The sequence below is a fragment of the Anomaloglossus baeobatrachus genome, chromosome 9 (genome assembly GCF_048569485.1).
Source record: "Anomaloglossus baeobatrachus isolate aAnoBae1 chromosome 9, aAnoBae1.hap1, whole genome shotgun sequence".
NCBI lineage: Eukaryota > Metazoa > Chordata > Amphibia > Anura > Aromobatidae > Anomaloglossus > Anomaloglossus baeobatrachus.
In genome coordinates this window covers 28,508,594-28,652,772 of record NC_134361.1, presented here as the reverse complement: position 1 = coordinate 28,652,772, position 144,179 = coordinate 28,508,594, and the positions used below count along the sequence as shown (strand labels likewise).

Sequence of the window (144,179 nt, the reverse complement as noted above, 5' to 3'; positions counted from 1 at the left end):
TCAGGTAAGCGGGGCTGCAGTTGGTCGAATTCACTGGGATGTGGTTGTACAAGTCTACCAGATCTGGCAACTTTTCTGGCCATTGGTTCCTCTCTTCCAGCGGTAGGGTCTTCAGCATATCAATAACCACATGGTTCATTTTCTCGCACAGTCCATTGGTCTGGGGGTGGTACGGTGTGGTTCGAATTTTCTTACAACCGTACATGTTACAGAACTCTTGGAACACTTCAGCCTCGAATGCAGGACCCTGATCCGTCAGTACCCTTTCCGGATAGCCGTGCGGTCGACAAAAGGATGCCTGGAACGCTCTAGCTGCCGTCCTGGCTGTCTGGTCCTTCACAGGCACTACTACCAGGAAACGAGAGTAATGGTCCACAATGGTGAGGGCGTACACATAGCCTGACCGGCTTGGTGTTAACTTCACGTGGTCCAGGGCCACCAACTCCAGGGGCTGCTTCGTGACAATTGGCTGTAGGGGAGACCTTTGGCTGGCATCATCCTTCCGCCTCAAGTTACACGGGCCACAGTCTCGGCACCATTTCTCGATCATCTTTCTCATGTGCACCCAGTAGAACCGATCACGGAGTAAGGCCTCCAACTTCTTCCACCCGAAGTGCCCGGCGTTATCATGATACGCTGCTAGGACCATTGGAGCATCCCTCTGCGGAACCACTATCTGCCAGACAAGTTCATTTGTTCGATAGTTGACATATCTCTTGCAGAGCTTGCCTTGGTAGGTGAACAGTCGTCCCCTCTCTTTCCACAACTGCTGGGCTTCTTCTGGAGCATCTGGGCCAAGATGAGTCTCAGCTTGTGCTAGCTTTTCTTTGACCAATCGCACAGCCGGGTCACCGTTCTGTGTCTCTTCCCAATTATGGTGGAGTAATGGGTTAACCGAGACCTCGTGTTGGCTCGAGCGCTTCACTCCCACAGCATGCTCACACTGGGAAACACCCTGATGATGGAAAGCCGGTAACTCTATCTCTTCGAGTTCATCCAGGTCTTCTCCAGATTCGGGTAAGTGAGGCATTCTGGACAGCGCATCAGCATTGTTATTCTTCTTGCCAGCCCGATACTTGATGGTAAAGTCAAAGTTAGACAGCCGGGCCATCCACCGCTGTTCCAACGCACCTAACTTGGCTGTTGCCAGGTGTGTCAACGGATTGTTGTCCGTGAAGATGGTGAACTTGGCCGACGCCAGATAGTGCTTGAAGCGTTCAGTCACTGCCCAAACAATAGCGAGGAACTCCAGCTTGAAGGAACTGTAGTTTTCTGGATTCCTTTCTGTGGGCCGAAGCTTCCTACTGGCGTACGCTATCACCTTCTCTCTGCCTCCCTGCACCTGGGACAACACGGCTCCCAGGCCCACGTTGCTGGCGTCTGTATACAGTACAAACGGCTGGCTGTAGTCAGGGTAGGCCAGAATTTCTTCTCCCGTGAGAGCCCCTTTCAGCTGGACAAAGGATGTTTCTAGTTGGCTGCTCCATTCAAAGGGAGGGCTCTGCTTCTTAGCCTGCTTTGGCTGGCCCACCAGGAGATCTTGAAGGGGCGCTGCTATCTTGGTGAAACCATCAATGAACCTTCGGTAGTAGCCCACCAGCCCAAGGAACTGCCGCACCTCCTTTACCGTGGTGGGTCTTGGCCAGTCCTTGATTACGGTGACTTTCTCCGGATCAGGTGCCACACCTTCTGCGCTGACCACATGACCCAGGTACTGTACCTTTGGCTTCAAGAGGTGACATTTGGACGGCTTGATCTTCAGGCCATATTTTGACAAAGACTCAAACACTTCTGCTAAGTGCTTCAGGTGGTCTTCATAAGTCTTGGAGTAGACTATGACGTCATCCAGGTACAACAGCACGGTTTCGAAGTTGTGGTGGCCCAAGCAGCACTCCATCAACCGTTGGAATGTCCCTGGGGCGTTGCAGAGCCCGAATGGCATACAGTTGAACTCGCAGAGGCCCATTGGCGTCGTGAATGCAGTCTTCTCCTTGTCCGCCTCTGCCACGGGAACCTGCCAATACCCACTGGTGAGATCCAAGGTGGAGAAATAGTTAGCTGACTTTAAGGCTGTTAGTGACTCCTCTATTCTGGGTAGTGGATAAGCATCTTTATGTGTAATGCGGTTAATTTGCCTGTAATCTACACACATTCTCATTGTACCATCTTTTTTCTTTACGAGCACTAGTGGAGCTGCCCAGGGGCTACAACTATCTCTGATAACCCCAGCCTCCTTCATTTCCCGTAACATTTCTTTGGCACGCTGATACTGTGCGGGGGGTACAGGGCGGTATCTCTCTTTAACGGGAGGATGATCACCCGTGGGGATTTGATGTTTAACCCCTTTCACCTGCCCAAAATCTAGGGGGTGTTTGCTGAAGACCCGCTCGTACTCCTGTACCACCCGGTAAACCCCATGCTTTTGGTGTGAGGGGGTGGAGTCGGTGCCCACATGTAAGTTTTGGCACCAGTCTTCCAGCTGCCCCTTGGAGCCATTGTCTTCCGCCTGGTCGGACGGGATCAAGGGTTCCACTGCTTTGATGGTGTTGTTGCTGACAGTGTACAATTTTGCTACAGTGGCGTACCGGGGCAATTTGGCTTCCTCCTCCCCACAATTCAGGACACGGATGGGCACTCTCCCCTTGCGGACGTCTGCTACCCCTCTGGCTATCAGGACTCCAGGCCTGCTGTCTGAATACACCGGTTCTACCAAGGCATGGTAATCCTGACCCTTGAGGCCTATTGCTGCCCGACACCATATCAACATTTCACTTCTTGGGGGTATTGCAATGGGGAGGGGGTCACTTACCCTCACACTGCCAATTTCTCCTCCGGCCAGCTCTACCTGCTGCCTCCTCATCAGGGCTCTGATCTCCCTCTGTAGGGCACGCTGCTGCCCGGAGCTGGCAGTTTCAGACGCCTGTTGCAACAAAATTATCACTTCGGCAACACAATTTTCTATCACATTTGTACCAATGGTTACCAATGGGTCAGATTCTTTGCGATCAATATCTACAATTATCATCCCCTGACATGGCAATTCTACCCGCCCCACTTTAATGGTTACTTCTTTGTACCCAATTTGAGGTAAGGGCTGACCATTACTGGCCACAATTGTTAAATCATCATCTGGGCCATGGTCAATGTCTGAATCAGCCCAATATCTTTTGTACAGTTTGTAGGGGATGGTTGTTACCTGGGACCCCGTATCCAGGAGGGCATTCAAAGGGATCCCATCCAGCACAATAGGAAGGACCGGTCGTCCTCCCACATACTTGCTGCGGCTGGGTGTTGAGCCGGGCTTCCTTACACCTGGGGGTCGGCTCCTGGCCCCAGGCTCGGCCCATTTAAAGGACAGTATCGTGCAATGTGGCCCGCCTGGCTGCAGCGGCGGCAGATCGGTTGTCCCGTTGAATCATACCGGTCTGTGTCTCTGCCTCGGGTCGGCGGAACCCTCCTCTGTCGCATCCATGGGACGTCATCTGGGCTGGAGGCCAACTCGATTCTTGCAGGCGATGGGGTCACTTGTAGAGACTGCACGGTCTTGGCAAGGGCAGCTACAGTCTTGGTCAGCTCCTGGACCTGCTGTCTGAGCTCTGCAGTGGGATCCTTATCCAGGGACTGCGCCTCAGCCCCTGCAGTGGCTCGTGTTGCAGGCACCACCCCGGGGTACGTGATAGCAAGAGGCCGGAGGGGTACTGGGTCATTCGGTGTAGATTCTCTCAGTACCCGGATGGCCTGGTCCTTAAACTTTGCAAAGTCCAGAGCAGGGTTCTGCAGGACCATGATACGCAGCTGGGTCCTGTGGGCATCTGACAGGAGCCCCTCTATGAACTGCTCAGTTAGGAGTTTGTGTTCCTCACGTACACTCTCTGGGTCCACTTGTTTAACCGCTTTCAGGGCCTCTTGCAGGTTTAGGGCATAGTCCCTTATGCTGTCTGTGGCCCGCTGCTTGCACCCAAAGAATCTCATCTTTATCTCTGCTGCGGTGCGGGTGTCAAAAGTACTCTTTAGCTTGGCCAGTATCTGGGTTACTGTCCCTTTATCTGTATCAGGCCAGGACTTCACTTCACGCTGGGCTGCGCCGGCTAGCTGTCCCATTAATATGCCCACCTTCTGGCTCTCAGTCAGCGGATACACCCGGAACAAGCTGTGCAGGCTTTCTCTGAAGTCGCTCAAGGTATGGGACTCCCCGGAGTACTGCGGCAGCCATTCTGCGCCCGGTATGTACGGCATGGTGATCGGCATTACCGGCGCTACAGCGGGGGATGGGGCGACGGCGACAGGGATCGCTTCGGCTGGTGCTGCGGCGTCTCGGGCTATGGCAGCCACCTGCTCTCCCTCGGAGTCGGACATCTTCCTCCCCCTTAGTGAACCTTACCAGGCTCCGTTCACTTTTCAAATTTCCTTCTGGGTCGCGCGGGGTTAACAGCGCTCTGCTCTGATGGCGCGCTCCCTTCGCGCTCTTTGTCAGGCACGCCCCCCTTCTTCCTGCGCTCAGTGAGGCTAATGGCGGCGGCAGTTTTCAAACAGTGAAACACGCAGTAATACAGTCTTTAAAGCGCAATTCTTCAGGCGCACAGTACCCGGTGTGACCGGGCACGAAATCCTGTTCGTGACGCCAAAGTTGACTCGCCCACCCCAGGGCTATGGGACACCCGGTGCCGGGCCGGACTAGTCCGGTGGTAGTCAGTGGTGGCTGGGCCCGGCTCCGTGGCCCTGGTGGGTGTCAGTTGAATATGTGGCTGATGAGTTAAAGTTAATGTTCGTGACGCCACCTGTGGTATGCGGCTATTAAGCCGCCGCTGCTATGGGAGAACTCCGGGGTGATGTTATGGCAGCTATGATGGTACTGCTCCCCACAGGTGGAGCGATGCCCCGGGATACCGTTGGTGCCCGTGAAAGTCTATGGTGTTGTGTGGCTAACACGGTGCAGGGCCGACAGGCGAGGAAAGAACCAGGCACAAACAACAGTCTCTTTACCTTCTCCTCTTTTACTCTGGGAACAGTCCAGTCCTGGGAGACCGTTACAGGTGGTGATGGGGATCCGGTCGGCCTGGAAGTACTTGGGATGATCTTTCTGGCCAGCTGAGTATGAGGCCTACTCCTGTACTTTGCTTTGTGATGATAGGACCCTGCTTCTCTGAATCCAGCAATGGCCCTCTTCGCTGCTGGGACCAATAGCACGTCCCTTCTTTCTGTAGGTGGCTGCGCAGACCCTCTCTCTGGTGCTTCTCCGCTGGAGTCCACACCGGGCCCTGATGCTACAGCTGTACCTTGGATGTTTCTGGGCCAGGGGCTTGCAGCTCTCCTGCCCTCCGGACTCGGCTACCAGGGACGGATTTTATACCCTGGCAACCACAGACTCCGATGTCTGAGTCTCTCTGCTGCCTCTCAGCTATTCCTGCTTCTCTGGGCCAAGCTGCTCCAGCTCCAGGCCCCAGATTCACAGGACAGCTCACTCTGCGTCTGTTCACTTCCACTACTCCCTTCAGACTGACTCCACTTCCTCCCTCTGGTCAGGTAGAGGAAGGCTCCCTGGAATTCCAGGTTCAGAGCTCCCCCTGCTGGCCGGAGGGAGAACTGTGTTGGGTGTTAAACCTGCTGGCCAATGGATCTCCCAATTACCTCCAGGCTCAGCATTAACCCTTTGGGAGGGCAATGCTGTTGTGGCGACCAGGTCCTAGGGCGCCACAGTCACACCAGGGGGGTGGAGCAAGGTGGTTGGACACGCCCACCTAGGAGTCCAGAGAGCCTGAGACAGGAAACAGTTAGTGCTGTTGAGTTTAGTAGAGTGCAGTGGAGTCAAGTTCACGTGCAGCAGGCCTGAGGAGTCAGGTCTGCAGCGACAACACTGACCGGTGTCGGGGTCGTAGCCCTGGTACCGTGGCAAGGAGGCAGACGGTGGTGGCCGCCTGCAGGAGCTGGGATTACAGCCAGTGGAACCGTAAGGGACCAAGACCGGGTAGTGGCCCGCCGGTACCGAGCCGGGGAACCGATTGGAAACCGGAGCACCAGGAGGGGTACTCAGACCCAGAAACCACTGGACCGAATCAAATCCACTGATTGAGGACTGGACTTTAGCTCCTTTCCCACCTAAGACCTGACTGAAGACAACAGCCCAACCATAGTGATAGAAAGCCACCACCCAGGCATCGATATCCCACGGGCCAGCGTCTGTGGGCAAACGGGCTCTACCGGCACACCCAAGGCTGGGGAGCGGACTACCGTTGTTCAGGCATAGGAGTCATCATTTCTACCAAACGTGAGGTGCAGGAGAAAGGCGGAAACCACCAGCCTGAAAAGGGGAAACACCATCTTGTTTGGTTTACCAGAGACTCCAGTGTGTCTGTAATAGTGAGTACAACAGTGCCCTCGGGCCGCACACCGCGCCACACCAGCACGCATCCATTCCCCCGCCTCAGCACCTCCCTCGGGCCCCTGGGACTATCACCCCCTACCCACGGAGGGGTCAACACCAAGCTGCGCAAAACCGTCCCCGGGAGCCTAGTCAACGGCGGTGTCCATCCATTCACCACAACTTGTGGGTGGGGTCACGAACTTAATCCCCAAACAACCGCGGCCTCGGCCGTGGACCTCCCCACCGAACACCACCCCTCTTGTAGTGCCAGCATCCCTTCAGAGTGACGTGACTCCCCCCCCCCCCCCGGGTCCGGGAGGAGCTCGAGCCACCCACCAGAAACGAGCCCGGATCCGAGCGGCTGGGCTGTAGCTGAGCGCGGGGCGGTACACTAAGGTGATACAACCACATATGACGACTTCTGTTGTTACAAACTTGATTGACAGGCTCTGAGACGCAGAATAATCTGTGCCTACAGGCTCCTCAGATGTAAATCCACCAGTGGATTTATTGTTACCGTCTTCCTGGAAACACCTGTCAGGCTTTCACAGGAACCCGGCCCTACACTAAGTGCTCAGAATAATAGGACTTGATTGCTCCACAAAGTGTTCACGTCAGCAGAGCGCGGAGTAGTGTGCCCGGAGGCTACGATCCCTGTACAGGACAGAGGGGATCAGGGCGTCCAAGTAACTCATAAACATTCACAGATCACACAACCACACCACTGTACAAGGCTGCGCTCCCATGATGTGCTTTCCTGGAGAGCGTTTGATGCTGCGCAATTTTGCTGCATCCAATCCACAGCGTCTTACAGTTCCAGCAACGTCGATGCATTCATATACAGCTCCTGCCCAGCTGCTTAGCGCAAACTGACCTGCGGTGATCGTTTCAAATCAACATGTCAAATTTTCTTGTGGGTACGCTGAGTTTTATGTGGAGATTGTCCCCGTAGACTTGCATTACAAGTGCAAACACTGCAGCTAAATAAAAAAAAAAAAAAAAAGCTGTATGCGAACAGCAAAAATAGAACGTCATATACTTTGCTGGGGAAGCAAAATCATGCAGTTTGGAGCCCCAAAACGCACCCGAAAAACCGCAGCAAGAAACACTCAGTAAGGCTAAGTTCACACATCCTGTGTTTTCAATCCGTCAGGTCCGTCAGCAACGGATCAGTCATTTTCAAGATGTCAACTGATGCAACTGATGTGTTTTTCACAGGATTCCTTTCACAGGAATCCTGTGAAAAAACGGATCAGTTGCGTCCGTTACATCCGCTGTGCGTCCGTTTTTTGACGGATCAGTCATGATCCGTCTGTGTTTGGGACAGCCCAGTGGGCGTGCCTAGCATGCTGGGCATGCTCAGTAGAGCATGACGGAATCCTGCGCTGGATTCCGTTGTAAGACGGATTACGACGGAATCCAGCACCATAGACATCCATTACAAGCTTGACGGATGGCGACGGATTCCTGCGCGGCGCGTTAATTTTGACGGCCCGAAAAACGTTACATTCTGCGTTGCTCCCCGCTCGGCGGTCAGTCAAAAACGACGGACCGCGACGCAGCGGATGCAACGCAGGGTCATCAGTCGCAATCCGTCGCTAATAGAAGTCTATGGGGAAATACAGGATTCCTGCAAAATATTTTGCAGGATACCGTAATTCCCCAAGGCGACGGATTGTGACTGATGCAAAACACAGGATGTGTGAACTTAGCCTAAGAAGAGGCAAAGAAAAAAAAAAAAAAAAGATAAAGCAAAACTGAAAACTGGCTGTGTCCTTGCTGTGTGCTGCACTGTCACCTTGTGGAACATTGATAGTACTGCATGCTCTTTGTAATCCATTTCTCTCTGGATTGTGTGCGGATTTGTTATATGACCAGTGGACGGCGCCTTGGAATGGTCACAAATTATTATAGTGCACAAGTGGTTGGGGGGGGGGGGGAAGGTAATAAACTTGCCTTTTGTCATGCAGTTTGAGGGGGGTTTTCCCCCTTTCTTAAACTAGAACCTCAAAAAAAAAAAAAAAGTTTGAAAGCTCTTCCTATTCATTGCCATTCATAATGAGAAGTTGTTTTTTGTTTTTTTTGGTTTTTTTTATTGTAGGCGGGTGGGTCTACATCCTTTGCGTATGTTGTTTTTTGCTTCTTTGTTTGTTCTTTAAACCTTTAGGGTATGTGGCGCGTTGGGTCCTGACCTGCGGGGCTGCGAGTCTCCTCCGCAGGAGACCGCAGCTGCTCGTACCCACGATCAGGGTTCAGTGCGCTGCGGTCCCCTTGCTGCGGTCTCCCTTCGGAGGATGCACGCAATTCCACAACAAACAATTGACATGCTGCGGTCTGGAAAGCCGCACCGAAGATCAGCGTTTGCTGCGGAAAAAAAACAAGTACAGCGGGCACGGGATTTCTAGAAATTCATCCACTGTGCTTGTACTGTACAATGCAGCAAAAACACACTACATCCAAAACCCTGCAAACCCCGATCGTGGGCACGCAGCCTTATAGCACTTAATAAACTCCCCTGAGCATCAGATAAAAGATTCCAGTTTTATTCTTAGTAAATATTAAGAACATAGAACATTCCGTGAGACTTCATAATATTGGTAGCGGCTGTAACACCAGTGGGGTCCGGCCATTCTCAGGGCCCCCTGTATAATAGAAGTGCAAGACGTTGGAGACTCGTTTATTCGGGGGCTTCCGGAGGACATTCTTCTTTAGGACTCGGGGTAGCGGGGGCGCAGCGTGCCGGCTCATATTCTAGGGTGTCATCGAGGTTATCAGGGCCGAGGCGGTAATGGCGGCTCTTCTCCACAGAAACCTTTAAGAGAAGAAGTCGTTTTGGTAAATCTACAATTCCCATCAGCAGATTCATCGATTCGCTCATCTCTAGTTTTCATTGGTAGCAAAATCGAACGTAGTCATTAATTTCCCAGAACTTTTCAGGACTCCATTTCCGCCAATAATGACAGTCGGCCGCCATTTCCCTGGATTCTTTATATGTCTTTTGGGATATTTGCTCATCCCCCCCCCCCCCATCAAAATCTGCAGCACTCAAATATGGCTGCCCCATATATTTCTTCTACATTGTCCACAATGCGCCACCCATGGAAGTCTACGGGCCTTTAGGGTATCAGGCTGCGTGTTGGAGTTCAGATATTTTTTTTCTCTGCCGGTTTCTTATAAACTCGACACATGTCATGTTAAGCAGGGATCATCTGAGGGACACTATGCCGCTTTATAAAAGGGATATTCTGACCTTACACAATTGTGACACAAGTCATAAATGAATGATGGCTGCAGAGCCAACCTCTGAGACCCCGGTCCCACCCCACCTGGGGATCACAGCTGGTGGCCATTTTTAGGAAACTACAGATGCAGCCAGGTGTGCTCAGAAATGTCAAGACTCCCATAGAAATAAAGAGGGAGAGCACCACAGATGCGCGTAGCCACCTCTCCATTCATCTACCTGGCGGGAGAGGGGAGCTGTAGACCCCAGTTGGGGAGATAAATGGTCTCCTTGAGGCTACAGAGACAAATCCAAGGCAATTTTTACACCCATAAGAAACAGAAATACAGATTATTAGGACTCACACGGATGGGAGCACACAGCCTAACAGACCCTGGTGGCACATTCTGTGAACAGCCATGCCATGTACAATATAGGGAATAAGAAATAATTCGAGAAGAACCCCACCTCATTGTCCGAGCTATCTGGAACTTCCATCTGGAAAAAAAAAATAAAGTAAATAAAATAAAAAATATGCAAAATAAATAAATTAATTTATATTATATATATATATATATATATATATATAATCTCATGAAAAAAAATTGCAGGTAGGCTTTATAAATGTATAGTGAACATTTGTTGTTTAGTGCTATATTGATTTATTATTATAAAAAAAAAAATATATATATATTTTTTTTTTTATAATAATAAATCAATATAGCACTAAACAACAAATGTTCACTATACATTTATAGAAGCCTACCTGCAATTTTTTTTCATGAGATATATATATATATAAAAAAATTGAATTTTAATAATAATAATAATAATAATAATAATCCAATATAGCACTGAACAACAAATCTTCACTATACATTTATAGAAGCCTACCTGCAATTTTTTTTTTCATGATGAGTGTAAAATATATATATATATATATATTACACACACACACACACACACACACACACACACTCACACCGTATAATCATTTCCCCCCCCTCTTCTCAGTTGGAAGTTTATGATATAAATTATCCCCCCCCCCGGCATAAAATAGCAGCCACACACACCAAAAGTGAAAACAAAATATAAAATAGACAAGCCAAAGTTTGTAAAAAAAAAAAAATTCACATATACATTGTATATCTTTCCTTTTAAGATGAGAAAAAAAAAAAAACCCACAACACACACGTAAAACCAGTTTAATAAGGAGCATTTTTCAGGGCTTTTTTGTTTGTTTTTGGGTGAAGCAAAGTTAGTGGATAGTCAGTGGCGCTGTTGCATTGCTAGCTATTTAAGATAATAAAAAGGGATACTGAAGTGGTGACATGTGGTACTGCAAAAGGCGTGAAAAAAAATATTAATAAAGTGATAAATAAATATAGATATCTATTTTATATTATATAATACATCGAGAACAAGCAAAATGCCTCAAAAAAGACCAACCCTTCCCTAAGGTATAGCAACAAAAACTGTGCAACACATGACGCAGTCTCAAAATAGGGAACGGTTCCCCTTTATATCATAAAATTAGTGCAGCAGTTTAGCAGGTTCACCGGATAGAGCCAATACCACAGTGTAAGGAGCCGGATGATGGGTATCGTCACCGTACACACCTTCCAGATCCGTGTCACTGTCCCAGGCCTCAGGCAGGGGCTCCGGATTTCTAGTCTGGGATCATTACCCTAATGAGCTCATTAAGTTAGTTGATTTAGCGATCACACCCATTCTCAGTAACCCATGGATTCTTTATGTGGTCACTACCTGTGTGACCAGATTGAACGTTCCCAGTAGAGTTGTCATATGAGAGAGAATTAATCAAGTTTGCAGGGCATTGTCATATTTAGACACCATAGTAGTGTCTCATGGTAATAGTGCTATAGAGTGCTAAGGTAATATGGCTATACAGCTAGCTGATAAATAGCAATGGTTAACACCAGAACAGGCCATCAAGGGAATGGTGATCTCTCCATCAATGGAAATCTTCAAGCAGAAACTGGATAAACAAATAGCTGGGATGATTTCGGAAAGCCTGCACTCACAGGGGGTCGGACCCGATGGCCCTTGAGGTCCCTTCCAACTCTACCATTCTATGATTATATAATTCATATTACAAATCATAATATGCATGCGAATAATCAGCTGTGGGATTCAGGACTTGGTGCAGAAGTAATTCACTTGGGACTTTTTTTTATCCCCATTACTGATGAGTGAGCACTACTATGCTCGGGTGCTCAGTACTCGTAACTAGTGATGAGCGGGCACTACCATGCTCGGGTGCTCAGTACTCGTAACTAGTGATGAGCGGGCACTACCATGCTCAGGTGCTCTGTACTCGTAACTAGTGATGAGTGAGCACTACTATGCTTGGGTGCTCGGTACTCGTAACTAGTGATGAGAGAGCACTACCATGCTCAGGTGCTCAGTACTGGTAACTAGTGATGAGCAGGCACTACCATGCTCAGGTGCTCAGCACTGGTAACTAGTGATGAGCGGGCACTACCATGCTCGGGTGCTCAGTACTGGTAACTAGTGATGAGCAGGCACTACCATGCTCAGGTGCTCAGTACTGGTAACTAGTGATGAGCGGGCACTACCATGCTCGGGTGCTCGGTACTCGTAACTAGTGATGAGCGGGCACTACCATGCTCAGGTGCTCAGCACTGGTAACTAGTGATGAGCGGGCACTACCATGCTCGGGTGCTCAGTACTGGTAACTAGTGATGAGCAGGCACTACCATGCTCAGGTGCTCAGTACTCGTAACTAGTGATGAGCGGGCACTACCATGCTCGGGTGCTCAGTACTGGTAACTAGTGATGAGCAGGCACTACCATGCTCAGGTGCTCAGTACTGGTAACTAGTGATGAGCGGGCACTACCATGCTCAGGTGCTCAGTACTGGTAACTAGTGATGAGCAGGCACTACCATGCTCAGGTGCTCAGCACTGGTAACTAGTGATGAGCGGGCACTACCATGCTCGGGTGCTCAGTACTGGTAACTAGTGATGAGCAGGCACTACCATGCTCAGGTGCTCAGTACTGGTAACTAGTGATGAGCGGGCACTACCATGCTCGGGTGCTCGGTACTCGTAACTAGTGATGAGCGGGCACTACCATGCTCAGGTGCTCAGCACTGGTAACTAGTGATGAGCGGGCACTACCATGCTCGGGTGCTCAGTACTGGTAACTAGTGATGAGCAGGCACTACCATGCTCAGGTGCTCAGTACTCGTAACTAGTGATGAGCGGGCACTACCATGCTCGGGTGCTCAGTACTGGTAACTAGTGATGAGCAGGCACTACCATGCTCAGGTGCTCAGTACTGGTAACTAGTGATGAGCGGGCACTACCATGCTCGGGTGCTCGGTACTCGTAACTAGTGATGAGCGGGCACTACCATGCTCAGGTGCTCAGTACTCGTAACTAGTGATGAGAGAGCACTACCATGCTCGGGTGCTCAGTACTCGTAACTAGTGATGAGAGAGCACTACTATGCTCAGGTGCTCAGTACTGGTAACTAGTGATGAGCGGGCACTACCATACTCGGGTGCTCGGTACTCGTAACTAGTGATGAGAGAGCACTACCATGCTCAGGTGCTCAGTACTCGTAACTAGTGATGAGCGGGCACTACCATGCTCGGGTGCTCAGTACTCGTAACTAGTGATGAGAGAGCACTACCATGCTCGGGTGCTCAGTACTGGTAACTAGTGATGAGCGGGCACTACCATGCTCGGGTGCTCGGTACTGGTAACTAGTAATGAGAGAGCACTACCATGCTCGGGGGCTCTGTACTGGTAACTAGTGATGAGCGGGCACTACTATGCTCGGGTGCTCTGTACTCATAACTAGTGATGAGAGAGCACTACCATGGTCGGGTGCTCAGTACTCGTAACTAGTGATGAGCGGGCACTACCATGCTCAGGTGCTCTGTACTCATAACTAGTGATGAGAGAGCACTACCATGCTCGGGTGCTCAGTACTGGTAACTAGTGATGAGCGGGCACTACCATGCTCGGGTGCTCAGTACTCGTAACTAGTGATGAGCGGGCACTACCATGCTCGGGTGCTCAGTACTCGTAACTAGAGATGAGCGGGCACTACCATGCTCGGGTGCTCAGTACTGGTAACTAGTGATGAGCGGGCACTACCATGCTCGGGTGCTCAGTACTGGTAACTAGTGATGAGCGGGCACTACCATGCTCGGGTGCTCAGTACTGGTAACTAGTGATGAGCGGGCACTACCATGCTCGGGTGCTCAGTACTGGTAACTAGAGATGAGCGGGCACTACCATGCTCGGGTGCTCAGTACTGGTAACTAGTGATGAGCGGGCACTACCATGCTCGGGTGCTCAGTACTGGTAACTAGTGATGAGCGGGCACTACCATGCTCGGGTGCTCAGTACTGGTAACTAGTGATGAGTGAGCACTACCATGCTCGGGTGCTCAGTACTGGTAACTAGTGATGAGCGGGCACTACCATGCTCGGGTGCTCAGTACTGGTAACTAGTGATGAGCGGGCACTACCATGCTCGGGTGCTCAGTACTGGTAACTAGTGATGAGCGGGCACTACCATGCTCGGGTGCTCAGTACTGGTAACTAGTGATGAGAGAGCACTACCATGCTCGGGTGCTCTGTACTCATAACGAGCAGTTGGACAGGAACTCAAGCATTTTATCTGGGAAAAAATTGGCTTTTTTTTTGCCCCCTAGGCGCTTTTTTCATACTTTCAACTGTAAAAATTTACATAGAAATGCAGATGTTGATTGTTTTGAGCATTTTGTGCTTTTTATAGAGATTTTCACAGCAGAGTACACCTGATAAAGACGTCGTGCGCCCAGACCTTAAGAGTAGAGATTTAAAAAACTTTTTAAAAAAACAAAACTACGAGGTTTTCTGGTTGAAATCATTAGGCTATGTGCCCACACTGCGGTAAATGCGCGGATTTTGCCGCAGATTTCTCGCGGAAAAGCCGCGGATTTCCCGAAAATCTGCAGCTCAGGTACTTCCCAGCCATTTCTATGGCATTTTGGAAATGCTGTGCCCATCCGCAGCGGATTTCGTGCAGATTTTGATCCAGAAAAATCTGCAACATGTCAATTATTGTTGCGGATTTTCATCCGGATTTTGGCTTTAAAATTGGGGAAAAAAAAAGAAATCCGCACCAAAATCCGCATCAAATCCGCGGCAATTCCGCGGTAAATCCGCGGCAAATCCGCACCTTTGAAAAGGTGCGGATTTTGCGGGAAAGCTGCGGATTTTGATGCAGAAAAATCCGCAGCTACATTCTCCCGTGGACACATAGCCTTACAAGAAGTGCTTCTTTTTGCAACGTTCCTGAAAGAGTTTTTAATTTTATTAGGCGTTGTTCAAGAGTTTTTGAAACATTTTGGAAGAGTTTTTTGTCCTGAAGCAATTTTTTTGCAGCCTTTTATATGAACTGTGCCTGGTTTTGAGCATCAAAATTCGCTTCAAAGTAGTGACATGAACTTTCTTTTCTCCTTCCAGGTGATATTCAGAACATGAAGCCAAAAAATAAAAACAACAAAACCCTGGACCAAAGTGGTTTTAGAATAGAAATGAATAGGACCAGTCTTTCCTGTTTTATTTGCTTTGTTTTGTTTTTTTTTATCTAGTTTTCCTCAAAAAAGTCCTCTGCATATGTGAAGCCCATCTGCAGCGGTCGCCTCCGGAACGTCACTCCACCTTCCGGGACACCGCAGGGTCTTCACTTTAGGCTCTTTGGTAACAGGTATGTAGTCTTGTGTGTAATGTGCCACTCACGGTTGTGGTCAGGTTATGGATGACCACCTCTGCTGGTTTAACGAGCTTCTGGGGCTGATGGGGTCAGCAGCTGGATGTTGTGGCCTCCCGTGAGTGAGGCAGGCCCCAGGGGCTCGGGTGTGTAGAACAACAGGTCCCAGAATAGTCAGTCACAGTCCAAGATGTCTTTAACTGATTTTTACTCACTTTCAGATGTTCTGTGAGGTAACCCTGTTAACTGTTAGCTCGCCTTCCTAGCACTTCTTGTTTTCGGATAACCCCTGACTTGAAGTACCGTGGGGTTCATCCAGGGAAGTCGCTACTGCATTTTCTCCCCTTTCTGGCCCGTTTTCTGGCAGCGTGGACCAAGGTGAGATGGCTCCAGGCTCGATCCCCTTTATGGTCCCCCTCGTTGCTGCTGAGGCTCAGACTCTGTGTAGATAAATGGATGTCTACTCTAGGGACCTGTTCCCTGTGTGTGCCTAGCTACCAGGAGTCTCCGTACTCGACCAGCTGACTTCCTCAGCGTCTTTCTGAACGACTTGCTGATAACCGTTCTCCCCCGCACCCGGCTACCACACGTGCAGGGTCTCACTAGTCTCCGCGCGCGCAAATCACTGTTTTTCCTAGCAACTCCTGCGCTTCACTAGCAGACTGGCTCACTGCTCCTTTACTTCCGTGAGTGCCTCTGCAACCTAGCTTCCAGGCCCTCCCCTACACCCTTAGCTGAGATGTGGAGGAACACCCCCTCTTGGGTCTGCCCAAGGGTCCCCTCTAAAGGTGTGGGAGACCTGGTTGCTATGTGTCTGTGCGTACACACCCTATTCCAGCCTTTAAGATTACCTGAAGGTACTGACCCAGCATGGGTGCAGTACCCAGTGGTGCCTGACCAGGTTAGGGGCGCCACACATACACACATCTTACTTAGCCACAATAACCAATAAGAAAACATCAACTACATTGCGCCATTGTGAGATTAAACTTTGGGAAATCACCCCCTTGCCTCTTGCTATTTCTCAAACCTATCTGTGGAGGACAGAAAGAAGGGAATTTTGTTTACTTACCGTAAATTCCTTTTCTTCTAGCTCCAATTGGGAGACCCAGACAATTGGGTGTATAGCTATTGCCTCTGGAGGCCACACAAAGTATTACACTTAAAAGTGTAAGGCCCCTCCCCTTCTGGCTATACACCCCCAGTGGGATCACTGGCTCACCAGTTTTAGTGCCAAAGCAAGAAGGAGGAAAGCCAATAACTGGTTTAAAGACCAATTCAATCCGAGGAAACATCGGAGAACTGAACCATACCACATGAACAACATGTGTACCCGAAAAAACAGAAAAACCCCGAGAAAACAGGGCGGGTGCTGGGTCTCCCAATTGGAGCTAGAAGAAAAGGAATTTACGGTAAGTAAACAAAATTCCCTTCTTCTTTGTCGCTCCATTGGGAGACCCAGACAATTGGGATGTCCAAAAGCAATCCCTGGGTGGGTAAAAGAATACTTCATGATAGGGCCGTCAAACGGCCCTCTCCTACAGGTGGCCAACCGCCGCCTGAATGACTTATCTACCTAGGCTGGCGTCTGCCGAAGCGTAGGTATGCATCTGATAATGCTTGGTAAAAGTAAGTAGACTCGACCAGGTGGGTGCCTGACACACCTGCTGAGCCGTAGCCTGGTGCCGTAATGCCCAGGATGCACCTACGGCTCTGGTAGAATGGGCCTTCGGCCTTGAGAGAACCAGAAGCCCAGTAGAACTGTAGGTTTCAAGAATTGGTTCCTCGAGCCCCCGAGCAAGGGTGGATCTGGAAGCTTGCGACTGTTTACGCCGACCAGCGACAAGGACAAAGAGTGCATCCGGGTGGCGCAGGAGCGCCATGCGGGAAGTAGAACCTGAGTGCTCTCACCAGAACCAACAGATGCAAATCTTTCTGAAATTGATGGACTGGACGAGGACACAAAGAAGGTGAGGTGATATCCTGATTGATATGAAAATGGGATACCACCTTAGGGAGAAATTCCGGAACCGGACGCAGAACTACCCTGTCCTGGTGAAGGACCAGGAAGGGAGTTTGTATGAGAGCGTTGCTAGCTCGGAAACTCTCCTAAGAGACGAGACCGTTACTAGAAGGCCACTTCCCGTGAAAAACGGGAAGGGAGACATCCTTCAAAGGCTCGAAAGGCGGCATCTGGAGAGCAATTAGAACCTTGTTCAGATCTCAGGGCTCTAACGGCCGCTTGTACGGAGTGCTGAGAAGACAAACTCCCCGTAGGAACGTGCGTACCTGAGGAAGTCGTCGTTTCTGAAAAAATACAGATAGCGCTGAGACTTGTCCCTAAAGGGAACTGAGCGACAACCCATTTTCCTACCTAGATTGCAGGAAGGAAGGAAACATAGACGATGCAACCGGCCAGGGAGAAACACCCTGCGCCGAGCACCGAGATAAGAACATCTTCCACGTCCTGTGGTCAATCTTGGCGGACGTTGGTATGCTAGCCTGTCTCATGGTGGCAACCACGTCCTGAGGTAATCCTGACGACAGTAGGTTCCAGGACTCAATGCCACACCATCCGGTTGAGGGCCGTAGAATTCAAATGGAAGAATGGCCCTTGAGACAGCCAGTCTGATTGGTCTGGTAGTGCCCCCGGTTAGCCTACCGTGAGGCACCACAGAACCGAGTACCACAACATCCTCGGCCAATTTGTAGCGACGAGGATGGCGCGGCCGCAGTCGGTCTTGATCTAGCGCAGTACTCTGGGCAACAATGCCAGAGGTGGCACCTAAGGTAGCTGGAACTGCGACCAATGCTGAACTAAGGCGTTTGCCGCCAGAGCTCGATGATTGTGAAACCGTGCCATGAAGCTGGCACATTGTTGTTGTGCCGTGACGCCATTAGATCGACGTCCGGCCTCTGTCAGCGGCGCCAGATCTCCTGAAACCCGTCCGGGTGAGGAGACCATACTCTTTCGGCCACACCTCAGCGACTTAGGAAGTCAGCTTCCTAGTTTCCACACTTGGGATGTGAATTGTGGATATGGTGGATGCCGTGTCTTCCACCCACATCAGAACCTGCCGGACTTCCTGGAAGGCTTGCCGGTTGCGCGTTCTTCCTTGGTGGTTGATGTATGCCACCGCTGTGGAGCTGTCCGACTGAAGTCGGATATGCTTGCTTTCCAGCCGCTGTTGGAAGGATTGTAGGGCAAGATACACTGCTCTGTGTTCAAGAACATTGATCTGAAGAGTGGACTCTTGCTGAGTCCACGTACCCTGAGCGCTGTAGTGGAGAAAAACTGCTCCCCACCCTGATAGACTCGCCTCTGTCGTAACTATCGCCCAGGACGGGGATAGGAAGGACCTTCTTTTTGACCAAGAGGTGAGAAGAAGCCACCACCGAAGAGATTTCTTGGCCGCCTGAGAAAGAACGACGACTCTGTTGAGGGACGTCGACTCCTCGTCCCATTGGCGGAGAATGTCCCATTGTAGTGGACGCAGTAAAACTGCGCGAAAGGAACTGCCTCTATTGCTACCATCTTACGTAGGAAGTGCATGAGGCGTCTCAATGTGTGCGACCGGTTCTTAAAGAAGAGCTTGCAGCCCGTAGTGAATGCTGTTTGTCTAGCGGCAGCTTCACTATCGCTGAGAGAGTAAGAAACTCTATGCCTAGATATGTTATCGATAGGGTCGGGGTCGGATCTGACTTTAAAAAGTTGATGATCCACCCAAAACTCTAGAGAGTCTCCAGCGCAACGTTCGGGCAGTGTTGGCATGTTTCCTAAGAGAGTGCCTTGACAAGTAGATCGTCTAAATACGGGACCACAGAGTGACCCTGAGAGTGCAGGACTGTGACTACTGCTGCCCTGACCTTGGCGAAGACCAGTTGGACTGTCGCTAGCCGGACGGTAGAGCTACGAACAGAGGGTGTTCGTCTCCTATAACGAAGCGTAGAAACGCTAGTGCTCTGGATCAATCGGCACGTGTGGATAAGCATCCTTGATGCCTAATGATGCTAGGAAATATCCTTGGGACCTTGAGGCGATGACATGGCGGAGGGATTCCATCCGGAACCGCCTGGTGTCCACGAGCTTGCTGAGCATTTTTAGATCCAGAACGGGACGGAACGGCCCGTTGTTATAGGTACCGCAAAGAATTTGGGGTAAAAACCGTGACCTTGTTCCTGAAGAGGAACGGGGGTCATCACTCTTTCTGCCTGTAGAGTGCACCCTGTTTGCAGAAGAGCAGCGGCCCGGCCGGGAGGTGGAGAAATTCTGAAGAATCGAGTTGGAGGACGAGAAGTGAGCTCTATCCTGTACCCGTGAGACAGAATGTCTCACACTCAATGGTCATTGACCTATGGCCGCTAAATATCGCCAAGGCGGGAGAGCCTGCTACCGACCGAGGCCGCAAGTCATGAGGAAGCCGCCTTGGAAGCGGGTTTTCAGACTGTCGCTTTTTTGGGCGAGACTGAGCCCGCTAAGAATCTTAGCTCCTCTGATCCTTTTGAGTCCACATTGGACGAGGAAAAATGGGACCTGCCCGAGCCTCGAAAAGGCCGAAAACCCCGACTGCCTCTTGCTCTGTTGGGGTTTGTTGTGTCCGGGCTGAGGAAAGGATGAATCCTTACCCCTGGACTGTTTGATGGTTACATCCAACGCTCACCAAACAGTCGGTCAGCAGAAAAAGGCAACTGGTTAGGCAACCTTTTTTGGAAGCAGACCAGGCTCTGCTTAAAAACACGGAGTAGCGGAGGCTACCGCCGCACGGTTCGCAGAGTCCAGGACAACCTGACTCGCGTAAGAAACAAATGCAGACATTTGAGAGGTTAAGGATGCCACCTGCGGCACAGATGTACGTGTAACCGTGTCAATCTGTGTAAGACAAGCTGAAATAGCTTGGAGAGCCCCAAGGGAGAGAATGTCGGAGCCAACGGTGCGCCGACAGCCTCATAGATGGCTTTCGACCAGAAATCCATCTGTCTGTCAGTGGTATCTTTGAGTTTGCAGTTCCATCTCCCACTGCAACTATGGATCTAGTTACAAGCCTGGAGATTGGAGGATGCCGCTCGGGACATTGGGTCCAGTCCTTGACCAAGTCAGGGGACAGGGATAACGTGTATCCTAAGCCGTTTGGAGAAGCGCATATCTGGATAAGCGTGGTGTTCCTGGACTGCCTCTCTGAAGGCAGAGTGGTCCAGAAAAATACGTGAAGCTGACTCCTCCACTGGAGGAGCTGTGAGAAATAACCCACATTCTATAGATGGACGCTATAAGATTATTTACTATGGCGTCACAATCAGGTGTATCCAGATTGAGAGCGGTCTCAGGATCAGAATCCTGAGCCGCTACTTCCGCCTCATTACACAGCGAGTCCTTCTGTTAGGACCCTGATGAAACCGAGGCCGCTCATAGCGAGCCCACTTAGGCTGTCTGGGACTGACGTCCGTGCAGAGCCGTGACTCTGGGATGCGTGTGACATTCCCGGAGCTGTTAGTTATTCACACTGAGGGGGGCCATGGATCAATGATTCAACAGTGCCCATATTGTGAGAGACATGTCCGGACTGCTAGGCTTCTAGTATCATAGCCATAGTCTCAGAAAAACTGTCAGTAAATACTGCAGACACCGTCCTCATCCCCTGGCCATTAGTGCATACAATGGGAGTCTATGTACCTGCCGGCCGTATAGCCGTACATGCTGTACCAGCTGTATAGAAAAACATGTGGTTCTGCACCTTTGTTTTACACAGAGAATATGCTGATAACTCCTCCGCATAATCCAGGAGGGTATATACAACGTGCGACCAAACAGTGCAATGTATATAGTACAAGCATATCTATAAGTGCACTTCTGCACTAGTGGGGTTAGCACCACAGGTGCTGCTTAACGCCTGTTACAGCGATTGTGTGACTATCAGAATGCCAGGGTCTTCCACACTTGTCTCTGTATCGTACAGAAACTGACACTAATGGCTGCCGGTGTCCTTGTAGAGAAGGAAGCCGTGGGCGTGCCTGAGAAAGTGCGGGAATCCGGATTCACAGTGCACACAGTGAGAGGGGTGGAGTATGCAAAACATACTCCTGCTCTCAGCTCTGCTCTATGCAGCGTCACGCCCCTACCCTGACTGTCAGGGCTGTGGGCGGTAACGAAGGGAGACTAGGCCCAGAAGCCGGGGACTCGAGTTAACAGCGCGGCCGCCGTAAAAGCGCGGGCCGCGCTGAAGTCCCCGGCGCACCACAAGTGCCAGCCGCGCCGCAGTTCCAGCGGCCGGCGCGACCGATTCATAGAAGTGGCCAGCGTCCCGCCCCTCTCCTGACTGGCAGGTCTGGGGGCGGGAACGAACGGAAGCAGGCCGCAAAAGCCGGGGACTCTAGTTATCAGCGCGGCCGCCGTAAAAGCGCGGGCCGCGCTGAAGTCCCCGGCGCACCACAAGTGCCAGCCGCGCCGCTGCCAGCGGCCGGCGCGACCGATTCCTGGAAGTGGCCAGCGTCCCGCCCCTCTCCTGACTGGCAGGTCTGGGGGCGGGAACGAACGGAAGCAGGCCGCAAAAGCCGGGGACTCTATTATCAGCGCGGCCGCCGTAAAAGCGCAGGCCGCGCTGAAGTCCCCGGCGCACTACAAGTGCCAGCCGCGCCGCAGTCCCAGCGGCCGGCGCGACCAATTCCCATAAGTGAGCCTGCTTCAGCAAAGCTGAATGAGGCCATGGCACAGGCGCCGCAGCGCTGATGTCCCCCGGCGCACTACAACACCCAGCATGCTGCGGTGTGAGCGCCAAATGCACGGGGACACAGAGTACCTTGAGGAAGCAGGGCCATGTCCCTGATGTACTCCGCTCCATCCAGCATCTTCTCCAGGGGCTGTAGATGGAGCACGGTCTCAGTGCCTGGAGACCGGTAAATCCCACTTCACCCAGAGCCCTGTAAAAAGGGATGGGGAAGGAATCAGCATGTGGGCTCCTGCCGCCGTACCCGCAATGGGTACCTCAACCTTACAAACACCTCCGACATACAGTGGGGTGAGAAGGGAGCATGCTGGGGACACTATATGTGTCCTCTTTTCTTCCATCCGACATAGTCAGCAGCTGCTGCTGACTAAAAAGTGGAGCTATGCGTGGATGTGTTGCCTCCTTCGCACAAAGCACAAAACTGGTGAGCCAGTGATCCCACTGGGGGTGTATAGCCAGAAGGGGAGGGGCCTTACACTTTTAAGTGTAATACTTTGTGTGGCCTCCAGAGGCAATAGCTATACACCCAATTGTCTGGGTCTCCCAATGGAGCGACAAAGAAAATGTTAGAAGATAAATCAGGCCTCATTTATAAAAATCCACCTGAGTCAATCTACCTAAGTTACCCATAGTAACCAATCAGAGCTCATCTTTCATTTTTTCAAAGCCTTTTAAGAAATGAAAGAAGAGCCCTGATTGGTTGCTATGGGCAGACAACAGTGTGGATGTCCCAAATGTCCATAGCAACCAAGTAAAATGGCTTCTTGCTTTTCTCAAGTGTTAAAATCCAATGGGGAATTCAAGAATTCAACTCCCTTCAAGTCTGCACCTCTTTTAATAAAGTCACATACATTTAGCACTATATTTTGGTGAACTATGTGGGATATTCCTGAAAATTGCAGCTAGACTCTTCCCTGCTGGATATATTATAGCAGTGACCGTCCAGGATCACCATGTGGGGCCTTGTCACTACGGAGGGGCAGACTTTGAGTTACGTAAGTAAACATTCGATATGCTGTAGTTAGTGACGACCTGGCGTCTGGTTTTCCATGGCAGACAGGCTTCACTTATGTGCCCATTGACCTCGGCCCAGCATCATAGGCACCTCTGGTATCATATCGCATGTTCCTATGTGCATTACCGCTGGGGACCTTCCACTGCAGATAATATCTCATACCCACCACTGGGTACTGTAAAACGTAGATATTAGGTCCAGAAAGTTGACAGCATTTACTCTACATGGGAATATTCCTTTAAATGGATCTCCACTTGTTACGCTCTCGTTAAAAAGTAATTTACAATTATCAGTGCCCATTCCAGTCAATAGGCTGTCAGTACAATAGACGACAAGACGGGATCTCCAGAGTAAGATCACTTTATTATCGCTTTCCAATGTGGTCCAGCAAAGAAGACCCTGAATAAACACAGAATTACGGGAACCTGCACTCGAACGGGGTCAGACCTGTTGGCCCTTGAGGTCCCTTCCAACTCTACCATTCTATGGAAATTCACATCACAGGTTAATTCCAGCTGTAGATTTTTATCCAGAGTGGATGAGGACCTCAGGAATTTGGAGTCCGAGACTTTAGGATCGCTGCATGTTCAGGACTTCAGGAATCAACAATTCTCAGGTACATCAAGAATCACCAGATATCATGGCCCTCAGAAATCAGCAAGAGCAAGAAACCTCAGGAATAGTCAACTGTCGATAACCTTAGGAATCATCAAATGTTGGAGTCTTCAGGAATTACATCAAGTCTTGGGAACCACAGGAGTCATAGAATGGTAGAGTTAGGCCGGAGTCACACTCGCGATTGTCACATCTGACTCGTGAGAGTCTCGCATCGCATCATCCGGCATGGCTGCACACTCTCCGGACAAGAGCATCTCAGCTCCATAGAAATACGTGAAGATGACCCGCTCCTGTCCAGAGAGCAGCTGCCGTGTTGGGTGACGACCTGCAAGACTCACATGAGTCACATGCGGGCCAATCGCAAGTGTGACTCCAGCCTTAGAAGGGACCTCCTGGGTCATCTGGTTCAACCTCCAGCTCAAAGCAGGATTCACTAAATCATCCCACACAGATGTCCTTCTAACCTCTGGTTGAAGACTTCCATGGAAGGGGAACTCCCTGCCTCTTGTGGCCGCCTGTTCCACTCTTTGATCACCCTCACTGTCAAAACTTTTTCCTAATATATAATCTGCATCTTGTCCTTGTCAATTTCATCCCATTACTTCTAGTCTTTCCTTATACAAATAGAACTAGGGCTGATCCCTTTAGTGTGACAGCCTTTAGGGATATTTGTACATCATTATTAAGTCTCCTTTAAGTCTCCTGTTTTGCAAGCTAAACATGCCCAGATCCTGTAATTGTTCCTCACAGGACATGGCTGGTTGACCGGTCACCATTCTGGTCGCTGTTCTCTGAACTTGCACCAGTTTGTTGAGGTCTATTTACAAATGTGGTGCCTAGAACTGGACACAATATTCCAGATGAGGTCTCACCACCAAAGAAGAGGACGATTATGCATGTGATCTAGCCTGTAATACATTCCAGGAGACATCAAGTCTCATAGAGCTCAAACTTCAGGAATGACCAAGACTCAGCAACTGCATAAATAATCAAGTCTTAAAGACCTCAGAACTTTAGGAATGAGAAAGTCTCTGGGACCTTAGGAATTAAGAGCCTTAGGAACTTCAGTAATCACAGTCTCCGGGACCTTAACTTCACAAATGAAAAAGCCTCAGAGACCTCAGAAATCCCCAAATTCTGGAGTCTTCAGGAATTTATGTCCAATGGACTCCAGGATTTTCAAGGACCTTATGCTTTCCGATACCTCAAATGTTTTTGAGTCCCCACTACTCCAGCCCAGGTAAATGTCAACCACTGCTCGGAGAAAACAAGCTGAAGACCAGCTTTCCATTCCCTCACTAATGCTACTTCTAGAAAACAGTTTTCCTAAGTGTCTAGAAACAGAGAGTAACACCATATTATGGAGACATGCACATGAATTTATTGAGGTCCTAATGTATGATGTCAGATGAGTGATGGTGACGGTCATTTACGGACAGTAGTGGAATGTATGAAATATTTGACCGTCATGAAGTTCTAGAGGACACAACACATTGATACTTGTCCACCATGGTGGCTAAAAACATTTCTCTATCATGTTACAGTATGGAGTCTCCAGGGACGTTGCCAGTAACTTCACCGTCTATGGCAACAGTGGCTCAGTGGTTAAATGCACACAAACAGTACAAGCTTCTGAAGGAGACCGAATCTAAAAATGGCCTCTAGTTGGCCATCGAACCCCAGGAAGGTAGTGCAGGTCGGTGCTAGGACAGGGACAGACATTTTGTACAAGAATGGTTCACATTTTAATAGCGGCGTTTGAAATGCTCATCATTTCATCCATTCAAGCTCGTTCTCAATCCATTTATTATAAAAACAGTAGTCCAGAGAGGTCCGAGAGGTGGAGGGCAGGCGGCTCTCTCCCTCGTCTGTGTTAGCTGCCAGTCACGGGATGGAGGAAGGTTACAGCAGGAAAATCCAGCCAAAGGCAGCGGTGCCATGTCCAGGAGCCACATCCGGGATTAGATACTCCAGGGCATCTGGAAGAAGCTGGCTGGGAGGGGGGTACAGTGTGTGGCTTCAAAGCTGCTTAGATACTTCTGTGCCTGTGGAGAGCAGAAGGGGTTACAATCGAGGAGCACTTACATTTGAGGGAAGGGGAGGCAGAATGGTGGTCAGGGCAGGGTGGGGACGTAACCATAGGGGTGTATGAGCTCCAGGGCAGAAAGTGGTGAACAACCATAAGCAGAGGAGCAGAAAAGTGCATGCCACCGCGCCATAGGGACATGAAGGGGACGGGTAGCGCAGTGGGACAGGGGAGGTGACAACGTGCCATACGTACCAGGTATAGAGCCAGCTGCTGCCGTCCTTCTGTGCTCATCTCCTCCCCTAATGAAAAAAGAGAAAAAGCTCAGTCTGCTGTGTACAGTGACATCTGTAGTCACAATACACACAAGAGAAGACATCTTACACCCTACACATTGCATCCTAAACCCCTTCCCAACCAGGTAAATTGTCATTGATGCTCTTAAGTTTTTTTTTTTCTTCCCAGGGCATAACTTTTAGCGCGGATACGATGATCTAGGCAACAAACCATGATTATGGCATACCGTAGCTACTGGCATTGCCGAAACGTAATGGTCACCTGGGGGGGGGCACCCAGACATTTAGCTTTTGTATTTTTGATTAGTCACTGTCTGTTTGAATTTTTTTTTTTTTAATTTGGATACATTAACACTTTCCATTTTACGTACTGGATTTCCTTCACCACTGGACTCTATTTTTCAGTTTGTTTTTTTTATTATAATAAAAAAAAAAAAAAAACAAAAAAAAAAAAAAAAAAAAAAAATATAATAATAATAATAATAATAATAATAATAATAATAATAATAATAATAATAATAATAATATTATTATTATTTTTTTGTGCCCACATTATCCTAGAACAACAATTTTAGTGCAACTACACAATATAACCAAAATGTATCGCAAACATAAGAGAGCGAGTCAATTCTCCTCTCTTGTCTCCAGCAATCAGTCTTCCCTCACCGATTTTTAGCATGGTGCCCGTACTCACCTACACTCCACGGATATTGTTCCAAGTTCTCCGCTTTATACGACTCTAGGACAGACAGACACCAGTCCTCCTCTACCCCAAACTGACTCAGTACAGACTCTGCATAAGACAGGAAGAAAACCGTTAAAGTAGAAGTCATCTTTTTCAAAACCCTCCGGGTCCTGTGGCTGCCACTGATTACTCAAAAGAAGACTGTGCAGGAGCGCGCACACACGGCAGCGGCAGGAGCGCACACACACGGCAGCGGCAGGAGCGCACACACACGGCAGCGACAGGAGCGCACACACACGGCAGCGACAGGAGCGCACACACACGGCAGCGACAGGAGCGCACACACACGGCAGCGACAGGAGCGCACACACACGGCAGCGGCAGGAGCGCACACACACGGCAGCGGCAGGAGCGCACACACACGGCAGCGGCAGGAGCGCACACACACACACGGCAGCGGCAGGAGCGCACACACACACACGGCAGCGGCAGGAGCGCACACACACACACGGCAGCGGCAGGAGCGCACACACACACACGGCAGCGGCAGGAGCGCACACACACACACGGCAGCGGCAGGAGCGCACACACACACACGGCAGCGGCAGGAGAGCACACACACACACACACGGCAGCGGCAGGAGCGCACACACACGGCAGCGGCAGGAGCGCACACACACGGCAGCGACAGGAGCGCACACACACATGGCAGCGACAGGAGCGCACACACACATGGCAGCGACAGGAGCGCACACACACATGGCAGCGACAGGAGCGCACACACACACGGCAGCGACAGGAGCGCACACACACATGGCAGCGGTAGAATAGCCCATACTGCTGTAAAGTCTCAACAGAAAGCGTGATACAGTCATGGAGAGCTCCGCACTTTTGTTGGCAGAGCAGAACACTTCTGCACAGTTTTGAGCAATCAGTAGGGATCTGTGACCCTAAATATATACAAGTCGTTCTTTAAAGAAATAGAACAAAAAATGTAGCTAAACTTTTTACAAGGTTTGGGGGTTTTTTTTTTTTATTTTTTTAATTATGGCAAGTGCATCAAAAGTAAGAATTACATGTGAAATATCCAGACATGAGAGAAGCTCTCACCAGCACACAATGTAATGGACAGCAGGACATCATGGAAGGCTCACCTGCTTCCTCTGGAGTGGAGGTGGACAGCCATATCCTCACCGCACTCCTGCCGTCTTCTGTCATCACATTGGGGAAACTGCGGAAAGTAAGGAGAAACAAAAAAAAAAAAATATATATCAAAACCTTGTACAGTGAAACCTCGCTTAACGAGTAAATGCAGTTAACGAGAATTTTTCTTAATGAGCAAAGCTTTCTGTAAATTTGTAACTCTGTTTACGAGAAAGCTTTGCTGTACAAAATAGTCACCGCACACACTTCCGGTTTCGTACATCCACCGCGCTCTAACCCGCTCTTGCAGTCTATACACACACACACACACACACACACACACACACACACACACACACACACACACACACACACACACACACATACACATACACACACACATACACATACACATACACATACACATACACATACACATACACATACACATACACATACACATACACATACACACACACACACACACACACACACACATACAGTATTATGCTCACCTTACCTTCCGTTACATCGCCGGCCTCATGGTTCTTGTAGTTCCTGGGTACATCACGACGAGGGAGGAATCCTCGCGGCGAACTACAAGATCCAGGAGGCCGGCGATGGAACGGAAGGTAAGGTGAGCATAATAGGTGTACCTTCCGTTGCATCGCCAGCCTCCTGGGTCCTGTAGTTCGCCGGTATAGGCGGTGTATCAGCAAGCATCGCGACGACAGAGGAACTTCCCATCAGCCACTACTCAAAGGCAGCGCGCTGACCAATTAGAGGCAAGCGGCTCCTGCCTTTGACGTCAGCGCTCTGGGTGTGGAGGTTCCTCCCTCGTCGTCATGGTTACCTGATACACAGCCCCTACCAGCGAACAGCAAGTCCCAGGAGACCGGCAATGGAACGGAAGGTAAGGTGAGCATAATATGTGCGTGTATGTGTGGAATGGCACAATAGGGGACCAGGATGGGACATTTAACAAGTTGTGGAACGGATTGTCAGCATTGCAATGATTTCCTATGGGAAATCTTGCTTTGCTGAACGAGTAACTTGGTTAACAAGCACAATCCCAGAACAGATTGTTCTCGTTAACCAAGGTTCCACTGTAATGGGATTCCATTCCTTCAGATGAAGATTTATCATCACCAAGGGGATAAAGAGATAATTTGGTGATCGTTGGCGGTCCCATTCATTCCTAGAACTGGGGTTCCCAGGCCTCCCCAACTGAATGGAGGGGTGAAGCACCATGTGGTGTCTAAGGGCCAACAAAAAGCTGCATCATCAGTCCTACATTTCGCTCTGACCAAGTTCTTCCTCATGGGGATCCAGCAGTAAATAGTAACCGGGTGTTGGGATTCAGGGGTCCCGGCGATATGACGTTATCACCCATCCCGTCCTCACACTCACCGGTGCTGCAGAAGACTGAGGAGGAGATCATTTCCTCTGTTTGATGAAACGTCATCTGGGCTTCTGAGAGGAGAAAAATAAAAGAAGTAATGAAGGTCGGCCATGTTTGTCTGGCTCTTGAAACCCTATGCCATATACATACGTGGTTGTGATGATTTCATCCTTTGTTCTTCTTATTAGTAATACAGGACCCTGATACCTTGGAAAAACAGAGAAAGGGTTTTGTTTTTTGCTAGGAGCCTCATACCCACAGAGGTGCATGTCTGCAAATCAGAAATACAAAGAGTGGCTGGAGAGAGCGAGCGAGCGAGAGAGGGCGGGCGAAAGCGAGAAAGAGGGGGCGAAAGCGAGAAAGAGGGGGCGAAAGCGAGAAAGAGGGGGCAAAAGCGAGAAAGAGGGGGCAAAAGCGAGAAAGAGGGGGCAAAAGCGAGAAAGAGGGGGCAAAAGCGAGAAAGAGGGGGCAAAAGCGAGAAAGAGGGGGCAAAAGCGAGAAAGAGGGGGCAAAAGCGAGAAAGAGGGGGCGAAAGCGAGAAAGAGGGGGCGAAAGCGAGAAAGAGGGGGCGAAAGCGAGAAAGAGGGGGCGAAAGCGAGAAAGAGGGGGCGAAAGCGAGAAAGATGATAAAGATAGGGATGATAGATATAGAGGGGCTATACGTTTCTTTTTAAGAGTTATCTTTCCCACTTTATAAGATTTAAAGGGCTAGTAAATATAGGATATGCCATTACGAGTGTCTATCGGCTATATCTTCCTTTTTCTCCTCTCGCTTCCTAAAGCGCAATGTGGCCAAAACTGAACTGATCATCTTTCCTCCGTCTCACCTGCACTCTCCACCTGATCTACCTATTACAATAAATAACACCATGCTCTCCCCAGCACACAAAGTTCGGTGCCTCGGAGTGACCTTTGACTCTGCCTTGTCCTTCATACCACACATCCAATCCCTCACCACCTCCTGTCGTCTTCAACTCAAAAATATTTCCAGAATCCGCCCTTTCCTCAATTCTCATTCTACAAAAATGCTAGTGCATGCCCTCATAATGTCCCGCCTCGACTACTGTAACATCCTCCTCTGTGGCCTCCCTGCCAACACGCTCGCCCCTCTCCAGTCCATCCTTAATTCTGCTGCCCGACTGATCCACCTCTCCTCAATACCACCCCGCTTCTCCTCTCTGCAAACCCCTCCATTGGCTCCCAATCCTCCACCGTATCCAATTCAAATTACTAACACTGACCTACAAAGCTGTGCATAATCTGTCTCCTCCGTATATCTCTGAACTAATTTCTCACTACTCTCAAACACAATCTCCATCCTCCCAAGATCTCCTTCTCTCCTCCTCTCTCATTCGCTCCTCACGCAACCGACTTAAAGACTTTCCCCGAGCATCCCCAGTCTCCTGGAACTCGCTGCCTCAACACGTCAGACTATGTGCTGCACTTGCAAACTTCAAACAGAACCTGAAAACTCATCTGTTCAGAAACGCCTATAACCTTCAATGACCTCACTGCTTCACCACCGTACGGAGCCGCCGCCGCCCCACCACCGTGCGGAGCCGCCGCCCAACCTACACCCCGCCAACTGTCTCCTCCCCAAAATCCTATAGAATGTAAGCCCGCAAGGGCAGGGCCCTCTTCCCTCTGTACTAGTCTGTCTATTGTAACAATAATAATAATAATAATAATAATAATAATAATAATAATAATAATAATAATAATAATAATAATAATGAAGGGAATTTTGTTACTTACCGTAAATTCCTTTTCTTCTAGCTCTTATTGGGAGACCCAGACGATTGGGTGTATAGCACTGCCTCCGGAGGCCACACAAAGCAATTACACTAAAAAGTGTAAGGCCCCTCCCCTTCTGGCTATACACCCCCAGTGGGATCACTGGCTCACCAGTTTTAGTGCAAAAGCAAGAAGGAGGAAAGCCAATAACTGGTTTAAACAAATTCTCTCCGAGTAACATCGGAGAACTGAAAACCGTTCAACATGAACAACATGTGTACCCGCAAACAAACCAAAAATCCCGAAGGACAACAGGGCGGGTGCTGGGTCTCCCAATAAGAGCTAGAAGAAAAGGAATTTACGGTAAGTAACAAAATTCCCTTCTTCTTCAGCGCTCTATTGGGAGACCCAGACGATTGGGACGTCCAAAAGCTGTCCCTGGGTGGGTAAAGAAAGTAGGATTTTTGTGTACTCACCGTAAAATCTCTCTTTCTCTTAGTCTTCATTGGGGGACACAGGACCATGGGTTATGCTGCTGTCACTAGGAGGCTGACACTAAGTAAACAGAAAAAGTTAGCTCCTCCCCAGCAGTATAACCCCTGAGCCGGAGGCGGGCTCAATCAGTTTAGTGCACAAGCAGTAGGAGGAGAACCAAACAATCCTGGATAGAACAAGGTAAAAAACTATGACGAACAGTCGTGTGACCAGTGACCTGGGAATATGGGCACTGGGGAAACAGGCATGTCATAAATAACAAAAAGCACAAGCAGGGTGGGTGCTGTGTCCCCCAATGAAGACTAAGAGAAAGAGATTTTACGGTGAGTACACAAAAATCCTACTTTCTCTGTCGTTTCATTGGGGGACACAGGACCATGGGACGTCCAAAAGCAGTCCCTGGGTGGGAAAAAACCATCACCGGAGATAGGAAGGAAGTCGCTTCCCCTTGCCGGGCTGACCCGGACCTACAAGCGCCTACGTTGTTACAGGTGTGGCACTGCCACCTGCAAACCTTACGCCAAAACTGGCCTCTGCCGAAGCTTGAGTGAGAACCTGTTAGAAACTAGTAACGGTACGCCGACTAGATCGGTTGGCGGACCAGAGGACCTGGTTGACCGACGTCTGGAGCCCAATCGTTCAAGGGTGCCCCTTGCTCGGTAGACCGCGGCGGAAGTCCGACCTTCATGCGATAGTCTTCACATATGGAGGACGGGATCCATGTGATATTCAGGCCCTTGGCGCCGGCCTATGCTTCCTGGGAAAGGGTGGAAGGATGGACTGACAGTCGGTGTAACCGACAAAAAAATGATGTCCTGCAGACACGAAAGACTGAGGGCTCGTACCAGCCCTAGAACGAACTATGCCTCTTTCAGGCTGCGAGGGGAGCCTAGAACCGACAAAAACGAAACCTAAAGTCCTCTTCTGGAAGGAAAGCCGAGGTGTCTCGGACAGAAACGAAGGGTTCTGGCTGGAGCCCCCCCCTTATCCTGCTGGCGGAGCGGAAAAAGGGGGAGAAAAGACTACGAGAGGGCTGTCCGCCCTGATGCCGTCTGTAACAACCAGATGTCCACGAGGAGCCCACCTATCAAAACAGGTGGGAGCAGGGAAAAAAGGGGTACCTTGAGCAACTCATCACTGGATTATGGTCCCACCTTTCTAGTGAACGATGAAAAAACGCCGAGCCAGACGGACGTTTCTCTGCGCGAAGGCCCTGATTGATGGAAAGTGAAAAGTCTCTGAAGATGCGGTCCTCACACCACAGGGGGAGCTCTTTCCAAGTGGAAATAAATCTTCGAGGGAACTGGATTCCAGGCCCTCCTCAATGTCTGTCACCATCTTGGTCACAGACCTGACCGAGCCAGCATCCGGGATCCACTGGTGAGGCCATGGAACCTGGGACTTCTGAGTCCTGGTAGAATCTGGCGGTCTGGAAGGAGCCACGGGGCATCTGCGAGGAGATGAGTAAGTTATGCGAACTATGCTCGCCTGGGCCACTCCCGAGCTATCGCCTGCCTAGGTCCCTCTTGAGAACCCTCGAGATCATGGAAAGCCGCGGGAAGATGCACGAGAGCCTGAACAGGCTACACGACCGGTCTAGGGCGTCGCCCTCTAGTCCAGAGCAGGTAGCGTACTCGACGCACCATTGACTTGAGAGTTGGATCGGAAGGCCAAAAAGTCACGACTGGAGGTCTTCCTTCGCCAGAGATCTGGCTGTTGATATCCCTGTTGGAGCCCTTTACCTACGCGAGACCTATCCTACCGCGGAAATCGGCCGTCCAAACGTCCACGCTCGGGAGGTGCTGCCGAGATTGGCGAATGAAAGAGCCCGTCCCAGAGCAAGAACCTCTTGGCCTCTTCCCTTGCCATGACGCTCCCTGCGTCTTCCTGGTGGATGATGCACATCACTGCTGTGGCATGGTCCGACTGGAACCTGACTGGACAATACGACCCAGAGAAGAAATTGTAACCGGGCTAACCGAATGGCTCTGAGTCCGGAATGTTGAAGGGGAGACGACACTCTAGGGGTGTCCCTCGGGACCGTGCCGAGGAATGGTGGGGTAGCCTACCCTAGTACGGGAGGCTGGTGACGGTTGATAATAAGCTCCAGAGGAGGAAAGGGAAGCTTCCCAGGGATGGTTGCGAAGATTGGTCATCTAGGAGGAGATTGGCCGGTCACCCTCGAAGACGGAACCTTCCTGACCCCGTTCTTCAGTGTGTTCCGTTGGAGAGTCCGGGATGAAATCTGGTATGTGCACCATCGCTAACACCGCCACAGACTGTCGAGGACTCGCAAAGCAAAAAACCGAAGGGAAAAAACGGGAGCGGGAGGCAAAGAGCCGCGGGACCCTGTGCCAGGAGGGAAACTGCTCCTGCGTGAGTAGTAGCAACCCTTGAACGGCTCGAATTCCGTGCCTGAGGAGTGATGGACCGGGCCGGGTCTGGGAGGACTCCTTCCTGTAGCTCAGCTACCCTAGTAGCGAAAAAGTGATGATGATGATGGTCTAAACCTCAAGGCGAGGATCCTTGAAGGGAGACTCTGGGTCTCCCGGTCGTTCCTGGGCAGAGAGAGCCTGAGGATGCGTAGGGATCGTGATCCCTGCAAGCACTGTTAGAAAGCTGGGACGGTCTGCAGCCACGCAAGGCGGAGACGGCTGTTGTAGGGATAAAAGCTCCCTGACGAACCTAGCGTGAGGGAACGAGTCCTGGTGCATCAGGGCCGATGCCGGGAAAGGGATGTACCCTTCCCTTACGTAGCCAGTCTACCCTGACGTAGCCTAGGGGATAAACTGAACTCGCCTATCTCCGAAAGGGCGATCCCGAGAGCCGGAAAGGAAGTCAGCGACTTCCTAGATGTCGAATCTGCGTTCCTGATCCCGAGTCAGAGCTCTCGACGGGTAGGTACACTGATGTTAGAGGCTCAGGCCGTGTAGCGGGCAGACACCAGATTCTGTGAAGAGAGGGTACTCACTGAAGCTGATAACCAGTCCTGGGTCGGCATAGGTGGAGCGCGGACCGCTGCGTAGAGTGTCCGTGGAGTCCCTGCGGAGCGCCACGATAGGGACGAGAAGCCAGGAGGAACCCAGGCGGGTGAAGTACAGGATAGCGTGCCCCTTCATCCCGGAGCCCTCTACGAGGAGGTAAGACAATATAAAGGACTTACCGCTGGTGAAAATTGTGTTTGGGGAATATCCGTGATCACGCCGTCACACGGCGAACTGGATGTCCACTGAAAAACCCCGCAGGGACCCCCACCTTCCTGTCTGCAAGGTGCCATGCCCCCTCTCTCCACAGCCCTCTGGGGGAATGATAATGACAATAACACGACTTACCGCAGGTAAACGCCGTGTCTGGTTGCTGTCTGTGATCACTCAGCGACTCCAGTGTGGCCTGCCCATTCTCACCGAGACCCCTTTTTGGAGAAGGGAATAAAGACGATGACAAGACTTACCGCTGGCAAACGTCGTGTCTGGCAGTTGACTGTGAGCACGCGGTAACTCAGCGAGCTCTGGATGTCGTCTGAGCACATCAAGGGTCCGCTCCAAACGAGTTAAGGGGGACCTGCGTGCATGTAGATAAGAGGGCTGTCCGTAGCCTTACGGCCTGACTCACCAATTCCAGGGGGCCTTTAGTCATGCGCCAAAACATCCAGGTCCTGCTCGGAGTCCAGCAGAGGTGGAAAGCCTGGGCCATCACCCGAGAGGTCGGAAGACTGCCGGAGAAAAGGCAGTCTGGACCTGGGGAATAAGGTGGAAAACAGGGGGGCCACAAAAGACGAGACCTGTCGGGTCCGCTTCTAGCATAGGGAAGGTCCCTGGTACGAGACTCACCTTCCCGAGGGGATTGCGCTAGACCTATGGAAGGTATAACCGAGTATTGGCCGGGGACGCAGCGCATGCGCGCGAAGCCGAGGGACGGCGGCGAGGGGATCTATGGCCTGAGACAGGGCATTAACCCGCCGGAGGGGACTAAAGTAAAATCTCGAACTGGGAGCGCGATATAAAAAAGGGTGGAGCAAAACAAGTGCCCGAAAAGTACTGTAAGAGTTAAGGTGTAAAAACTCATGTATGTAAAATTTTTAATAAAAATCGACCTAAAATAAAAAATACCCACTAAAGAAAAGTGTGTTTTATTTTCTCCCCCGGAAAAAGAAGGTGATGCTGCGGCCTCAGTAAACCCAGACTAGTAGTCTGGAATAAACTCCCATTCTCTTTTTTTTTTTTTTTTTTTTTTTTCCTCTTTCTTTATTTAAAATGGACGCTGTGAGCGGGAAAAAAATATCCCCCACCCCCCAAGTGATGCCTGGAGCACGGCGGAGGGCGGGAACGGAGAGGCCGGCGTCCAATAGCGCCGTGCGGGAGGCGGGCCTGGGGACGCCGAGGACAGGGCCGAAGCCGGGGGCTAAATTTTTAAGGTGCCGGGGCGGGCAGAGGCCGCGCCGGCGGACCCGGCCGCAGGCGGCGGCGGAGAGGATCCTCGGCGCGCTGTGCTGGATGCGGCCTGGGGGCCCGAGGACAGTGGCCGAGCCGCGGTGCCGTTGCGGGCAGAAGCAGCGCCGGCGGACCCGACCTCAGGAGCGGCGGCGTTTGAAGCTGTTAAAGGTACAGGGGCAGCGCCGGCGGACCCGGCCGCAAGCGGCGGCGGCGCAGCAGCGATGCGGGGCCGCCTGCAGTCGGCAGGGAGCTCCACGGACGCAGTGGGGGGAGTCCGGCGAGTAGGCCCAGACCGGGGCCTAAATTTCTGCAGCCGTCCGAGGGGGGAGAAGGTAGGGGTCCTACCTGATCCGCGGCGCGCTGTCCAGTGTGCAGGCTGAGACTCTGCACATGCTCCTGTGTGCTCCGCTCAGCGAAGGAATGGCTGCGGGCACCAGGAAGCAGGCTGAAGAAGGCGGGGAGTTGGACGCCATTGGGGTGGAAGCCCCTAAATGTAGCAGCGTTGCGGGCCCCATCCAAAAAATCCAGATGCGCTGCGGAGGTCCAGTCCCTGCTGTATGCCCCTTGCGACCCTTTGGGGTGGTACCGCAGGGTGAATAGGGGTGCCCAGGAAAGTTCAGCCCCGCGTGCCAACCGGGGAGTGGTACCGTGGAATTGGACGGGGGAGAGGGCCCGACGACTCAAGCCTCTGCGACCCAGGGGAGTGGTACCCACACGGGCTGCGAGAGCCGAGGTAGAGAAAAGATACCTGCAGAAAAAGAAAATTACCACAGATGAGAGCGACGAGCGTCGCCGAGAAAAAATGAAAAAAATAACGCAAAAATCAAGTGGCTGAAGGGGGCCCAGTCGGCCCACATCAGCCTCCTACGACACCAAGCAAAAAACTGATTGAGCCCGCCTCCGGCTCAGGGGTTATACTGCTGGGGAGGAGCTAACTTTTTCTGTTTACTTAGTGTCAGCCTCCTAGTGACAGCAGCATAACCCATGGTCCTGTGTCCCCCAATGAAACGACAGAGAAATACCTCATGTTAGAGCTGCAAGACAGCCCTCCCCTACGGGGAGGCAACTGCCGCCTGCAGGACTCTTCTACCTAGGCTGGCGTCCGCCGAAGCATAGGTATGCACCTGATAATGTTTGGTGAAAGTGTGCAGACTCGACCAGGTAGCTGCCTGGCACACCTGTTGAGCCGTAGCCTGGTGTCGCAATGCCCAGGACGCACCCACGGCTCTGGTAGAATGGGCCTTCAGCCCTGATGGAACCGGAAGCTCAGCAGAACGGTAGGCTTCAAGAATTGGTTCTTTGATCCATCGAGCCAGGGTGGCCTTAGAAGCCTGCGACCCTTTGCGCTTACCAGCGACAAGGACAAAGAGTGCATCCGAACGGCGCAAGGGCGCCGTGCGGGAAATGTAGATTCTGAGTGCTCTCACCAGATCTAACAAATGTAAATCTTTCTCATACCGATGAACTGCATGAGGACAAAACGAAGGCAAAGAGATATCCTGATTAAGATGAAAAGAGGATACCACCTTCGGGAGAAACTCCTGAATGGGGCGCAGCACAACCTTGTCCTGGTGGAAGACCAGGAAGGGAGCCTTGGATGATAGTGCTGCCAGCTCAGACACTCTCCGAAGAGATGTGATCGCTACCAGAAAAACCACTTTCTGTGATAGTCTAGAAAGTGAAACCTCCCTCAGAGGCTCGAAGGGCGGCTTCTGGAGGGCAACTAGTACCCTGTTCAGATCCCATGGATCTAACGGCCGCTTGTACGGGGGTACGATATGGCAAACCCCCTGTAGGAACGTGCGCACCTTAGGAAGGCGTGCCAAACGCCTCTGAAAAAAGACGGATAGCGCCGAGACCTGACCTTTAAGGGAGCCGAGCGACAAACCTTTTTCTAACCCAGATTGCAGGAAAGAAAGAAAGGTAGGCAATGCAAATGGCCAGGGAGACACTCCCTGAGCAGAGGACCAGGATAAGAATATCCTCCACGTTCTGTGGTAGATCTTAGCGGACGTGGGCTTCCTAGCCTGTCTCATGGTGGCAACGACCCCTTGGGACAATCCTGAAGACGCTAGGATCCAGGACTCAATGGCCACACAGTCAGGTTCAGGGCCGCAGAATTCCGATGGAAAAACGGCCCTTGGGACAGTAAGTCTGGTCGGTCTAGGAGTGCCCACGGTTGGCCGACCGTGAGCTGCCACAGATCCGGATACCACGCCCTCCTCGGCCAGTCTGGGGCGACAAGTATGACGCGGCTGCAATCGGATCTGATCTTGCGTAGCACTCTGGGCAAGAGTGCCAGAGGTGGAAACACATAAGGGAGCCGGAACTGCGACCAATCTTGCACTAGGGCGTCTGCCGCCAGCGCTCTTTGATCGCGAGACCGTGCCATGAAGGTTGGGACCTTGTTGTTGTGCCGTGACGCCATTAGGTCGACGTCCGGCACCCCCCAGCGGCGACAGATTTCCTGCAACACGTCCGGGTGAAGGGACCATTCCCCTGCGTCCATGCCCTGGCGACTGAGGAAGTCTGCTTCCCAGTTTTCTACGCCGGGGATGTGAACTGCGGATATGGTGGAGGCTGTGGCTTCCACCCACATCAGAATCCGCCGGACTTCCTGGAAGGCTTGCCGACTGCGTGTCCCCCCTTGGTGGTTGATGTATGCCACCGCTGTGGAGTTGTCCGACTGAATTCGGATCTGCCTTCCTTCCAGCCACTGCTGGAAGGCTTGTAGGGCAAGATACACTGCTCTGATTTCCAGAACATTGATCTGAAGGGTGGACTCCTGCCGAGTCCACGTACCCTGAGCCCTGTGGTGGAGAAAGACTGCTCCCCACCCTGACAGACTCGCGTCTGTCGTGACCACCGCCCAAGACGGTGGTAGGAAGGATCTTCCCTGTGATAATGAGGTGGGAAGAAGCCACCACTGCAGAGAGTCCTTGGCCGTCTGGGAAAGGGAGACTTTCCTGTCCAGGGATGTTGACTTCCCGTCCCATTGGCGGAGAATGTCCCATTGAAGTGGACGCAGATGAAACTGCGCAAACGGAACCGCCTCTATTGCCGCCACCATCTTCCCGAGGAAGTGCATGAGGCGTCTTAAGGAGTGCGACTGACTTTGAAGGAGAGCCTGCACCCCAGTCTGTAGAGACCGCTGCTTGTCCAGCGGAAGCTTCACTATCGCTGAGAGAGTATGAAACTCCATGCCAAGATACGTTAGTGATTGGGTCGGTGACAGATTTGACTTTGGGAAGTTGATGATCCACCCGAACGCCTGGAGAGTCTCCAGTGCAACATTCAGGCTGAGTTGGCATGCCTCTTGAGAGGGTGCCTTGACCAGTAGATCGTCCAAGTAAGGGATCACAGAGTGTCCGTGAGAGTGCAAGACTGCTACCACTGCCGCCATGATCTTGGTGAACACCCGAGGGGCTGTCGCCAGACCAAATGGCAGAGCTACGAACTGAAGATGGTCGTCTCCTATCACGAAGCGTAGAAAGCGTTGGTGCTCTGTAGCAATCGGCACGTGGAGATAAGCATCTTTGATGCCTATTGATGCTAGGAAATCTCCTTGAGACATTGAGGCAATGACTGAGCGGAGGGATTCCATCCGGAACCGCCTGGCGATCACATGCTTGTTGAGCAGTTTTAGGTCCAGAACAGGACGGAAGGAGCCGTCCTTTTTTGGAACCACAAAGAGATTGGAGTAAAATCCTCGCCCCCGTTCCTGAGTGGGGACAGGGATCACGACTCCTTCTGCTCTTAGAGAGTCCACCGCCTGCCGCAGGGCATCTGCTCGGTTGGGGTGTGGGGAGGTTCTGAAGAACCGAAGTGGAGGCCGAGAACTGAACTCGATTCTGTACCCGCGAGACAAAATGTCTGTTACCCACCGGTCTTTGACCTGTGACAGCCAAATGTCGCAAAAGCGGGAGAGCCTGCCACCGACCGAGGATGCGGAGGGAGGAGGCCGAAAGTCATGAGGTAGCCGCTTTGGAAGCGGTTCCTCCATTTGCTTTCCTGGGGCGTGAGTGAGCCCGCCAGGAATCTGAGCTCCCTTGTTCTTTCTGAGTCCTTTTGGACGAGGAGAATTGGGCCTTGCCCGAGCCTCGAAAGGACCGAAACCTCGACTGCCACTTTTTCTGTTGAGGTTTACTTGCTCTGGGCTGTGGTAAGGAAGAGTCCTTACCCTTGGACTGTTTTATGATTTCAGCCAATGGCTCACCAAACAGTCTGTCTCTAGATAATGGCAAGCTGGTTAAGCATTTTTTGGAACCAGCATCTGCTTTCCAGTCCTTTAACCACAAGGCTCTGCGCAAAACCACAGAATTGGCGGACGCCATAGCGGTACGGCTCGTAGATTCTAGGACAGCATTGATAGCATAGGTCGCAAATGCAGACATTTGCGAAGTTAGGGACGCCACTTGCGGCACTGCTGGATGTATGATAGCATCCACCTGTGCTAAACCAGCTGAAATAGCTTGGAGTGCCCACACGGCCGCGAATGCTGGAGCAAACGACGCGCCGATAGCTTCATAGACAGATTTCAACCAAAGGTCCATCTGTCTGTCGTTGGCATCTTTAAGTGAAGCGCCATCCTCTACTGCGACTATGGATCTAGCCGCAAGCTTGGAAATTGGGGGATCCACCTTTGGACACTGGGTCCAGCGTTTGGCCACCTCAGAGGGAAAAGGATAACGGGTATCCTTAGAACGTTTAGAGAAACGCTTGTCTGGATGAGCGTCGTGTTTCTGGATCGATTCTCTGAAGTCAGAGTGATCCAAAAAAGCACTTAATTTACGCTTGGGATACAGGAAATGGAACTTCTCCTGCTGTGCCGCTGCCTCCTCTGCAGAAGGGGCTGGGGGAGAAATATCCAACAGTCTATTAATGGCCGATATAAGGTCATTAACCATGGCGTCACCATCAGGGGCATCCAGATTGAGAGGGGCCTCAGGATTAGATTCCTGATCACCCACCTCTGAGCCATCATATAGAGACTCTTCTCGCTGAGACCCTGAGCAGTGTGATGACGTGGAGGGTCTTTCCCAGCGAGCTCGCTTAGGCTGCCTGGGACTGTCATCTGAGTCAGAGACTTCAGCCTGTGATGCTTGAGACCCCCTTGAAGTACGGATTAGTTCCAACTGAGGGGGACCGGAGAGCATAGACACAGCAGTGTCCATGGTCTGAGTAACTGGCCTGGACTGCAAGGTCTCCAGGATTTTTGACATAGTCACAGACATTTTATCAGCAAAAACTGCAAAGTCTGTTCTGCCTGGGCCACTACCACATTAGGCTCTGGCTGACGAAGTGCCACTGGGACTGAACATTGCATACAATGTGAGTCTTTGGAGCCTGCCGGTAGATCAGCCCCACATGCAGTACAAACAGTGTACACAGCCTGTGCCTTGGCACCCTTGCGTTTTGCGGATGACATGTTGCTGTCTCCTCAGAGCAGTACAGGGTGTCCAGCCAAGAAGCGACCTTACAGTGCAACTATATATATATATATATATATATATGGTACTAAGAAAAAAGTACACTAATATAACACTGAGGCACTAGTGGGGCCAGCACTAAAGTGCTGCTTACCGCCCGCTTAGGAGCGGGTGTGTGGTCGCCGAAATCCCTTTAGTCTGGGTCTCCCAGAGCCTGCTGCCTTTCCCCAGCCAGACCGCATGTGTAATGGCTGCCGGCGTCCTTGTGGAGAGGGGGGGCGGGCCCTGGGCGTATACAGACGAAGAGCGGGAAGCCTGCTTCCCACTGTGCCTAGTGAGAGGGCTGGAGCATGTAAATAGAGCTCCAGCCCTCGGCGCTGCCAATTGAGCAGCGTCTCTCCCCTACCCTGATTGACAGGGTGGGGGCGGGAACGAAGCGGCGCTAGGCCGCAGAAGCCGGGGGCTAAAGTTAGAAGCGCCGCCGCCGTAAAAGCGCGGTCGGCGCAAAGTCCCCGGCGCACCACAAGTCGCAGCTGCGCCGCCGCTCCAGTAGCGGTCGGCGCAGTAGTTCCCAACATGTAACGTCACTCAGCAAAGCTGCAGTGACCTAACCCCAGCGCACAGCGCTACTGTCCCCGGCGCACTATAACGCTCAGCAAGCCTTGAGAGTGTCCGTGCCTGCCGGGGACACAGAGTACCTGAAAGTTGCAGGGCCTTGTCCCTGAACGGCACTCCCGCTCCAAATCCAGCAGGTTCTCTGGGTCTGTGGATGGAGCCCGGCCTCAGGGCTTGGGGGCCGGCAAGATCCCACTTCCACAGAGCCCACCAGGGGATGTGGAAGGAAAACAGCATGTGGGCTCCAGCCTCTGTACCAGCAATAGGTACCTCAACCTTACAAGCACCACCGCGGGTGAGAAGGGAGCATGCTGGGGGCCCCATATGGGCCCTCTTTTCTTCCATCCGATATAGCCAGCAGCTACTGCTGACTACAAACAGTGGAGCTATGCGTGGATGTCTGACCTCCTTCGCACAAAGCAGAAAACTGGTGAGCCAGTGATCCCACTGGGGGTGTATAGCCAGAAGGGGAGGGGCCTTACACTTTTTAGTGTAATTGCTTTGTGTGGCCTCCGGAGGCAGTGCTATACACCCAATCGTCTGGGTCTCCCAATAGAGCGCTGAAGAAGAAGGGAATTTTGTTACTTACCGTAAATTCCTTTTCTTCTAGCTCTTATTGGGAGACCCAGACGATTGGGGTATAGCTACTGCCCTCTGGAGGCCACACAAAGCACTACATTAAAAGTGCAAGGCCCCTCCCCCTCTGGCTATACCCCCCCCGTGGTATCACGGGTTCTCCAGTTTTAGTGCCAAAGCAAGAAGGAGGAAGCCAATAACTGGTTTAAACAAATTAACTCCGAATAACATCGGAGAACTGAAAAACCGTTCAACATGAACAACATGTGTACCCGCAAACAACAAAAAAACATCCCGAAGGACAACAGGGCGGGTGCTGGGTCTCCCAATAAGAGCTAGAAGAAAAGGAATTTACGGTAAGTAACAAAATTCCCTTCTTCTTCAGCGCTCTATTGGGAGACCCAGACGATTGGGACGTCCAAAAGCTGTCCCTGGGTGGGTAAAGAAATACCTCATGTTAGAGCTGCAAAACAGCCCTCCCCTACGGGGGTGTCACTGCCGCCTGCAGGACTCTTCTACCTAAGCTGGCATCCGCCGAAGCATAGGTATGCACCTGATAATGCTTGGTGAAAGTGTGCAGACTGGACCAGGTAGCTGCCTGGCACACCTGTTGAGCCGAAGCCTGGTGACGTAATGCCCAGGACGCACCCACGGCTCTGGTTGAGTGGGCTTTTAGCCCTGAAGGAACCGGAAGCCCCGCAGAACGGTAGGCCTCTAGAATTGGTTCTTTGATCCATCGAGCCAGGGTGGCTTTAGAAGCCTGCAACCCCTTGCGCGGACCAGCGACAAGGACAAAAAGTGCATCGGCACGGCGCATGGGCGCCGTGCGGGAAATGTAGATTCTGAGTGCTCTCACCAGATCTAGCAAACGTAAGTCCTTTTCATACCGGTGAACCGGATGAGGACAAAACGAAGGCAAGGATATATCCTGATTAAGATGAAAAGAGGATACGACCTTAGGGAGAAACTCCGGAATAGGGCGCAGCACTACCTTGTCCTGGTGGAACACCAGGAAGGGAGCCTTGGATGACAGAGCTGCCAGCTCAGACACTCGCCGAAGCGATGTGATCGCAACAAGAAACGCCACTTTCTGTGACAGCCGAGAAAAGGAAACTTCCTTCAGAGGCTCGAAGAGCGGCTTCTGGAGAGCAACTAGTACCCTGTTCAGATCCCATGGATCTAACGGCCGCTTGTACGGGGGCACAATATGACAGACCCCCTGCAGGAACGTGCGCACCTTAGAAAGACGTGCTAGACGCTTCTGAAAAAACACGGATAGTGCCGAAACTTGCCCTTTAAGAGAGCTGAGCGACAAGCCCTTTTCTAACCCCGATTGCAGGAAGGAAAGAAACTTGGGCAATGCAAATGGCCAGGGAGACACTCCCTGAGCAGAGCACCAGGATAAGAAAATCTTCCACGTTCTGTGGTAGATCTTAGCCGAATTCGACTTTCTAGCTTGTCTCATTGTGGCAACGACTCCTTGAGATAATCCTGCAGATGCTAGGATCCAGGACTCAATGGCCACACAGTCAGGTTCAGGGCCGCAGAATTCTGATGGAAAAACGGCCCTTGGGACAGTAAGTCTGGTCGGTCTGGCAGTGACCACGGTCGACCGATCGTGAGATGCCACAGATCCGGATACCACGACCTCCTCGGCCAGTCTGGAGCGACGAGTATGATGCGGCTGCACTCGGATCTGATCTTGCGTAGCACTCTGGGCAAGAGCGCCAGAGGCGGAAACACGTATGGGAGCTGAAACTGCGACCAATCTTGAACCAAGGCGTCTGCCGCCAGAGCTCTTTGATCGCGCGACCTCGCCATGAATGCCGGGACCTTGTTGTTGTGCCGGGATGCCATTAGGTCGACGTCCGGCACTCCCCAGCGGCGACAGATTTCCTGAAACACGTCCGGGTGAAGGGACCATTCCCCTGCGTCCATGCCCTGGCGACTGAGGAAGTCTGCTTCCCAGTTTTCTACGCCTGGGATGTGAACCGCGGATATGGTGGATGCTCTGTCCTCCACCCACATTAGAATGCGCCGGACTTCTTGGAAGGCTTGCCGACTGCGCGTCCCTCCTTGGTGGTTGATGTATGCCACCGCTGTGGAGTTGTCCGATTGGATTCGGATCTGCTTTCCTTCCAGCCACTGTTGGAAGGCCAGTAGAGCAAGATACACTGCTCTGATCTCCAGAACATTGATCTGAAGGGTGGACTCCTGCGGAGTCCACGTCCCCTGAGCCCTGTGGTGGAGAAATACTGCTCCCCACCCTGACAGACTCGCATCTGTCGTGACTACTGCCCAGGATGGGGGCAGGAAGGATCTTCCCTGAGACAATGAGGTGGGAAGGAGCCACCATTGTAGGGAGTCCTTGGCCGTCTGGGAAAGCGAGACTTTCCTGTCCAGGGACGTTGACTTCCCGTCCCATTGGCGGAGAATGTCCCATTGAAGTGGGCGCAGATGAAACTGCGCAAAGGGAACTGCTTCCATGGCTGCCACCATCTTCCCTAGGAAATGCATGAGGCGCCGCAAGGGATGCAACTGGCCCTGCAGAAGAGATTGCACCCCTGACTGTAGTGACCGCTGCTTGTTCAGCGGAAGCTTCACTATCGCTGCTAGAGTATGAAACTCCATGCCAAGATACGTTAGTGATTGAGTCGGTGATAGGATCGACTTTGGAAAGTTGATGATCCACCCGAAAGACTGTAGGGTCTCCAGCGTAGCATTCAGGCTGTGCTGACATGCCTCTTGAGAGGGAGCTTTGACCAATAAATCGTCTAGGTAAGGGATCACCGAGTGTCCCTGAGAGTGCAAGACTGCTACCACCGCCGCCATGACCTTGGTGAAGACCCGTGGGGCTGTTGCCAGACCAAATGGCAGAGCTACGAACTGAAAATGGTCGTCTCCTATCACAAAACGTAGAAAACGTTGATGTTCTGTAGCAATTGGCACGTGGAGATAAGCATCTTTGATGTCTATTGAGGCAAGGAAGTCTCCTCTGGACATTGAGGCAATGACAGAACGCAGGGTTTCCATCCGGAACTTCCTGGCGTGCACATGTTTGTTGAGCCGTTTTAGGTCCAGAACAGGACGGAACGAGCCGTCCTTTTTTGGAACCACAAAGAGATTGGAGTAAAACCCTTGCCCTTGTTCCTGAGGAGGGACTGGGATCACCACTCCTTCCGCTCTTAGGGAGCCCACCGCCTGCAGCAGAGCATCTGCTCGGTCTGGATGTGGGGAGGTTCTGAAGAACCGAGCTGGAGGACGAGAATTGAACTCGATTCTGTACCCGCGAGACAAAATGTCCGTCACCCACCGGTCTTTGACCTGTGACATCCAAATGCCGGAAAAGCGGGAGAGCCTGCCCCCGACCGGCGATGCGGAGGGAGGGGGCTGGAAGTCATGAGGTAGCCGCTTTGGAAGCGGTACCTCCATTTGCTTTCTTGGGGCGCGTGTGAGCCCGCCACGAATCTGAGTTTCTTTGCGTCCTCTGAGTCCCTTTGGACGAGGTAAATGGTGTCTTGCCCGAACCTCGAAAGGACTGAAACCTCTGCTGCCACTTTTTCTGCTGAGGTTTGGTTGTTCTGGGTTGTGGTAAAGAGGAGTCTTTACCCTTAGACTGCTTAATGATATCAGCCAATGGCTCGCCAAACAGTCTATCTCTAGATAAAGGCAAACTGGTTAAACATTTTTTGGAACCAGCATCTGCTTTCCAGTCCTTTAACCACAAGGCTCTGCGCAAAACTACCGAATTGGCGGACGCCATTGAGGTGCGACTGGTAGATTCTAGGACCGCATTGATAGCGTAAGACGCAAACGCCGACATCTGCGTGGTAAGGTGCGCCACTTGCGGCACTGCTGGATGTATGATAGCATCCACTTTTGCTAAGCCAGCTGAAATAGCCTGGAGTGCCCATACGGCTGCGAATGCCGGAGCAAACGACGCGCCGATAGCTTCATAGACAGATTTTAACCAAAGGTCCATCTGTCTGTCATTGGCATCTTTAAGTGAAGCGCCATCCTCCACTGCAACTATGGACCTAGCTGCGAGTTTGGAAATCGGGGGGTCTACCTTTGGACACTGTGTCCAGCGCTTGACCACCTCAGGGGGGAAAGGGAAACGCGTATCTTTAGATCGTTTAGAGAAACGCCTTTCTGGGTGAGCGTCGTGCTTCTGGATTGATTCTCTGAAGTCAGCGTGATCCAACAAAGCACTCAATTTACGCTTGGGATAAAGGAAACGAGACTTCTCCTGCTCCGCAGCCGCCTCTTCTGCTGAAGGGGCTGGGGGAGAAATATCCAACAGCCTATTGATGGCTGAGATAAGGTCGTTTACCATGGCATCCCCATCAGGGGTATCAAGGTTGAGAGGGGTTCCAGGAATGGATTCCTGATCACTCTCATCAGACACATCACAGGGAGACTGATTGCGCTGAGACCCTGAGCAGTGTGATGACGTCGAGGGTCTTTCCCAGCGAGCTCGCTTAGGGTGGCTGGGGCTATCATCTGAGTCATAATCCTCGGCCTGTGAAGCCGGGGACCCCCCTGTGGGCTGGATTAATTCCAAGTGAGGGGGACCTGAGGACAGAGGCCTCGCCGTGCCCAAAGACTGAGCCCCTATGCATAGATTGCAAGGTTTCAAGGATTTTTGCCATAGAGACAGACATATTATCAGCAAAAACTGCAAAGTCTGTCCCTGTCACCGGGGCAGGACTTACAGGCGTCTCAGCCTGGGTCACTCTCCCTCCTGACTCCGGCTGGCGAAGCAGCACCGGGTCGGAGCATTGCACACAATGGGGGTCATCGGAGCCTGCTGGTAGATTAGCCCCACATGCAGCACCCGCAGTATACACAGCCCTAGCCTTGGCAGCCTTGCGTTTTGAGGATGGCATGTTGTTGCTTCCACAGAGTGATCTGGGAGATGCAGCCAGAAGCGACCTCACAGTGCAAGAAATACAATATCTCTATATCCTACACAGTACACCGATACACCGTGAGGCACTAGAGGGACCAGCACAGAAAAAACGCTTACCGCCCGCTTAAAAAGCGGGTGTGTGGTCGCCAGATAGCCCCTAGTCCAGGTCTCCCAGAGCCTTGCGTCCTTCCTCCAGCCAGACTGCATGTAATGGCTGCCGGCGTCCTGAGAGAGAAGGGGGGCGGGCCCTGGGCGTTCCTGGCTAAGAGCGGGAAGCCTGCTTCCCTCTGTGCCTAGTGAGAGGGCTGGAGCATGTAAATCAGGCTCCAGCCCTCGTCGCTGCTAGCGAACAACGTCTCTCCCCTACCCTGAATGACAGGGTGGGGGCGGGAACGAATCGGAGCTGCCGGCGTCCTAGGCCCAAAAAGCCGGGGACTCAATTTATAACCGCCGCCGCCGTAAAAGCGCGGACGGCGGATCCCCGGCGCACCACAAGTCACAGCAGCGCCGCCCGGTCCAGAGGGGGTCGGCGCTGCGTTCCCATACACAAACAATCCCCCAGTAATCTGTAGGGACACAAACTCCAACGTTGCGGTCCCCGGCGCACTACAACACCCAGCCAGCCCGGAGTGTGTCTGTGCCTGCCGGGGACACAGAGTACCTGTATGATGCAGGGCCTGTCCCTGATCGTACTCCTGCTCCGTCTCCATCAGGTTCTAATGGGTCTGTGGATGGAGCCCGGCGTCAGAGCTGAGAGGCCGGCAGGATCCCACTTCCACAGAGCCCTACCAGGGGATGTGGAAGGAAAACAGCATGTCAGGCTCCAGCCCTGTACCAGCAATAGGTACCTCAACCTTACAACACCATCCAGGGGTGAGAAGGGAGCATGCTGGGGACACTATATGTGTCCTCTTTTCTTCCATCCGAAATAGTCAGCAGCTACTGCTGACTAAAATCTGTGGAGCTATGCATGGAATGTCTGACCTCCTTCGCACACAAAGCTAAAACTGGAGAACCCGTGATACCACGGGGGGGGTATAGCCAGAGGGGGAGGGGCCTTGCACTTTTAATGTAGTGCTTTGTGTGGCCTCCAGAGGGCAGTAGCTATACCCCAATCGTCTGGGTCTCCCAATAGAGCGCTGAAGAAAATAATAATTATTACTTATCCCTAGGAAAGCCAAAAAACCCAAGAATGAAAGGCCACATTCACTATCACAGAGCCAAGCTGAAAAGCACCAGGAATGGGGTCCTAGATGACAGACCCCCAGTAAACAATGCAGTTTGACATTTCCGAGCGATACACCATCAGGTGCGGAGATAGTAAAAGACCCCTCGAAGAACATTAAGAATATCATGGCGGCTCATCTCCAATTAAGTGAGCTCCATGACCACACGCCATTGGTGTTTGGGAGTAAGCCACCATGGTTTTTGTTTTTTTTTTTAATCTTGGACATTTTTTAAGAATCAATGACTCTTTGGGTTACTGCTGCCACAAAAAGCAGCCGAGGAGAGAAATTATCAAGCAAATAGTTAGGCTGCACCTTTATGGAGACCTTAAAAATGGTTCTCCAGTGTGGCTCCCTTCCGCAGGGCCCGGTGCCCACCTCCTGCCAACCATCCGCATCCCTATTAGAGGAGCTCTAGTCACCTGCAGAGCTGCTCCGCGTTATTAAGGTTTAGATATTTCCGGACGGTTCTGGTCACGAGGCCTCCTGTTGGGGAAGGAAAAGGGGAGGATGGTGAACCTCACAGAGATGCTAGTGTGAATACGTCCTGCAGATGTAGGAAACATTTCCTTACTCCAACTTTCTGGCATCACTTTCAAGGCAAGAGGGACGAGGTCATCGAAGGAGGCATCGAGGACGATGGCGCTGATGTCAGGATAGGACATGGCGGCCCAGGTGGCTGTAGAATAAATACAATGCATGAGTCTTCATCACCATACTACCGATTGCCCGATCATGTCTGCTCTACGCGGTCCCTTCTCACCTGTGAAGCCCCCGATAGACCAGGCGTACACAATGATGTCCTGCAGGGTGAAGCCGAGTTGGTAGACGGCGTACTGCACCACCGCGTCCATGGCATTCGCTTCGTTCTGGGGAAAAGGGACTCCCTGTGGAGGAAAACCCAAATCATGTAGGAGACATTTCACAGATACCCAAATCAGAGGGGCTTTTCCAGGGTCACATTGGGGGCTCATCCGGGGTAGGAGGATGTGGCTGTCAAGTGTGACTGAAATCAAGGTTACGAAAGGAGGTTGGTTGTCCGGGCAGAAAAGGCTGAGATCAGTGAGGGTCCGACACCCCCGGGGGCCACTCTGCTGGCTGCCAACACAGGGTTTCGTTCCACTCAACATGAACTGGTCGCGGCAGAGTGGCTCCAATCCCTATCAATAATAATTGTGCTATAGTGCGGAGCCCCCAACAATCATCGGAGCAGGTAATAAATACTAAGTACCGATCCGCAGCTTACCGTACTGCCGGCAAATCCAGGATGATTCCAGCCAAGCACGGAGTAACCAGCTGAAAGACAGAAAAAAAAATAATAAATAAAATAAATTATATTAATTAATAACTTATATATATATATATATATATATATATATATAATTAAATTATGTTATATTATATTATATTATATATGAATTATATATGAAATATATACCTACCAATACACACCAACAGATCTGCCAACTATAGCAATTTTAGGGTTAAAGGGCATCTGTCACCAGGTTTTTACCCCCTAATCAAAGAGCAACATAATGAAGGGGCAGAGATCCTGATTCCAGCTATGTGTCACTTATTGGGCTGCTTAGTGCAGTTTTGATAAACTCACTGTTTAATCAGCAGTAGATCATCATTACAGGACTACTTGACGTGTTGCAGGTAGTCCAGTATATACATGACAGAGATATGTTTCGCTTAGAAAAAAAAGACATCTCAGAGGAGATGTCATTTATATGTATAAATACATGTGTGGTCAATATAAAGGACTGGCACAGGACTTATTTCTTCCAAAGACAATACTAAGGACCAGGGGGCACTCACTGCGGGTGGAAGAGAAGGGAATTTTGTTTACTTACCGTAAATTCCTTTTCTTCTAGCTCCAATTGGGAGACCCAGACAGTGGGTGTATAGCTACTGCCTCTGGAGGCCGCACAAAGAACTACACTTAAAAGTGTAAGGCCCCTCCCCTTCTGGCTATACACCCTCCCGTAGGAGTACAGATTCCTCAGTTTTAGTACCAAAGCAAGAAGGAGGAAAGCCAATAACAGTTTCAAAAACAAATTCAATCCGATAACACGATCGGAGAACTTAAGAAACAACATGAACAACATGTGCACCCGAAAAACGAAACCCTAAGAACAAATAGGGCGGGTGCTGGGTCTCCCAATTGGAGCTAGAAGAAAAGGAATTTACGGTAAGTAAACAAAATTCCCTTCTTCTTTTTCGCTCCTAATTGGGAGACCCAGACAGTGGGACGTCCAAAAGCAGTCCCTGGGTGGGTAAAAAGATACCACATGAACGGGCTGTCAGACAGCCTCTTCCTACAGGTGGGCCACCGCCGCCTGAAGGACCTGTCTACCTAGGCTGGCATCTGCCGAAGCGTAGGTATGCACTTGATAGTGTTTGGTAAACGTGTGCAGACTCGACCAGGTAGCCGCTTGGCACACTTGCTGAGCGTTGCCTGATGCCGCAATGCCCAGGACGCACCCACGGCTCTGGTAGAATGGGCCTTCAGTCCAGATGGAATCGGAAGCCCAGCAGAACGGTATGTGTGAAGAATTGGTTCCTTGATCCACCGCGCCAGGGTGGATTTGGAAGCTTGCGATCCCTTATGCTGACCAGCGACTAGGACAAAGAGCGCATCAGAACGGCGTAGAGCCGCCGTGCGAGAAATGTAAATCCTGAGTGCTCTCACCAGGTCCAACAGATGTAAACCCTTTTCAAATTGGTGAACTGGATGCGGACACAAAGATGGCAAAGTGATATCCTGATTGAGATGAAAGGAAGAAACCACCTTGGGAGAAAACTCTGGAATTGGACGCAGTACTACCTTGTCTTGGTGAAACACCAGGAAGGGAGATTTGCAAGATAACGCCGCTAGCTCGGACACTCTTCGAAGAGACGTGACCGCCACAAGAAAAACTACCTTATGTGAAAGCCGAGAAAGGGGAACCTCTTTCAAAGGCTCGAAAGGCGGCTTCTGGAGAGCAATGAGAACCTTGTTCAGATCCCAGGGTTCCAATGGCCGTCTGTAAGGAGGAACGATATGACAAACTCCTTGGAGAAACGTGCGTACTTTAGAAAGCCGTGCCAAACGCTTCTGAAAGAATACGGATAGCGCGGAGACTTGACCCTTAGGAGAGCTAAGCGACAAACCTTTTTCCAACCCAGACTGCAGGAAGGAAAGAAAAATTGGCAATGCAAATGGCCAGGGAGAAAACCCTTGAGCCAAGCACCACGCTAAGAATATCTTCCACGTCCTGTGATAGATCTTAGCTGAGGATGGTTTTCTAGCCTGTCTCATTGTGGCAACAACTTCATGAGATAAACCTGAGGCCGCTAGGATCCAGGACTCAATGGCCACACAGTCAGGTTCAGGGCCGCAGAATTCAGATGGAAAAACGGCCCTTGAGACAGCAAATCTGGACGGTCTGGTAGTGTCCACGGTTGGCCTACCGTGAGATGCCACAGATCCGGGTACCACGACCTTCTTGGCCAATCTGGAGCGACGAGTATGGCTCGATGGCAGTCGGACCTGATTTTCCGGAGAACTCTGGGTAACAATGCTAGAGGTGGGAACACATAGGGGAGTCGGAATTGCGACCAATCCTGAACCAAGGCGTCTGCCGCCAGTGCTCGGTGATCGTGAGACCGTGCCATGAAAACTGGGACCTTGTTGTTGTGCCGTGACGCCATCAGATCGACGTCCGGCGTCCCCCAGCGGCAACAGATCTGCTGAAACACGTCCGGGTGAAGGGACCATTCTCCTGCGTCCATGCCCTGGCGACTGAGAAAGTCTGCTTCCCAGTTTTCCACGCCTGGGATGTGAACTGCGGATATGGTGGACGCTCTGCTTTCCACCCACGTCAAAATCCGTTGGACTTCTTGAAAAGCTTGGCGACTGCGTGTTCCCCCTTGGTGGTTGATGTACGCCACCGCCGTGGAATTGTCCGACTGAATCCGAATCTGCTTGCCTTCCAGCCATTGTTGGAAGGCTCGCAGGGCAAGATAGATTGCTCTGATTTCCAGAACATTGATCTGCAGGGTGGACTCTTCCAGAGTCCACATCCCCTGAGCCCTGTGGTGGAGATACACCGCTCCCCACCCTGATAGGCTCGCATCCGTCGTGACCACTGCCCAGGACGGGGGAAGGAACGACTTTCCCTGTGACAATGAGGTGGGGAGAAGCCACCAACGCAGAGAGTCCTTGGCAGTCTGAGAGAGGGAGACAGTCCTGTCGAGGGACGTCGATTTCCCGTCCCATTGGCGTAGAATGTCCCATTGTAGAGGGCGCAGATGAAACTGCGCGAACGGGACTGCCTCCATTGCTGCTACCATCTTTCCTAGGAAATGCATGAGGCGCCTCAGTGAGTGCGACTGGCTCTGAAGGAGAGATTGCACTCCAGTCCGTAGCGAGCACTGCTTGTCCAGTGGAAGCTTCACTATCGCTGAGAGAGTATGAAACTCCATGCCAAGATAAGTCAGAGATTGGGTCGGGGTTAGATGAGACTTTGGAAAGTTGATAATCCACCCGAAACTCTGGAGAGTGTCTAGTGCCACCTTCAGACTGTGTTGGCATGCCTCTTGAGAGGGTGCCTTTATAAGCAGGTCGTCTAGATACGGGATGACCGAGTGACCCTGCGAGTGCAGAACAGCTACTACTGCTGCCATGACTTTGGTGAAGACCCGGGGGGCTGTTGCCAGACCGAAAGGTAACGCTACGAACTGCAGGTGTTCGACGTGTATGACGAAGCGTAGGAAACGCTGATGCTCTGGTGCGATCGGCACGTGGAGATAAGCATCTTTGATATCTATTGATGCTAGAAAATCTCCTTGAGACATTGAGGCTATGACGGAGCGTAGGGATTCCATCCGGAACCTCCTGACTTTTACGTGTCTGTTGAGCAACTTTAGATCCAGGACGGGCCGATACGATCCGTCCTTTTTTGGGACCACAAACAGATTGGAGTAAAAACCGTGACCTTGTTCCTGAAGAGGGACGGAGGTCACCACTCCTTCCGCCTTTAGAGCGGCCACCGCCTGCAACAGAGCATCGGCTCGGTCTGGTGGTGGAGAAGTTCTGAAGAAACGAGTTGGCGGACGAGAACTGAACTCTATCCTGTACCCGTGAGACAGAATATCCCTCACCCAACGGTCTTTGACGTGTGACAGCCAGATGTCGCCAAAGTGGGAAAGCCTCCCACCGACCGCGGGTGTGGGAATCGGAGACTGCAAGTCAGGAGGACGCCGTCTTGGCAACGGTTCCTCCGGCTGTCCTTTTTGGGCGTGACTGAGACCTCCAAGAATCTGAGCGTCTCTGGTCTTTTTGAGTCTTTTTTGACGAGGCGAATTGGGACCTGCCCGGTCCTCGAAAGGACCGATAACCAGACTGACCCTTCCTCTGTTGGGGTCTGTTTTGTCTGTGTTGCGGTAAGGATGAGTCCTTACCCTTGGAGTGTTTGATGATTTCATCCAAACGCTCTCCAAACAATCGGTCACGAGAAAAAGGCAAATTGGTTAAGCACTTCTTGGAATGAGAATCTGCTTTCCAATGTCTCAACCACAGGGCCCTACGCAAAACAACGGAGTTGGCTGACGCCACTGCCGTGCGGCTTGTAGCGTCAAGAACAGCATTAATCGCGTACGACGCGAATGCCGCCATTTGCGAGGTCAATGGTGCTACCTGCGGGGCAAATGCACGTGTGACGGAGTCAACTCGCGCAAGCCCGGCTGAGATAGCTTGGAGTGCCCATACGGCTGCAAAAGAAGGCGCTAATGACGCTCCAATCGCTTCATAGATGGATTTCAGCCAGAGCTCCATCTGCCTGTCAGTGGCATCTTTAAGTGCCGCTCCATCTTCAACTGCAACCAAGGATCTAGCTGCAAGCCTGGAAATTGGAGGATCCACTTTTGGACACTGGGTCCAACCCTCGACCACCTCAGGGGGAAAAGGATAGCGTGTATCTTTAAGCCGTTTAGGAAAACGCCTTTCAGGATAAGCGTGGGGTTTCTGGATTGCGTCTCTAAAGTCAGCGTGGTCCAGAAAAGTGCTTAAAGTACGCTTAGGGTATCTGAAATGGATTCTCTCGTGCTGCGAAGCTGACTCCTCCACAAGAGGAGCTGGTGGGGAAATATTTAACATCTTATTGATGTTAAATATAAGATCATTAACTATGGCGTCACCATCTGGTGTATCTAGATTGAGAGCGGTCCCAGGATCAGAATCCTGATCAGTTACGTCCGCCTCATCACCCATAGATTCATCTCGCTGGGATCCTGACCATTGAGATGAATGTGAAGGCCCGTCATAGCGAGCCCGCTTAGGCTGCCCGGGGCCATCTTCCGAGTCAGAGTCTTCACCCTGAGGTGTATATGCCCGTCCCGGAGCTTGGAGCTGAGGGGGACCAGGGGGCAATGATTGCACAGTGTCCGTGGCCTGAAGTACAGGCCTAGCTCGCAATGTGTCAAGAATTTGTGACATAGTGAGAGACATTCTGTCAGCAAAAGCTGCAAACTCAGTTCCTGTCACCTGGACAGCATTCACAGGTGGTACACCCTGGGTCACGTCCAGCAGAGGTCCCGACTGTGCAAGCGCCGCAGGGGCCGAGCACTGCACACAATGGGGGTCCGTGGAGCCTGCCGGTAGAAAAGTCCCACATGCGGTGCAGGAAGCATATAATGTCTGTGCCTTGGCACCCTTGCGTTTTACGGACGACATGCTGCTGGCTCTCTGCAATGTGAGAGAGTCTATAGCCAAAGGGCGACCAGCGCTATGCAATACAAAGTATTTGTAGAAACAAAATACTAAGAATACTACTGGCACAAGAGGGGGTGAGCCCTGAGGGCTGCTTACCGCCCGCTGAATAGCGGGTAAGAGGCTGCAGAATTCCTTGTCTGGGTCTCCCCGGCTCCCCTCTGCAGCTCAGCGTGTCAGCAGGAATGGCTGCCGGCGTCTGTGGAGAGGGGCGGTCCGTGGGAGTTCCCAAACAAAAGTGCGGGAAACAGTGTCCCCTCTGTGCCGATTGTGAGGGCTGGAGTATGTAAAAACGACTCCAGCCCTCGGCGCTGATGCACTGGCCAGCGTCCCGCCCCTCTCCTGACTGGCAGGTCTGGGGGCGGGAACGAACGGAAGCAGGCCGCAAAAGCCGGGGACTCGAGTTATCAGCGCGGCCGCCGTAAAAGCGCGGGCCGCGCTGAAGTCCCCGGCGCACCACAAGTGCCAGCCGCGCCGCAGTCCCAGCGGCCGGCGTGACCGATTCCTAGACGTGGCCAGCGTCCCGCCCCTCTCCTGACTGGCAGGTCCGGGGGCGGGAACGAACGGAAGCAGGCCGCAAAAGCCGGGGACTCGAGTTATCAGCGCGGCCGCCGTAAAAGCGCGGGCCGCGCTGAAGTCCCCGGCGCACCACAAGTGCCAGCCGCGCCGCAGTCCCAGCGGCCGGCGCGACCGATTCCCAGAAGTGTGCCTGCTTCAGCGAAGCTGAATGAGGCCATGGCACAAGCGCCGTAGCGCTGATGTCCCCCGGCGCACTACAACACCCAGCATGCTGCGGTGTGAGCGCCAAATGCACGGGGACACAGAGTACCTTGAGGAAGCAGGGCCATGTCCCTGATGTACTCCGCTCCATCCAGCATCTTCTCCAGGGGCTGTAGATGGAGCACGGTCTCAGTGCCTGGAGACCAGTAAATCCCACTTCACCCAGAGCCCTGTAAAAAGGGATGGGGAAGGAATCAGCATGTGGGCTCCTGCCGCCGTACCCGCAATGGGTACCTCAACCTTACAAACACCTCCGACATACAGTGGGGTGAGAAGGGAGCATGCTGGGAGCCCTGTATGGGCCCTCTTTTCTTCCATCCGACATAGTCAGCAGCTGCTGCTGACTAAAAACAATGGAGCTATGCGTGCGTGTCTGACCTCCTTGCGCACAAAGCTAAAACTGAGGAATCTGTACTCCTACGGGAGGGTGTATAGCCAGAAGGGGAGGGGCCTTACACTTTTAAGTGTAGTTCTTTGTGCGGCCTCCAGAGGCAGTAGCTATACACCCACTGTCTGGGTCTCCCAATTAGGAGCGAAAAAGAAAAAGCGATTCCGGCAGCTAAACAGGAAAGGGTTCTTTACAGTTAGAGCAGTCAGACTGTGGAATGCCCTAGTAGCAATGGCAGATACTATACTCTACTTCTAAAAAGGGCTGGATGATTTCCTCAGTACACACAACATTGTCGGTTATAAATGACTTAGTGGCCAAATGTAGAACTGGTGGAGGAAGGTTGAACTCGATGGACCTAGGTCTTTTTTCAACCTATGTAAAACATTGATTTTATAAAAAAAATGACAGCAAACAGCTCAGTAAGTGACACGTCACTGGAATCAGGGTCTCTGCCCCTACATTATGCTGCTCTCAGATGAGGGAGCAAAAACCTGGTGATAGATTCCCTTTAACTCCTTAGAGAACCTAGATAGATATTCTTAAATAGTGACAGTCATTCTGGGTGGCCGAACCCAGTGACTTTGGTGTGATTGGCCTGATGACAGCTGCTGAAGGATAGGACAGCTCGTGTACAACATGCCCGATCCTTTTGTTGATCATATCCCACGGTTTGCTGTATACAGCACCTCTGCAGAGCTATGTACACCATGGTTAGAGGCTACGACCTTGTGTAGTCTGATCTTGCAAGTAAGTGAATAGGACGAGCTGTAATACCACACACATCCTGCACAATAGTAAGGCGCTGTGTTTGGGAGTGGGCAGCCATGTTTTTTTTAATCCTGCCTGAATTTGATCTGCTATTGACCTAAACCAGGGGTCCCCAACTCCAGTCCTCAAGGGCCGCCAACAGTGCATGTTTTCAGGGTCTCCTTAGTATTGCACAGGTGATAATTTAATCACCTGCACAGATGATCATTCCAACACCCATGCAATGCTAAGGAAATCCTGAAAACATGCACTGTTGGTGGCCCTTGAGGACTGGAATTGGGGAACTCTGACCTAAACGAAGGGCGGACAGGTCTGAGTCGCGCTCTTGCAGAAAATGAGGCAGCGCCAATGTGACCCGAGCAGCCCCAGAGCGTCCGATCTCCGGCCATATCTCCTCCAACTTATTCCCGGGACCCCACCATCCCCACCAACTGCTTCTAGGCCCGATGCAGCCTCTGGGGGCACGTCACGTCCTGGTCACCGCTCAATCGCCCCCCCCCCTCCATGGTAAAACAGCGCGCTACTGGGGTCAGGACTAAAATCAGAACCGTAGAGCATGCAATTGGCAAATGATCAAATGAATTTAATTCAGACGAATAGACGAGAAGAACCCGGAGGCAGAAAGAGAGGAAGAGTCTACTGACCATCTAGAGGAGTGGAAATGCAGCCGACCTCGTAGAATCCGGCGTTGCCCTCGCAGCAGATGACCTGTCCGGGGAAAAAACACCAAACATGACCGAGTATCCAGGAGATGAGCACCGGGGGCCGGAGGCGGAGCAGAGAGAAGATCGGCAGCAGTGCGCCCCATTACACGAAAAACAAAGGAACATCAATCCCTCTGAGAAATAGTTCTATGGACGAATGAAACCAAATGGGAACTTCAACTGAGTTAAGTCTTCAGACGATGAAACGAAACCTAGAAGAAAGTGCCCCCCACCTACAGCGACACAGGGCGGGGGGCTCACATGTTGTGGGGGGCTTTACTCTACCTGGAGGCCTCAAATGGGTTTTCCAGAGTGATTTCCGCTCCCAACTTGGATACCGCAGGGTGAAAGAATCTCAGCACCAGGAAAAGTCCCTTCTAATCTTTACTACTTGATGTTAGAAGAAGCCTTCCAGATTCCTGTAACCCCCGGCGGTGCGGAGGATGGTGCCGAGTCTGGAGCTCAGAGACGACTCCATCGCTGCCGGTGAGTGCTGAAGAGCCGGCCAGTGACCACCAGGGTGATGTGGAGCGGACCCCAGTGTAGGGCAGTTACCTGTAAACTAGTGTCTATCGTGCATATTCTGGGAGTTGTAGTCCTACAAGCGCTGAATGGTGCCGGAACTGAAGATTGTAAAGGGAAGGATGTCTGCAATCAGAATTATCCTGACCCCTTCTACATTGTGATGCCTTTGCTTTAGGCCTCTTTCACACGTCCGTGAAAATCACGCAAGTTTTTCACGGACGGTGTCAAAGGTGCGTATTGCCCTCCGTGTGCCGTGTTTATGGCACACGTGTGTTCTCCCCGTGTGCTATCCGTGATAACACACGGAGAATGGGAACTTTTTGCTCACCTGTCCAGTCGCTGCTGATCTGCGGTCTCCAGCCCTGCCCACTCCCCGCTGATGCCGCTTCCGGCCCTGCCCACTCCCCGCTGATGCCGCTTACGGCCCTGCCCACTCCCCGCTGATGCCGCTTACGGCCCTGCCCACTCCCCACTGCTGCTGCTGCTTACGGCCCTGCCCACTCCCCGCTGATGCCGCTTCCGGCCCTGCCCACTCCCCGCTGACGCCGCTTCCGGCCCGCAGTGGAGTGAATATGCAATGAGCATAATGAGCGGGGGTCGGAAGCAAGTGACAGCAGCGGCAGAGACAGGAGGGCTGGAGAAGGGGATAGAAATTCCTTTTAATTCACAGACACGTGTGTTTTCTCCGGTGCGTGTCACATGGATCACATCCGTGCGGTCCGTGTGACACCCGTGATGCCGGAGAAAAACGGACATGTCTACGTGTGGAGCACACGGTCCACGGCAAAACACGCACGTGAGCGCAGACCCATTGATTTTAATGGGTCTACGTGTGCCCGTGTCTCCGCCACATGAGGAAACGGACCAAATACGTACCGGAGACACGGACGTGTGAAGGAGGCCTAAAAGAAGGGACAATATGCCTGCATCGGGCCGGCAACACACAGGATTTCCCAGAAGATACCTCAATTAGGCGGCTTTCACACTACGTCTTTTTAACATGCGTCCTGAACGTTTTTTTAACGCAAAAACGGATCCATTTCAATGCATTTGCAATGGACTTGCGTTAACATGCGTTCACCTGCTTACGTGCGTTATAGTGAGGATCCAGCGACTTGCAGTTTTTTAACATGTTTCAAAAACGCTACATGTAGCGTTTTTGAGCTGCGTCCAAATACTGCAAATTGCTGGATCCTGACTAAACAGCATGCAAACGTATGTGAACGCTGGCATGCTGATAGACAGGATCCTGCTTGCTCTACTGAGCATGCCCAGAACCAGTCTCGCGTGATCAGTCCCTCTCTCTCCTCCCTCTCTCTCCCTCTCTCCCCCTCCCTCTCCTCCACCTGAGAGCTGCGGACACTCGTAACCAAGGTAAATATCGGGTAACCACTTATCTTAGTTACCCGATGTTTACGTTGGTAACGTGTGCAGGGAGCCCGGCTCCTAGCAACTGCAGACGCTCGTAACCAAAGTAAATATCGGGTATCCAAGCAAGTTACCCGATGTTTACCTTGGTTACGAACCTCCGCAGTTGTAAGAAGCCGGCTCCCAGTCTGGCACGTTTAGTTCCCATCACTCCCGATCACATGACTCCAATGCCCGCCCCTAAACATCCAGTGAGAGGATCCTGCAAAGTAAGGCTGCTTTCACACCTCCGGTTTTTGCTATGCGGCACAATCCGGCACTTTGCAGGAAAATCGCAACCGGTTTTTTTTTGCTGCCGGTTGCGATTTTCCTGCATAGACTTTAATTAGTGCCGCATGGCCTTGCGTTCCGTCCGGTTTTTGCCGCATGCGGCAGATTTAGCCGATGCAGCGGCCGGATGGAACGTTGCCTGGCACGTTTTTTCGTGCGGCAAAAAAAACCGCATCGCGCCGCATTCGGCCGATGCGGCGCATTTTTCAAAGCATGCCTATGGCGGCCGGATGCGGCAATAACCGCATCAGGCCGCCGCATGCGGTTTTTGCCACTGCGCATGCTCAGTAGCATGCCGCAAGCGGCAAAAACCGGACTGGCCGCAAAGGAAAAACTTATGCAAAGGATGCGGTGTTTTCACCGCATCCGTTGCATAGCTTGCACAGCCGGATTGAGCCGCAGAGCTCAAGCCGGATGTGTGAAAGTAGCCTAACACATGCGTTTGCATGCGTTTTTTGCTGTAAAAGCAGGATCCGCTTTTGCAGCAAAAAAAACGTTCAGGACGCATGTTAAAAAGACGTAGTGTGAAAGCAGCCTTAAGCACATGTGAGGGGGCTAATATCCCCCGCCCCTCAGCAGCCTTGTCGATAATGGTCTCTACCAGAGGGGTTTTTTTAGCGGGTGTGAATAATAGAAACCAGATACGATTCTCACCAGCTTAGACCCACTCTGCTCCCCTGAGCTCCTACGATCCACGAATATGGTGTCGATTTCATTTCCATCACACGCCAGCAGCTTGGCTCGCTTCCCGTTATACTAGAAGAAAGAACGGACGCGAGTAAGGGACGCCGGCATCACAGGAGTACAGAGAACGGACGCGAGTAAGGGACGCTGGCATCACAGGAGTACAGAGAACGGACGCGAGTAAGGGACGCCGGCATCACAGGAGTACGGAAAATGGACGCGAGTAAGGGACGCTGGCATCACAGGAGTACAGAGAACGGACGCGAGTAAGGGACGCTGGCATCACAGGAGTACAGAGAACGGACGCGAGTAAGCGACGCCGGCATCACAGGAGTACAGAGAACGGACGCGAGTAAGGGACGCCGGCATCACAGGAGTACAGAGAACGGACGCGAGTAAGGGACGCTGGCATCACAGGAGTACAGAGAACGGACGCGAGTAAGGGACACCGGCATCACAGGAGTACAGAGAACGGACGCGAGTAAGGGACGCCGGCATCACAGGAGTACAGAGAACGGACGCGAGTAAGGGACGCTGGCATCACAGGAGTACGGAAAATGGACGCGAGTAAGGGACGCTGGCATCACAGGAGTACGGAAAATGGACGCGAGTAAGGGACGCCGGCATCACAGGAGTACACCGTGTGCAGAATTATTAGGCAAGTTGTATTTTAGAGGATTTTTTTTTATTATTGATCCACAACTATGTTCTCAATCATCCCAAAAGACTCATAAATATCAAAGCTTAATATTTTTGGCAGTTGGAGTGTTTTTTTTTGTTAGATTTGGCTATCTTAGGAGGATATCGGTTTGTGCAGGTAACTATTACTGTGCAGAATTATTAGGCAACTTAATAAAAACCAAATCTATTCCCATCTCACTTGTTTATTTTCACCAGGTAAACCAATATAACTGCACAAAATTTAGAAAACAACATTTCTGACATGTATAAACAAAACCCAAAAAATTAGTGACCAATATAGCCCCCTTTCTTTCTGATGACACTCAGCAGCCGACCATCCATAGATTCGGTCATTGCTTGATCTGTTTATGATCCACATTGCGTGCAGCAGCCACCACAGCCTCCAGACACTGCTCCCAGAGGTGCACTGTTTTCCCTCCCTGTAGATCTCACATTTTATGAGGGACCACAGGTTCTTTATGGGGTTCAGATCAGGGGAACAAGGGGCCATGTCATTATTTTTTCATCTTTTAGACCTTTACTGGCCAGCCACGCTGTGGAGTAGTTGGATGCATGTGATGGAGCATTGTCCTGCATGAAAATCATGTTTGTCTTGAACGATACCGACTTCTTCCTGTACCACTGCTTGAAGAAGTTGTCTTCCAGAAACTGGCAGTAGGTCTGGGAGTTGAGCTTCACTCCATCCTCAACCCGAAAAGCTCCCACAAGTTCATCTTTGATGTTACCAGTCCATGCCAGTGCCCACCTCCACCTTACTGGCGTCTGAGTCGGAGTGGAGCTCTCTGCCCTTTACTGATCCAGCCTCTGGCCCATCCATCTGCCCATCAAGAGTCACTCTCATTTCATCAGTCCATAAAACTTTTGAAAAATCAGTCTTAAGATATTTCTTGGCCCAGTCTTGACGTTTTATCTTATGTTTCTTGGTCAGAGGTGGTGGTTTTTCAGCCTTCCTTACCTTGGCCATGTCCCTGAGTATGGCACACCTTGTGCTTTTTGATACTCCAGTAACGTTGCAGCTCTGAAATATGGCCAAACTGGTGGCAAATGGCATCTTGGCAGCTTCACGCTTGATTTTCCTCAATTCATGGGCAGTTATTTTGCGCCTTTTTTGCCCAACACGCTTCTTGCGACCCTGTTGGCCATTTGCCATGAAACGCTTGATTGTTCAGTGATCACCCTTCAAAAAGGTTGACAATTTCAACACTGCTGCATCCCTCTGCAAGACATCTCACAATTCTGGACTTTTCAGAGCCCGTCAAATCTCTCTTCTGACCCATTTTGCCAAAGAAAAGGAAGTTGCCTAATAATTAAGCACCCCTTATATCGGGTGTTGATGTCATTACACCGCACCCCTCCTCATTACAGAGAGGCACATCACCTGATTTACATAATTGGTAGTTGGCTCTCAGCCTATACAGCTTGGAGTAGGACGACATGTATAACAAGTATCGTGTGGTCAAAATAATCATTTGCCTAATAATTCTGCACACGGTGTACAGAGAACGGACGCAAGTAAGGGACGCCGGCATCACAGGAGTATGGAGACAGGCACTGAACACTCACCTCTTCTACCAAACGGGCCTGTCCCTGCAATAACATGGGCATGAGAGCCTTCTGGAGGAGGTAGACCGAGCCGGGGTACAGCATCCGTCTGCCGAACGAGTGCGCCACAATGTAACTGAAGGAGATTCTTATGTTACTACCCAAAAGTCTTCACCTTTCCACCTATAATCCACAACCTGCGCCGTACGCTACCTGATGATCTGACACGGCAGCTTCTGCACCCGCTGGAAGAAACTGTCAGCTGCGCCTCGTGTCCGGGGTTCGGCCGTAAGTAAAGGCACCCCTCCGCCTGCCAGGCCTAGACCCTTCTGATCTTTGCTGATAAAAGACAGGAAAGAGTTAAAGGGTTATTTCCATATTGACATACGGATATTTTCAGATGGAGCTTGTAAAAAAACAAGCACTTTACTGCTTATAAACATTTTCAGCCATTATTGAGATATTAACACTTGTTTACAGCTCGTTGCCATGGAGACTGACCACTGTAGCTAGACAGTGGAACATGCCCAGTGCTTACAAGCTCTTCTCTATTGTTGATAAACCCTATTTTGAAGCTGGCCAGGATCGCTGGAGCAATCTGTTACATCCTAATCCCAGCCAGCTTCACTGCAGCGCTTACAAGCTAAACGGCAGCGGTGGTCGGTCTCCTAGGCAACGAGCTGTAAACAAAAGGGAAAAAAAGGGTTAATATTTCAAAAAGGGGATGAAAATTTTAATAACAAGTAAATTGTGGAAGTTCTTTCTACAAGCCCTGATGATTTCCAATTATGAAGACGGAAAAGACCCTTTAAGGGGACCCTGTCACTAGTTTTTTCCCTATTAAACCGAAAGTGTCCCCTTCTGCAGCTCCTGGGCTGCATTCTAGGAAGGTGCACCTTGTTGCTGGCCCCCCTTGCAGACCCCTAAAAGAACTTTATAAAATCTCACCGTTGTCTATGCAAATTAGTTATGTTGGCCAGATGGGCGGGCTCTATTTCGTCTCCTGTCCCCCCCCTCCTGCTGCTCTTGTCATGCTTGACAAGGATGGTGCCGCCGTCATCATCATCATGCTGCCCAAGTCTCGCGCAGGCACAGTTCGCTCTGTGCCTATCGCGGGACGAGCATAAAAAACACTTTCCCTCTCACGCGCCGGTGATGTATCTGCGCAGGCACGAGATCATGGCCGGTGCTGTGCATGAACTGCCAGCCGCGTCATCCTCGTTCACGACCATGATTTCGCGCCTGCGCAGATACATCACCAGCGCGCGAGAGGGAAAGTGTTTTTATGCTCGGCAAGTGATAGGCGCAGAGCGAACTGCGCCTGCGCGAGACTTGGACAGCAAAGTGGATGATGACGGCGGCACCATCCTTGTCAAGCATGACAAGAGCGGCAGGAGGGGGGGGGGGGGGGAACAGGAGATGAAATAGAGCCCGCCCATCTGGCCAACAGAACTAATTTGCATAGACAACGGTGAGATTTTATAAAGTTCTTTTTTGGATTTGGAAGGGGGGCAACAACAAGGTGCACCTTCCTAGAATGCAGCCCAGGAGCTGCAGAAGGGGACACTTTAGGTTTAATAGGGAAAAAAATGGTGACAGGTTCCCTTTAAAGGGGTCCTCCAGGCCATATATTCTGATACATTTGGATCATACGTCAGGCATTTGCCCCCGTTTTGGAAACAGGCTCCGGCGCATGCGCAGCTCCTCCCAGTCGTTTTGGAAGCTCTGAAAATAACTAAATAAGGCACGGGTGGCAATTTTTAGGTTTTCCCATAGAAATGAAGGCAGAGCCGAGCACGCGCCTCTCCGTTCACAGCGACACAAGATGGGTTCTGGAGGCATTACTAATAATCGGATTTGCCGGTATTTCGCGGATGTACCTGCTGGCTTCATCCCATCGGAAATCCACAGGCCAACTGCGGAAGTCAAAGTTGAAATTGGACAACATTTTCTGTGCGTTAGAAGAAAGGGGGGAAAAAAAAAAAACGGATTATAATGAGGGCGCCGGATGAGGACACCGAGTCCTATTAATGAATGGTCCCCACACATCGCAGAGCAGTCGTTACCTTGTTCTCAGGACAATCGTCCATTTTGGTTCTTTGTAAAATGCTAATAAACTGGATATATTGAGGATTGCTCCACCTGCCCAACCCTGGAAAGAGAGGAACAGCACCCGACATTACACACACCCAGTACCCAAAAACATGCAGCCCCCGCACAGTGCCGCCATACTGTGACACTAGATACTGGGGCTCAGGGTCACGCTCAGTCTATTGTATGTCTGAGAGCTCCATATACAAGGATCCCTCCGTCCCCCAGGACCCCGCAGTACACGGCACCTCGAAAAGAAGGGTCTCACCTCTCAAACACGCGATTCCCGCCAGCAGGAACATGAGGGTCAGGCCGTACTGGGCTAGAGGTATCAGGCGACTCGGAGTCATATACCCTGCAGAGCGGAATAGAAGAGTCAGCCGTAATACACGTGTGCCGTACAGGTCAGGATTACACAATATTCTGCGGTCTGAAAATAGCGGCGCGGGTCTGTAACATGAGAACGTTCTGTCCGCCAGAGAGTCATGGCACGCTGCAAGGAGGAGCGGGAGCAAACATGGCGGCAGAACCAGGTCAGCAGCGCGGAGGGTCTGATCCCCCACCCAGCGAAGCATCATCGGCGCAGAGGAAGCTGAGGGGCCCGGCGCAGAGGAAGCTGAGGGGCCCGGCGCAGAGGAAGGTGAGGGGCCCGGCGCAGAGGAAGCGACGTGGGCATTAGAACCATATAAATGCTCCCGTCCATGACTGACTGCGGTATTTTAGTGGTAAAGCAGCAATGGTCATGAAGCACTCTATCTACTTACCTTTCTTCAGTTTAAGGCCAGACTTTTGGATAATTTTTTTTTTTTTTTTTTTTTAATGACTGTAGGTTACAGGGAGGGGGGAGGGTGGAAAAAAAAAAACCCTATGCGACTGTGGCGCCCTGAGCCTGAATCACCACAAAGAATAGCTGTATGTGTATTTCAATCTGTACAAGGCCTCTTTCACACGTTCGTGAAAAACCACGCACGTTTTTCACGGACGTGTCAGAGGTGCTTTTGCCCTCCGCGAGTCGTGTTTATGGCACACGTGTGTGTGTGTGTGTGTGTGTGTGTGTGTGTGTGAACAGGAACTTTCTGCTCACCTGTCCTTGGCGTCGCTGTCCGTGGTGCTGATCTACGGTCTCTGGTCCTGCCGACTCCCCGCTGCTGCAGCTTCCGGCCGCAGTGAAGTGAATATTCAATGAGCGGAGGTCGGCAGCAAGTGACAGCAGCGGCAGAGACTGCCGGGCTGGAGAAGGTGAGGAAAGTTTTTTTTTTTTAATTTTCTCAAAAACGTGTTTTCTCCGGCGCATGTCACACAGAACACCTCCGTGTGGTCCATTTGCGTTCCGTGTGACACCCGTGATGCCAGAGAAAAACGGACATGTTGACGTGTGGAGCACACGGACACACAGTCCATGGCAGAACACGCACGTGAGCGCAGACCCATTGATTTTAATGGGTCTACGTGTGCCCGTGTCTCCGGTACGTGAGGAAAAGGACCAAACACGTACCAGAGGCACGAACGTGCGAAAGTGGCCTAACATGTAGTGTTAGTTTTAATGAGATTCGTTTTTCTCTGCTGTTCACCACATACACACATTTGCCCACACTCCCTTACTGGGGCTGTTCACCTGAGCTGATAACAAGGCTTGTGTGTGCGCCCTAGAAGGAGAAAGGGGGGGAGCTTTTGTGCACACCATAGAAGGAGAAAGGGGGGGGAGCTTGTGTGTGCCCTAGAAGGAGAAAGGGGAGGAGCTTTTGTGCACACCATAGGAGAAAGGGGAGGAGCTTGTGTGTGCCCTAGCAGGAGAAAGGGGAGGAGCTTGTGTGTGCCCTAGAAGGAGAAAGGGGAGGAGCTTAGGCGTGAGGTAAACTCAGACAGTGGCAGTCGCAGCTGCTGTGAGTTGAAGTGAGGAATGTAACATGGAGATGTCCTGTTCTGAGGTAACTGTTGAAACCTCTGGAGGGGCAGCTACACATTGGCAGGTATCAGTCCCTAGGCCACCAGGACTTTCAAGGTCAGTGACAAATGGAGAGACTGCTATTAGCCTTTTTATATAGGAGCAGTGAAACTGTCGAGAAGCTCAGTGACGTGACCGAGTCTGGAAACTTCTAGAAGAAACGGTGAGTTTTCCCTCATGATTAGAGTCTCCTGCTCGTGATTAAAGATCCAGAGGTTCCTTGTCTTGGAAATCCCAGGATTTCAAGACAAAGAGGAAGAGTGCCCTATCACCACACAGCGGAGAGACTCAACTCTCATTGGGGCAGGTCAGACCACCACCATTGTAAAGGCTGTAAAGAATGTTCCAAACTATTCTGAAAGGTGGTGGGGGTCTTCACTATTCCCTATGTGGAGGGGTGGGGTGGGGGTCTTCCCTATTCATTCCCTATGTGGAGGGGTGGGGGGGGGGGTCTTCCCTATGTGGAGGGGGGGGGGTCTTCCCTATGTGGAGGGGGGGGGGTCTTCCCTATGTGGAGGGGGGGGGTCTTCCCTATGTGGAGGGGTGGGGGGTCTTCCCTATGTGGAGGGGTGGGGGGGGGTCTTCCCTATGTGGAGGGGTGGGGGGGGGTCTTCCCTATGTGGAGGGGTGGGGGGGGGTCTTCCCTATGTGGAGGGGTGGGGGGGGGTCTTCCCTATGTGGAGGGGTGGGGGGGGTCTTCCCTATGTGGAGGGGTGGGGGGGGGGTCTTCCCTATGTGGAGGGGTGGGGGGGGGGGTCTTCCCTATGTGGAGGGGTGGGGGGGGGTCTTCCCTATGTGGAGGGGTGGGGGGGGGGGTCTTCCCTATGTGGAGGGGTGGGGGGGGGGGTCTTCCCTATGTGGAGGGGTGGGGGGGGGGGTCTTCCCTATGTGGAGGGGTGGGGGGGGGGGTCTTCCCTATGTGGAGGGGTGGGGGGGGGGGTCTTCCCTATGTGGAGGGGTGGGGGGGGGGGGTCTTCCCTATGTGGAGGGGTGGGGGGGGGGGTCTTCCCTATGTGGAGGGGTGGGGGGGGGGGTCTTCCCTATGTGGAGGGGTGGGGGGGGGGGGTCTTCCCTATGTGGAGGGGTGGGGGGGGGGGTCTTCCCTATGTGGAGGGGTGGGGGGGTCTTCCCTATGTGGAGGGGTGGGGGGGGTCTTCCCTATGTGGAGGGGTGGGGGGGGGGGGTCTTCCCTATGTGGAGGGGTGGGGGGGGGGGGTGGGGGGGGGTCTTCCCTATGTGGAGGGGTGGGGGGGGGGTCTTCCCTATGTGGAGGGGTGGGGGGGGGTCTTCCCTATGTGGAGAAGTGGGGGGGGGGGGGGTCTTCCCCATGTGGAGGGGTGGGGGGGGGTCTTCCCTATGTTCCCTATGTGGAGGGGTGGGGGGGGGGTCTTCTCTATGTGGAGGGGTGGGGGGGGGTCTTCCCTATGTGGAGAAGTGGGGGGGGGGGCCTTCCCTATGTGGAGGGGGTCTTCCCTATGTGGAGGGGTTGGGGGGGGGGGGTCTTCCCTATGTGGAGGGGGGGGGGGGGGGGTCTTCCCTATGTGGAGGGGTGGGGGGGGGGTCTTCCCTATGTGGAGGGGTGGGGGGGGGGGGTCTTCCCTATGTGGAGGGGTGGGGGGGGGGTGTCTTCCCTATGTGGAGGGGGGGGTCTTCCCTATGTGGAGGGGGGGGGTCTTCCCTATGTGGAGGGGGGGGGTCTTCCCTATGTGGAGGAGACACTTGTGCGACATACCTTTTCTGTACATATAGAAGGCAACGAGGGGCGAGGAGTAGTAAGAAATGGTCCACAGGACGGAGACCTGGGGGAGAGAACAGCCGGATAGTAAAGTCAACAAAGGTCAGCCTGATCATGAGAGAAACCATCACATCCTAAGTCCTACAGCCGGGGACCAAGCGTGTGAACGAGGCCTCAAGCGTCCGATCACCGCAGGTTGGACACAACACATGGCTGCCCCTCGCCTCCTGACCTGTGGGCACCCCGGGGTGCACAGGACTTACCCATGCCATGATGCTGTCCGTGTGTTTCTCCAGAGCTTTTGGTTGATAGAATGAGGCCTGCAAGACAAAAAATTAATGAGCTTCTGGGGTCCATGAGAGCAGCGGTGGGCCGGACGCCGAGGTCTCCAGAGCCACAGGAATCCACAGATATTAAAAGGAACATCACCACGTTGTATCATGGGTAAAATTACAAAGTTCTTGTAAAAACAATCAACTTTATAACTAACTCGTTATTAGAAATCCGCTCCGTTCTCTAGAGAAAGGGATTGGAATTTTGAAGGTCACTGCTCATTGCCAAGGTTACCGGCCACCTCTGTAGTCAGGAGTGGCCGGGCTCGCAGTGCTTACATGCTCTCTGCCAGTAGAGCGGACACGGCAGCTGACAGCGCCCCCCCATAGTGGAGAGGACACAGCAGCTGACAGCACCCCCCATAGTGGAGAGGACACAGCAGCTGACAGCACCCCCCATAGTGGAGAGGACACAGCAGCTGACAGCGCCCCCCCCATAGTGGAGAGGACACAGCAGCTGACAGCGCCCCCCATAGTGGAGAGGACACAGCAGCTGACAGCACCCCCCATAGTGGAGAGGACACAGCAGCTGACAGCGCCCCCCATAGTGGAGAGGACACAGCAGCTGACAGCGCCCCCCATAGTGGAGAGGACACAGCAGCTGACAGCTCCCCCCATAGTGGAGAGGACACAGCAGCTGACAGCACCCCCCCATAGTGGAGAGGACACAGCAGCTGACAGCACCCCCCCCATAGTGGAGAGGACACAGCAGCTGACAGCGCCCCCCATAGTGGAGAGGACACAGCAGCTGACAGCGCCCCCCATAGTGGAGAGGACACAGCAGCTGACAGCGCCCCCCATAGTGGAGAGGACACAGCAGCTGACAGCGCCCCCCATAGTGGAGAGGACACAGCAGCTGACAGCGCCCCCCATAGTGGAGAGGACACAGCAGCTGACAGCGCCCCCCATAGTGGAGAGGACACAGCAGCTGACAGCGCCCCCCATAGTGGAGAGGACACAGCAGCTGACAGCACCCCCCCCATAGTGGAGAGGACACAGCAGCTGACAGCGCCCCCCATAGTGGAGAGGACACAGCAGCTGACAGCGCCCCCCATAGTGGAGAGGACACAGCAGCTGACAGCGCCCCCCATAGTAGAGAGGACACAGCAGCTGACAGCACCCCCCATAGTGGAGAGGACACAGCAGCTGACAGCGCCCCCCATAGTGGAGAGGACACAGCAGCTGACAGCGCCCCCCATAGTGGAGAGGACACAGCAGCTGACAGCGCCCCCCATAGTGGAGAGGACACAGCAGCTGACAGCGCCCCCCATAGTGGAGAGGACACAGCAGCTGACAGCGCCCCCCATAGTAGAGAGGACACAGCAGCTGACAGCGCCCCCCATAGTGGAGAGGACACAGCAGCTGACAGCGCCCCCCATAGTAGAGAGGACACAGCAGCTGACAGCGCCCCCCATAGTGGAGAGGACACAGCAGCTGACAGCGCCCCCCATAGTGGAGAGGACACAGCAGCTGACAGCGCCCCCCATAGTGGAGAGGACACAGCAGCTGACAGCGCCCCCCATAGTGGAGAGGACACAGCAGCTGACAGCACCCCCCATAGTGGAGAGGACACAGCAGCTGACAGCACCCCCCATAGTGGAGAGGACACAGCAGCTGACAGCACCCCCCATAGTGGAGAGGACACAGCAGCTGACAGCGCCCCCCATAGTGGAGAGGACACAGCAGCTGACAGCGCCCCCCATAGTGGAGAGGACACAGCAGCTGACAGCACCCCCCATAGTGGAGAGGACACAGCAGCTGACAGCACCCCCCATAGTGGAGAGGACACAGCAGCTGACAGCACCCCCCCATAGTGGAGAGGACACAGCAGCTGACAGCGCCCCCCATAGTAGAGAGGACACAGCAGCTGACAGCGCCCCCCATAGTGGAGAGGACACAGCAGCTGACAGCGCCCCCCATAGTGGAGAGGACACAGCAGCTGACAGCGCCCCCCCATAGTGGAGAGGACACAGCAGCTGACAGCGCCCCCCATAGTGGAGAGGACACAGCAGCTGACAGCGCCCCCCATAGTAGAGAGGACACAGCAGCTGACAGCGCCCCCCATAGTGGAGAGGACACAGCAGCTGACAGCGCCCCCCATAGTGGAGAGGACACAGCAGCTGACAGCGCCCCCCATAGCCCGCACCCCGCAGTGGCCATGCTCTCCAGCTCTGCTTGCTGTCACAGGTGATGACTCATGAGGAAGAACCGAAAGAGAAAGCAGCTGCGGCTGAGCCCCCCCCGCCCGGTTCCCACCCGGTCCCCCATGCACCTCGCGTCCCGGGCACCGCTCTCTTACCCAGGAGCTCTCGTTGTCCCCCTCCTGCAGGGGCCGGCCTCTCCCGATCGCCGCCCGCCCGTTTACCCGGTACACCCGATAGAGCCGCGGTCCCCGGATGCACAGGTAGAGCAGCCCGAAGCCCCGGATCCACCTCCGCATGAGGCCCTGGCCCCCGGTCTCCATGCTCCCCCCTCTCGCAGGCCCGGACCACACCGGACCGTTAGGAGGAAAGCGGAGGGAAGAAGCGGCAGCCCGGACGTGACCGACAACTACATCGACCAATCACAGAATACCAACAAAAGAAGGGGCGGGGCGCGCACTGACAGCGGGGAGGAGTCTAAGCGGTTGTACCGAACAGCCGATTGGATGACTGAGGAGATGGGCGTGGTCTAAGGAGAGACATTTTAAACAGATGTGTCGCTGAATAGCAGCCGAGCTTATCACGAGACTGATAAATAGGGAAGTGAGCATCTGATTGGACAGAACAGGGGGCGGGGCGAAGGATACCGCTGTCCACTTCCGTTCTATGCCTTAGCAACCCTGATAACAGACGATCATGTGACCGGAAGTTGTTTTATATAGACGCCATTTTTTTTTTTTTTTTTTTAAATATGCTTTATTGGTCATATTGCTCCAGGAACAGAGACCCGTCTGTAACCCAGGAATGGATGGCCATGGTGCTATTGTTTGGCAGGATGCAGCCATGTTTTTTTGGTTACAGTTTGAGCCCCTTTGTCTTTGCTGCTGCAGTTGACTTTTTTCCATGTACACAGCCATAAGGGCTTTTTTGTTGTTGTAGGACGAGTTGTAAACTTTAGTAAAACCATTTGCTTTACCCAATAATGTTCTGGGAAAACAGTAAAAAGGAAAATCCATTTTGGGGGTAGGAATGGGTGCTGCGCTGTCATCGAGAAGACAGCGCCGGGCCGAACCAAGCCCCCTATTTACAGGAGAGACAGTTTCCTTTGTAGATATATCTGGATGGTCACAATGACGACCTGTTTTCTTACAGAACAGATAATCTAAAGCGGAAACGGTGAACGTCGCACCTGTATGGAGTCGCACCTGTATGGAGTCGCACCTGTATGGAATGTTCTGTCTAAAGTCCGAACTGCAGGAAAATATGAGAGCAGGAAACAAACTTTTCCAGGCTACAGGGATGGAAATATATTCAGAAAATCAACAATAACATATTAATAGTAGTTTACTATTTACTATATTACATCACAGATCTATTGTCAAAAATCTATCACCAAGAAATGAAAACAAAGCCGGAAATCACCATCAGGGCGCTGTTAATACGATTCTTCTGCCCAGAAGTAAACAGGGGTTATAGAGATACTTCGGTCTGCCATAATGTAGATATGTAGTACCCACGGGACAGGGGTCAAATGTACTCCTTGCCGGGCCGGTGCTGTCGGGTCAGGGGATGTCACAGGTGGCCCTGCCCGGCTTCGTGGCCCCGAGGTGTACAATAAAAAGGAATGGAGGATGGAGGGGATGATGGGGATTATTGTCTCGTGACGCCACCTGCGGTACGTGGCCAGGAAATAGCCACCGCTGCTGTCGCTGTCCTCCGGGGCAGAGGGTTGTCGCAGCAATGATGATTCTGTGTTATGATTCAGGGACCAAGGAGGATAAAAAAATGTGGAAACCCAAAAGGTAACAGAGTGGCTGGAACCTTAACCTAATCCTGAAACACAACTAGAGGTAGCCGTGGGGCGTGCCTACGATGACCTAGTCGTCTCGACACAGCCGGAGAACTAAATATTCTTACAGATAGATATAAGAAAGCTAATCTGCCTCGGAGCAATCCCCAAAGATATAGATAGCCCCCCACATGTAAAGGCTACGGTGATATAGGAAAACACAATACAAAGCTAGAAAACAGATTCAGCAAAGGTGAGGCCCAAACTATCTTTATAGGAAAGGATTGGAAGGAGCACTGTCTGCAGCCATAAAAACCCTAATAAATACCAGCACGACTGTTGGAAAACCCTGAGACCACACAACCTCTCCCCCACTATATCAGCACTCTGATGTTACTGGGATCCAAAAACACTAATACACGAGGGACTGAATTAATACCAAGCATGACAGAAGACATTGCAGAATCATGGAGCTAAGTATACAGACACTCCCAACAGGGAATGATCCCATTCCACCAAGAACTCCACACAGACAAAATAGGAATCAAGCATTAGTATCAAAGCATAAAAAAACAACAAGAAAGTGGAAACAATAAGCAGAAGCACAAGACCACTTATCTGAGAGGAGTTCTGGTGGTGAGCAGAGCTGATTTCAGAAAGTCCTTAACACATAGGATATCCATTGAGCACCGGCAAGTAACAGGAAGAAACTGCTCAGTTATATAATCCAATCAGAAATGCCTGATTGCCAGTCCTCCACAGGTGTGTAGATTTCATTCCACAAATCAACTGCACCGCCAGCACTGACCACAAGAGGGAGCCCCAAACTGGAAAATGTATTCACAACAGTTCTGCTCCCCACAGGTGGAGCGGGCTGCGGGGAGGATGATGAGAGGAGTAGTGGCTGTTGGCGGGCGACGACAATAAGATGCTGAGTCGGCTGCTGCGGTTCCAGGTCTTTTTACTCACTGTCCTTAGATTTCCCGGGAGGTACCGGTCACTGCCATGATGGGCTCCAGCCAACCTCGGATGAGTTAGAGGTAGCCACCGGTGTTTGAAAGTGTCATTTCTAAGGAATGCCCCTTCCGGAGTGAGGAACCCGGGCTGAGCTTCCCTTTCTAAGCCTCAGGCCCCATGAAAGAAGAAGAGAAGAAAGTGGTGTCGTGTTGCCAGAACTGTAGTCCCAACTTGACTGACTATTGTGTAAAGGTTGCTCCTACTTGTACCCCAAGTGGTGCCTGCCCCCCAGGTAGTAAACACTCAAGTGTGAGAGGGCACCAAATGCAAATAACATGTAGGAATCAAGAAGGGATCAAGAAGCCCCAGGTAGTTGTCCTAGTGACCGAGAAAGTCCCATGTCTCGTGATGGCCACCCCCAATCTAATCTAGTCCAGTCCCCAGTGAGAAGGCACCTAAGCTGTATGTAAAGTGGAATGTGGAAACACCGGTGATTAACCCCCTCCTTACCCGAGGTAAATACTGCACCTTAAGTGAGGTGCAGTACTCTGTGGCGACTGAAGCCGCAGGGGTGCCACAGATACATTTCTGAAACCCCTACAACTGTCAGACAGTGAACAGAGCCTTACAAGTATTCTCGGCATACAGCACAAACAGGCCTGATATTGATAGAAACAAAGATGATAGAAATATCCAAAGCAAAAAACCCCTCCAAAAAATCACGTTTTTTTTGTACATTTTAGGCCGGTTTCACACTTCTGAATGCGGATTACAATGTGAAGAGTGACCATGGGTTTTCCCTACCTTAAATCAAAAGGCTCACAAGCATAAATGAGGCTGCGGATTTCATAGTAGGAGACCTGTGGCCGGTCAGGACGTTGTACCCCGTATTTGGACTGTGAATGTCAGATGTGTGAAAGAAGACCTTCCCTGTGGACAGTTAGTGAGGTGATACCGTGTTTCCCCAAAAATAAACCCTAGCAAGATTTTTCAGCTTTTTTGAAATACACTTATAACCTCTACTCCAAAAATAAACCCTAGTTGCGTACCATACTATAACAGTATCCTGAAATAGAACTTGGGTAGCTTTTTCAGGATACGTAACTTTTACTGGTGTACACTGTGTGTAGAATTATTAGGCAAATGAGTATTTTGATCCCATGATACTTGTTATACATGTCGTCCTACTCCAAGCTGTATAGGCTGAGAGCCAACTACCAATTAAGTAAATCAGGGGATGTGCATCTGTGTAATGAGGAGGGGTGCGGTGTAATGACATCAGCACCCTATATAAGGTGTGCTTAAATATTAGGCAACTTCCTTTCCTTTGGCAAAATGGGTCAGAAGAGAGATTTGACGGGCTCTGAAAAGTCCAAAATTGTGAGATGTCTTGCAGAGAGATGCAGCAGTCTTGAATTTGCCAAACTTTTGAAGTGTGATCACCGAACAATTAAGCGTTTCATGGCAAATAGCCAACAGGGTCGCAAGAAGCGTATTGAGCAAAAAATGCACAAAAAACTGCCCATGAATTGAGGAAAATCAAGCGTGAAGCTGCCAAGATGCCATTTGCCACCAGTTTGGCCTATTTCAGAGCCGCAACGTTACTGGAGTATCAAAAAGCACAAGGTGTGCCATACTCAGGGACATGGCCAAAGTAAGGAAGGCTGAAAAACCACCACCTTTGAACAAGAAACAGAAGATAAAACGTCAAGACTGGGCCAAGAAATATCTTAAGACTGATTTTTCAAAGGTATTATGGACTGATGAAATGAGAGTGACTCTTGATGGGCCAGATGGATGGGCCAGAGGCTGGATCAGTAAAGGGCAAAGGGCTCCACTCCGACTCAGACGCCAGCAAGGTGGAGGTGGGGTACTGGTATGGGCTGGTATCTAAAGGGACCTTTAGACCTTTTCGGGTTGAGGATGGAGTGAAGCTCAACTATCAGACCTACTGTCAGTTTCTGGAAGGCAACTTCTTCAAGCAGTGATACAGGAAGAAGTCGGTATCGTTCAAGAAAAACATGATTTTCATGCAGGACAATGCTCCATCACATGCATCCAACTACTCCACAGCGTGGTTGGCCAGTAAAGGTCTAAAAGATGAAAAAATAATGATATGGCCCCCTGTTCACCTGATCTGAACCCCATAGAGAACCTGTGGTCCCTCATAAAATGTAAGATCTACAGAGAAGGGAAACAGTACACCTCTGGGAGCAGTGTCTGGAGGCTGTGGTGGCTGCTGCACGCAATGTGGATCGTAAACAGATCAAGCAATGACATTAATCTATGGATGGTCAGCTGCTGAGTGTCATCAGAAAGAAGGGGCTATATTGGGCACTAATTTTTTGGGGGGTTTTGTTTGTGCATGTCATAAATGTTTATTCCTAAATTTTGTGCAGTTATATTGGTTTACCTGGTGAAAATAAACAAGTGAGATGGAATAGATTTGGTTTTTATTAGGTTGCCTAATAATTCTGCACAGTAATAGTTACCTGCAGACACAGATATCCTCCTAAGATAGCGAAATCTAAAAAAACAAAACAAAAAAAACCACTCCAACTTCCAAAAATATTAAGCTTTGATATTTATGATTCTTTTGGGTTGATTGAGAACATAGTTGTTGATCAATAATAAAAAAATCCTCTAAAATACAACTTACCTAATAATTCTGCACACGGTGTATATTGTCCCGTGTTGCTGTAAGCGCCTGAAGTTCATAGTCACATGCCGACTAGTTTAATGGAAAATTAATATTCACCACTTCCCCTGCCTTCCCCTCTGTGCTGGCATCAGTATTTCAGTCAGATGGCCATATTACTGCCCAAAGATCACAGCGCAATGTTCAGACTGAGCATGATAGATGCATAGAAATACACAATGACATGCTCAGGTCAGAAGCATCGCCAGCCAGTCAGAGGATTGTGCTGCAATCTTCGGCCAGTAATACGGAAGCCTGACTGAATGACTGATGCCGAGGTGGGCGGGATTATGGATGGGGGAAGGGGGAGAATATCCATTTCCTTTAACACACGTTTCAATCACTGATGCTGGCGCAGCGGGGTGGGCGTTGGAAGGGGCTGAGTATTCATTTTCTATTACCTTCTATTACCAGGCGACCCAATCACTGACGACAATACAAAATATAAGAATAGTTTTGAATATAAGCCCTATCACTTCTTTGGGAGCCAAAAATAATATAAGACCCTGTCTTATTTTTGGGGAAAAGCGCTATGTAGGGTAAGGCTGGGGCTACATCTGTTATCCAACCAAAGTTTCCGATATGTCATTGTTACTTTACAGCGCCATGTAGGTGAATGTGGTCCCATTGCGACCTCGAGGGTGCTTCACCCACAGCAAGCAAGTCACAAGAAGGTCAACTGTATCCAATTTTTTATTTTTTTTTGTTGCAGTATCTTTGGGGTCACAATATGATCCATTCACTTGCTTTGCCCTGCGAGATACCAAAGACACCCAGCAAACTTTGATCACATGACAAAGTTGTGGAGTAACCCCAGCCCTATATGTAATGACCATCCCTATTCATGCAACCGGACCATTATCTTATTAGCCCTATGTCATTCCATATTAGGACCTGTTGAAGGGCACCAGTGCGCGAAATGACCGTCGTCCATAAAGCCACCCATCCACTTGCACCTGTATCCATGTTTTTACAGGATTGTGAATAAAAATGGTTTTTTTATTGGATGGTGAGTGCCACCTATTTTTCGTTCTTTTCATTGCACTAGTATCCCTGGTCATGAGATAAAATAATACCAATTTTATTTATATAGCACCAATACATTTCGCAGCACTTTATAAAATCACATCACATCTAGGATTTCACATTTTTTCATCATCTTTTTTTATTTTACCTAATCTGAGTGACCTGACATCCTGAGATACTATCTCCCCCTTGTGTCATGGGGTATGTACTGACAGAACAGGGGTTCTGCAGCTGGCCCTCAAACTCAAGACCCTGCGCTGTCCCTTATCTCAGTGGTAAGCTTGATGGTAGCCAGGTCCAAGCCCCCAATGTGACCCTGATTCCTGTCCGAGCCCTAATCTTACTCCCCCCTCCCCCCCCACCCTGGGAGTGGTCCGGAAACCCAGTAACAAAAGCCCACAGAAAAGACACGGACAAGGGAGACTGAAACCTCATACACACTGCACTCAAACACAAAGGAGAGACAATGTGTACAGGGGAATAACAAAACGGGTAGGGAATAAACTCACAACAGGGGAACGTTCACACCATGCAGAACAGCAACTGTGGTTCACATGAACAGAATAACCACTGAGACCGGGGTCGCTGAAGCTATCTTTGGTGATCTCCTACTTCACTCCACAGCCTTAAACAGGAAGAGACCAACTGTGGATGGCAATTAGCAACCCGGCTCTCAGAAGAATTGCACACTGCTCCAAAAAGAATAAACTCCTGCACAGCTGGAAGCAGTGAAACAACTCAGCCGATGCCCAGCTGAGAGACCAAATTGCCTGTCACACTTTGCAATGTGAACAGAGTCCAATGCCATAGAAGTAATTTGCGTGGTCGGACCAGGACAGCGCATGACACCTTGTATTCCCTCATTGTCTTATGCTCACAAAGCTAAAAAAAAATAAATAGCTTTTGAGACTTTTCCTCATGCAGCTCGTGGGCCCTACATTGTGAATTATTCCATAAGGCCTATTCCACATGATCACATTTCATATTCAAATCATAGAACTTGCAGCATTTTGACCCTTGATATCTCTAGGAGCCGGATCTCAATGTCTACGATGGAAAAACGTCATCCTTTATATGAAACTGCACCCTAAACCATGCTGCCTGACGTAATAGCTTTTCGGAATGACGATTGCAGTGCAGCCATGAACCTTATTTTAGCCACGTTCCCTCCAAACCTCTTGCTTGACCCCCTTGATGAGTGTTTGAGTCTCGGGGATCTGTATAATGATGGATGCATCTCGGTGATACAAGCCAGACACGTTTCGCCAATGCTGTTTTTTCAGGGGCTTTTGTTTCAAAAGGTTTTGTCAATGCAAACAAAAATAAAGGAGCTATTTTGGAAGTTATTTTATGGGTGCACCTTGTAGGACCAAGGATTATCATCTGGCCATCAGATTGGGTCACTGATGCAGGGAGATACATAGATTTCATTGTTTACACCCCAAAAACATGGAGCTGAGATAGATATCACAGAGTCTACAAACTCTCCATGATCATTTCCAATAAAGAAGTCATTAATTTTCTACATCACAAAGACACCAAACGTCTTACAGGTAAAATTAATTTTAATAATTGTTTACAATTGCATCGGCTTTTATACATGTCACATTAGGTCGGCCATCTTGGCTGCCTCCATTATTTACATAGAGAATCACAGTTGTCACCAGTTTTACAAGTTAAATTCTCAGGGGGTTGTTAACTTAAGTTATTCTCCAGAACTGTAAGTATACAGTACCTCCTCGTGTCTGGTATTGTAACTCAATCTAATTCAGGTAATTGCTGCAATACCCGACACAGCCACTTGGCTAGAGTGGCGCTATTTCTAGACAGAGATTATACCCTTTTTATTATTATTATTATTTTCCAATTTCGTACAACCCCTTTAAGAAATGACTGGTTCCCTGTAATTTTCAAAGTCCTTCAACAAGCAAGTTTATCCGGGTTTTTTTCATTTAACCTCTCATTTAGCATGCTTGTATCTAGACCTGAGGCAAATTTTTAGCTCATAGATGCAGATAAAATATAAAGTTATATATATATATATATATATAATGTTGTCCTATAATTAATTATATGTAGTTAACGAGTAATGAGAAAAGAAGATAAAAATCTGCACGTTATAAAGTGGCTCTAGTGACTCCATCAATTTTTGCAATTTTTTAGATTTGTCCTTTTTCTAATTTTACCATTTTCTAATTTTTCAATGATGAACAATTTGGCAACTTTTTTAGATTGTCCTTATTCCTATCTTATAATTCCTAATTTTTCAATTATGAATAATTTTACAACTTTTTAGATTTGTCCTTATTCTAATTTTTCAATTTGGAACAATTTTGCAACTTTTTAGATTTGTTCTTATTCTAATTTTACAATTCCTAATTTTTCAATGAACAATTTTACAACTTTTTAGATTTGTCCTTATTCTAATTTTACAATTTCAAAATTTTCAATAATTGATGATTTTGCAACTTTTTAGATTGTCCTTATTCTATTTTTACAATTCCTAATTTTTCAATTAATAATTTAGCAAATTTTTAGATTTGTCCTTACTCCGATTTTACAATTCCTAATTTTTTAATGATGAACAATTTTGAAACTTTTCAGATTGTCCTTATTCTATTTTTATAATTTCTAATGTTTCAATCATTAATAATTTTGCACATTTTTAGATTTGTCCTTATTCTAATTTTACAATTCCTAATTTTTCAATGAATAATTTTGCACATTTGTAGATTTGGACTTAATCTAGTTTTACTATTTCTAATTTTTCAATTATGAATAATTTGTATGGCCGGAAGATAAAATAATTACTGGTAGAATAAATGTGACACAGGAAGAAAGATGTCTGCTCATTTCCAGAATAGAAATTGTAATAAAGGATTGGATCCCGAAGAACATCTCCACCTTTGCTCATTCAAAAATTCTGCAGTTTCTCTTTGTTAGTCAAGTAGATCGAAATCTCAGATATCTAAATGTTAGAAATATCTAATTCAAACATAATTTAGAGCCCTAATGGTTTGGATATCAAAAATAAAACATCATTATTGGTAAATTTTTGTATTTTAAAAGATATGGACATCGTCGGTGTCCTTTTTATTTTATTAAACTGCAAATTTTTTTTTGCTAAAAAGCATATCTGCTATAGGGTTTCATTAGCAATTTTGGTGATTTTGGCTTCTATAGCCTCTATGCATCATAGTAAATAGCCAGCTGTAGAATTAATTATTAGTGTGAGCTCATTGTCATGGTAGAATCTGTAGGAACTCTTATCTGTCTTCTGAAACCTCAAGCTGATTTAGAGCCAAATTAAAGTTTAATCCTCCTTTAAGATGGTTTAGGAGAAGAGGGAGAAGTTAAATTCTGCTGTCAGAGGAGCCCACTAACAGTTTACTCATTCTGCATCTGTACAGTGATACATAGAGGCTGTAGAAGCTCAGTAGATCAAAAATTGTACTAAAACCAATTTACAATTTTTTTGGGGGGAATAGTAGAAATATGTGAATTTAAAGGGTTGTCCACTACTTGGACAACCCCTTCTATTGGACAACCCCTTCTAATTCCCTTGTTCGTCCCCATAAAAATAAATAAGCATTTACTCACCTCTAGTGCGGCCATGGTTCCAGCGATGTCTCAAGCCACATTCCCTGGGTCTACGTGAGATTGTTATGACACGCGAGCCCTGCGACCAATCAGTTCTGGCTCCCTTCTCCCAGCCTCTGGATGTTTGAGCAGGAAGTCAGCGCAGCGTTTTCATTCTACTCAAATGTCCGAAGGTGGGGAGACAGATGCCAGGCGCTGATTGGTTGCGGGGCCCGCGTGTCATAACAATCTCATGTAGTCGAACGCGGCTTGAGACATCGCTGGAGCAACGGCCGCATCGGAGGTGAGTATAGGCTTATTTATTTTTACGGGGCCGAACAAGGGAATTAGAAGGTTTTGTCCAAGTAGTGGACAACCCCTTCAATTCACATATTTTTACTATTCCCCCCCCCCAAAAAAAATTGTAAATGGCTTTTAGTACAATTTTTGATCTACTGAGCTTCTACAGCCTCTATGTATCATAGACACAATATGACAATGTCACGTTGGCCCTGGGAATGCAACTTCAGACATCACGGGAACCGTGGTCGCATCAGAGGTGGGTATAGGCTTATTTATTTTTATGGGGAGAAACAATGGGAATGAGGAGAGGTTGTCCACTACTCGGAGTAAAAGAAATGCCCTAAAAATTGTCCAAGCCTTTTAATATTGGTATAAGTCTAGAAAAATATAAACTATCTGCTGTTTTTATAAAAAACAAAATCTATAAAATGTGATACTCATGCTTATCCTGGTCAGATGCCTATCTAGTTCCCATTGGCCACTACTTCTAGGTCCCATTTAGCTCAGTAGAATTGACTGAAAACGCCAGCTCTAGCGCTCACTGTCCGCAGCTGTTACCCACCTCATCCAGTTACTGGCTGAGCCATCGTTTCTGGTCTTTTCCAGGATGTTGAGACATATGCCTATCAGATTTATCCCTTAAGGACACAACTCTGAAGATTAGAAGCCTGTAGGTACTTCCCATTAGATGTCTAAACCAGGCACAAAACGTGGTGATCAATAAAGCATATCAATTTATTTAATGGGGGCTATGTAATTATGGGTATCCCATCATGTCCTGTGGGCAAGAGGAGAAATGGAGCCGATTTATATATAGATTTGTGCAATAAGATTCAGTATAATTCTTATTTTTTATTATTAGTCCAGTGGGGAGTCCTACTTATACATAGTCGTTCAGTACTAAAGGGGGCTTTACACGCTACAATATCGTTGATGTTTGATCGTCGGGGTCACATTGTTAGTGACGCACATCCGGCGTCATTAACAATATCGCAGCGTGTGATACTTACCAGCGACCTTAGGCGACCTCAAAAATGGTGAAAATCGTTCACCATGGAGAGGTCGTCCTAAAGTCAAAAATCGGTAAGGGTTGTTTAGCGTTGTGGTTCATCACTCATGCAGCAGCACACATTGCTATGTGTGACACCGCATGAGCGAGGAACGTCTCCTTACCTGCCGCCGGCCCCAATGCGGAAGGAAGAGGTGGGCGGGATGTTTACATCACGCTCAGCTCCGCCCCTCCGCTTTGATTGGCCGGCCGCTTAGTGACGTTGCGGTGACGTCGCTGTGATGCCGAACGTCCCTCCCCCTTGAAGGAGGGATTGTTCGGCAGTCACAGTGACGCCGCCGACCAGGTAAGTATGTGTGACGCTGCGTAGCGATAATGTTCGCTACGGCAGCGATCACAAACAATCGCATGCGCGACGGGGGCGGGTACTTACACGCTCGCTATTGCTACAAATTGCTAGCGATATCGCTGACGTGTAAAGCCCCCTTTAGACCCACCTACTGGACTTCTAAGCCTAAGAAGAGCAACATATTGTCCCTATAGCGGTCACTATAGGAGAAATGCAGAATTACATACAAAAATTAAATTAGATAGCTCATACAGTGGCCTCTAAGCAAAGATCTTAAAAATGGAGATGTTTCAAGTAAAGTAAAGGTAGAACAGAAGTATTCATTATAAAACGATTATTCTTTTAATATGTAAAATCAGAAAATCACTCAAAACTTGGAAGTGCTAGTGATAGAAGAAGAAAGGGAGACTATTAAGGACATAATAATATATTAGCCGGTGATTTCATGACTCCAGCTACTGGGATCATCTGGGAAATGAGCAAGAGAGCAATGTGTCTTCCAAGTTAGACCCATTGGACCCATCCAGGGTAAGTGTAGGAACAACGTCTGAGGATTTGATTAGCCAATGGTTTTGTTCATAAATGCCTCTAGAAAAAAACATAGATGTCTTCAAGACATAATATAGAGTAGGAAAATGCTGAAAAGTCCTAGAACAGCCAGGTGAGGAGCTTGTATGGTGAAGCCTCCATTGCACATATTCGATATACAGCAGGTGGTGTTGGCGAAGATGGCTCTGAGGACTCCTGAACCTTGTAGGCTCTGATTGCAGACTGCTGTGTCAAAGCATCCATACTTAGCAAAAAAAGCAGTGCCTGCTGTTTTGAGAAAAAAAACATCAAGATCATACGTTAGTCATCTAGATCCATGAAGGATCAATATGTACTAAGTGAACATTTTGTGGCTCAGCTCGAATTTACTATATAATATAGGAAATGGTATAACAAAGATTTATTTCTTATAGACGGCTATCTATGGAACATAGGTCAAACCACTAACACATTGTCCGTAGGATGGGTGTTAGAAGGATCACCGGTCTATCGGATATCTCGCTAAGAAATCAGACGTTATGTCATGCTATGCTTGGTTTAACTCTAAAGCTAGTCATACACTGTAGGTCAATGTTGACCAAACCCATCGATTTTGGCAAGACTTGTCAACCATCTAATGTATATGGAGGACTCTGTCCCAATGGCAGATGTTGAGCAAGAGAGTGATCAGCTCTTAGATCTCACTGCATAATCCTTTGGTTCCAAGAGGAGACAATCCACTACCAAACGTCTCTGGCAGACATGTACCCCACCAGCCATGTCTTATCTTACACCCCTTGCCTCCATTTTGCCTCCAAGATAAGATGGTCATCATGTGGCACTCGTGGAAACTATCACAGTCAGCTGCCAAGAGATAAGCTATGCAAATGCTAAAAGATTTTGTCTCTACAAGACAACTCTATCCTTATGCCCTATTAGTGGCAATGTGTGTCGTAAGAACGGCTTACCAAAGCTTCTAATTAAATTTGGCATGGCGCCATATTGTTGGTCAAATTTTGGGAACCGTGTCGCAGACTAAGCTTTCCTTGGTCCAATATGTGGCATTGGATGATACATCAAATCTCCATATGCCACATTATCCTATGTATGACCCTATTTATTTAATCATCATATTTGGGATATATACAGGATCTTACATTGATTTATGAGTAAACCATGATTTTGCACTCACACTTGATAGTCATAATGAACACGTACCTAAGTTGTAGTTAGTGACTCCACAAAATGAGTTTTCTTGACATTGAGCTCTGTAGGACGTGGTTAAAAAACAGGTGGATAAAAACCTAAAATTGCAGGCATTGCACTCTTTTAATATTACTTGGCCTTGTCCTAAAAGAAACGACATATAGATCAATCAGAAATGAATGATATTAGCGGTGATGTAACAATGCGGGGCGCCGTGATTGTGGTCATACATGAGATCCTGAAACGTAATTATGGAGCATGCATCGTTGAGTACTGAGAATGCGGTAGTCGAGCCATGTTAGGATTCTGTCATGAAGACAATGATTATAGTATGTAAACATCAAAAAGGGAGTCCTTAACTCTCAAGACCCCCATATGACCCAGAATGGAGGGCAAACACGCACCAATCACATATTATACTGATGGGTGGCCACCAGAAGATCACACCGCATCGATGAGGATTGAAAAGCTGAGTACTTTTTTGGGGTTTTTTTTGGACATCTGGCTTCTTTTTCCTTTCCAATGTCTTGGAATACCCCTTTAACTTTATACCTTAAGACTGCTCCTAAGCTCCTTCTAGTGTTAACTGGTATCAGCTAAAATGGTAACGCTGAACTTTACAGAGGAAATTTATAAAAGGCCAAGCACCACACTTGTAGCAGTAAAAAGTTGCAGGCTTTTTTTTTAAAGTATGCTACCACAAATATTTTAAACTTGGCACCCTTTCTCAATGCTCTTCCCTATTTTTTAAAATGTGGGTGGGAGGCAGAACATCTGGAAGGGTCTCGAGTGGACAGAAGAGTCTGGAGAGGGCAGAGAAGTCATCTGGAGGAGATGGGGGGGGGGTCTGTAGGAGACAGAGAAGTCTAGAAATGATAGAGGTGTCTGAAGGGACAGAGGGGTCTGAAGGGGACAGAAGAGTCTGGAGTGGGGGCATATAAGTCTGGAGGGGGACAGAGGAGCCTGAAGGGGACAGAGGAGTCTGGAGTGGGGGCATAGGAGTCTGGAGCGGGACAGAGGAGCTTGAAGAGAACAGTGGGGTCTGAAGGGGACAGACGATTCTGGAGGGGACAGAGCGGTCTGGAGGGGACAGATATCTGTAGGGAAACCGAAGAGTCTGGAGGTGATATAGGAGTCTTGCAGCAGCTCTATCATAGAGAACGCAGTAGAGCTCTGCTGAGATGAGTGTTCCTACTTACAGAGAATTTGGGTGAGATAGCTGCTGGCTGTTATGGAGGCCTTACGATAACCAAGATAAGACCAAGACTTGTACTTAATGATCAAAATATATAATTTTTTTATTTTTAGCCAAAATATAGCCAATATATAATTGCCAAGATCTAGAGAATCCAAGTCATTGACTTCCGATTCCTGAGACTTGGGCGTGTCCTCCAGTAGCCGATCTCCTTTCAAGTGCATTTCTCATGAAATAATTTTGTGGTTCATGACACAAGAGGAGTCTTTATTATGGCGGCTCCTGTGTTGTGGTTTGTTTGTACGAGGTCCCACACTATTTGTGATTCATGTATCTAATCAAGAGGTTACCACTAATGATAGTCCCACCCAATGGAGGACTCGTTGTGATGGAAAATATCAGGGCAAATCACAGGATGATGGAAGTAAAAACATGGCTTGTTTACCAAGGTTATAAACTTATCACTCGATATTTCATGGTGGGGGCCAGAAATGTGTTTTTGTTATTCTTAGCGGCTTCTTGTACAACAATGGCTCGATACAGGTTCTCCAGATTCCTGCCCAAACCTCAGAATTCAGGAGCATCTATAGTCCCATTATCTCACTTCTCTCCCTCCATGTCAAACTCACAGGGGTCCAGGAAGTTGAGATTTGGAAACTTGTTTGACCAGATTTTCACAAAAAGGTAACTAGTCAGGGTAAAGAATAAACTCACATATCTGTGTCATGTAAAGCTTCCTCGGTTCCTTGAGCAGCACCACCACAATTGGATGGGGCCACCTCTTTATTCAGTCTGTGACTGTGCGCGGCCATCTCCTCCAGAGGTGTGAAGATCCGGGGGACTCCTGTTTTCCAAATAGTTGGCACTCAAACCTCCTAAACTTCGAATATCCTTGATTATCCTGAAATTCATCGCTATAAAATCTACATTTTGCCATAGATTTTCCACAGTTTGGTGGTGAAATCTGTTGCAAATTTGGCAAGGGAAAATATGCCTCACGTCAATGTAGAGTTAGGATACGTTCACAAAGAGTATTATTGATGTGGATTTTTTTTTCCAGGCTGAAAAATCGCATGAAGAAAAAAAAAGACATAAAAAAGATTTTTTTGGGGGTGTGATTTTTGTATATGGGGTGTTCATTTTCTACTTTACTTGATTCAGAAATCAAATTTGGAGCATTTTTATCAAGCATGAACACTTCAAGAAATGACATGTGTAGGTATGGTCACAAAGAGATATTTTTTTACTTAGATTTTGAAGTGGATTCTGTTCCAAAATCCAGATGAAAACTACTTGAATTACTTTTTGGATAAGCTCCCTACGGATCACATGGTATTATTTTTTTCCATATGTAAAAAGAAGCAACATGACAATTCTTCAGGCCTTTCTACATTAAAAAAATAAATAAAATACTCCCAAACTGAAAAAAAAAAGTTAAGTAAAGTGGCATGGAATAAATGGCGCTATAATAATAATAATAATAATAATAATTAATAAATAAATAATAGTATATAAATACTGCAACTATTCCCATCTGATTCAAGACCCCCATTATACAGCTATATGAGGATCTCATACTCAATATTGTCTCCGTTTTAACCCTTCCATGCTCCTGATCTTTGCACCATTCCTCTTTTCTCTATTTGTGAGGAGCCACCAAATAGTGGATATAAAGAATGGCACCATGGGTCACAGGTTGTGCACCCCTAGAATAAAGGATATGGCCACAAATTAACAGTTCTTATATGTGTATAGAAACTTTGAGTAAATTATATTTTTTTACTGAACCAAATCTACATCTCCAGAGCTGCATTCATAATTCAGCTGGTTCTAAGAAAACTTCAACATGCTTGTAGGTACACACATTCTTAACATCTTATCTAAGCTGCTATGTTCCATAGTTCATTTTACTACCTGTACCTTGGGTTAAGAATACACTTTATACCTGAACAAACTTTGTGTAAATATTACCAAGTCAGGAAACAAGTATCCTCAGCTTTAAAGTTTGCAGAATTATGAATACAGCTCTGGACTGTAATATCATTTCGAACATGAGCAACCGCTGAAAAACAGAAGCTGAAGGCTGGTGGCATCATCAAACATCTTTGCATATGGGAAAAGTGATGATATTTCTCAGTATATGTTATGTACGAGTATGTAAGAACCCCAATTAATATTATATATATATCTACAATACATACCTGGAATTGCACAAATGGCCAGGAGACACAGCAGCAAGTAGGAGACCATCCTCTTCTACAGAAGTAGTCACAGATTCCTGTGTCTTGGAGCCGTGTATCGAGGAGCCTTATGAATAGCTTGGCTATTGGGGAGTTGTGGGTTTATTAAGGTGCATTATATGGGGGCTTTGCTTTTGGGAGTTTCAAGGTGGGGATTTGGTTTCAGTGGTAAATACAAGGAGTGGGAGGATGAGAATCCAGGACGTACATATTTGTGGTAAGGGAGGCGAGGTGTGGTCTGATGTATTAATTGCCTTTTTGTTGACTTGACGCTCATTACTATCAGTGTACTGTACACAGAAATGGAGCACATTTTCAGGGTTACTTTACACATTATGGGATAATGTATCTTCATGATCCCAACAAACATTGACATATCTTGATTTTCTAGCAGAAAGACCTCTCCCATGTCCTCTCCCAACCATACCACCTTTGAGGAACCTCTACTTTCCTTCCTACATCAAAGAACTTTGGTGTCTTCTGCCTGCGATGTGTGGCTTGACTTTCAAAGTTTTTTCGAGGGGCACTTGTACCTTATGGATGATCTGAGGGCTCGCTGTCACCTTAAAAGTGTCTACTACTGTCTGTCAGATAACACTGAGCTAATGGTTGATGATCCTGAGAACAGGTCTATAGAGTGAATGGAGCAGTAATGAGTATGTGGGACCACTACTCATGTGCGACCACCAATCCTATCACATGCTCAGAAACCACTCTACTGTATTTACAGTCTTGAAATCGTGGGGGTCCTAGCAGTCATACCTCCAGCGATCATACGTTATTTACCCTGTGGCAAGGTAATATTTGTTGTTTTTTGGGGAACTGCTTTTAGAAAGATGCTCTGTTTCCACTATCCTTAAAGCGTCCATGCACATAAGATAGCGGTCAACCGAACTATTCTTTGGCCGATTGCTAGCGGTCTTGATTTTTTAGTCTCCCCCTTGGCATCCTGAACTTGCGGTTTATATTTCAATACTTTGTCAACTTCACTACATACTGCACATCTAATCTACTATGCTGAACTTCATAAGAGGGCCAATATGGCTGCAATGAAGGCCTTTCAGCAGGCCTCCAACAGCCATGGTCATCTATTTCCATCCTCAAATTTAAGGAGGGGAATGGTCATGGTTGCCCAAATGGATGACCCTTTGGGATTTTGTGGCTTAAAGGGTTTGTCCACTACTTTGACAACCTCTTCTCAATCACTATGTTACCCCGAAGTAAAATACTAACACCTATACTCACCTCTGGTGCCAGCACCAATCCAGCTGTTTCGGCACTGGTTTTCCTGGTGCTTGTGTGACAGTGTTATGTAACCCAATGCCTGCGGCCAACCAATCAACAGCTTGTTCACTGTCTCCTCCAAAAAATCAGATATCTGGAGAAAGCAGCCACAGTTCTTGCTTTCTCCGGATGCCTGATTTGTCAGAAAATGGGGGAGTGAGCCAGCACTGATTGGCTGTAGGAATCGCATGACATTGTGACCGCCGGTGCCAACAATGCTGGAATGGCACCGGAGGTGAGTTTAAGTGTTACGATTTACTAGGGGGAAACATAGGGATAGAAAAGGGGATGTCTAAGTAGTGGACAACCCCTGTACTTAGGTGGTTCAGCATCAGCTGTCAAAGCTCGCTCCACTCACTGATGCTTAAGGCTGGCGCCGGCTGTACAAGACGACCCGCTCCTGCCTGGTAGGGAACAGAGTCAGCTCCTGTCCATACACTTTCTGGTGGATTTGTACTGCACTCTGCGCTTCAACCCATTTTTTTGTTTTGAGTGATCGATGGGGGTCTTAGTAATCAGTCATACACTGATCTGATCTTCAAGGTATTTAAAGGGGTATTTCCATCTCCAAGATCGTATCCCAACATGTAGTAGCAATTATAATATTAGTAAAATACCTCCAATTAGAAATGTAGTATAGTTCTTCTGATTCACTATATCGCTTACCTCATGTTCAGGGCATTGCAGGGCAGCGAGTGGGATTAGTGGACCCAATGGACCACAGGGGGGACCCAGGCTTACCCTTTAGTGGGAGTGGCTTAACTAAGTGCCTACCGCAAGGCGGGCTACAGGTACCACTCCAAGGGCAGTGACCGAGATTGTGGCAGCTGACCCCCAGGACAGGAGTAGGACTCGGATACTGATACAGATGCAGGTAGATACCAGTGGGATGACCAGGGCAGGTGGGCAGGTAGGGACAGGTATGGTGGGCAGGTAGGTATGAGAAGGCAAACTTAGGTACAGGTGACGGACACAGGGATAATGGGAGAGGCATTCAGGACCTGACAACTAGCTAAACAGACTGGTATACTGACTAACTAAAGGCATTGCACAGGCACCTTCCCTAATGAGAGGAGGCCTTACATACATAGTGCCTCTCAGCCATAGGATGTGAGGCATTTCCGGGAAATAGCACGCCGACCCCTTAAGAGGAGGGTCGTGTGTGCGCATGCTCTAGGCGCATTCCTGAGGAGTTTGTGAGGCATGCACAGGTTCTAGGGTTAAGCGGGCTTTACACGCTGCAACATCGCTAGCAATTGCTAGCGATGTCGAGCGCGATAGCACCCGCCCCCGTCGTACATGCGATATGTGGTGATTGCTGCCATAGCGAACATTATCACTACGGCAGCTTCACACGCACATACCTGGTTGGCGACGTCGCTGTGACCGCCGAACAATACCTCCTTCAAGGGGGAGGTGCGTTCGGCGTCACAGCGACGTCACCGTGACGTCACTAAGCGGGCGGCCAATAGAAGCGGAGGGGCGGAGATGAGCAGGACATAGCATCCCACCCACCTCCTTCCTTCTGCATTGCCGGTGGACGCAGGTAAGGAGATGTTTGTCGTTCATGCGGTGTCACACACAGCGATGTGTGGTGCTGCAGGAGCCACAAACAACATCGTACCTGCAGCAGTAACGATATTATGGAAAGGAGCGACGTGTCACCGATCAACGATTTTTGACGTTTTTGCGATCGGTGATCATCGCTCCTAGGGTTTACACGCTACGATGTCGGTAACGGCGCCGGATGTGCGTCACTAACGACGTGACCCCCGACGATATATCGTTACCGATGTCGCAACATGTAAAGCCCCCTTTAGAATGATAAAAATGAGTACATGTGCAGCCGCGGAGCTACGGGAGAGTACGCAAGCCAGCGGCGGTGGTGAGTAAGTTGGTGTTCCTGCAAGGACGCCAGCGCTAAATTACATATAGGGATAGAGTCTTTTAGATTGGAATACCCCTTTAAGGTAGTAAAATTTTTTACAAAACTTATTTACTTTATTTTTTTTTGTTACCAACATCGGTTTTAGCAATTTAGGGAAATGTTAGTTCTGGCCCACCCAGGACCGTCTCATTCTCACTCGCAAACACACATTTGTGAGTGGGATTTGGGTAAAGACCGCTCCTTTTCGGCCTAGGACATTACAGATTTGCCAGGTCAGAGGGGGCAATCACTTAGATGTCACGGTCAGCATTACAACAATCTATAAGGCCGGGGCAGGATGTCGCCGGGCTGCCACCATGGTCTCATCCCCCTCTGCTATCACCACAACGTACATTTGCGGTGTAGAGCGGGAACGGTGCAGATCCCATGACTTCTAGGTGACTTCATAAGGGTGACCACACTGACACTGACAGCCCATTGTACCCGTCTTCCTCTATTTTTTCTCTTTTCTGACGTGTACATTATTTTCCCATGTTATACAATCCCATTCTGTGAGTCACCGGTGGCCATGTTTGTGTATCCATGAGCGCGAGACACGGTTGTTATGAAGACGGGGACAGGGGAATGAATGACGACACAGTTTTTGTTTGTTATATTGGTTTTCTAGGAACGCGGTAATTAAGAAGTTGGATAACGAAGATTTGTGTATTTTGGCAGCCATTTTCATCACATGACTAATACTTTGTCAAGAAATAGAATATGAATTTTTTTTTTATTTTTGGCATGGAGACGGACGATTTTACTTTATTCATCTAAAGAGGGGGGCTGTTTTTTTCTTCAGGACGCCATCTTGGATAAAAGGAAATTAGAGAAGGATCCATTAATTATGTAACACTTTTACATTTGTAGGGTTACTCAAGTGCTTCTTGATATTTTAGCACTGGAATATAAGCCAACAGTACCATATTTAAAGTGACAGTCCATGGAAGCGGGCTGTACAGGGGCGGAGTTTAGCAATTTAGTGTTTTAGGGGTGTTCATATGGGGCTTAAAGGGGTTTTCCCATAAACAAAGTTAATTGTAAAGTTGATTTTAATCAATAGATCTCGGAATAATAATAATTTCCACAATTCGATGTGTTTAAGAAAAATGTTCCTGTGCTGAGATAATCTTATGTATGTGTCCCTGCTGAGTACTGTGTAATGGCCGTGTCTGACAGTACAGGGACATGGTCTGATCATACCACATCTCCTGGGCAGGGGAGGATGCAAAAGAGTATACAGAAATTACAGCATGGGATCAAAAATGAGTCATTCTGTGAGGTAAAACATTTTCCTCCTGTTTTTTAAAAAATGTTTTACCTCAAAGAATAAATAATTTGTGATCCCATGCTGTGATGTCTGTATACTCTTTTGCGTCCTCCCCTGCCCAGGAGCTGTGGTATGATCAGACCATGTCCCTGTACGGTCAAAAGAAAAATGTTTTTGAAAAATGATTGATTGCTTTCAGTGAGAGAAATAAAATTATAATTTTGTTGAAACTACGCAACCTGTACAGTCAGACACGGCCATTACACAGTACACAGCAGGGACACATATATGAGATTATCTCAGCACAGGGACATTATTTTTAATCACATCCAATTGTGGAAATTATTATTATTCCAAGATCTATTGATTAAAATCAACTTTATTTGTGTGGAAAACCCCTTTAAATTTCCCGAATTTTGAGCTTTAACTGTTGGTAATTATGACACTGGTGTCTTTTTATGTGGTAACGTAACTAGGCTGTCTCAGTGCGAACTCTACTTATTCGCCCCTGTATGTCCCCTCCCCAATTGGCTTTGTTTTCTAAGGGGTACTTTGCACGTTGCAACATCGCTAGCATCGGCTAGCGATGCCGAGCGTGATAGCAGCCGCCCCCGTTGCACATGCGATATGTGGTGATCGCTGCCATAGCGAAATTATCGCTACGGCAGCGTCACACACACTTACCTGTTCGGCGAAGTCGCTGTGACCGCTGAACAATATCTCCTTCAAGGGGGAGGTGCGTTCGGTGTCACCGCGACGTCACTAATCGGCCGGCCACTAGAAGCGGAGGGGCGGAGATGAGCGGGACGTAACATCCTGCCCACCTTCTCCCTTCCGCATTGCCGGTGGACGCAGGTAAGGAGATGTTCCTCGCTCCTGCGGGTTTACACACAGCGATGTGTGCTGCCGCAGGAACGACAAACGACATCGTACCTGTGGTCGCATCGACATTATGAAAATGAACGACATTACACAGATCAGCGATATTGTACGCTTCTGTGCTCGTTCATTGTTCCACCTAGGATTTACACGTTGCGATGTCTCTACCGGTGCCAGATGTGCGTCACTAACGACGTGACCCCGGCGATATAGTGGTAGTGATGTCGCAACGTGTAAAGTACCTCTAAGCCTCCGTCATAGACTTCTCTGTCCTTATTGAACCCTACCTGCACCAGGGCTTATATTTATGCCATATGTTGGATGTGTGTCTATGGAGTTTTAATTTAAGTTGTGCCAGATTTGCTCATTTTTAGTTTAAAGCCATCCAGGCCTATATCTACACACAACCTGCTTTCTATTAAAATTGATTATATGGATATCTAATGGACTGGAATCAGATTATCAGCCCTGGTGGGACTGGAATAAGGAGAATTTTGACACCATATAAACAAAAATACCAACCAGAGTTTGCTTTATTGGATTAACATGGGTAATACAAAAATAAAGGCCGCCATATGTGCCCTCATTACGTCACTGTGTGCAATGCAAGCTGGTAAGTCATCGGACTGGTAGGTATCGGATCAGCACTTGGAACTATATAGAGACACCAGGACCAGGAAACCGGCAGAGACGAGGGACATCTTGTTGGTAACGGCAGAATTGCACAGATCCGTAGAACAGCATTTTAGGCTATATACAACTTCCGATGGTATATAAGACGGGGGTTTGATACACATCGCCGGCGAAATGCAACTTTTTACTGCAAAGTTAGTATTACCTGCAACAGAGAGAAAATCACATTAATAACACTGATTTATGGAAGTCATAGGATATATTTCATGTGCGTAAAATCCTCCATTAGGCACGCGGTTGGTGCTCTGTTTTTGTATATGTGAGGCAAATCCCGGGATATGAAGATGAATTATGACTCCAGTCATAATCCCTCATCACTCCCTGGCAGTGCCCCCTCCCTTCTTGTTCTCAGTGTTCCACTTACACCTCCATGGCCATGTCCTGTGATATGGAAATTAGGTGGCTTGGGGACAATGGACACAGGATGACTCCCTGCCGTGACCCTGTAGTGGGGGCTGCTAGCTAGTTAGCAAGGCTATGGAAATAGCCAGACAGAACGACTCCAGTAAAAAACGGTTCATATCTCGCAAGCCATATTTCCGATAAATATGGCAACCATAAAAATGGTGTCTCCGCATGCGGACGATGCCGGCACACCCTTTTTATGGGAGCAGGACATTGGGAAATGCCCCAGGCGTGATATCAGCCAATGGGGAACTGGCAGACAGGTCATGAGTCCCCTCGTTCTGTAGCTAAATTCATAACTGTCACAATGAGAGCATTGGCGTCCGCCTACGACGCTCCCAGGCAAAGTTATGGCCCATATTCCATGTTGTGGATTGTCCATAACTCAAGCCAGGGGTGGAGCAGTGCTCCCTCTGAGGTCACTAAGGTAGGAGGGGACCTGGAGTTGCCCAGGTTGATAACCCTACTTCGGCCATTTTCCAGTGTTCTTTTCGCTGGGGGCACGTGTAGGAAACATCTGTGGGAAGGATCCTAGAAACCTGGGTACAGCGCCCCCCTGTGGCCAGACGCAACAAGGTAACTGCTGGAACTGTGTATGCCTGTTTGTAACCCATGCTTTGATTGTAACTGTACTCTGACATATGTATATTCTGTAGATTCCCTATTGTATATATTGTAGTTTCTAGTGTGCTTTAGGCTGATTAAATTATATAATTAATCTTGGGCTGTTCTGTTATCTCGATCTTGAATCCCACGTCTGTGTGTTCGGCTAATAGTTACCGTGAAGCGGTTGGTGGCAGCGAGTTGTGCCAAGGATTATTGTGGGGAGGCCAGTGAGATTCGGGGAGATTTTATATATTCCGCCCGCGGAGGTCGGGGGAATATATACCCTACTCTCACCGGGGACCCTTCAATAATCGGCATAAGTAGTATAGCGGCCTCCTTGCTTATTGTCGGGCAATTCCATAATTGGCCTGACTATAAGAGGGGCGCTAGAGAGCGCGTCACGTGCTCTGTCTGTCGGTCGGGAGGTATAAAGGAGGGGTGACCCCCACTTGTTACCCCCCGATTGTGACGTACTGGTAGCCAGCGCGGGGGATTTCTGAGTGACCCCCCCGGTGGTTTGTGACATATTGGTGGCAGCGGTGGGATCGAGATAATAGTGTGTGTGAGTGTGAGACCCATACTCCCAGACACTAAAGACTGCCTGCAGCAGCTGTGGCTGCTGGGGTCTTCAGACCAGCTCAACACTAGAGTGTCAGAGTGCAGATACTGTAAGGTGTGTGGAGGCATCAGGTGTCAGTTCTGTGTCAGTGACCAAAAGTCTGCAAGAATGGCTGATGGCACCAGGAGCAGAGCTATGCAACTGGCCAATGCTAAGGCAGGAGCCGAAGAGAGGGAGGACGGTGCTGTGGACAGTAATGAGGAGGTTGCCCACGAGTCCTCCAGGAGCTCGACGCCAGAAAACAGCTCTGCAGAGGACATTGCACAACCTAGCAATTATGGACAAGATGAGGAGCAGCTCACCCAAGGGTCCTCAACGAGCCAGATGCCAGCCCTCCGCTCTGCAATGGACAGTGAAGCACCAGGCTCCGCAGCGGGCCGCAGATCACCACGTGCCATTCCACCGAGCCTGGGAGGCTCGGATAGCCTTCTTCAAATGGCTATGGCCCTTCTCCAGGCTGGAGACCAGAAGGGCTACAAGGAACTCCTGGCAGAGCGCAGGGCAGAGCGGCAGGCAGCGCGTGATGCTGAGGCTGCGGAGCGGCAAGCAGCGCGTGAAGAGCGCCAGGCAGAGCGTGAGGCTGCGGAGCGACAGGCAGACCGTGACTACCAGCTGCATCTAGCCAAGCTCCAGCCCTCATCAGCCACACGTGACCTTCAAGACACCAAACTTCCAAAGGTCCGTGTTGAGGACTTCCCAGTGCTGGAGAAGGATGGAGACTTGGACTCTTTCTTGACTGCTTTTGAACGGACTTGCTTGCAGCACCATCTGGACAAGGACCAGTGGGCCAAATACCTGACCCCCCGTTTAAGGGGTAAGGCCCTGGATATCCTTGGGGACTTGCCTGCTGAGGCAGATCAGGGCTACGACACCATCAAGCGGGCCCTGATCCAACAGTACAACCTCACTCCAGAGTCCTACCGCAAGAAGTTCCGGACCCTGCAGAAGGGACCAAAGGACTCCTGGGCTGACCACCGGCGGGCACTTGCCCGAGCTGCCGACCACTGGACCCAAGGCCTGCAGCTTTCCACCGGACCAGAGATCCTGGACTTGGTCATCACGGAGCAACTCTTGTGGAACTGCCCTGAGGATCTCCGCCAGTTCATCCGAGACCAGAAGCCAAAGGGGTCCACGGCTACAGCTGCCCTGGCCGATGACTACACCAACAATCGGGCTCCTGAAGCCAGGAGAGCAGCCACCAGCAGCACCTGGAGAGGGGGTAAGATGAACTCTGCGACTGCCCCACCTGCCCCTAGACTGCAGGGGGTGTCCCCCTCAACTCCCCTCTCCAGGCCCGTGGCAGAACCAAGACGGTGCCACCAGTGCAACCTACCTGGACACTTCAAGGCCATGTGCCCTCAGCGTCCCAAGGCCCCGGCTCCGTCCCCGTCCCAAGGGCCGCCCAAGGTGTATTGTGTGGGTGGGGGTGGTGGTAGGTCCCTGGACAGCTTCCAACCTGTCACCGTCGGCCGGTCTGTGACCATAGGACTGCGAGACAGCGCCTCGGAGGTGACTCTGGTGCGGCCTGAGATGGTGTCCCCCCAAGACTTGATCCCTGGAAAAACCCTCGCTGTCTCCGGGATTGGAGGCATTGACCCGGCGCTGCCTGTTGCTGACATTTATGTGGACTGGGGCGCAGGGCGAGGGGTGAGGGAGGTGGGGGTAACTGATCGGATCCCCGCAAACGTGCTACTTGGGACAGATTTGGGGCAGATAACCTCCCAGTTTGGGCCCCAACCAAGGGCTGAACCTTCAGCCAGTACTGACATGCCTCCGGACAATGTTAATGTGTTATCTATGAATGATGTAAGGGAGGAGGGAGTGAACTCTGATATTTCTGCTTGCATAGACACCATAGACACACACACAGCTGCAGCTGTGACAGGGGAGGGGGTCAGAGAAAGGTGTGACAATGCCTCTACAAGTAATCAGCCTGTGAGCTGGGATCTGCTGCCCTCTGCAGGGATAAGCAGAGAGCAGGGTGCTGCAGGGGGAGGACCAGTGTGTGGGGTGGGGGCTACCACAGCAAATGTGGGGTCCCCAGAGATTTCACAGCGGGGTTCTGTTGCTGCAGGAGGGGAACAGGCAGGTGAGATTGGGGCCGGTCCAGGAGCGGAAGTGCTCCCAGGTAAGATCTCGGTGCATGGTTCCCCCACAACCGGGGTGTCAGGAAGCCAGGTCGGTCTGCCTGAACCGGCGACTTGGTCAGGAACGGAGGAGGAGCAGGCACGACCCACGGTCGCAGCGGCTGTGGCCGCTGTCACCCGCAGTGGGAGTGCTGGAAGCCAAGGGGCCTCCCGGAGGTCCGATAGCTCTTCCCCTTCTGACCAAGTGGCAGCCGAGTCAGGTGGAGGCCAGGACACAGGTCCCGGGGTACTGACTGAAGATGTGACAGTCTCGTCGATTCTGACCACATCTAGTCAGGGGTTTCAGGCAGCGTTAGAAGCTGACGACAGCCTGAAAGCTCTTAAGGAGCAGGCGGCACAGCCTCCCTCGGACTCGGACCCGGAGCGAGTGGTCTGGGACCAAGGACGGCTGTACCGGGCCACGGTCCAGCAGGGTTCACCGGAGGCGTGGCCCAGGGACCGACAGTTGGTGGTACCCTATCCGTTCCGGACGGAGTTGTTGCGGATCGCACATGAGATTCCGATGGCCGGACACCTAGGGATCGCTAAGACCAAGGCCAGGTTAAACCAGCATTTCTACTGGCCAAAAATGGGGGCCGATGTGGCTGCCTACTGCCGTTCGTGTGAAACCTGTCAGAGAGTGGGGAAGGCGGGGCCACACCCCAAAGCCCCACTGGTATCTCTGCCAATCATCGATGAGCCTTTCAGGAGGGTGGCTGTGGATCTGGTCGGCCCGCTGGCCATCCCCAGCAGCTCCGGGAAACGCTTCATACTGACGGTAGTGGACTATGCCACCCGGTACCCAGAAGCAGTGGCCTTGTCATCCATTCGGGCTGACAAGGTGGCCACCGCATTGCTGGAGATTTTCTCCCGAGTGGGTTTTCCCCAGGAAATGCTCACTGACCGGGGGACCCAATTCATGTCCCAGCTGATGGAGGCCCTCTGTAAGCAGGTCCAGGTGCGACATCTGGTGGCCAGCCCGTACCATCCACAGACTAATGGCCTGTGCGAGCGGTTCAATGGCACCTTAAAGCAGATGCTTAAGATGTTGGTCGACTCCCATGGGCGTGACTGGGAGCGGTATCTCCCACACCTGTTATTTGCTTGCCGGGAGGTTCCACAGGCCTCAACAGGATTCTCACCGCTTGAGCTCCTGTACGGGCGACGTGTGCGGGGCCCCCTGGCTCTGGTGAAAGAGGCTTGGGAAGGGGATTTGGCCACCCCTGGAGTGTCGGTTATCGAGTATGTCATGCGCTTCCGGGACAAAATGCAGGCCTTGACGCAACTGGTACACGACAATATGGCTCAAGCCCAGGCCGATCAGAAGCGTTGGTACGACCAGAACGCTTGTGAGAGGACCTACCAAGTGGGTCAAAAGGTGTGGGTACTGGTCCCCGTACCACAGGACAAGCTTCAGGCAGCCTGGGAAGGCCCATACCTCGTGTACCAGCAGCTCAACCCTGTAACGTACCTGGTCACCCTGGACCCTGCCCGTGGAAGGCGGAAGCCCTTCCATGTGAACATGATGAAGGCACATCATGAGCGGGAGGCATGTGCGCTCCCCGTGTGCAACCTGCCCGAGGAGGGAGAAGCGGAAACCCTCTTGGATATGCTAGCCCAGGTTAGGGCAGGCGGATCCATTGAGGATGTGGAGGTTGGCCACCAGCTCTTGGAAGACCAACGGTCCCAGCTGTGGGCCACCCTCCTCCCCTTCCGGGGGTTGTTTACCAACCAGCCCGGAAGGACTGACTTGGCTGTCCATCACGTGGACACTGGGGATCATCCCCCGATCCGGCGTTCAGCATATCGGGTCTCCCTGGAGGTGCAGCAACACATGCGCCAGGAGATTGACGAGATGCTGAAGCTGGGGGTGATCCAGGCATCCAACAGCGCTTGGGCCTCGCCTGTAGTCCTCGTCCCTAAGAAGGACCGAACCACTCGGTTCTGCGTGGACTACAGGGGGCTCAATGCGGTCACGGTCGCCGATGCGTACCCAATGCCACGCATCGATGACCTGCTCGATCAGTTGGCCGGGGCTCAGTACCTGACCATCATGGATCTGAGCCGGGGATATTGGCAGATCCCCCTGACTCGCAAGGCCAGGGAACGCTCTGCCTTTATTACCCCATTTGGACTGTACGAGTCCACGGTGATGCCATTCGGGATGAGGAATGCCCCTGCCACTTTCCAGCGGATGGTCAACACCCTGCTCAAGGGACTTGAAGGGTACGCGGCCGCGTACCTGGATGACATTGCCGTCTTCAGTCCCACCTGGGAGGACCACCTAGAGCATCTAGCACAGGTGCTCAGGCGGATCCACCGGGCAGGTTTGACCATCAAGCCGGGAAAGTGTCAGCTGGCCATGAGCGAGGTCCAGTACCTCGGTCACCGGGTAGGTGGGAGAACACTGAAGCCCGAGCCTGAGAAAGTGGAAGCCATCGCATCCTGGCCCACCCCCAGGACCAAGAAGCAGGTGATGTCCTTCTTGGGGACCGCTGGGTACTATAGGAGGTTTGTTCCATGCTATAGTAGCCTGGCAAAGCCCTTGACGGACCTCACCAAGAAGAAGCTGCCCTCTGCAGTCGATTGGACAATGGACTGCGAGACAGCCTTCCGGGCCCTAAAGGACGCCCTGTCCAGCCCGCCCGTGCTACAGGCAGCCGACTTCACGCGGCCGTTTGTAGTACAGACCGACGCCAGTGACTTCGGCCTCGGTGCGGTGCTCAGCCAGGTGGACTCTGCGAGCCAAGAGCACCCAGTCTTGTACCTGAGCAGGAAGCTGTTACCAAGGGAAGTTGCCTATTCCACGATGGAGAAGGAGTGCCTGGCCATAGTGTGGGCCCTGCAGCGTCTGCAACCCTATCTATACGGGCGCCACTTCATCGTGGAGACGGACCACAATCCCCTCAGCTGGTTGCACACCGTCTCTGGGACGAATGGGCGATTGTTGCGATGGAGCCTTGCGCTCCAGCAATACAACTTCACCATTCGCCACAAAAGGGGCCGTGACCACGGTAACGCAGACGGGCTGTCCCGACAAGGAGAGGTCGCGGACGGGCGCACGGGGGAACACCGGAGTGTGCTGCCCCCTAGCGCCCTCAAAAGGGGGGAGGTGTGAGGCAAATCCCGGGATATGAAGATGAATTATGACTCCAGTCATAATCCCTCATCACTCCCTGGCAGTGCCCCCTCCCTTCTTGTTCTCAGTGTTCCACTTACACCTCCATGGCCATGTCCTGTGATATGGAAATTAGGTGGCTTGGGGACAATGGACACAGGATGACTCCCTGCCGTGACCCTGTAGTGGGGGCTGCTAGCTAGTTAGCAAGGCTATGGAAATAGCCAGACAGAACGACTCCAGTAAAAAACGGTTCATATCTCGCAAGCCATATTTCCGATAAATATGGCAACCATAAAAATGGTGTCTCCGCATGCGGACGATGCCGGCACACCCTTTTTATGGGAGCAGGACATTGGGAAATGCCCCAGGCGTGATATCAGCCAATGGGGAACTGGCAGACAGGTCATGAGTCCCCTCGTTCTGTAGCTAAATTCATAACTGTCACAATGAGAGCATTGGCGTCCGCCTACGACGCTCCCAGGCAAAGTTATGGCCCATATTCCATGTTGTGGATTGTCCATAACTCAAGCCAGGGGTGGAGCAGTGCTCCCTCTGAGGTCACTAAGGTAGGAGGGGACCTGGAGTTGCCCAGGTTGATAACCCTACTTCGGCCATTTTCCAGTGTTCTTTTCGCTGGGGGCACGTGTAGGAAACATCTGTGGGAAGGATCCTAGAAACCTGGGTACAGCGCCCCCCTGTGGCCAGACGCAACAAGGTAACTGCTGGAACTGTGTATGCCTGTTTGTAACCCATGCTTTGATTGTAACTGTACTCTGACATATGTATATTCTGTAGATTCCCTATTGTATATATTGTAGTTTCTAGTGTGCTTTAGGCTGATTAAATTATATAATTAATCTTGGGCTGTTCTGTTATCTCGATCTTGAATCCCACGTCTGTGTGTTCGGCTAATAGTTACCGTGAAGCGGTTGGTGGCAGCGAGTTGTGCCAAGGATTATTGTGGGGAGGCCAGTGAGATTCGGGGAGATTTTATATATTCCGCCCGCGGAGGTCGGGGGAATATATACCCTACTCTCACCGGGGACCCTTCAATAATCGGCATAAGTAGTATAGCGGCCTCCTTGCTTATTGTCGGGCAATTCCATAATTGGCCTGACTATAAGAGGGGCGCTAGAGAGCGCGTCACGTGCTCTGTCTGTCGGTCGGGAGGTATAAAGGAGGGGTGACCCCCACTTGTTACCCCCCGATTGTGACGTACTGGTAGCCAGCGCGGGGGATTTCTGAGTGACCCCCCCGGTGGTTTGTGACAGTATACAATGCTGCAAAGCTCTTGCATAGAGAAAGATAGAGATGAGAAAATTTGCAGGACCCAGATCCAGTAATGCCGACAATTAATCCTCTCCTCTCCAATTAAAGGGGTTCTTCAGACTGGGCAAGTGAACTAAGCATGGCATAGTGATAATTTGCTGGTCACTGGTGGTCAGGACTCTGGGAATAAAGTCTCTAAAAATCCCCATTAAAATGGATTTTTTTATGCATTGATTGTCTATGGGATTTTCAGAGAAAGTGCAGCACTAATGGTGTGTCCAAGTCACATAGACAATGAATGGAGTGAAGACACACATATGCACCACTGCCCTGTTCTGACACGGCATCCGGCTCCAGGTTCTTGCCATCCGTGTAGTCAAACATCCAGTATTCAGTAAATATGGGACAAAGCCTTCATCCCCTTCCTGACATGTGGATGTACGAGGCTGGCTCAGGAGCGGAACTCGCACCAATACAGTGTACTGGGTGCCAGCAGTGTTGCACAGTGTTTCTCCAATCACTGATGCTTAACTATTAGATGCTGCTGTCAATCACTGAGTATTGTAAATGGTGTGGGGCCCACTGAGTATTGTAAATGGTGTAGGGGCTCACTGTGTATTGTAAATAGTGTGGGGGCCCACTGAGTATTGTAAATGGTGTGGGTGCCCCCTGAGTATTGTAAATGGTGTGGGTGCCCACTGAGTATTGTAAATGATGTGGGGGCCCACTGAGTATTGTAAATGGTGTGGGTGCCCACTGAGCATTGTAAATGGTGTGGGGCCCACTGAGTATTGTAAATGGTGTAGGGGCCCACTGTGTATTGTAAATGGTGTAGGGGCTCACTGTGTATTGTAAATGGTGTAGGGGCCCACTGTGTATTGTAAATGGTGTAGGGGCTCACTGTGTATTGTAAATAGTGTGGGGGCCCACTGAGTATTGTAAATGGTGTGGGTGCCCCCTGAGTATTGTAAATGGTGTGTGGCCCACTGAGTATTGTAAATGGTGTAGGGGCTCACTGTGTATTGTAAATAGTGTGGGGGCTCACTGTGTATTGTAAATGGTGTGGGTGCCCCCTGAGTATTGTAAATGGTGTGGGTGCCCACTGAGTATTGTAAATGATGTGGGGGCCCACTGAGTATTGTAAATGGTGTGGGTGCCCACTGAGCATTGTAAATGGTGTGGGGCCCACTGAGTATTGTAAATGGTGTGGGGCCCACTGAGTATTGTAAATGGTGTAGGGGCCCACTGTGTATTGTAAATGGTGTAGGGGCTCACTGTGTATTGTAAATGGTGTAGGGGCCCACTGTGTATTGTAAATGGTGTAGGGGCTCACTGTGTATTGTAAATAGTGTGGGGGCCCACTGAGTATTGTAAATGGTGTAGGGGCCCACTGAGTATTGTAAATGGTGTGGGTGCCCCCTGAGTATTGTAAATGGTGTGGGTGCCCACTGAGTATTGTAAATGATGTGGGGGCACACTGAGTATTGTAAATGGTGTGGGTGCCCACTGAGCATTGTAAATGGTGTGGGGCCCACTGAGTATTGTAAATGGTGTGGGGGCCCACTGAGTATTGTAAATGGTGTAGGGGCCCACTGAGTATTGTAAATGGTGTGGGTGCCCCCTGAGTATTGTAAATGGTGTGGGTGCCCACTGAGTATTGTAAATGATGTGGGGGCCCACTGAGTATTGTAAATGGTGTGGGTGCCCACTGAGCATTGTAAATGGTGTGGGGCCCACTGAGTATTGTAAATGGTGTAGGGGCCCACTGTGTATTGTAAATGGTGTAGGGGCTCACTGAGTATTGTAAATGGTGTGGGTGCCCCCTGAGTATTGTAAATGGTGTGGGTGCCCACTGAGTATTGTAAATGATGTGGGGGCCCACTGAGTATTGTAAATGGTGTGGGTGCCCACTGAGCATTGTAAATGGTGTGGGGCCCACTGAGTATTGTAAATGGTGTAGGGGCCCACTGTGTATTGTAAATGGTGTAGGGGCTCACTGTGTATTGTAAATGGTGTAGGGGCCCACTGTGTATTGTAAATGGTGTAGGGGCTCACTGTGTATTGTAAATAGTGTGGGGGCCCACTGAGTATTGTAAATGGTGTAGGGGCCCACTGAGTATTGTAAATGGTGTGGGGCCCACTGAGTATTGTAAATGGTGTGGGGCCCACTGAGTATTGTAAATGGTGTAGGGGCTCACTGTGTATTGTAAATAGTGTGGGGGTCCACTGAGTATTGTAAATGGTGTGGGTGCCCCCTTAGTATTGTAAATGTTGTAGGGGCTCACTGAGTATTGTAAATGGTGTGGGTGCCCACTGAGCATTGTAAATGGTGTGGGGCCCACTGAGTATTGTAAATGGTGTAGGGGCCCACTGAGTATTGTAAATGGTGTAGGGGCCCACTGAGTATTGTAAATGGTGTGGGTGTCCACTGAGTATTGTTAATGGTGTAGGGGCCCACTGTGTATTGTAAATGGTGTGGGGGTCCACTGAGTATTGTAAATAGTGTGTGTGCCCACTGAGTATTGTAAATGGTGTAGTGGCCCACTGACTATTGTAAATGGTGTAGTGGCCCACTGAGTATTGTAAATGGTGTAGTGGCCCACTGAGTATTGTCAATAGTGTGGGTGCCCACTGAGTATTAAAAATGGTGTGGGTGCCCACTGAGTATTGTAAATGGTGTGGGTGCTCCCCCATGCTGAGCCAATGGGTTATAAATACAGTTACGAGCCCACTGAAGACCCCCATTGGTGCCATTTTGGTGCTTCTATGAAATCCAGCATAGAAGATTGTTAATTTTACTGCAATATAAAGGTATTACACTATATACAGTATACAGTACAATGGTATATCTAGTGACTTATGTTAAGTGTACTTACCATAGGTATAAGACACTAGGAAGCATTTTTGATCTCCGGGACAGTTTGTTGTATATTGATTCTTACAGGTAAGATCCGAGCATTCATAGCACTGCAGAGATGTAACTGGTAAGAAAGAGAAAATACCACAAATGAAATCACTATTTCACTAAATATTCGACCAGAGCAAAAAATATATATAAAATATATACTGCATGTGTATGTGTATGTGTGTGTGTATATATATATATATATATATACACACATATATATAAATTTGCAGTGCATTATACACTGTTGCAATAGAGATGATCTCACCCCTATTGTAGAATCAGTTTATAAACTTTCTGTTTTTTGTAATCAACTAATCAAACAAGAACATTGGACAGAACTAATATAACGAGTATTTTATAAACATTCTACATAACTGCAGTCTTCTAATCATTGCCTCCTTCCTGACCGCTTTACAGCAGCCCTGGCTGCTATGACCTGATGTAGACATGATGCGTTGCCAGGCTTTTGGCTGCAGATCTGACACATTTTTGCCCATTCCTCGTGGGCAATGGCCTCCAGGTCACTAATTATTTTGCTGAAACCTCCTTCTTCAAATCTCAAAAAAGACAGTAGACTGACGACTACTCCACAGTCTTACCGGACGTCTTCTGAAATCAAGCCTTGGTGGACTTTGAGGTATGCTTGCAATTATTGCCCTGCTGGAAAGTCCAATGATGCCAAATCTTCAGTTACTTCAGAAATGGTGATGTTTTATCCTAGGCTTTCCAACTTGCAGGTTTCTAGTGTCAGAGAAAGCTAATCCTCCCCAAAGCACCACTGATCCCCTGCCATGCTTCACTTTAGCCATCACAAAGCCCCCGCCATTCCTCACTGTAGACATCACTGATCCACCGTTATGCTTCATTGTAGACATCACTGAACCACCATCATTCTTCACTGTAGACATCACTGAACCACCACAATACTTCACTGTAGACATCACTGAACCACCACCATGCTTTACTGTAGACATCACTGAACCACCACTATGCTTCGCTGTAGACAGCACTGAGCCACCACCATGCTTCACTGTACACAGCACTGACCCACACCCATTCTTCACTGTAGACACCACTGGGCCACCACCATGTTTCACTGTAGACACCATTGAGCCACCACCATGCTTCTCTGTAGACACCACTGAACCACTATCATGCTTCACTGTAGATAGCACTGAGCCACCACCATGCTTCACTGTAGACAGCACTGAACCACCACCATGCTTCACTGTAGACACCACTGATCCACCACTATGCTTCACTGTAGACACCACTGAAACACCACCATGCTTCACTGTAGACACCACTGAGCCACCACCATGCTTCACTGTAGACACAACTGAGCCACCACCATGATTCTCTGTAGACACCACTGAACCACTATCATGCTTCACTGTAGACAGCACTGAGCCACCACCATGCTTCACTGTAGACATCACTGAGCCACCACCATGTCTCACTGTAGATGTGACACCCTGGACCGCAGGGGTCACAGATAATAACATCTACCACATACACACACACCCCCATCCCCTGTGAGGTCACACACATGTCACCCGAAAGGGAGACCTGATGCCTCCCTCAGGGCGAGTAGAGCACACCAGGTGGGCGGAGTCAGGTGGAAAAGCACGCCCACCGAGGAGACTACTGTCCTGGGGCAGGAAGTTCAAACAGACAAAGTTTAGAGTTGACAGTGAATGGTAGAGGAGCAGCTGTCAGGGACCCGGGTAGGAGACTGGGCCCCTTAGAGAACGTCAGGCAGGCAGACGGTGGTGGCCGTTTGCAGGAGTACCGGTACAGCGACCGGCGGAACCGTATGGACCGGGCCTGGGTTGGAACCCGCCAGTCCCGAACCGGGGAGTCAACCGTGTACCAGAGCACTAACAGGAGGGTACTCAGACCCCGACCTAGCTTAGAAGCCACTGAGTATAGGCAAATTGACTGATTGCTGGCCGGACCTCACGGGTTCATCCACACCCAAAGTCCCGAAAGAAGGCAAAAGCCCACCGAGACCGGGTGAGCGTCACCGCCAAGGGCCAAACACCCAATGGGCCAGTGCCTGCGGGCAACCGAGGGCTCCTCCGGCAGCTCAACGCCGGGGAGCAGGCCACCACTGCTTAGGCAGGGGAGGGGGCGAAATACGAACATCTAGAGGTGCGTGGGAAAAGGGGCCACCATCAACCCCACAGGGGACATCAGCAGCCGGCCGCAGGGACCGACCACTACCGAACTTTGGTTTACAAGTGACTCTGAGTGTGAATCAATCGTGAGTACACCAGTGCCATCTGGGCACGACGCTACACCGCGGCACGGCGCCCTGCACCCCGACAACGACATCACCCCCCTTCCAGTCCCCCACCGGGGGCCCCGGGACACACCGCCCCTACCCACGGAGGGGCTAACATCTCAGCTGCAGCCGCAACACCGATCCCGGATGAGCCCGCCATCACTCCAGCTGCAGCGGTGGTGCATCCCCCGTCACCACGACCCGTGGCTGGCGTTACGTTCCGTTACACGACCATCCAAACACCACACAGCCTTTCCCTTAACAAGAGCGACGTGGCCCCCGGTCCGGAGGCACTCGTGCCACCGACAACCCGAGCCCGGACCTCAAGCGGCTCAGCCCGAGCAAGCGGAGGAAGCGGCCGGGCCCCTCTCAGGGCGGTACATAGACAGCACTGAACCACCACTATGCTTCACTTTAGACACCACTGAACAACAATCATGCTTAACTGTAGACAGCACTGAGCCACCACCATGCTTCACTGTAGACATCACTGAGCCACCAGCATGCCTCACTGTAGACAGCACTGAACCACCACCATGCTTCACTGTAGACACCACTGAGCCACCACTATGCTTCACTGTAGACAGCACTAAACCACAACCATGCTTCGCAGTAAACAGCACTGAGCCACCACCATGCTTCACTGTAGACATCACTGAGCCACTACCATGCCTCACTGTAGACACCACTGAGCCACCACTATGCTTCACTGTAGACAGCACTGAACCACAAGCGTGGTTCACAGTAAACAGCACTGAGCCACCACCATGCTTCACTGTAGACATCACTGAGCCACTACCATGCCTCACTGTAGACAGCACTGAACCACCATCATGCTTCACTGTAGACAGCACTGAACCACAAGCATGGTTCACTATAGACAGCACTGAACCACCACCATGCTTCACTTTAGACAGCATTGAGCCACCACCATGCTCCACTGTAGACTTCACTAAGCCACCACCATGCTCCACTGTAGACAGCACTGGGCCACCACCATGCATCACTGTAGACATCACTGAGCCATCACCATGCTTCACTGTAGACAGCACTGAACGACCACCATGCTTCACAGTAGACAGCACTGAGCCACCACCATGCTTCACTTTAGACAGCACTGAACCACCACCATGCTTCACTGTAGACTTCACTGAGCCATCACGATGCTTCACAGTAGACAGCACTGAACGACCACCATGCTTCACAGTAGACAGCACTGAACCACCACCATGCTTCAATTTAGACAGCACTGAACCACCACCATTCTTCACTGTAGACACCACTGAGCCACCACTATGCTTCACTGTAGACACCACTGAAATACCACCATGCTTCACTGTAGACAGCACTGAGCCACCACCATGCTTCACTGTAGACAGCACTGAGCCACCACCATGCTTCACTGTAGACATCACTGAGCCACCACCATGCCTCACTGTACACAGCACTGAACCACCACCATGCCTCACTGTAGAAAGCACTTACCACCAGCATGCTTCACTGCAGACAGCACTGAGCCACCACCATGCTTCACTGTAGACATCTCTGAGCCACCACCATGCCTCACTGTAGACAGCACTGAACCATCACCATGCTTCACTGTAGACACCACTGAGCCACCACTATGCTTCACAGTAAACAGCACTGAGCCACCACCATGCTTCACTGTAGACACCACTGAGCCACCACTATGCTTCACTGTAGACAGCACTAAACCACAACCATGCTTCGCAGTAAACAGCACTGAGCCACCACCATGCTTCACTGTAGACATCACTGAGCCACTACCATGCCTCACTGTAGACACCACTGAGCCACCACTATGCTTCACTGTAGACAGCACTGAACCACAAGCGTGGTTCACAGTAAACAGCACTGAGCCACCACCATGCTTCACTGTAGACATCACTGAGCCACTACCATGCCTCACTGTAGACAGCACTGAACCACCATCATGCTTCACTGTAGACAGCACTGAACCACAAGCATGGTTCACTATAGACAGCACTGAACCACCACCATGCTTCACTTTAGACAGCATTGAGCCACCACCATGCTCCACTGTAGACTTCACTAAGCCACCACCATGCTCCACTGTAGACAGCACTGGGCCACCACCATGCATCACTGTAGACATCACTGAGCCATCACCATGCTTCACTGTAGACAGCACTGAACGACCACCATGCTTCACAGTAGACAGCACTGAGCCACCACCATGCTTCACTTTAGACAGCACTGAACCACCACCATGCTTCACTGTAGACTTCACTGAGCCATCACGATGCTTCACAGTAGACAGCACTGAACGACCACCATGCTTCACAGTAGACAGCACTGAACCACCACCATGCTTCAATTTAGACAGCACTGAACCACCACCATTCTTCACTGTAGACACCACTGAGCCACCACTATGCTTCACTGTAGACACCACTGAAATACCACCATGCTTCACTGTAGACAGCACTGAGCCACCACCATGCTTCACTGTAGACAGCACTGAGCCACCACCATGCTTCACTGTAGACATCACTGAGCCACCACCATGCCTCACTGTACACAGCACTGAACCACCACCATGCCTCACTGTAGAAAGCACTTACCACCAGCATGCTTCACTGCAGACAGCACTGAGCCACCACCATGCTTCACTGTAGACATCTCTGAGCCACCACCATGCCTCACTGTAGACAGCACTGAACCATCACCATGCTTCACTGTAGACACCACTGAGCCACCACTATGCTTCACAGTAAACAGCACTGAGCCACCACCATGCTTCACTGTAGACATCACTGAGCCACTACCATGCCTCACTGTAGAAAGCACTTAACTACCACCATGCTTCACTGTAGACATCAATGACCTACCATGATGCTTCACTGTAGGCATCACTAAGCTATCACTGCTACACCATAACATATATACACAAGACAGTGCACACAGCAGTGTCACCTTCTCCTCACACTACTACACCATAACAAATACCCTAATCAGGTGGGTAGAGACTTGCTGGCATATTTACTATTACATCTAAAATTACTTACCAGTCTGAGAGCTGGATAAGATGAGGATAGTAAGGAATATAAGGTGTTTAGGCTGCATCTTGGTCTGAATTCTGCTTCTCTTTCAGCTTCCACTACGTTATGTCCTTCTTCCGCACTCTTTTTATAGCTTTGTTACTCTTGGTTATTGCAGCATCACCTGTGTAGGTGGTGGAAAACGATTGTACATCCAGGAACAAGCAAAGTTCACGTGGCAGCAATGAGAGTTTTAGTTTTTCTTGTGTGGAGCAAATGTGATCAGAAAGCAGCCTTGGTTAGAGAGGACTTTCCCCAGTCCTAGCAGATTAAACTGAATGTAACTGAATAAAACATCTTTTTAATTTTTTTTTTCTCATCTCCATTTTGGTGAGATTAACTCGAGAAGTTTAGATTCTAATTTTTACTAAAACTATGAGGGCACTTGCAAATATTTGTCTATGGGGGTGATTTCTTTTTCCCCTGCATGATGTTGACCAATCATAAACAGTGGTCATCATACAGGGGAGAAAAAAGAACACCCCCCCCCCCCCCAGAGAAGCCTATACCCAGATTTCTGTGTGCGAGACAAGTAACGACACACCGCCCTCCTCTCCTCCATTATCTCTGCACCTACTGTGTAGAATACAGCAGAGCTGTGTGTGTGTCGCCCAGGGATATGGGGTACTCGGTCCCAGGCGGTGTACGTCTGGTGAATGTCACTCTGGTGGCCATTGCTCAGTTCCGTGCCCTGGGCCCTTTTTGTAAAGGGGGATATTTACAAGGGATTAAAGTAATGTTCACTTGTGACTCCACTTGCGGTATTGCGACTATGTGTATGGAGCCGCCGCTGCACAATGTCCACTGCTGGGGCTGGTGTTAATGGCAGCCTGGATGGTAGGACCTCTGCAAGCAGGGTCGGGCCCCAGAGGGTAAGTGTGGTGACAGATGTTGGAAGAAGGAAGTCCACACAAAAATTCAGTGCAACTGGCTTTACTCACTTTCTGGTGGTAACTGGTTACCCGAGGCCGGCTGGTTTCACCTCCAGGTTCCCTTATTCCCAGTACCAGTTAGTAATCTGGTGCCTTCTTCCCCTGCACCTTTCTCAGGTTAGTGGGTCCTTATGGCGTGGAGCAACTGGGAGTTCCCGTCTGGTGTTGTTGTTCCACTGCTGTCCGCCTGACGATAACGTGCTCCCTGTGGGGTAGGAATCTCTGGTCCAGTCCCTGGTTCTCCCTTTGCTACTGAATCTTCGGATTCTTAGGGTCAGAAAGATCTTTGATGGTCCCCTTGCTGTGCAGGTGTTAACAAGCCTGCCTGGAACTTCTGCTTGTCCTAGGGTCATGTACCTGTCGCGGGCGGGGAGGAGGGTGTCAGCACACCGCGCTCACCCCTTCTGCTCGGGTCCGGCAGCTGCTCCTGGTGGCTCGAGCTGTGGGCCGGATCCCGGGGTTTCTCGAGCGACACTCCTCGCCCGTGAGTGAAAGGGGATGTTTGTTGGGTGTGGGGATTGTTATAGTTCGTGACGCCACCCACGGTTGTGGTGATTGCACCACCGCTGCTCAGTGTGGGGGTCCCGGGGATGGTGATGCGGAGCAGCCAGGTGTTGTGTTGCCCCTCCGTGGGTAGGGGTTGGTGATCCCGGGGCCCGGTGATGAGATGTGAAGTGTAGGGCCTGGAGGGCGCAGGGACGCGGGGGCAGCGCTGTGCCTTGCGGCACTATGGTACTCACTCAGCCTGACACACGGACACAGTTTGTACGGTAAACCAACGGCTGGTAGGACGGTCCCACAGACGGCTGCACCTGCACTCCCGGTAGGTGACGGTGATGTCTCTCTTCCTTGCACCTGTGTTGACTGATGGTAGCGGTGGATTCCCTCCGGTTACCCGCTCCCTGACTGCAATCTGGGCCGGAGGAGCTCTACACTTTGCCCGCAGGCGCTGGCCCTGAGAAACTGGTGCCGTGGCGGTGGCGGTGTCTCTCCAATACGGGTTGGGCTGTTGCCTTCAATCGGGACTTGGTTGTTGGGGGAGCTGCGTCCCCGTCACTGACGGATTTGGCAAATCTGGCGACTCCTAGCCTTGCCGGGGTCCGAGAGGCCCCTGCCCTGGTGCTGACTGTCCTTCGGAACACTGCTCCAGACCACCGGGCACACAGCCAACGGGGTCCTTCCAGGAACTTCCAAACGGTCCCCCTCCACACAGTCACCGCCGTTGCTGACCTTGCTGTTCTGGCCCTCACAAAGCTGGACCCTTCAGGCTGTCTTTCTCTTCTGTTACTTTGCTTGCTTTTCCTCCTTTACTACTTTCCTTCCTTCACTTTCACTTAGTTGTTTACTTTTGCCCTGTCTAGACTACTCCTCCACTCCTTCCACTTCCTCCTCCCTGACTAGACTGCCTGGTCTCTTCCTGCCTCCAGTGTTGTGAGCTCCTTGGTGGGCGGAGCCAACCGCCTGGCCCACCCCCTGGTGTGCATCATCAACCTCTGGAGGAAGGCAACAAGGATTTGTGGTTAGCTGTGATGTGCCTACCTGGAGTGTGGGGTGTGGTGGTGTTGTGACCTGTGTCCCCTGGCTTGCCCAGGGCGACACATTCCCCCTTAGCAAAATGCAGACCGTCCGCGGGCTGCCGTCCTACACCGGTTTTATTTTTCTGTAAAAAGGGGATAACAGGGTTAAGCAAACATAAATAACATTTTTAATCATAAACTCTTCCCAAGACGGGAGGCACATTTACTTTTAACGTTACAACGGTATACGGTCACGGTTTCCGCTCTCTCCCACCCAAGCAACCTGGCCCTGATGCTGCCCCTAAAACCCAGGCAGCACCCCTTGACCCACAGTCCAGCACAAGTTACCCGAGCGGGATCTGTCCTTCCCCTCCAGAGGGTGGCCACCGGTTCCTTTGGTGGCTGGGCCCTGGCCTGCTCTGCTCAGGGCCCTCCCTCCAACCTGCCTCTCCGGAGGCGGCATTGCGGAAACGGTAACGGTACCCAACATATTTACAAGCCACTTAACGTTTGTGGTGCCCTGCAAGTTCACGGGCTTGTCCATGGATAGTTCCCATGCAAATAAAACTTTAAACGGTCCCCACGGGGACAACGGTGCCGGCTCCAGCCGGTTGCAAATCAACAAACAAATCAGGTGACTTCTTCGGTAATTACACTTATCATTTTAAACTTTTTAAACTTTTTCAAACAAACAGCAACACTCTTACATTTGCGGACCCCTTTCATTCATAGAACGGTCTCCCTGTACCTAAGTGGGGGTCTACCTAGGTTGGAACGGGTGGACCTTCGGGGCCCGGTGTCAGTGGTACTAGACAGTGGGGTAGAGGGAACAATCGGTTCCTCCTCCCTGCTACAGTGTGGGGCAGGCGGAGGTGCAGGGGAGCTGGGTACAGGTTCATCCCTGGGCACTGGCACTAGTTCTGGCTCACGGTTGACCGCTTCCACTACTTCTTCATCCACGGGTTGTGGGAACAGTATCACTGGAAGAATCACCGCGCCGTCCTGTGTAGGCCAGTCTGCTGGGAAGTCACCCATTACAGTGTGGATTACCTCTGCTGCCTTCTCCACTGGTGGAGGAACCGGTACTTCGGCCTCTGCCTTCAGCGCTGGGGGGCATTTCTTTAGATGGTCCCGGGAAACTGTGGCTAGGGTGTCCCCTTGGTCACGACTGATCTGGTAAGTCTTCCCGTCTCCCCATTCTGTGGGTTGTATGACATAAGGGACTTGCTCCCACTGATCATCCAGCTTGTGGGTTTTCCTCTTCCGTTTCAGCACCACATCCCCTGGCTGGAAAGGACCTGCGGGCGCCTTCTGGTTGAACCGGTGCTCCTGCTGCTCTCGGCTCCGACTGAGGTTCTTCTCCACATACTCCTGGATTTGCCGGTACTGTGCCCTCCTCCGACTTTCCCACTCTGCCGTTGAAGGGAGTGCTTCTGGGGCTTCCAACCCCATCTCCAGATCCACCGGCAGGCGGCCAGGCCGAGCCCTCATCAGATACGCTGGGGTGCACTTCGTCGAGCTGGACGGGATATTATTATACATGTCGACCAAGTCAGGTAGCTTTTCCGGCCACATGTTCCGTTCTTCCAGCGGTAGCGTCTTGAGGAGCCCCAGGACCAAGTGATTCATTTTCTCGCACATGCCATTGGTTTGGGCGTGGTACGGAGTGGTCCGGATCTTCTTGCAGCCGTACAACTGGCAGAATTCGTGAAACACCTCTGCTTCAAAAGCCGGGCCTTGGTCAGTCAGCACCTTCTCGGGGTACCCATGGGGTCGGCAGAAATAAGCCTGGAACGCTCGAGCAGCGGTTCGACCAGTTAGGTCCTTAACGGGCACTACCACCATAAATCTTGAGTAGTGGTCTACCATGGTCAATACGTAGGTGTACCCACTTCGGCTAGGGGTGAGCTTGACATGGTCCAGGGCGACCAGCTCCAGCGGCTGATGGGTGACTATGGGATGTAACGGTGCCCTCTGGCTAGTCTCGTCCTTTCTCCTCAGTGTACAAGGACCACATTCTTGACACCAGGCTTCCACCGATTCACGCATCCCACTCCAATAGAACCGCTCCCTCAACAGCATCTCCAGCTTCTTCCACCCGAAGTGGCCAGCACCATCATGGTATGCCCGCAGGACAGTAGCGACCTCAGCTTGAGGAACGATCAACTGGCATATCTTCTCATGGGTCTTCGGGTTGATCAGCTCACGGTACAGCCTCCCTTGGTTTAGGTAAAGCCGTTTTCGTTCTTTCCACAAGCGTTGAGCTTCGGCTGGAGCGGCAGGGTCTATTCCCATAGCACCTTGTTCCACCAGAGTCTTGACAAGGCGGACAGCCGGCGCTTGGTCCTGGGCGTCCTGCCACTCTTGACTGGGCCGCGGGTCCAGATCCACCCTTTGCTGACAGACTTGTACCCTCTCAGTAGGCAGCTGGTGAAACGCAGGCAACTCGATCTCCTCGAGGTCGTCATCCTCGCACCCCTCTTCTGACAGATGGGGCATCCGGGAGAGTGCATCAGCATTTATGTTGACATGACCAGCTCGGTACTTTATGGTGAAATCATAGTTGGCTAGCCGGGCTACCCACCGCTGCTCCAGCGCGCCCAACTTGGCCGTGTTCAGGTGAGTCAGCGGGTTGTTGTCCGTAAACGCTGTGAATTTGGCTGCCGCCAAGTAGTGGCGGAACCGCTCCGTGATAGCCCACACCAACGCCAATAGCTCAAGCTTGAAGGAGCTATAGTTCTCAGGGTTCCTTTCGGTCGGCCGGAGTTTTCGGCTAGCGTAGGCAATCACCTTCTCCTTTCCATCCTGGACCTGGGATAAGACCGCTCCTAGCCCCACATTACTGGCGTCCGTGTGGAGGATGAACGGGCTCCCATAGTCAGGGTACGCCAGGACCTCTTCTCCGGTCAAGGCCGCCTTCAACTGGCAAAAGGACTCCTCATGCTTGTCCTCCCACGACAGTGGGGCTCCAATGGGTCTACCACCTTTGGTCTGTCCCACGAGGAGATCTTGCATGGGGGCAGCCATCTTCGTGTATCCCTTTATAAAGCGCCGATAGTACCCCACCAGACCCAGGAACTGCCTTACTTCCCTCACTGTAGTTGGTCTCGGCCAGCTCTGGATGGCAGTAATCTTCTCAGGGTCGGGGGCGACACCATCCGCACTCACCACATGCCCTTGATACTGCACTCTGGGTTTCAGCAGGTGGCATTTTGAGGGCTTCAACTTCATCCCGTACTGGGCAAGGGACGCGAACACCTCGGCCAGGTGCTCCAGATGGGCTTCATACGTCTGGGAATAAACAATCACATCATCCAAATACAGCAGGACGGTCTCGAAGTTTAAATGTCCCAGACAGCACTCCATCAACCGTTGGAAGGTCCCAGGGGCATTGCACAGCCCAAACGGCATGCTATTGAATTCGCAGAGTCCCATCGGGGTGGTGAAGGCGGTCTTCTCCCGGTCCTCTGGGGCCACGGCCACTTGCCAGTATCCGCTGGTGAGGTCAAGGGTCGAGAAGTAGTTTGCGGTTCTCAGTGCAGCCAAAGACTCTTCAATTCGAGGTAAGGGATAGGCATCTTTATGGGTTATCTGGTTGATCTTCCGGTAGTCCACACACATCCGCATGGTACCATCCTTCTTCTTGACCAGTACCAACGGAGCGGCCCAGGGACTACAGCTGTCCCGAATAACCCCTGCCTCCTTCATATTCCTCAACATATCTTTGGCACACTGGTAATGTGCAGGGGGAATAGGTCTATACCTCTCTTTGATAGGGGGATGTTCACCTGTGGGAATGTGGTGTTGAACCCCCTTGATCCGCCCAAAGTCTAGGGGGTGCTTACTGAAAACCTGTTCGTACTCCTGCACCACCCTGTGTACCCCGGCCCTGTGATGTGTAGGGGTATCATCAGTGCCTACATGTAGCTGTTGGTGCCACTCCTTTGTGTCCCCCTGGGATGGGGAAGTGCTGGGGTTAGGTGGGAGTGTGGATGGGCTGGCTTCCTGGATAGTGTGAGGGTCCAGGGTGAGCAGCTTGGCAATGGTGGCATACCGGGGGAGCCTGACTTCTTCCTCCCCACAGTTCAACACTCTCACGGGCACTCTCCCTTTCTTCACATCTACCACCCCTCGGGCGGCCACTACAGTGGGCCAGTGCTCGGAGGGCATGGGCTCCATCATCGCAGGGTAGTCACGCCCCTGAGGCCCTACTGCTGCCCTACACCAGATCATCATCTCACTCCTAGGGGGCACAGTCAATGGAGCAACATCCATCACTCTCACTCCACCAATCTCCCCTCCTGTTGAGCTTACATGCTGGCGGTACATCAGGGCGCGGATCTCACGCTGCACAGCCCTCTGCCGGCTCCCCGCCGCTGTAGCGGCTAGCTGTTGCAATAGGTTCAACACATCAGCCATGCAGTGTTCCATCACATTGGTTCCCAGCACTATTTTCGGGTTATGATCACTGGGTTCATTCATGATCACAATCATACCCTGGTGTTGCAGTTCAGCTTGCCCCACTGTCATAGCCACTTGTTTATACCCCACCTGGGTCAATGGAAGTCCATTAGCGGCAATCAAATTTATACTATCGTCTGGAGGCGCCAGCTCGTCTGTGGCCCAATACTGCCGATACAACGTGTACGGTATGGTAGTTACCTGTGATCCAGTGTCCAAGAGAGCCATCACTGGTATGCCGTCCACAGCCACGGGGATGATAGGGCGGGCCCCGACATATCGGTCTCGCCAGTCCGGGGGGCCACGGTGTTCTACTCCTGAGGATTGGCCCGGGGCCCCAGGGGTTGCTCGTTTAACGGGCACTGTCGGTAATAATGGCCCGGCTTACGGCACTTGTAGCAGATTGGGGGTCTGCTCCGCGGGTTGTTAGCGCTTCTCCGCTGCATCCAGGGAACATCTTCGGGGCTGTCAGCAAGCTGTATCTGCGCTGGAGGCTGAGATCTGGTCAGAGGTTGTAGCGCAGCAAGGATCTTGGCAAGGTCTCCGTCCAGGCGACGTACCTGGGCTGCCAGTTCTTCCACTGTACTGCTCGGGGCTGTAGGTATTGGTGAGGTTGGTATGGCAGAGGCCGCCACAACGGGAGCCGTTTCGACGGGCCACGGGGCGGTTTCCAGAACTTCTGCAGCTGGGGGCTGTAGTGCTTTAATGGCCCGCTCCTTTAACACAGCAAAGTCCACATCAGGGTGTTCCAGGGCCCACAGCCGGAGTTGTTTACGATCCTCAGGGGACCTCATCCCCTGCGCAAATTGCTCCACTAACATCTTGTTGCTATCCGCCTCATTAATAGAGCTCACCCGCTTCAGCGTGCGGAGGGCGGTCTGCAGACGTAGAGCATAGTCCCGAATGCTATCCCCAGCTCGTTGCCGGCACTGGTAAAACTGCATCCTCAGCTCCGCTTCAGTCCGGGTCTCGAAAGCAGTCTGTAGCTTCTCGAAGATGGTGGCTACAGAGAGCCGGTCCCCCTCGGCCCAGGTCTCCGCTTCCTGCTCCGCCGCACCGGTTAACTGGCCTAGCACTATCGCTGCACGTTGCTTATCAGTCAGGGGGTACAGCTCTAGCAATGGGTTAAGCTTTTTCCGGAAGGCCTGTAGGGCATCCGGTTTCCCGTCATACCGCGGTAGCCAGGCAGCTCCGGGCGCATAGGGCAAGGAAAACGGCATGACCTGAGCAAGCGCGGGGGCCGCGGCACCTCCCGCCGGTACGACCGGGACCTGGGCAGGCCCATTCCCATCCGCGGGTGCCGCTGCGGCTGTGACCACCACTCCTCCAGCGGCTCCGTCGGGCGCAGACATCTTGTTTCCGTCCCCCTTAGCTCTTTCCGGCCCCTCCTCTCTCGGGGCGGGGTTTTGGCCTTCGCGCTTCTACTGCTCGAGAAGACGCTCGAGCGGGAACTTTTCGCGCCAAAGATGGCGGCTTCTGAAATTTTTCTGCCGGATACCTCCGGCGGTAACAAGGCGCACCTCTACCTGACGGCAGAGCGGTAAGATCCTGTTCGTGACGCCAAGTTGTCGCGGGCGGGGAGGAGGGTGTCAGCACACCGCGCTCACCCCTTCTGCTCGGGTCCGGCAGCTGCTCCTGGTGGCTCGAGCTGTGGGCCGGATCCCGGGGTTTCTCGAGCGACACTCCTCGCCCGTGAGTGAAAGGGGATGTTTGTTGGGTGTGGGGATTGTTATAGTTCGTGACGCCACCCACGGTTGTGGTGATTGCACCACCGCTGCTCAGTGTGGGGGTCCCGGGGATGGTGATGCGGAGCAGCCAGGTGTTGTGTTGCCCCTCCGTGGGTAGGGGTTGGTGATCCCGGGGCCCGGTGATGAGATGTGAAGTGTAGGGCCTGGAGGGCGCAGGGACGCGGGGGCAGCGCTGTGCCTTGCGGCACTATGGTACTCACTCAGCCTGACACACGGACACAGTTTGTACGGTAAACCAACGGCTGGTAGGACGGTCCCACAGACGGCTGCACCTGCACTCCCGGTAGGTGACGGTGATGTCTCTCTTCCTTGCACCTGTGTTGACTGATGGTAGCGGTGGATTCCCTCCGGTTACCCGCTCCCCGACTGCAATCTGGGCCGGAGGAGCTCTACACTTTGCCCGCAGGCGCTGGCCCTGAGAAACTGGTGCCGTGGCGGTGGCGGTGTCTCTCCAATACGGGTTGGGCTGTTGCCTTCAATCGGGACTTGGTTGTTGGGGGAGCTGCGTCCCCGTCACTGACGGATTTGGCAAATCTGGCGACTCCTAGCCTTGCCGGGGTCCGAGAGGCCCCTGCCCTGGTGCTGACTGTCCTTCGGAACACTGCTCCAGACCACCGGGCACACAGCCAACGGGGTCCTTCCAGGAACTTCCAAACGGTCCCCCTCCACACAGTCACCGCCGTTGCTGACCTTGCTGTTCTGGCCCTCACAAAGCTGGACCCTTCAGGCTGTCTTTCTCTTCTGTTACTTTGCTTGCTTTTCCTCCTTTACTACTTTCCTTCCTTCACTTTCACTTAGTTGTTTACTTTTGTCCTGTCTAGACTACTCCTCCACTCCTTCCACTTCCTCCTCCCTGACTAGACTGCCTGGTCTCTTCCTGCCTCCAGTGTTGTGAGCTCCTTGGTGGGCGGAGCCAACCGCCTGGCCCACCCCCTGGTGTGCATCATCAACCTCTGGAGGAAGGCAACAAGGATTTGTGGTTAGCTGTGATGTGCCTACCTGGAGTGTGGGGTGTGGTGGTGTTGTGACCTGTGTCCCCTGGCTTGCCCAGGGCGACACATACCCCGTCGGTGCGTAGTTACGGGAGTACTCCACCGGCAACTACTCTCCTGAGCACCAGGTTACTGCTCACTCAAGACCAACAGTCACTTCCCATCCACCTTCACTCCTTCACCTCCTTTGTCTTACTAGTACTGTCTCTTCTCTGTCCACAGTCCGCCTCTCCCACCTGGTCAACTAGTGGACTGGACTGGCTCCACCTCTAGGCAGCCATTTATTGGTCCGACCCTAGCTGGGTACCATTGTATGGGGGATTGTTGGGGAAAACTGGGATTGTGTGTGTTTATGTGTTACCGACACTGAGTTTCCGGGTCCCTAAGGAGGTAGGCCCTGCATCCCGCTGGGGATGCAGTACCTTGTAGCTCCCTGATGGGTTCAGGGGCGCCACGTGTGTCCTTACAAACACCACGTGCTGCTTTCACTCCCTCCACATTAATCGCCCTGATTTGAAAGCTGCAAGAGGTGTTTGTAATGACACATAGCTCCACTCTTCCCTATTTTACACAGTAGGTGAAGAAAACATAGAAGAGAGTAGGGCGATGTGTCATTACTTTCCTCAGGAAGGAGGGAAAATCCGCTCTGAAGTCGAAACCTTTTACCAGGAAAGTCTAGGACACATCAAAGTGTTTTTTATTCAACACGTTTTGAAGCTGCCTCGCTTCTTCTTCAAGAAAGACAACCTGAGAACATGGAGAAAGCGCGGTCTGCTTCTCTAGGGACGTCCCCCCCCCACTACATGATGCTTCTTCCTTATGATTGGTCAGCGTCCTACAGGGGAAAAAGTAGTTGCCCCCCCCAGAGACAAATCTCTGCTAACGTTCCCTTGATCTTAGCATAAATTTGATTTAAACTTTTCAGGACAATGATCTCCACCAAGACTCAGATTTCTAAGAAGTCTTGAAGGATTCTGAAATGGCCAATATTCTTCTGATTTAAGTCCCATAGAAGAAAGTTAATGGAATTTGAGGAAGGTGTTTACAGCACCCAAACCCAAAAAATATTAGGGATTTGGAGAAAATTGCCCATAGGGAATGGACTCAGATTCCTCAGGATCATGACCATAAGCTGCTGTCTGACTACAGTAGTATCACATTTGCAGCAGGTCACAACAGCCAGACGAATTCTACTAAGTACAAAAGATGCTTATTATAAAGGGGGTGAAGAATTTTGAGACTGAAGAAGTCAGTAAAAGCATCATTTTGTGGTGAATTTAGAGAAACATCTTGTTATTGTCACAGGTGTGTCACGTGTGACAGACAGTTATGTGGTTTCTGGCCATAGAGAAGGTCACAGCGTCTGGCTCCCTGACTTTTCATTGTTCCTGCTGTCAGTATTCATTGGTATAGGTAGCTTTCCTGCTGGATTAATATCTCTCCCTTTTGGACCCAAAAGGACCTCAACTTCCACCAAGCTCTTGAGTATTCCCTTGGTGTTTAACTACCCCTTCCTTCCTTTGGACTGGTGCTGGTGATATTTTCAGTTTCTCCAAGCCTAAGTTGCAAGCAGGTGGCTTGTACTCCTCTGTGGTATCGTTCCTGAAAGCTCTGCTGAACCTCTACCTGAGTCATCTGTAGATAAGTAGTCCATGCATTTTCCCCTGTGTGTATACCTTGTGTCTTCTATAGTGTTTTGTGGGGTTGATGAAGAGCTCATCCCACCTGTTCCCTATTTAGGGCCCAGCACGAGGGATACCTAGGGTCAGGTATCCGGCTTGGCCCATAGGTGTGGTGCCTATCTAGTGTGGTGAGGGACCAGAAGTAGGTTCGGTCAGGGGTCACCATCTTCCCTTCCTTTCCCTTTCGCCGTGCGTTTGGTACTTCGCCCTAGTGTGACAGTTCTTTTAGTTGTGTCAAGATATTTAAGGGTTTCTTATTGCTTTATTGGAAACAGCAGTCAGTTTGTCCATTTTTTCGAATAAACCTAATCTGCAAAGAGTTTGGTTAGTTTAGATTGCACTTCCGGTCCCGTATCCCTCTAATATGGTCCATTCGATTTCTATGTCAAGGATAGTGCTACAGGCTGCTCTATTCTTGCCATTATAAAGACCTAACACTTTAATAGACTTTTGATAAGAATTGCTTTTGTCACAATATTAGAAATGGACAGAACTTGTCCCTAGATGCAACTTTGATGTTATCTGCAACCATCGTATAACGGATGCGCCCAATAGAAGTTACTCATATAGAATACACAGCAATTGTGCAACTGTTGCATGAATTTTTCCATTCACTTTTATTGGAAAATGACTCTGATGATTTATGCAATCCGTGGTTATCTATGATGATGTGACAGCTTTTATAATCTCATGGAATTGAAGGGAGTAACAAAGAAAAGGTTCAAGGTTATAAGCTAGGAAGCCATTGTTAGTGTTGAGAGGGACGCCCCATAGAGAAGACGACCATCATGGAGGCTTGGACACCTTGCTTGGCACTCAATCTGGTGACCATGCAATGAAACAGCCAGAGACAGTGGCATTGAGCACTGAATGTAAGCAAGAATGAGTAGACCTGCTCAGTGGGTTTACACGTGGCAGGCCAATTCAGACCGACAGACGTCTGACGCATGACAAAAATACAGCCAACAATACAACAAGAAAGGAGGAACACCGGGGACCCCATAACAAAGGTGGGCCCTAGCTATTAGAGGGGTAGATGGGACACCTCCTATCCTTAACTGCAGCTCTCACTACTCTCCTAGCCAGTCTCTATATGGTCTCCGTAACTGTCGCCAAGCAGGAACCGGAGACCCTGTCAAAACCCTGTAGTTGCCCTGACTAGTGGTTAGCAGGTTGGAGACACTAGCCCCACAGCTGCACTAATATAATAGAAGGAAATGTAAGGCAAACAGCGGAGAGAGCAACAAAAAAGGATAAAGTCCGGATTCTGGAACACTCCTTCTCAGCTCCTTCCACCAAGGGGGCCAGTATACAAATGGATTTGTATCTTCAGCAAAGATTGCTGGGAAACACCTCTATTTAAACGTGAAGCAGCTGCAGCTGAACCACTCAGCTAGGAACTGCTGGAAAAGCCGACAGCAGCTAAACTGACATTAACCATTTCAGTACCCAGAGAAACAAAACAACATTTAAATGTAGAGAGCCAGATGGAGATGAGGGGCTCCAGACCTAAAGCTGTCACTAGTTTCCAAAAACAGGGATACAACCGTGACAGTAATTAGTGTGCCCAAACATCACCACTTCATACAAGTCCTTCCAGGACTGTCCTGCCCTCCCAACTAATTCCAGTATCAGTAGCACTCGTCGCTCACCATTTGCCAATCCAAAGCTATTGTTGTCAGCACTGGTGGACACCAACAGAAAAGAGACCCTGTGCAAGAACAGTAAGGGGGGGGGGGGGCTTTTTTTTAATAAAACATTACACTGGAAAACAACTTAAAAATAGAAATTCAGCAGTAAGATAGTGAAATCCATTGTCCTTGTTACTTTTAGACAAGAGTGTCAGTGACTCGACGTCTTCAATACTCATAGTTTGTGCAGAAATCATCGCGAATCAAGCGTTACATTTCAAGATATACCTATGGGCTAGTCCCTAGTATTCCTTTCAGTTCTACCCCACCAACCCCCCTCATTCTTCCACTTCCAAACCTCCCAAGGTGCCTCATAATTTTTCCGTATGGTACCGGTCTCATCATTTGTGCTATCTCCTCCGGGCTGTAATATGCTATTATGAAGTTCTTCCATTTTGTAAAGTATTTACCCATTCTCTCTTTTCCCTTCTCTGCGACCAGCCCCTCCAAAACCAGTACGGGTTTCCTCTGAATCGTAATATCATCTAACGAGGGCATGTTAGGAGAGAGCCAATTTTTAAGTATCACCCTTTTAGCTGATAGCAGAAAAGCATGCAGCAATGCGGGTGGGCATTTCATCCTTCCCCCTCATCATTCTCCTCCTCCCATTTATGGAACAAAACCAAAGTGGGTGTCAGGCGGATTGTGAGTTTCCAAATTTCAAAAACGCATTTTGTGATTTGAGTCCAAAGGGGTTGGACATGTGAACAGGTCCATGACCCTTGAAATAGGTCCGTCGCCTCATCTTTGCACCTAGGGCAGTGTGTAATTCTGTCTGGTTTTGAGTTTGTCTGGGGGAGATTGAACGTATATATTGCCGTGGGTACTATTATTCTGAACTGTGTTTCCCTTCATTGCTCATTCATGACTGTTTTACGGCGCTGGGCCCACCCCTCTCTAATCTTCCCACCCAGATTTGGACTGTTTAACTATTTTTCCCAAGACCTAAAGTAGGCCTCCGGATGTTGTCCCACGAGCCGATCCCTCATTGCCCCATACAGCCATGATATAGAGGATGATGTTGTGACTGGATATGCGACAGAGCAAACAGGGACACCAGGTCGATTAACAATCCAACAAGTTTTATTGAGGCAGGGAACATAGAACATCCAATATCAAAATGGTTCTTTAGAGTCCACAATGAGTCCACACAAAGGAAACAGATTTGGGGGTGACACCCGGCAATCCAATGCCAAGCAAAATGCAACAGTCCTTAGATGAGTTCCTTAAATCCAGCAGCGTGGCCGAGGCAACACAATCCCACGTGCCAGCCGATATTCACTGTCCAATAGTCCATACATGGACACCAGGACCTGGCCTCAGCAACAGATCCCAGCCCTTCACCAGACACAGTATAAACTAACAATACTTGTGGCTGATTCTTCCACCTCTCCTTAGATCCACCCCCTGGATGGGAAAGGGTGTATGTGACTTTATATGGAGAAGTTTCCAGAAACTACAAGCTTGTGTTGGATGAGTCCCATGTGGAGAAGAACAAAAACACAGTCGCCCACTAGATGTTGATCTAGGCCTGATTACATTAAAGTCCAGACACAGACCAGGGAGGGACACGCTGTTACAGATGTGGCCAAGTTTTTTTACCAGGCAATCAAATTGTTACAGATCGCCTACCGGGACACATCCACAACATTGTTTATGGCCTAAAACACACTTCCGCCAAAAAAAGGTCCGTGTGACACGGTCCGTTTTTTGGGTCCGTGTTCCGTTTTTTTGGGGCGTTTCTCCGGTACGTATGGCATCCGTGTGATGGCGTATGCGAGCCGTGTGTATGTGTAAAATGTTCGTGTTTGTGTGTAAAATGCCCGTGTATGTGTACGTGGAATGTCCGTGTGGAATGTCTGTTTGTGTGTTGCACAATGTCGTTGATACATGTCGGCTGACAGCAGACAGAGTTGCGCGATGAGAATGAACTCGGGTGAACTTCACCCGACTTCATTGTCATGCTGCGGCTCTGTCTGTGTGCCGCGTACTGATTAGCGGTCACCTGTGAAGGATTCACCAGTGACCGCTAATCCCCCGAGTGACTGAAGTGAGCAGCCCTCTCTCATACTTACCACTCCCCGATCACCAGCGCGGCGAGGAACAGCTGTGCAGAGAATACGCGGCAACAATTACTTTGAATATGCCGGACGCTCATTAATCAATCTCGTATTCCCTGCTTTCCCACCCACAGATGCCTGTGATTGGTTGCAGTCAGACACGCCCCCCCACGCTGAGTGACAGCTGTCTCACTGCACCCAATCACAGCAGCCGGTGGGCGTGTCTATACTGTGCAGTAAAATAAATAATTAAAAAAACGGCGTGCGGTCCCCCCCAATTTTAATACCAGCCAGATAAAGCCATACGGCTGAAGGCTGGTATTCTCAGGAAGGTGAGCCCCACGTTATGGGGAGCCCCCCAGCCTAACAATATCAGTCAGCAGCCGCCCAGAATTGCCGCATACATTATATGCGACAGTTCTGGGACTGTACCCGGCTCTTCCCGTTTTGCCCTGGTGCGTTGGCAAATCTGGGTAATAAGGAGTTTTTGGCAGCCCATAGCTGCCACTAAGTCCTAGATTAATCATGTCAGGCGTCTCCCCGAGATACCTTCCATGATTAATCTGTAAATTACAGTAAATAAACATACACACTCGAACAATCCTTTATTAGAAAAAAAAAACACTAACAAATTGCCTTGTTCACCAATTTAATAAGCCCGAAAAAGCCCTCCATGTCCGGCGTAATCCAGGATGGTCCAGCGTCGCTTCCAGCTCTGCTGCATGAAGGTGACTGGAGCTGCAGAAGACACCACCGCTCCTGTCAGCTCCACGCAGCTAATGAAGGGAATAGCGCAATCAGCTGTATTCAGCGTTGGCCGCGAGTAACCTCAGTGACAGCTCAGCTGATCGCGCTATTCCCTTCATTAGCTGCGTGGAGCTGACAGGAGCGGCAGTGTCTTCTGCAGCTCCGGTCACCTTCATGCAGCACAGCTGGATGTGACGCTGGACCATCCTGGAGTACGCCGGACATGGAGGGCTTTTTCGGGCTTATTAAATTGGTGAACAAGGCAATTTGTTAGTGTTTTTTTTTTTCTAATAAAGGATTGTTCGGGTGTGTGTGTTTATTTACTGTAATTTACAGATTAATCATGGAAGGTATCTCGGAGAGACGCCTGACATGATTAATCTAGGACTTAGTGGCAGCTATGGGCTGCCAAAAACTCCTTATTACCCCGATTTGCCAACGCACCAGGGCAAATCGGGAAGAGCCGGGTACAGTCCCAGAACTGTCGCATATAATGTATGCGGCAATTCTGGGCGGCTGCTGACTGATATTGTTAGGCTGGGGGGCTCCCCGTAACGTGGGGCTCCCCATCCTGAGAATACCAGCCTTCAGCCGTATGGCTTTATCTGGCTGGTATTAAAATTGGGGGGACCACACGCCGTTTTTTTAATTATTTATTTATTTATTTTACTGCACAGTATAGACACGCCCACCGGCTGCTGTGATTGGGTGCAGTGAGACAGCTGTCACTCAGCATGGGGGCGTCTCACTGCAACCAATCACAGGCGTCTGTGGGTGGGGAAAGCAAGGAATACGAGATTGATTAATGAGCGGCCGGCATATTCAAAGTAATTGTTGCCGCGTATTCTCTGCACAGCTGTTCCTCGCCGCGCTGGTTATCGGGGAGCGGTATGAGCCGGGGGAAGAAAAAAACCGAGCGCCAATGTAAGTATGACTGAGAACAGCAGAAAAAAAGGTAAGTATACTGAATTTAATTAAAAAAAAAACAAAAATAAGATCGCTAGTGTAAAAACGCACACGCACGAAACGTGCTGAACGTGGACATACTCCGTGTGCGGTACGTGCAGGGACGGACTCAAAGACTAAAGCGGGTCCGTGCCTGCGTGCTGCCGGCCAAAAACGGACATGTCGTCCGTGTAGAAAAGCGCACACACGTACTTACCATACGGTCACACGTTCCGTGTGATTTTACGTGTGTGTGCCATCTACCATTGAATAACATGGGTCTCCGTGTGTACGTGTCTCCGGTACGTGCAAATACGTACCGCACACGTACAAACTAAACGGATGTGTGTTGCGGGTCTATGACACTGTGTTTCACCTGGTCAAATTGAATTATCTGATTAGGCTTCAGGCGTTACATCTTCTTCAATTCCTCCCTTTCTAGCCACCTCAATTCGCTAGGATGTATGAGATGAGAGACATTACAGATCCCCTTCGCTCTCCATTCCTCAAATAGTTTGTTACTAACCCCTTGTAAGAACTCCAGGTTGTTCCAGATAGGTAAGTATTTAGAGACTCTATGTGAGAATTCGTAATGTTTCCTTACTATCCTCCACTTTGCTATCGTGTCTCTAAACAGGGACGAGTGTTTGAATTGAGGAGGTAATGCCGACTGATGTGAGTGTGTGGCGCCCTGGACTAGCCAGGTCGTCACAGGTACTGCAACAACACACCCCACATCCCGAGATAGGCACATCAGCCAGACACCAAATCCTTGTTGCCTCCCTCCAGGGGCTGATGTCCACACCAGGTGGGGTGGAGCCAGGCAGTTGGCCCCACCCACTGAGGAGTTCACAGTCCTGGAGGCGGGAAAGGAAGTCAGAACAGTTAGGGAAGTGAAAGAGAGAGGAGTGAAGTGGTAGGAGAGGAGCAGACTGACCGTGTCCGGGTACGTGGCCCGGGCACCAAGAGCAAGGTTGGCAGATGGTGGTGGCCGTCTGCAGGAGAGGCAGATCGACGCGGAACCGTAGGACCGGGGACGGGGGGGTGGCTCGCCGGTACCGAACCGGGGAGCGATGAGAAGCCAGCACAAACCGGCAGAGCCTGCGGACCCCGACCAGGCTTGGAGTCGCCGTTAAACAGGTCAAATCCGTTAGTGACAGGAACCCCAGGGGTTTCCAAACAGCCAAGACCCGACTGAAGGCAACCGTTCAAACAGCAACAGGGAAATACAGCTACCGCCACAGCTAGAATTCCCAGGGCCAGAGCCTGTGGGCAAAAGGGTTCCTCCAGCATATATCCACGCTGGGGAGCGGGTTACCGGTGGGAAGCCATCGGGACCGAAGTTACACATAAGGTGCAGGGAAAGGCAGCCACCACCAACTGTCCGGGAGAAACCACAGCAGCCGGCTGTGGGACCCGTCCATCCAGCCGTTTGTTTTACCGGAGACTCTGCATCTGTTCTTGGCTGAGTGAGTACCACCGTGCCATCCGGCACCGCGCTGCCCCCGAGACCCTGCACCTCACCAACCGTACCTCCCCGTCACACCTTACCGGGCCCCGGGACAACCAACCCCTGCCCACGGAGGGGGAAACAACATCACAGCTGCTCCCTGCCATCGCTCCTGGGATCCCCGTCACCAGCAGCGGTGGTGCCCCAACCTCACCACAAACCGTGGGTGGCGTCACGGACCAAATCCCCAAACCACACAACCCCCCCTTTTCACTCACGGGCGAGGAGCGCCGCTCGAGTCCCCGGATCCGGCCCACCGCTCGAGCCACCGAGCAGCAGCGCCGGACCTGAGCGTGGTGAGCGCAGCACCCTCCCCGCCCGCGACAAGTGCATCAGAACCAAAACGTCCCAGGGTTGGGCATAGTCCCTTCCAAAGGCTCTAGCCGCATACTGTCCAGAGCCATGGATCCAGTCCATCAAATATCTAGTTAGGCATGCTATATTGTGTTCTCTAACATGATTTAGACCTCCATTATCTTTAGAAGCCATCAGCTTCTTTAACCCTATACGCGGCCATTTCGCTCTCCAGATAAAATGTGAGAATACATTATATAGAGATATGTTTTAGGAGTAAGGGGAGGGTTTGTATGTGGTACATTAGCCAGGATACCGACATCATCTTGATCAGATGCACTCTGCCTATCATATTTAATGAAATCTCCTGCCATCTTTTAAGATCTTCTGCTATGCGTTTTAGCAGCGGTGGAAAGTTTAGGTCGTATAGAGTTCTGGGGGCCCTTCCAATTTTCACCCCCAAATAATTTATAAATGAGTTGGCTACTGAGATCCCTGCACAAAACTGGGTTTCGTGCTGGTGTGTACTCTGTTTCCCCATATAGAGCAACTCGCACTTTGTTGTTTTGATCCGAAAACCCGAATATTCCCCAAATGTTCGCAAACTATACAGTATCTGCGGTACTTGGTTAATTGGGTCATAGAGGAAGAGTAAAGGCCGCTTTACACGCGTGCGTTTCCGCCCCCATCGGTTGTGTGACACGGGCAAATCGCTGCCCGTGTCGCACAACATCGCCCAGACCCGTCACACATACTTACCTGCCTAGCGACGTCGCTGTGACCGGCAAACCGCCTCCTTTCTAAGGGGGCGGTCCGTGCAGCGTCACAGCGACGTCACTGAGCGGCCGCCCAATAGAAGCGGAGGGGCGGAGATGAGAGGGACATAACATCCCGCCCACCTCCTTCCTTCCGCATAGCGGCCGGGAGGCAGGTAAGGAGAGGTTTCTCGTTCCTGCGGTGTCACACGGAGCGATGTGTGCTGCCGTAGGAACGAGGAACAACTTCGTTACTGCTGCAGTAACGATAATTGAGAATGGACCCCCATGTCACTGATGAGCGATTTTGCACGTTTTTGCGACGATGCAAAATCGCTCATAGGTGTCACACGGAACAACATCGCTAATGCGGCCGGATGTGCGTCACAAATTCCGTGACCCCAACGACATAGCATTAGCGATGTCGTAGCGTGTAAAGCCCCCTTAAGATGTCGTCTGAGAAACAAGTTGCCTGCAGTCGTTTTTTATTTATGGAGATACCTTGAAATAGTCTTGTCCGACAATAGTCTCACCAGGGGTTCAAGAGCCAAATTGAAGAGCAGTGGGGAAAGACGACACCCTTGTCTGGTCCCCTTAAACAGCTGAAATGGGGTCGACAAAAAACAGGAATATATACTTGTGCCTTTGGGGACGTGTATATTGCTCGGATATATGTGTAAAAGGATCCCGAGAAATGCATCTCATCTAATACTCTATAAAGCCATGGCCACTCGATGTTATCGAAGGCCTTCTCAGCGTCTATTGTTTGCAGTGCAGGTGTTTCTGTGTCTTTAGGCTTGAGGTTTAGTCTGTCCAGGGCGAGGAGGACTTTTCTAATGTTTGGCGTGGCAGATCTTTTCCTAATGAAGCCTGCCTGGGCAGGAGAGATTAATTGTGGCAAAATTTCCGCTAATCGGTCTGTATGACCGCAGGTTGAATGGGTCTTTCCCCTGTTTTGGAATCAATTTTATGTATGCTAAATTCCCTGTTTGAAAAGTCGCTTTCCCCTCCAGAACATTGTTATACAATGTCAGCAATGTGGGTGAGACTTCTTCTACCATTGTCTTATAGAATTCCCTAGTGTACGCATCAGGTCCTGGGGCTTTGTGATTATGTAAGTTTGTGGAGGTGGCCTAAGCTATAAATTGTTTGTTTAAATGTAATAAGAATATCTGTGTATGTAAATAATCAAAATATAGATGTAGTTGTGTGAAGGCCTAGGCTATGAATCGTTTGTCTAGTATGATATTATATTATAATAAGATTAATCTGTATTTTGAATGTTTTATGTATTGCTTTATACATATATCTGACTGAAATGTTGCAAGGATTGTATATGTAAACAAACTATGCTTAGGGCTAAGTAATGAGTTTGTAGTCTCAAATAAGTAAACTGACAAGTTCTTGGAAAACCGATTAGACTCAAGATTAAGCAATATTCTTGAATAGACTTTCGTCCGTTCCCAGACACACCTGAATGACTTAAAGGAATGTTGTTTTACAGTACTGTCCAAAAAGCTGTATAAAATGATATACTTTTGAATACACTGGCAGAAGACCTTCACTTCTCTCAAACAGAGACACGTTTCTCTGTGTGGTCATTTTTTCCGATTCATATATATCTGCGCAGGTCTGATTTGAAATCCAGCTCCGTGACCCTGAGAGAGACCCGGAGGTCTCCCCCAACAGTTGCATAATTATCTGTCTGTCTATGTAGCCATCACATAGACCCATAATATAATTCTAAGCTGTATAGTCATGAAGAGGTTAACCAAAGATAATGAAGCCAGAATGGGAAACTGCAAAGTGTTATCAGAAGATTCACACAGAAAGAATGTATAGCAAACAGAGATGTGTTTCATAACATGCTGGGAGAAATTGGGGAGTGGAATCCTCCCTAGACTCTGTGTTTTAGTTTTCAAGATTATTTATGCATACTGTATAATTGAATCTATCGAATACACGAGTTTCAGTTGGAGATGCTGGCTCAAGGAGAGAACATGTCTCATGTGTTCATTGTCTGATTCATTAATATTGGCACTGATATACAGCTAATACGGCACCGGTCTCTGATACCCTGTATGAAGACTCCATTAGCAGTCTTACCCAAATTTCTCCCTTGACAAGTTTTTTATTGTCCGAGCAACATCGTCCCCCATGATTCCCACGTTTAGGTATGTCCTGTGTTCTTCCGTCAACTTAGATATATTCACCTTAGTTAGAATATTATTAGCAGGAATATCTCCATTCCCATCAGTTGATAGAGATTCTTATAGTACGTTCCCAATATTTAAATTATTTTCCTAGGGTCATTGTGGAGCTCCCCTTTGTGGTCTTTCATCTGTATAGGGCTTTGCGGTATAAATCTGTTCCTTACTAAATTTGCCATCAGCTTCCCTGATTTGTTCCCAAATCTATGTAAAGTGGTTTCCTGGGCAGACCTAAACAATTCCTCCCTTTTGTCCGCCCACATATTGAAGGCCCTCCGTTCTGACTGCCACTCCTCCTTGTTTTCTTTGGTTGGACTGTGCTGGAAAACTGTGTAGGCCTGTCTCACCTCACCGAGGCTTCATTGAAGCATGTCTAAATCTCTATTTTCAAAGTGGAAACATACGCAATTATTTTCCCTCTTATTACCGCTTTTGCTGTGTCCCAGAGCCCATGTTGGCTATTGTGAAACAAAAATGCTGACCACCACTCCTTGAGCTTTACTGCAAAGTCTTCATTACCATGAAGGAAAGCCGGGTATCTCCACAAATAATCCGAGCCCTTCGGGAGGATGTCCGCTATCTCCACCACCACTGGTGCATTATCAGATATCACTAAGTCGTGTATAGAGACAGAGTGCATCACATTGTTTGAAGCAAAAAAATGGTTGATTCGGGACCACGAATCATTTGCATGGGAATAGTGCGTGAATTCCCTATCCTGGGGGTGCATATGACGCAACGCATCGTGGAGAGCCGTGGTCTCCAGTAGGGGTTTAATGACTTTGTTCTGACTTCGCGGCAACTTAGACCTGTTATTTGGGATTTTCCTATCTTCTGATGACAGAACCACGGAATTTAAATCCCCTCCCACTATTGTGTTGGGGAGCGAGTGCTCGAGAAGTTTAGCATCCAGCTGATGGAAAAATGGGTTATTGTTATCATTAGGGGCGTAGACATTAACAAGTTTATAAGTGCCCTCTGAAACCTCTATCGTGACTACATGTAGTCTGCCCTCTATATCTGCATATGTATCTATAACTCAATGTTGTAGTTTTCTGTGCACTAGTGTGATAACCCCAGCTTTCATTTTGATAGAAGGGGAGCCATATGCATTACCCACCCACAGCCTACACATCCTTTGTATGTCCTGTTCCTCTAGATGCGTCCCTTGTAAATGTGACCCCCTGGACTATCCAGGTCGTCCCAAGTAGACACAACAACACTACACACCCCCTTCCCAGTTAGGTAACATCAGTCAAACTTAAAAGCCTTGTCACCACCCTCCAGGTTTGATGTCCACACCAGGGGGGGTGGAGCCAGGCGGTTGGCTCAACCCACCGAGGAGTTCACAGGCCTGGAGGCGGGAACCTAGAAGACCAGTTCAAGTTAGTTGAGAGAGTGGTTTTGACAGTGAAGGAGGGAGGTTGTGTCCAGAAGCAGACCTGTGCTCAGGCCTGCCAAAGACTACTCCGGTGGCTGGGTTGGAGCCCAGTCACCATTGGCAAGGAGGCAGACGGTAGTGGCCGCCTGCAGGAGACCGGGAAGACGACCGGTGGAACCGTAAGGGACTGGGACAGGGTAGTGGACCGCCGGAACCGAACCAGGGAGCCAACTGGATACCGGAGCACCAGGCAGGGTACTCAGACCCCGACCTAGGCTAGAAGCCACCACCATAGTCAAATTAAGTGATTGCGGTCTGGACCTCAGGGGTTCATTCACACCTAAGTCCCGATTGAAGGTAATAGCCCAACCATTCCGGATAAGTGCCACCGCCAACGGCCAGAGAGCCAAAAGGCCAGCGTCTGCGGGCAAACGGGCTCCTACGACACATACACGCCGGGGAGCGGACTACCGGTGCCTAGGCACAGGAGTCAAGATTCACATACAGAGGTGCAGGAGAAAAGACATTACCAACCTAACCTGGGAAAAGCTGCAGCCGGCTGCGGGCCCCGTTCATCACTCCATTTGGTTTACCAGTGACACCAGTGTCTTGTGTCAGAGTAAGTACACCAGTGCCATCCGGCACCGCGCCGCACTGCACCGCAACACTACATCCTGCACCCGGCCCACCGGACCCCGGGACCAACATCCCCTACATGGCGGAGGGGTCAACACCAAGCTGCGCTACTACACCGCTCCCGGGGGCCCCCATACCTTCACCGCAGCGGTGGTGTCTACAATCATCACCACCTGTGGGTGGCGTCACGAACTATCATCCCAAACCAAACACCCAAATCCCCGCGTGTAGCGCCAACTCCCTTGCACAGCGACGTGACCCCCGGGTCCGTGAGAGGCTCGAGCCACCACCTGCAGTACGAGCACGGATCCGAGCGGCTCGGCGGTCGCAGCCGAGCCCGTGGGGCGGTACATAAAAGCGCTATGTCTGGTTTGAGGCGGTTAAGATGGAGCAGAACTTTAAGTCACTTCTGGGGAGAGCGTTGCCCTTTGACGTTCCAGGTGACTATCCGCATGAATCAATCGTAAATAGTGTACTTATACAAACTATAAAACTGTTATACTTCCTTACTGCTGCTATCAACTCATAACATATCCTAGAGTAAACACCTAAGACTAAACTGTAGGCAACATTACAAATAGATGGATTAAAGGGAACCTCTCACCATTTTTTTGCCCTATAAGCTGCACCACCACCGGGCTCTTATATACAGCATTCTAGCATGCTGTATATAAGAGCCCAGACCGCTTTGTAGAACACAAAAAACACTTTATAATACTCACCTAAACCAGTCGCTGCGGAGGATGTGGCTCAGGTGGCTCTCTCCATTCTCCAGTGCCGGTGCCGTGTCTTTCGGCCATCTTTGTCCTCCTTCTGAAGCCTGTGTGCATGACGCGTCTACATCATACACACTCGCCGGTCCCGCACATGCGCACTAGAATACTTTGATTTACCCAGATCAAAGTACACATGCTCAGGACCTGAATGTCGGCAAGTGCATATGACGTCGGACGTGTCATGCACCGCGGCTTCAGAAGGACAACAGAGGCGGCGACAAAGATGGCCGAAAGAGGCGGCACCGGAGGACGAGAACGCCCATTTAACCTACATCCACCGCAGCGACCGGTTTAGGTGAGTATTATAAAGTGTTTTTCATGTTCTACACTGCGGCCTGGGCTCTTATATACAGCATGTTAGAATGTTGTATATAAGAGCCCAGTGGTGGTGGCCGCAGCTTATAGGGCAAAAAACTGTTGACAGGTTCCCTTTAACTTTTTCTTTTCTTCGTATCAATAGACAGAAGTGTCTTTTTTCAGACCCCTTTTAAATCTTTCTCTAACTTCAGACTTCACTTCTTCCCGATCAAGCCTCTGTGGCCCGTCATCCCCCTTATGATACCTTTTAAACTTTAATTAAAAAAGAACGACATGTCACGACTGTGAAAGAGGAGACAAGGAGAGATAAAAAGGGAGGAGAGGATAGACGGTGGAGGAGGAGAGGATACAGGGGGGGAGGGGTTATTTGGGGGAGAAAGGAGAGGATAGAGGGGAGAGAAGGGGTTATTTTGGGGAGGCAGGGGAGGATAGAGGGGAGTAGAAGAGATTAGGGGGAGGGGGAGGAGGATAGAGGGGGGGAAACTCCTTACACCTTCCACATTACCAGCGCTTCCATTAAGTGTAGCACCCAGGAATATGGTTTACTCGGTTCCGGGCAGTTTCTCAATTGGGAATGTCACGATGGTGGCCATTACCCGGTTCCGGGCCCTGGGCCGTTTCTGTAATGGGGATATTTACAGGGGATTTGTGAATAAAGTTATTTGTGACACCACTTGCGGTGTTGCGGCTAAGTATAGGGAGCTGCCGCTGCAGAATGTCTCTACTGGGGCTGATGGTAGTCCCTCCGCAAGTAGGTTATTGCCCCAGCGGGTGTATGGTGCTGCGGGCGTCGGAAGGAGGAGTCCAGACAGGTATTTAGTGCAACTGGTTTTACTCACTTTTCTTAATGTGTTAGCTGGTTGCCCGAGGCCGGCTGGTTTCGCCTCCAGGTCACCTTCATCCCAGTACCAGTCTGGTTCTCTGGTACTTTCTTCCCTGCACCTGTCTCTGGTAAGTGGGTCCCGTAGTATAGAACACTGGGAGTCCACAGTCTGTGGTCTGTCTACTTCTGTCCGCCTGACAATAGCGTGAACCCTGTGGGGTTGGAGTCTCTGGTCCTGTCCCCGGCGCTCTCTTTGCTGCTGAGTCTTCGGATTCTTTAGGGTCAGCAAGATCCTTGATGGTCCCCTTTGCTGTGCAGGTGTTAACAGGTCGGCTTGAAGCTCTTTCCTGTCCTAGAGTCCTATACCCCATTGGTGCGTAGTTCCGGGAGTACTCCACCGGCAACCACCTCTCCTGGGTACCAGGTCACCGTTAACCCGAGTCAGGGTGTCACTTCACTTCCACCTTCACACCTCTGCTGTCAACACTCGACTGAACTACTCTCCACAGTCTGCCCCTCCCACCTGGTCAACTAGTGGACTGGAGTGGCTCCACCTCTAGGCGGCCATCCATGGTCCCACCCTAGCTAGGTACCATTGTATGGGGGATTGTTGGGGAAAACTGGGATTACCTGGGTTTTTGGTGTTACCGGCACTGGGGTTCTGGGTCCCTAAGGGGGTAGGCCCTCCATCCTGGCAGGGATGTAGAACCTTGTAGCATCCTGAGGCCCTCAGGGGCGCTACATAAGTCCACAGAGTCTCTGTAGTATGTTCTGGGGCTAAGTGAATGAGATAGCCCCAACCTTTTGAAAAGGAAAAAACAGCTCAGTTACTGTGATACTTCTCAGGCAGGTATATTCGGCTTACGGTTCTGCCTCTGGTCTTTTGGTCTGACTGGTGACGGTCTTCCAGAACCTGCCTGTGTCGAGCGATGGCCGTGCCTCTGGTTGTCCTCCTGTGTGGGAGACTTTCTGGATCTTGGAAGACTGTCCATTCATTCGACGAAGTCTTCCGCTTCCTTCGGATTGGAGAACGTGTTGGGGGAGCCATCTCGGTGACGGATGATTAACACAGCAGGATATCTCAGTTGGAACCTTATATTACGTTTGAACAGGGCTGAGCATATAGGTGTAAACGCTTTGCGCTGTCTGGTTTTGGTGACCTCCACTGAGAAGTCCTCAAACAGCAGGATTCGAGTTCCATTCACTTCTATGGGATGACTTGCTTTCTTGTATGCCTGAATTATCTCCTGCATGTCGGTAAAGTCCAGATATTTTGTTATGATTTTGTCTTGGCTGCTTAGTGGTATCTTCCTTCAGATTCCTCCTTGGTGGACCAACACGGTGGACCGTTTCTATCCTCTTACCCACCGAGACTCTCAGGGCTTTAGGTATGATTGATTCATATAGTCCTCGCAGTTTCTCCTTTGGATATGAATCATCTTCCATGGTGGATAACCTGGTTTCTATAGATGCCACTTGTTCCACTGCCTCATCAAGATGGTTTTGGTGAGCCGTAGTGACTGTTTTTTTTAACTGTGATGGGTCGGGTGTACCAAACAGGGGTCCCTTCCTCCTGCAATCAGTGTCTGTGTCTTCACTGGGACAACTCCGCTTGGAACGGGGAAGTCCACTCCCAGTACTGTGTATGTTGGGAGCTGTGGCCCACGAAATCCGACCCCTGGGATTTCTGTGGGTTCTGACGGACACCCTATCCACCGCGTTGGGCTGCCGTTTCGCTCTATGGGCTTCCGTGGAACAAGGCCTGAAACCTTGTCGCCGGCTGGTCAATTAACAAGGGGGCTTGCAACTTTCCTCGTCCTAGGGTCCAGGTACCCCCGACTGTGCACGGCCTCCGGACCGGATTCCCGCTGTCGGCACCGGCGGGCTACAACCCTGCTCCGGTCCACCTCAGGTCTCCCGCAACCGGATCTCCGTCACCTGTGGTCCTGCTTGCCGTCTGCCACCTAGTCCGGTAGTCCAGGGGCCCCAACCCCTGACTCCACTGCACTTCCACACTCCTCCACTGTCAACTGTCAGAACTCGACTCTTGTCTTCCCGCCCCTGACACCTCTGGACCCCTAAGTGGGCGTTCCCATCCGCCTGGTCCTGCCCACTGGTGTGTCCCTATTGCCATGAGGGGGTGACTAGGCTTTACTGGCTGTGTTTTGTACCCAGGTGTGGGTTTTGTGTTGTGCTGGATCTGTTGTCTGGAGGAGTCTGCTATCTTGGTGTCGCGGGCGGAGGAGGGGACGCCATGCTCTCCCACTGCTCGGGTCCGGCTGCCGCCGCTGCTGCGGCCTGCTGCTGCTCGATGGCTCGAGTGATGGGCCGGATCCCGGGGACTCTAGCGGCGCTCGTGAGTGAAAGGGGATTGGGATTTGGGATAGTTTATTGTCCGTGACGCCACCCACGGTTGTGGTGATTTGTTGACACCACCGCTGCTCTGTATGGGGATCCCGGGAGTGATGGTATGGAGCAGCTAGTTGTTGTGTTGCCCCTCCGTGGGTAGGGGTTGGTGATTCCGGGGCCCAGTGATGAGGTGGGAGATGCAGGGCTTGGTGGGCGCAGGGACGCGGGGGCAGCGTTGTGCCTTGCGGCACTGTGGTTCTCACTCAGCCTGAGACGATGACACAGTTCTCGGTAAAACACACGGCTGGAAAGACGGTTCCCACGGACGGCTGCACTTGCTTTCCCCAGTAGGTGACGGTAACGGTCCCTCTGTCCTGCACCTAAGTTGATGATGGTTGCGATGGGTTCCCACCGGTAACCCGCTCCCCAGCTTGGATACGGGCTGGAGGAGCCCTACTTTGCCCGCAGGCGCTGGCCCTGAGAAACTGGTGCCCTGGCGGTGGCGGTGTCTCTCCGTAACGGTCGGACTGTTGCCTTCAATCGGGACTTGGTTGTTTGGAGACGGACGTCCCCTTCACTGACGGATTTGGCAAATTATGGCGACTCCTAGCCTTGCCGGGATCCGAAAGGCCCCTGCCCTGGTGCTGACTGTTCTTCGTATACTGCTCCAGACCGCCGGGCCACTACCCGTCCGCGGTCCTTCCAGCAACCTCCGAGCAGTCACCCCTGCGGACTATCACCGCCGTCTGCTGACCTTGCTGTCACTGTCCGGGGCACACACCCGGACCAACTTCAGGCTTTACTACTGTCACTTTTCTGTCACTTCAGCTTTTCTCGTTAGCTCCACTACTACTTCCTTCTACTTTACTCCCCTAAACTCTATCTGCCTGGTTCTTCCCGCCTCCAGGGCTGTGAACTCCTCGGTGGGCGGAGCCAACCGCCTGGCCCACCCCCTGGTGTGGACACCAGCTCCTGGAGGAAGGCAACAAGGATTTCTGGTTAGCTTTGGTGTTCCTAACTGGGGTGTAGGGTGTGGTGGTGTGATGACCTGTGACCCCTGGCTTGCCCAGGGCGTCACATTTTCCCTTAGCAAAATGCAGACTGTCCGCGGGCTGCCCGTCCAACACCGGTTTTATTTTCTGAAAATGTATAAAAAGGTAAACGGTAACATATTTACATTTTATAACTTCATCCCAAAAAGGTACATTTCTTAAATGTTGCAAAACGGTTCACGGTTACGATTTCCGCTCTCTCCCACCCAAGCAACCTGGCCCTGATGCTGCCCCTACAACCCAGGCAGCACCCCTTGACCCAAGTCCAGCACAAGTTACCCGAGCGGGATCTGTCCTTCCCCTCCAGAGGGTAGCCACCGGTTCCTGTGGTGGCTGGGCCCCAGCCGGCTCTACTGCGGGCCCTCCCTCCAACCTGCCTCTCCGGAGGCGGCAATACGGAAACGGTAACGGTAAACAACTTATTTACAAGCCACTAACGTTTGTGGTTGCCCTGCAAGTTCACGGGCTTGTCCATGAGCAGTTCCTCATGCAACTTTTTAAACGGTCCTCTCGGGGACAACGGTGCCGGCAACAGCCGGTTTTCTCAATCACGGTGGGACAATCAGATGAGGCTTCGGTTTCATTTCACTTATCATCATCAGAACTTTCAAACAAATAACTCAGTGGTGGTCCCAACGGGGACTGCTGCAGCGGGCATCCGCTGCCCTTGAGGCGGCTACCACCGCAGGGGGTCGGCCCACTCCGGGACCGAGCGGTACATGGGGTTTTCCTCCCACTGGCAGTTCAACCCCGAACTACTGACAGCCGTTAGGAATGGCGGCGGAGGCGGCATACTTGGGACCTCTTCCTCCATCAACGACATTCTCTCCGGACCTCCAGCCGCGGTGCTGATGTCCGTCTCCCACTCAATCAGGGCCGGTTCTGGGGTTTGGGTGGACTGATCGCGACGCGGCACGGCTGCAGCGGCCCCTTGCTCACGGGCCCCCACTACGGCAACCAACCTTCGCATCTCTGCCTTCCAATCCATCAACTGCTGCAGGCTCTGCGCCCTCACCTTCACGCAGAACCGGCCCAACTCCCGCTCCAGCCATGCAGCGGTCCTGGCGGGGAGCTCACCCGGGCCGCAGTCCTCAAAAGCTACTCCACCTCGTTTCCCCCAGAGCTTGGGTACTCCGGTGGCGGGTATTCCCGCACTCCAATTCGAGGACGCCGCCATCTCTCCATCTGCATCCCCCTTAGCTTCTTTCCGGCCCCTCCTCTATTGGGGCGGGGTTTTGGCCTTCGCGCCTCTGCTACTCGAGAAGACGCTCGAGCGGGAACTTTTCGCGCCAAAGATGGCGACTTCTGAAATTTTTCAGCTGGATACCTCCGGCGGTCACAAGGCGCACCTCTACCCAACGGCAGAGCGGTAAGATCCTGTTCGTGACGCCAAGTTGTCGCGGGCGGAAGAGGGGACGCCGCGCTCTCCCACTGCTCGGGTCCGGCTGCCGCGGCTGCTGCGGCCTGCTGCTGCTCGGTGGCTCGAGCGATGGGCCGGATCCCGGGGACTCTAGCAGCGCTCCTCGCCCGTGAGTGAAAGGGGATTGGGATTTGGGATAGTATATTGTCCGTGACGCCACCCACGGTTGTGGTGATTTGTTGACACCACCGCTGCTCTGTATGGGGATCCCGGGAGTGATGGTATGGAGCAGCTAGTTGTTGTGTTGCCCCTCCGTGGGTAGGGGTTGGTGATCCCGGGGCCCAGTGATGAGGTGGGAGATGCAGGGCTTGGTGGGCGCAGGGACGCGGGGGCAGCGCTGTGCCTTGCGGCACTGTGGTACTCACTCAGCCTGAGACGATGACACAGTTCTCGGTAAAACACACGGCTGGAAAGACGGTTCCCACGGACGGCTGCACTTGCTTTCCCCAGTAGGTGACGGTGACGGTCCCTCTGTCCTGCACCTAAGTTGATGATGGTTGCGATGGGTTCCCACCGGTAACCCGCTCCCCGGCTTGGATATGGGCCGGAGGAGCCCTACTTTGCCCGCAGGCGCTGGCCCTGAGAAACTGGTGCCGTGGCGGTGTCTCTCCGTAACGGTCGGACTGTTGCCTTCAATCGGGACTTGGTTGTTTGGAGACAGACGTCCCCTTCACTGACGGATTTGGCAAATTATGGCAACTCCTAGCCTTGCCGGGATCCGAAAGGCCCCTGCCCTGGTGCTGACTGTTCTTCGTATACTGCTCCAGACCGCCGGGCCACTACCCGTCCGCGGTCCTTCCAGCAACCTCCGAGCAGTCACCCCTGCGGACTATCACCGCCGTCTGCTGACCTTGCTGTCACTGTCCGGGGCACACACCCGGACCAACTTCAGGCTTTACTACTGTCACTTTTCTGTCACTTCAGCTTTTCTCGTTAGCTCCACTACTACTTCCTTCTACTTTACTCCCCTAAACTCTATCTGCCTGGTTCTTCCCGCCTCCAGGGCTGTGAACTCCTCGGTGGGCGGAGCCAACTGCCTGGCCCACCCCCTGGTGTGGACACCAGCTCCTGGAGGAAGGCAACAAGGATTTCTGGTTAGCTTTGGTGTTCCTAACTGGGGTGTAGGGTGTGGTGGTGTGATGACCTGTGACCCCTGGCTTGCCCAGGGCGTCACATTGGCACCACTCCTCAGTAGATAGAGTTCCATCAATGGGAAGCTACTTATGTTTGGTTTTCAGCTTGTCAGCAGGTGTCCTGGGGTCGGGTCTCTAAAGGGAGCTGTGACTTGTATTGTTTTATTGTGCTTTTATTTATTTATTTAACTCTTGTTCTGAAGTCTTCACTTCAGGTGCGGCCCCCCTCAGCCTATCTAGCAGGTGGCTTGGCCTGCACCACCACACTGCTACAGAGATCGGTACTTTAGTAATCCACTTGCTTGGAACAATGCCCCATCTTCTGCACTTCTGGGAGGATCCCCCTAGTTTATCTAGCAGCTTGATTCATACACCACGCTCCTCTGCAGAGTTATGTCCTATATCGCCCGTCTTTTGAGCTCTCTCCTGGGTCCCTGCCGTCAATACAGCCCCTCCCCCCCCCCCGATTTGATAATTTTTCCTACTGACAAGGCCGTCAGCTTGCAAGCAGCACACGTGGAGTGAAGGTGTGGAGCTCAGCTACGCCCCCGGCGCCATCTTTATCACGCAGCCTGATCTCTGTCTCCCGCGGGTCTCTTCACCGACGCTGCTGCGGGCTCCCTCTGAGCAGAAAACCTCTGCAACACGTTCCGGATTGCCAGATGATTCGGTCTGGGGCTTGTTGAGCGTGTTAGTTCTCCCACATTGTGATTCTGGGCGAGGGGTGACAAAACCTGAGAGAAGTCCGACTTACATGTTCGGCGCAGGAACCAGAAGTCCAGAGGGGCCCTTTTTTGTCCAATTACTTATTAAAATGCACAATTCCACCTATTTTGGAGGCGGTAGTGGCCTCGTTACCTCTTGGACCCCAGTGTGGCTGCATAGGTTGAACCAATGATATGTCCAACCCTGGTTGTCAACAAAACAAGCATTGAAGCAGTCCACTGGCTGCACATGTAGAAGAGGAGATGCATAGTCTCTAGTTCCTCCACCTAAGTCTCTTGGCAGATTTGTTAGGTGGTTTGGCAGAAGTTCACTTTGCCATCTACATTATGCAATGTCTCTCTGGATCATGGGATTTTTTTGCCCCTGCTAAGAGCAGTCGCACAACTCCAGCTCTAAACAGCTCTCGGGGGAATATTAGTTGTCATGCTACTCTTCTTCCTCAAAGAACATTGGCCACAGTTGGAAATGTAGAAGACATTGTTGCGGCCCCTCGGAAGTTGGAAATCAAGATCTGGATATCGAATAAAAAAGGAGGCAGCTGCAACACCTTCCTCTTTTGGGTGCACCAATATGTCAACATGCTTTGAATCCCCTTATTTTTTGTGCTTGGAGTTTTGATTTTTCAAAGTGCCACACAAAAGGTTGATACATAAAATGAGATTAATAGGAATAGGGGAAAATATGTGTAACTGGGTTAAGAACTGGTTTAGTGATAGGAAACTAAGGGTGGTTATAAATGGAACACACTCAAACTGGGTCACAGTTAACATTGGGGTACCATGGGGGGTCAGTATTGGGCCCTCTTCCTTTTAACAGATTTATTAATGGCCTTGCAGGGGGCATTGAGAGTTGCATATCATCACTTGCTGATGATACAGAACTCTGCACAGTAATCAATACAGAGGATGATAATTTAATATTGCAGAGGGATGTGTGTAGGCTGGAGGCTTGGGCGGAGAAATGGCAATTGAAGTTTAATGTGGATAAATGTGAGGTCATTCACTTGGGCAGAGGTAATAAAATTTAAAACTATGTACCTAACTGTAAAACACTGGGTAAAACAGTCACTGAAAAAGACTTCGGTGTATGGGTAAACAGGAAACTCAACTTTACTGACCAGTGTCTGGCAGCTGCTGCCAAGGCTAATAAAATAATGGGATGCATTAAAAGAAGCATAGATGCTCAAGAGAAGAACATACAAGAACGTAC

The 144,179-nt window shown here is 50.7% G+C and overlaps 1 protein-coding gene and 1 long non-coding RNA gene across 2 annotated transcripts; both read right to left on the bottom strand.

Annotated features, from left to right (window-relative positions):
* Positions 1 to 25,050: 25,050 nt before the first annotated feature.
* Positions 25,051 to 71,892, bottom strand: ABHD16A (abhydrolase domain containing 16A, phospholipase). The gene is made up of 20 exons (XM_075323460.1): positions 71,615 to 71,892; positions 69,247 to 69,303; positions 68,981 to 69,047; positions 65,572 to 65,658; positions 65,279 to 65,364; positions 65,093 to 65,163; positions 63,426 to 63,551; positions 63,234 to 63,348; positions 60,939 to 61,040; positions 58,002 to 58,065; positions 49,911 to 49,960; positions 49,428 to 49,551; positions 49,239 to 49,343; positions 49,087 to 49,150; positions 29,395 to 29,451; positions 29,253 to 29,315; positions 27,854 to 27,930; positions 26,709 to 26,807; positions 25,974 to 26,020; positions 25,051 to 25,737 (listed from the first exon to the last, which is right to left on the bottom strand). Exons 1-20 carry the CDS (start codon positions 71,777 to 71,779, stop codon positions 25,654 to 25,656), a joined length of 1,710 nt encoding a protein of 569 aa, XP_075179575.1. The 5' UTR covers positions 71,780 to 71,892; the 3' UTR covers positions 25,051 to 25,653.
* Positions 71,893 to 79,473: 7,581 nt separating this feature from the next.
* On the bottom strand, positions 79,474 to 88,437 carry LOC142250991 (uncharacterized). Its single transcript, XR_012725281.1, has 3 exons — positions 88,297 to 88,437; positions 84,913 to 85,044; positions 79,474 to 83,982 (listed from the first exon to the last, which is right to left on the bottom strand). It is a non-coding gene; the product is annotated as an uncharacterized LOC142250991 (long non-coding RNA).
* Between the last annotated feature and the right edge of the window lie 55,742 nt (positions 88,438 to 144,179).

Bases quoted from the DNA above. Each gene is read 5' to 3' on its own strand.
- ABHD16A (XM_075323460.1), bottom strand. From the start codon at position 71,779: ATGGAGACCGGGGGCCAGGGCCTCATGCGGAGGTGGATCCGGGGCTTC. The intron at 29,316-29,394 runs GTATGTATATGG...TTCTCCTCTCAG, and splicing joins GATGAAATCATCACAACCAC to AAGCCCAGATGACGTTTCAT. The intron at 27,931-29,252 runs GTGAGTGTGAGG...TACTTTCCGCAG, and splicing joins CTCAGTCTTCTGCAGCACCG to TTTCCCCAATGTGATGACAG.